At 38.2% G+C, this 109121-nt stretch overlaps 2 protein-coding genes across 4 annotated transcripts; one reads left to right on the top strand and one right to left on the bottom strand.

Moving 5' to 3' along the window:
* Nucleotides 1–29858: 29858 nt before the first annotated feature.
* RASGRP1 (RAS guanyl releasing protein 1) lies at nucleotides 29859–75831 on the top strand. 3 transcript variants are annotated; one of them, XM_082059475.1, is made up of 17 exons: nucleotides 30533–30655; nucleotides 32972–33141; nucleotides 49952–50057; nucleotides 52475–52537; nucleotides 53266–53397; nucleotides 54482–54635; nucleotides 60479–60652; nucleotides 61361–61477; nucleotides 62747–63022; nucleotides 65261–65341; nucleotides 66036–66140; nucleotides 67143–67252; nucleotides 67901–68045; nucleotides 68773–68809; nucleotides 69308–69454; nucleotides 71275–71645; nucleotides 73082–75831. In XM_082059475.1, exons 2-17 carry the CDS (start codon nucleotides 33069–33071, stop codon nucleotides 73214–73216), a joined length of 2226 nt encoding a protein of 741 aa, XP_081915601.1. In that variant the 5' UTR covers nucleotides 30533–30655; nucleotides 32972–33068; the 3' UTR covers nucleotides 73217–75831. The 3 variants fall into 3 exon arrangements, with proteins under 3 accessions (XP_081915599.1, XP_081915600.1, XP_081915601.1); XM_082059473.1 differs by lacking the exons at nucleotides 30533–30655; nucleotides 71275–71645; nucleotides 73082–75831 and adding exons at nucleotides 29859–30507; nucleotides 70348–71246; XM_082059474.1 differs by lacking the exons at nucleotides 30533–30655; nucleotides 71275–71645; nucleotides 73082–75831 and adding an exon at nucleotides 29859–30507 and having other exon boundaries at nucleotides 69308–70416.
* A 1389-nt stretch (nucleotides 75832–77220) lies between these two features.
* On the bottom strand, nucleotides 77221–93889 carry FAM98B (family with sequence similarity 98 member B). The gene is made up of 8 exons (XM_082059476.1): nucleotides 93719–93889; nucleotides 92671–92819; nucleotides 91672–91806; nucleotides 90803–90981; nucleotides 84841–84921; nucleotides 84328–84444; nucleotides 81870–82037; nucleotides 77221–80417 (listed from the first exon to the last, which is right to left on the bottom strand). Exons 1-8 carry the CDS (start codon nucleotides 93781–93783, stop codon nucleotides 80070–80072), a joined length of 1242 nt encoding a protein of 413 aa, XP_081915602.1. The 5' UTR covers nucleotides 93784–93889; the 3' UTR covers nucleotides 77221–80069.
* Between the last annotated feature and the right edge of the window lie 15232 nt (nucleotides 93890–109121).

The following is a 109121-nucleotide window of genomic DNA, read 5'->3' as shown; positions in this document are numbered from 1 at the left end:
TATTGTAGGTGTCAGTAGTAAGGTCACATTTATTACTCCTATTTTCATTACAGTTAGTTTTACAAATAGCACTGACCTCTCACTGTCATAAGGGTTATTTGTGAATGTAGTGAGAAACAGTCTTGTGTATCTACAAAGCCACAATCCTGAAACCTCTTACACATATAGATACCTTTATATTATTTGTGGGTGGGTCATAATACTTTTCACAGACTCAGCATGCTGTGTGTGCAGAGCAGCTCAGGTCAGCTTTCTGTGTGTGGCCATGGAACTGGATCTCTGCAGTGCTGGTCTGGCTGGTGTGGTCATACATGACCCAGCCTCAGGAGATGGGGTTTGTCACTTGAAAGCGGTAGCACGGGACCATGGCTCTGCAGCTGCCTTCGCTGATACATGTGTACATGGCATGCCCCATTCTGTGAGCTTGCAGGCTTGTGAAACTTTGCACTTCACAGCTAAGTGTTAAATGGTTAATCTTTTCTTTATTACATATCTCATCTTATGTTCTTCTAGCTTTGTATTGTATTATGTATGTTATTAACTTGTTACCTCATTCCTCAGCACTTTAGATAAATGAAAACTGACTATATTTAATATTAATGTAGTCAACAATCCTATTAAAGAAATTTGACATTTCATGTAGAAAAACTGTTTATTTTACAGGACTAGAATTAAATGCCCATCTGTTATTTTCAATTATTTTAGAATAAAACATAAAAGATGACTGACATAGACTAAATGCATTGAGAATGAGAACTTAAGAGATGACAGCAACTCAGAGGAAAAAATAACAGAAAAGTTTCTTCAGACAGCTAACAAAAGAGGCAAATAGGAATGTACTGCTTTACACTTAAATTTCTTCCATCCTTTTTGAGCTCTGGAATTATGCACTGGATTTAACATGGCATTTCCAAATATCTCAATTTTCCAGGTTTCTATATTGGACTTTTTCCACAGCTTTACTCTACTGCGCAAACTATTAATAGTTCTAACTATGTATAAATAGCTTTTTAACATATATTATTTATATGATATTTTAAAATTTATTTTATTTTTAGTTACTTACTTTTGCTCCTAAAAATACACATAAGATCAGCACTACATCTAGGAAATGCTGAAGTTCTTGTGACTTTTTTTGTCTCAAGATTACTGATAAGTTTAGATTCTTACTGCATCTGAAAAAAATTACCTGCCTTCCACTTGAAGACATTCACACTGGTGTCTAAGATGTGTCAAGATCTTTTGCTGTGCCACCTCCAGTGAAAGGCTGTCAAGGTGAAAACGCTACATGTCATCCTAGCTTCCCACGCTACATCCAATTTTATTTTACACTTAAATTGCCACAATATCTTGTGAGTAGTGTATTCTATCTAAATGTTTATAATCCATGTTTCCTTCAAAAATAAAAAAAAAAAAAAAAAAAAAAAAAAAGAAAAAATAAGGGAATACAGCAAAATAAAGAAATACTGCACTTTTCAGATTGTGGTATTTGTAACTGGTTTTGGCAGAAAGAAAAAGTGAAAATGAGCCATTTCCAATAGACACAGACTATGAATTGCACATGTTCTTGGAGGAAATTTTGCCAGGAATGGAAGACTGGGATTCACCAGTTCCAGTGTCACCGCTGTGGGTCTGCTCTTCCTCTTTTCAAATTAGAGAGTTTTCCCTTTGCCAGTCAGATACTTCTTTAAATAACCTACATTGTGTAATCCTTAAACAAGCAAAACTTCCCTTCTTCATGTTTTAGAGGAAACAAAGTTATTAGCATAGTATTGCATAAGCATATTATATCTTCCATTCGGTTTCAATCTTTCATAAATATACAAGCTCTCAAGACAGCTAAATGTAGAATGAAAAGAATTATTGGAATGTGAAGAAACTCTCATTTCAGTTATTTCTGCATCCATTTACTTAGAGCTTTATAAGATATTTTCAGGTATCTACAGAGATACTTAACTCTCTCCCTTGACTCTGCACAAAGCTATCCGTTTAAAAACCTGCAAAGATCAAACAATTCCTACATTGGTTATGTTAGCTGCAGGAAAACCACCACCCCTGAAGCTGATTTCCTGCTTGAAAAAACAGAAGCTAATTGCAAAACACAAGGTACATTTTGAGAGGTCCCCTGCTTTCAGCAGTTACTGTGTTGAAGCATATCTGATGCAGAGCAGCATGTAAATGTTTTGCCTTTTCTGTGAAGAAGATATTCTTGTTCACATATGCTGTTAATGCTGCTGGATGTGATGGTATATGAAGTAAAGAAAGCTTCATCATCTAGTGTCAAAATTTTCAGTTTCAGCTGCTCCAAAGAACACGTATTTGGGTAAAGAGTAGGCAGCTTTTTTTTTTTTTTTTTCTTTTTCTCAGTCAACTGTCATCTTTACCAAGTCATTTTCCACCTGCTGCTTTTTTAAAAAGTTCAAATCCTTCCCACTCTCTTCAAATCAGTTACCAAGACTCAAACCCGTGGTGCCAGGATAATGTCTGTTACACGACTGATAATGGAAAGAGCATCAGGAAGAGAGCAACAGGTAACTTGTGGTACTTAGCAGATTGGTTTTGTGGTTGCTTTAAAAATGAAAATATATTCATTGATATTTATTATTTATTTATTGTCTGGTGATGATGACTCTTAGTTTTCTACTAATTTTTCAATGCCAAATGTTCAGTGTGTTTAATGTCCAATTTAAACTCTAGTTTTTCCATAATTATAATGACGACGATTAATAATTCATGAAAATAGCTTAGACTTTAACACCTTAAAAATACATTTTCAGAAAACAGTTTCATTATCTTAGCTTCTAAAAGTATTTAGGCAATACTGTGTTCAGTGCTGCTAGGTCTGTGTGAGGTTGATGAGAGATTAATCTCTGAAATACGATATGATGCACTTGAACCCAGCGGTCCACATCAAACATGTCTTAATCTAATCCCCAGGAATTTTGCTTCATGCCAGGGCCTGAAGCCAGTTGTGTGGCTCTGCTAAGCTGCCCCTGCCTCCTTCCTACCATGTGTTTGAAACCTGTCTGTGTGTGATAGACTTGAGCCCAGGAAGCCAAAGAAGAAGTAACTCCAGGGCTTTCTGGTCCTGGCTTCCCATCCACCTGCACTTCACTTGCCGCACCTCTGAAATCCAGTCCTGGATGGAGGGACATGGCTGCTTCAGAGGGCAGGGGTGGCTCTGTCAGCATTACATGGCCGGCCGAGGGTCAGGGTACAGAGAAAAGGCACACACAGGAGAGAAGAAAAGAGGTTACAGGGCTTCAGGTGCTGAAAATTATCTCACCAATGGTCATCACCGTCAGTGTTACAGTTTAGCTCCTATCACTAAGACCTGGGCGCCCAAGTTAAGTGGATTTCATAAAGCTGGCTGGAATAGTACTTAATTAAAAGAAGGGCCATGGGGTTTTAGGAGCTGTTTGAATTTAAATGCCATTTTGACTGATTATCTCAAAATATCTGGGACCTGATGCACAGCCGTAGTCAGCACTAAGAATAACTGGTGTAGTCATTAATGGGCACCCCCAGAGACCCGGATTTGCCAGTCAAGTGCAGAGAAAGCTGAAATATCTAGAGTGACTGGCACTTTTGAAAACAAAGTCCAGATGTAGAATTAAGGTTTTAAATGCTCTGATTTCATACATTTAAAGGTTTTCAAAACTTGTGGACATGAATATGAAAACATCTGTTATTATGAGCACTTTTTTGGTTTTCCAGGTTCTTATTGATTATGAGCCTAATTAACTTGTAAAGCAACATCAACTCCATTAAAATCTATTTGGCTTCATAGTGTTTAAAGTTGTCTAAGACAAAATAAAATACTGTCTAAAAGTCTTTCTTTAAATTTATATAAATATGTATTTTTATACATACACATACACAGGTATTTCAATTTAAGCTAAACAGAACTCATGAAATCTTGATGAAATAACTGTAGATTTTAATATTGTACAGCCATGATTTTATAGAAGTTATAACACAACTTTTTACACCAATATAATTTTTGCTATGGAACTAATATGTTTGTTCACATGCATCAACATTAGACACCTGCTATCAGTAAGGTGAAGTTGGTTTATATTAACCAGGTAGGAACAGAACTTCAGTATAGTCCTTATTGTCCTAGAAAATTATAACTCTTAGATGAAGTTTTCTGTCAAGTGACATAAAATCTGGACATTGTACAATAAGTAGAGATAAATTAGGATCTTAGTTCAGTTCTATTACAAATGTTTTCTCATCATGGAGGTTTTGCTATGACAAGTAAATTCCTTGCATACTTTTGTATAGCAGCTTTCCTTCTAGAAGTTCAAAATATCACACAAACGGTGTGCTACTCCTGTGAAAATCCATCCTCCTACAAAACTAAGAGCTGGCAGCAAGATGGGTGTAGATGCTTTGTTATTTTTTTTTTAGACAGATTAAATAAAGCCTGGCTTCTATTATCCTTTGAATGTTGCTACTATTGGAGCTTAAAAATTGGCTTATGTGGAAAAAACAAAACAAAACAAAACAATTGCCTGGAAAGTCATTATTAGAGAAAACCTTCAGAGATATAGATAACACTTAGATGAATGCTAATGGTAGTCAAGACACAAGTAGACATATGTGGTATGAACACATTTAGATTGTAAATTATAAGAAAATTTCCAACCATCAGGAAACTAAGTTCCAAAATAGCCTTACAATAGGAGTAATGGGGTAAATATCCTCACTGGTTTAGGATGGTACCTTATTACTTTACGGAAGAGATTTCATGTTTGGTTATAAAAGGGAACTAGACTGAATGACTCAGAAAGTAATTTCTAATCCTATGTTTCCAAATTCCACTTCTTTGTTTGGGTGGGGGTTGGGATAGAGAAGGGTTTATGTAGAAAAGTCAATCATTAATGTCATGTCAGATTTTAAAAGGAGAAATAGGGTATTTAAATTCTCAGCCATATAGACATAAATATGGAGGAGAGCAGTAAGAGGATGTACAAGACTAGGTTCAATTGCAAATAAATACAGTAAAAATGATGCAGTGGCTTTTATTATTACATGCCTGTGAAGTGCATACCTATACTTTATTGATCTTGTAGAAAGAAATTTTAATAGTACTGTCCAATGTATATGCAGTTACACTAAGTTTCTATACAGGTGAGCAAGATTCCTAAATTGTATGTTTTAACGGGAAAAGGTGGGAATCTTCTCTAAGGAGATTCTGATTACCTGAAATGAGACACCAATTTGACTTCTGACACAAATGGTCTGAAAAGCCCCACAGAAGTTCTTTCCTACTGTGATTGACTGTAGAGCCCTCATTTAGTCTTCCAAATTGGAGGCCTAAAATTGAGAGTGGAAATAATTCTGCTTCATGTTCCTAAATAAAATCCAGACAGACATAAATAAGGGAATCCCTTGCCCTGAGGATCTTACAATGAGAAGGCAGAGCATTTCCAACATTTTGCTACTTTATGGTAAGTTAGCCATTTTCAGTATGGCTCAAATTACTCTTTATCGAACCAATTTAATCTGTACAGTATTAAAATAAACAAGATATTTTTGTGCAAGTATCTTTGTATACTTGTGACAAGTACACTTGTGACAGAGTGAAGACATAGTTTTATATATTTAAGAGGTGGAGATGTAGTTTTACATACTCTTACAATTACCAATATTGTATGTAGTCAAATAATGCAAATAAAGCAACCAATGCATGTTACAGTTACAGGACCAGAGCTCTTGTTTATTAGCATTCTTTCTTCCTTCTTTAATAAAAAAAAAAAAGCTGAAAAAACAGATATATCAAGTCCTACCAGATGTACTTTAGTCAAGTGCGTCCTACCAGTTATGTTGTACTTTATAAAACAACAGAGGAGAAATAAGCATTAAAATTACATGAGGTAAAACCACAGTGATAACAGTGAAAGGAAGGTAAGTAATCTCATTTTATTTCTACTTTTTAAACTTATCTAGATAATAACTCAATTGATTTCCTTATATATAAGTGTTTTTGCTGAACTTGTTTACGTACCTCTTCAGTAGCATTTAGTGCCAAAGTTTACTTGCTAGATACTATAAAATACCAAATAACTGAAAGTAAAACAAATGTCATGCTTATCATCAGGAATGCCATTCACATCTGTGTTTAGTTGTGACATTGACACGGGGTGATTTTCTCTGCACAAAAATTTATTTTTCTTCTTCTTTCTTGTTCCCTAATGGGAAATGAACCCCTAGGTTCAGAGCTCAGGAGGGAATGGAATTTTCCACCCTGCAGCATTTCCCTGAAACTACTCTCACATTGTGAATCTCTCCTCTGCTGGTAACGGAATCCCCCACACAGCCAGTCTATACTAATGATTTTAGTTGCCTCCAGCACCCCTTATGACTAAGTGCAAACCCTTCTCTCCAACCTCACTACCCCCCACACTGCGCTGAACCACAAGTCTAACAAGATAACCAGAACTTCTTCACAGTGTAATTATACACAGAGACATGAACACTTCGAGAGGTAGTGATAAAGAAAGGCATCATGTCCATCTGTGTGCCCAGGAGCTAACGCTGCTGCACAAGTATGTGTGTATCCACGCTAGTTGTGAGCTCCTCCCAGTATTTTTACAATCTGAGGGCTAGAAGGGCAGAAGATCACAAACTTTTAAAAATCTGTAAACGTATTCTAGTACTTTATAATGTTACATATTGCACAATGCCACCCAGTGTTGTCAGAGCATAAGAGCCTACTCTCAGCAATGGCCGCTTTTCAGGTCACATCTGAGAAATTTACAGCGTGAGAGTTCTTGTTCTGCAAACTCATAACCAAGAAGAAATCCTACCTGCTTTTTGAGTTGAAAGTTAAAAATTCTGTACTAATACAGCACAAGCCCGGTTCTAGCCATGGGGTTGTTCTGCTGTGGATCTGTCCCTCCTCACATACAAGAGTTTGGAAAGTTTTTAAGCATTTCTTCACCCCTCATGTAAAAAGGATAAAGGGTGGGTTGTTTCTATGGAGCTTCAGTTTGGACATTATTGTACTTCCCTAACTCGTGTAACTATACTTGGACTTTTTATTTGCTAGGTTAGTAAAGATATATTTTCCTGATTTTTTTCTATTTGATTTTCCTTGTCATTTCCTAAAAAGTATTTCTTAGATATTTAGGCTGTCTGGTTTCATATATTACATTGTGTGTGAGAAGACCATAGGGCATTCTGATTGCCTTGACTGTCTGACAGATTCCTGCATCATTGCAAATGCTCTACAATCCTTTACTTGGCGTGTTCTTAAGGGATGCAAAGCTGCACATATGCTTCCTGAGAAGTCCATAGGATTGGTATTGGAGGTAGCAGCACATTATGTTTCCAGATATTTCAGCAGGGAACCTAAGAATGTCAGTGTACATTTCCTGCACAAATAATTACTTTCAAAATATTGGTAATGAAAAAAAAAAGATACAACATTACAACATTAAAATGTGGCAATATCTAGGAATAATTTCAAAAAACAGCCTTAACTTGAAAAAAAAAATTCTAGCAGTTACTTGGTAATATATCTACTAACATTTGAGTTATTAATATCCTGGTTTAAAATCAGACTTAGTCTTGATTACACACTTCTCAAGTCCATTATTTGAATTTATTCCTCAGTTACTAATGCAATTAATCGTAGCTATACGTTAGCCTATTTTTAAAACATCAAGCTCATAGTATAAGAGATTAAGAACTATATCAAAACCCAACAAATTATGGTATGCTATATATAGACTATCATATGCCTGACTAGATATTCTTCATAACTGAATTTCCTAAAGAGCCTACAAGAATGAAGAGCCTAATGGGCCCTTTTCTTCCTTTTAAAATGTGCCCGGCTGTTTACCCTTTGCATCATGTTAAGATTATTTCAATTAAGAGGAACTGGCATGCCAGACTCTCTCTTACTATATTGCAATAATGGATGACTGGGTAAAGTTGTGCTCTTACTTGCTTACTAGAGAAAACATTTCTAAAATGAAGGATGTTCATATCAAAAAAAGTTCAGATTTCAAATAACTTCACAATTTGAAACAGTTTGCATCTAGGTTCAGAATGACACTTTGCATTTTAGGCCACTTTAAGGTTTTCAATACTTAAAAATTTGCCATGTAGTCAATATGTTCTCAGAGGTGCCATTTTTAGCATAAAGTAGCGATACAATATTATATATTGCAAGATTTAACTAGGTTCAATGGAGAAGAGTACTGTTTAGCAATAACTTCAAGAAAAATTTTATCAATTAATCTCAGTGTTAAGTGGTTTGAGTCATTAAATGTAAAACTACTTCATTAAAGTTATATGACTAGAAGTGGTCATTCTTTTGTCAACAAATGTTTCCATTTGATTACAATGTTATTTTATTTACTAAGCCACAAGGAATTTCTGGTATTTTTGTTCAAATGCATTAAAATGGTAGACCCGCTGAACTCTTTTTATTAATACATTTTTTTCAGCCTAGAACAACCAGACATTATCCATATGCAAAACATGAACAATAAACTTAATTTTCCATTAAAAATCATAAATGAATGCAGAGGTGTAATAAATGCTTATCCTTTGGTAAACTTTTTAAAAATAGCTTTTAACTAAAGAGAAAACAGCTCACAGGCAAGTTTTATACATTTTGTATGTTCTATTGCTTTCAAAATATAGTCAGTCAGTTCTATTTAACAGCTGAATATTATTCATCTCTATGTAGCAGTGCCTGATCATTTTGCCATAAGCTATTGTCTCCTTTTTAAAAGCTCTTTCTCTAATGGCCTTTGATGTTTCCTTACAGAACATTTTGTTCTTTTCCTCTCTTTCCATTTCCTGATAGTTCCAAGACATACTCAGGCTGTAAAAGGCTCATCTATTTAAGATGTCTTCAGAGCCTAAGGATGTGTATTGTTGTTTGGGTCAATGCTGAGTGATGTAGCTTTTTCTTTAATCAACCATTACAAAGCTCAGAAACACTGCTGATAACATCTGAAACTTTATGTGCTTATCTACAGTAATCTCTGAAAATTGCTTCTTCCAAATCATTACTCTTTTGCACTGCTGCTGAAAGATATATAGTGGAGATTGTCTCTTGAATATGTAATTAAATATTCAATGCAAGGCAACTCAGGCTCTCACCAAGAGGGCTTTTTTCTCTGAGAAATATATACATTTCATTTCTCTTGCAAGGTGAAAGTACATAAAAATTGGAGGATGTATCATCTAGTCAGTTCTTGTCTTAGTTTTTGACACCTTGTAGGAAAACACTATTCAGGCCTATACATTATCTCATGCACTTAGCAAGAGATGCACCTAATTGGTTACGGCGTTCACAAGAGCAAGATAGAAATCCATATCTCTGGTCTTTCATTGGAATGACTATGTATATATTGGCATGGAAATCAAAATAGAGATGATTACGCTAGACAATAGGCTAGAGTTTAAGGCTGATTTTTAACTGAATTTTTTAATTATAAGTGTTACTTACATTCTCAGTTGGCTAAGTTTAAAGTAATCAGTGAATCATGGAGATTACAAGGTGTAGAATCGTTTACACAGAGACTTAGGGTAAAAAGGCTGTAGTGTCCCATTAAGCATACATGGCATACCACCTTAGCAGAAAGGCCATGTAGTTCTTTCCTCCTCCTCTACTGTAACATTGTTTCCATCTATTCTTTAAAGAGTAATTAATTTGTTTATATAACAAGGGACACATTTGTGACTTCTTAAAGGACAACAAATAAATTACTACTCAGAGAGGAGAGGGAGAACATTGAAGAGAAAGAAGTAAAACCAAAGCAATATTCCTAATAGGATAAATTTTGCCTTAGGTGAATCAATTCCTGTGAACTTTTTCAATGAGAACTGTCGTTTTGAGTTCTCTACTCTGTGATGCATGCAGCATTGAACTTTACACCCTTCTCTCCCTCAAGTAATTCGTTTGATGAGTTAAATATAATTCTTTAAGAAATGTCTAGTCTCATTTGTCAGGTGTCACCTGCCACATAAACAGAAAGGTAGCATCTGTCTATTAAAGAAATGTAAATGTTCTATGACACTTCCCTTACTGGGTATGTGTTTACTTCACAGGGAGCTTTGTCTGAACTTTTAGCTAGAATGAGAGGAAAATAAGTTAAATTTTCATCCCACAGATTTACTCTTTGAAATACAGGTGGAATTCCTTTTTACAAAAGCCTGGATTGAGAATGGGACTTCGACTACTAGTCATTTAGAATTATTGATTCAATATGTATTTGCTTTTATTTATTTCTAAGTTTTCCCCATTTTCAAACCAGAAACAAGTGCTTTCTGAAGCAGAAACCTAGGCTATAAATGAGATTAAGGCTTCTAGATGTTGCAATGTTGAAGCACATAGCATTTACATCCAACTTAGGTTAGTTTAGTTAATTAACTCCTTTGAAATCCATCTGTCATGTGCTTTTTTTCAGACTCAGTATAAGACAACAATTGAGTTAGCAAGTGGTTGGTGAGGAAAATTTGAACAAAAAAAAAAATTGCGTCATGGATTCATCTTTCAGCAGTTATTCCCAGTTTCCATAATTAAAGTAACTATCCTTCAACTTACCACTCACTGCTCAACAACAGGTCAAACAAAAACGTGGGCACTTGCTTTACATGATGTCTCCGAGAAGTGTATACAAAAAGGAAGTTGTTTTTTTTTTTTTTACTATAATTAACTCATATGCTAAAATTTCTGTGTTTCACCTTCTCTTCGAAAGGAATGGTATCAAAAGCAGAATGACCCCCTTGGTTATAGCATATAGCAGGTAAGCCTGGTAGAATGCTGTAACATGAAGTTCACAAACATACAAATTCTGGCTCAAATCCAAGACTTCAATAAACGTCTGAGAGAACACACTTCTCAAATGAACCTATGCAACCTGCAGCACCTTACAGTGTGAGAAAAGTTCAGGTCTGACTGTTCAGGAATTCTGACTAAATAGAAACTACTTGCACATGACTGAGAAAGAAAGTTAAAGAACAAACTGGTATCTGGTGATGAGATTAATGCTCTCTTTTTTGTCAGATTTTACAAAATCGCTACCTGACAGGCACAAAGATTTACCAGAAGCACATTTTAAAAATACCTATCATATCACAGTTTTTAGAAGTGATCATACAGACTGTGTCAAAATCAAAGCAGAGTATGTAAGGACAGAGTAAAACCATAGCTCAAAACAACGTTCCCGCTTTTTTTTTTTTTTAAAGTGGGGCAATAAGTGCAATGCTTACAGTGTTGGAATTTTGTAAGCGTTATAATGCTTATCATTTTCCATAATAAGAACTTACTTTTTGTTGTTTCTGACGAGCAAACTGCAGCTATTTGGGCTGAAATACTTCATGCCACTGTTTGCCACTAGCTGAGTGTTTCTGTAAATTTCAGCGACCCCAATGGAGCCATCTCTGAGAGCAAAATCAAGAGAAATTACATTGTATTGTATTATCTGTGTTAAATTACATTCTAGACTTCTTAGAAGATTAAATAATAGGATCAACCTATGCACAGCACCAGTGGATATAATAAATCTTTTCATGCTTTGTTAAATTCACCAAGATGATGGTGTGGATTTGCCTGCCCTGATTAAAACTTGTTTCATCTGATAATTTTGTAAAGACTACAGCCACTTTTGTCAAACAACACTTCACAGTTGAGCTCTTTTGTCTAGACAAGCAATGGTGACACCTCTAGTGTCCAGCACAGACATACCCAGAAGTCATTGTTCTACGATACTGTGGCTATTTGGGTTGATGGTTCCTGGACTGATGTGGTAATGCATGTCTCCTGTATACAGTAAACCAGAGCAACAGTTTGTGAGTCATTCTGTGAACAGGAGGACTTAACTGATTTATGTTAGAAAGAAAAGAAACAAAAAAGGAGAGGAGGAGAGAAGAGGAGCACAAATCAGGCAGATCAGTTGGCTGACTTAGTTGACAACATAGTCCCACAGTCAGCTGCACAGGTAGGAGGCAGGGGACGTGAACTGCAGCAGTGGAGACGCTGATGTCCAGGCATGGGAAAAATTACAGTGCCTCAGGTTGGCATTACCACTGCAGCCCTGGAGAGTGAGGTGAGAGCTGAAGGAGGCTCTCCTCTAAACCAAAACTCAGGACAATAATAACAGTGACTGGGAGAGCAACTGACAAATGACACTAATTCAATTATGTTGTCTAATTAAGTCCATTGCATATTGTCACCATTTCAGTTTCAACCCTTAACAGTCACCTTGAGATGAAACACTGCTTGGATAAACATCTTGACTTGTTAGGGACAAACCAGGTGAAAAGAAATACTGTCTTTTGCTACAGCTTAAACTAGTGTTACAAAACATAATGGAGGATTTTATATTAATTTGCTTCTCCCATCCAGTTCCTCAGTCTAAGTATCACAAGACACAGGGAAAAAGAAAGAAAAAAAAAGGGCACCTGTTGTCTGACTTGCAACAGAGCTGAGCTTCCTCAGCAGACATTAGTTATAAGTGTGATTTGAATATAAATTTCTAAATACTTGGAAAATCAGATTATAGATATTTTAGATGGGACACTCAAAATTACTTAACGGTTTGGGTTTTACTCTCAGTGCTTTGGTATTCCATATTATGCAACATAAAGAGTTTGCCTTTCAATCTTTACTAAAATGAATTAAATAATAACAACAGTAATTGTAAAATGGAAGTTAATTATTCTGTATTCAGTGCAGACTGCAAAAAAATGAAAATCATTCATGGAACAGTATAAAGCAGAAAATAGCAAACTGTTCACAGGACCATACAACTATCAGGCCTAAATTATGCCATGGGTCACTAAATCTAATTTCCTGCAATAATCAAATCATTTTCCTAAATGTTGCAGATTGGTTTTAAGGATTCTTGAATTGCTTGCCCATAAGGAGCTACAACCCACCCATCTCTGGATTTTACTGAGCATTGGTCAGAAACTTTTGATGCTCACTCTGAAATTTTTGATGTGAAATTTCTAACTGGCCTTGTGCTAATGTTTTCCTTTAGAATTAAATTTCATATATTCAGCTAAATGAATAAAGATTTTATGACAGATTGGAATATAGAAGAGAAATGGAGCACCTCATTCCATAATGTTTGTCTCACTCTGAATTCATCTTTCTTGAGCTTAGATGCCAAGATGAGATAGCTCCTGGAAACCAAATCACACAACTACTCACCAACACTGCTGTAACCAATGTCATCTAGTACACTGGGCTCTGCCACAGCCGTATCACACCTGTGACTCATAAATCATTCTGTGATAAACCACTCACTACAGTTGTCCCCACCACAGCTGTTTCCAGTCAGTGAGCTCACAAACTAACAGAAACTCGCAGTATTAATCCCAAAGATCACCTGTACTTCTTACTCCTAATTTTCATCCCTTGTGTATTATTCCAGTGCTTACAGTCATCCAAGTCTTCCTGGATATTGCAGCCTTCTTCCATGTCAATGACAGAAGTAAGTTTGCTATTGCCAAACTCAATTATCACACTGTTGTATTTCCATACTAAGCTCATCAATAAAACTATTAACCAAGAACTGTTAAAAGACTGACCCTTGAAGAGCTCCAGTAATGATACCCTTGCAACCGCACTTTCCCTTTCAATGTAGCTTGTTACCTACCTTTTAGCTCACTTCCTTCCTCGCAATACAGTGTTTTCAATGCACAGTCATTGGGCAGGAGTCCTGCAGAAATAAAATGTTCTTATTTAGGTAAATACTATCTAATGATGCATATCTACCTAGAGACTAAAGTAAGGATTTATATAAATCTCATGAATTTTTTTAATGATCAAAAATGTCTTTTTCTACTGTACTAACATTATTTTCAAACGCTAGTTGAATCTGATATATAATACTAAGTGGTATGGAGCATTTAAGTAGGTTTTTTTGCTATTATTAAGGCAAAAGGTTTTGTTTCATAAATTATGAAATGTTTCTGATGTTTTGTTTTGAAAAATCATGCCTTGTTTCATTATGGAGCTAAATTAAAAACAATTGAAAAGACCCAAATGTTAGATGAAACAAAGAAATAAAATACTTAATGACTCACACTGAAGTATTTTTTGTGAATCCAAACTCAGAAAAGCATGTTTTGGAAAAAAAAAAAAAAGAAAGAAAGAAAACAAAAAAGACATCTTTTGGATTGACATAAAATTGATGTACTTTCTAATTGCTTGTTTTTGCAATGGAACTGAAAAAAATAATGTATTTAACCTTCCTCTAGTTCTACAGGCAGCATGAATTATTGTCTCCTCATATTCTGACCCCATCACTTTGAAGGTTTAGTGTTCTTTTAACACAGGCTTTTCAGGGTATAATTTAAAATTAAATAGCAGTGTGGCAGAAACAGCTCTGGTCTTCATGCTCAAATTGTGTCACACCATCCATGAGCACAGATTCTGGAAAAGGTTGTACTAATGGAGCAGTAATAGCACCTGCATTTCTCCCCAGTCTATGCAAGAAAACATTTAATGCAGGGAAAAACATAGTGCCATGTGCATAAACAAGCCTGTAGTTCTAAGGTGAAGAGAAAGCCATATGCAATTTGAGGTAATGTTTTTGTACCAGTCCTCAGAAAAATCTATGAGAAGCTTGAAACAAAGGTAAAAACCAATTATAGGCCAGTAGCAATGCTGACAGAGTGGGACGGTGGGGAAAAAAATGAGGAACATTACCCAGGAAACTATTGTATCACACGCATATGGAAGAAATAAAAAGTTGTTTACTGAAATGGAAAAAAAAATGTTATATATATCAGTTAAGGATTGTGTACAATACAAATCAATATTTACTTGAAGGCATAAAATGTCATGCTGTTTTGCATAATGAACTACTGGCAGAAGCATTTATTGAATAATAAAATCCTTCAGATTTGTTCATTATATACTTAAAAAAAAATCTACTTATAACACATAATTACTATGTCAGAGTGATCACATGTACCTTAGCAACCAGGATGTTATTTAAATTCTACATACAAGTGCATGAGTCATTTTAACAGATGTAGTAAGTGTAATAACGAATGTTTAATGAACGGCAAGCTACAAGATAGATTTTATAAACGTGAAAAACTTGATAAAATAATTTTGTTCATAAATGTACTGATGAGAAAGGGTAAATATCTCTTGGGTTTTTTTGTTTGTTTTTTTTTTTTTCAAAACGTTAAGTAATATTTTCTATGCTGTCAAGTTACTTCCCTTTTTTATCATCCAAAGCTTTTTACACAGCCACTTCACTTATCTCAGTTGTAAGGATTTATTCTAAAAATATACATCATATCTCTCTTAGCTTGCCCAAAACCTGAAAAAGAGTCTTCTCTACTCCATGCAGTGATGTGTAGGTACAAGTGTTGTATATCTAAGTTACAGAAAACATCCATGTAGTGTATTTTGTATGCCTTCCCTGACACCAGTTTCCTGATGTTTCAGCTCTGATCTTTGATACACAGAGGCATTACCTATTTTTTTAAAAATGATGTTCTGTAGTCACTGCACACAATTTGCACAATGTGCTGCTTCAAAAGTCATCACAAGTTGTTTGGAGGAAAAAACAACAACAACAACAAAAAAAAAGAGTGGAAAGAGAATTAAACCGCAAAGTAAAATTTCTTAATTTCTTTCCACCCAGAGTATCCGAGAAAGTCCTGCTTCATGACAGTACTGTTGTGCATTCATTACAAGGTTCATTCCCAACGACTTGGGATTCCTTCCTAAGCAGCAGTCTAAGTACAAGATAGCCTATGATAATGTCTACAAAACCACATGACAGTAATGTTTGCTTAAGTCAAAAGTAAAAATGCACCTTTTTTTTTGTCTTGCTTAAAGTACTCAAGGTATTTTATAAATGTGAGGTCTGAAGTTGAAAGGAAAGAGCATTGATGCATTCTATAGAATGACAGTTCTCACATTCCTAGCACAGACAATGTATTTGCTTCTCTTTACTATTCCAACCTCTATTCATCAGCTTAACTGTACTCATTGCTACTGCGTTTCATGCTAATTTGCATAGAGCATCAGTTAATGCCAGCTTAAAGTGGGGTTTTTTTTAGTACTCAGCTGTTAATTGATGCTGTGTATACTAGTCATATCTTGTTGTCAATTATTTCTCCTTAAAATTCATTTATGAATCAGGAACAAATTCTGATTAGTTATCAATCAGGTAGGAAAATTAATCAGAAGTTTCTAAACATTGGAAATTCCAAGAACAGTCCATGAAAGAGAAATAGGCCTTCGTAATACACTGTATGAAAGAAGAAGGAGACCTAAAAGTAACTGGAGGAAGGTCGTGGCTTTGTCAACGTAAAACTTCTTACTCATTTAACATAAACTGACAATGACAGACATCTAATCCAAACTAAGCTCAATTTCACTGAATGTTCCTCATAATTTGCATAGGCTTTGTGGGATCACTGTTATACTAGTCTGAACCACAGCACACACTTCTCATGCAAAATGAGATTATGTCAGTTATGGTTAAGCCAGGGATGGCTTTTTAACATTTCAGAACGCTTATTTACAGACATTAAACTTGAGGCACAAATCCATTATTTTAAATTGTACTGAAAAAAAAAAGCAGAGGTAAACAGCATCTCAGAGAGGCAGAGTGAATGAAAACCTGTGACTTTTTCTGAGTAACTGAATCTAGGGTGTGGTGTGTGCTTACTATCTTATCGTAGAACCCACTCCTTGGTCTGTTTACAGTAAGGTACTGAGCAAGCCAGGCTTTTATAGGTCTTTTGAACTCACTTCAAAAAGTCTACTGCAGTTATCAGCACCACCAGCAACATCAAAACAAGACAGAATTTCTCAATGTAGTTTCATTCTCAATTTAGATAAAAGAGAAATAGTAAGACTGTAATTCACTCTTAGGATCCTTGTGTTTTCTAAATAGCCAAGCAAATGAGTGTGTAAGAGAAGAATATTTTAAAAGAGTGCTTAAGAGTAGAAGAAACTAGTAATTTGGATTAATTCTTTATAAAGAGTAATTTATTTGAACTTTTTTTCTGGTTTTAAATGATCCAGGGAAAGAAAAAAAAAAAAAAAAGTACCAGTTTAAAATTGTCCCCAGAGCTGATAAACAAATCCCTGCTGATCTGCAGGAAGATTTAAAAAATTTAGCTGTGAACAGCTCTATTTCTTTGTGTATTGGTGAATAAAGTCCTCAGATGTTGGTTCTGTTCTGGTTAATCATATAATAATCAGCTAGAGGAATGCTGCATCATGGATTTGAATTGATTTTTAGTGTATTTTATGGGCATCAGCATGCTAATCACTGTAGAGACATGAGCAAAGTACTTGCTCCAGCCTGACTGAGCTGTGTCTAAAAGGGGAAATGAGAGATGAGAATATGACCAAAATTACACAACTAATAGCACACACTGGAATAAAGATTTCCTGCATTTAAGCCCAATAAGCAGTGGATCAGGCTGCATTTTACCTGTAGAAGTTACATGGGAATCTAAATACTCCATTTTTTTTTTTACTTGCTAGCATGTGGATAGCATATTGGATTAGGAAACACTATTTTGAGTTGTCTGGTTTTGCCTCTTGTTTTCAGTCTGGTTTCCTAAGGAAATGAAAGTTTTGCAATCACGGTGGGTGTATATGGGTGCCTGCACATATGCTCAAGCAGCAACTTTTGAACCTCTTGGGAAACTGTAGCAAAACTGAACACAAAGTACTGGTCTCAAAGATAATGTAATTCAAAGGCATTGGTCTCAAAGGTAATGTCATACCAACATCATGAAAATAGGGGGACAACTCTAGATGGAAGTCTGTAGCCTGAAAACAAGAAAATTCATGTGTCAGAAATCATATCACTTTAGTTTTGATGTTAACAGAACCACTTACTGACCTCTTCAACTACATTTTAGAGTTTTCCTCCATACTAACAATTTTTTAATTAAAAACCCATCAACAAAATGGAATCTCATTAAACAATGCAACATTAGGTACTGGAGCTTAAAGGAAGAAAGCCAAATACAGTACAATTCATAATAAAGCAATGAACTAGAATAACTGCTAACGTGTGGATGACATGTGGATCTCCCCTTTAGGCCTGTGGCTATCACGTAGTAATATTTATGCCAAGAATGTGTGGATTAAGCTGGAGAGAGGGTACATGTGTCTCATATGAGTACTGCTGAGTAGGCCAGAAATGTTATTTCCCTTTTTAAAACAAGAGTTCCAGTGTAATTCAGTTTTCCACTCTCACTCATGTGAGCAGCCTTCAGCCAAAGCAAAGCACACAACTTCCATTGTGTCATACACATTCACTTGGCATAAGCATAAAACAAAAGGAGAGAAGCTGGAACTCTAAGACCTTTTTAGGTGGGATGGGCCAGGGAATGTTTTATTCTGGTTGCTATAGTAATGAATACAGGTAAAGCTGGTTGCACAATCACACATTTAAAGACAGTGGTACTTTCAAACAGTAGCAATACAACTGCAATGCAAGAAAGTGATGCAATTAAGGGAAGATGGAAGCACAAAACAACAGCATGCTTATGACATATTTATTGGACTATAGTGAAATATTTGAGAGAGGAAGGTTGGCTCTTGGTTAAGATGTTAGCATCAGATTTTTGACATGTAAATTCAGTATTTTGCTTTTCCACAGCTTTCTGTTGTGACTTTGACCATGTCATGCAGTTCAGATCCAGCGAAACACAGTGCTGACAAAAGGTTATGACCAGTAACAAACTATTTTAGGTGCTTGGCCATGAAGCAGAATCCAGAACTTTAAGTTACTCAGATTGGCAACTGGCTGCATTCTGAAGTGGGAGCATAGTTAATATAGTAATTCCTTCTGAGAGATCATATCTTATAGGAAGTTCCACTTAAATATGAGAAGAAACTTCTTCACAGTGATGATGACAGAACACTGGAACAGGCTGCCCAGGGGGGCTGTGGAGTCTCCTACTCTGGAGACATTCAAAACACGCCTGGACACATTCCTGTGTAACCTCATCTAGGTGTTCCTGCTCTGGCAGTGGGATTGGACTAGATGACCTTTCGAGGTTCCTTCCAATCCCTAACATTCTGTGAATCTGTGATATCTTAAATTACATGATCTGAGGTGCATAAGTTGTCTTTGCTGAAAGAAGGCACTTTCACTTGAGGTTCTGGAATCTCTCCTCAAGATAGATTCCTTTCAAAGGGCAAGGAAGTAAATACAGTAAGGTACTGAGGTACTGTTTTTTGTAATATATATAAACTCAATAGCTCAGATGCTAGGAGCCCTCATACAGATGCTCTCACTCATAGAGAGAGCTCTAGCACTCATGATATAATTGTACAAGATGTCTAGGTTCAATTCCTTCTGCTCTCTGTAGAAATTCAAATCTTACCTCCCATGTCTCAGTGGAAAAATGCTGTAAGTGCCAGGCTACAGGATATTTAAAAGGAAAGGGCGTTCTCACTCTCTCCTATTCAATAATTAAAGAACCTTGTGTGCATAGGGAATGCACACAACAAACATTAACACAGCCAACTACCAGAACAATTTCTTGGGAAGGGGAGAAGTTAGGTTCCATTTCTGTTACATTTAATATTGAGTAAACCTTGGATCAAGCTTTTCAAGCATAGACAGAGGAGCAAACAGTCTACAGATTTTGGTTGCTGGGATCTTACTAGCCTGTCCAGAAACAGAGCTTTAGATGCCACCAGGTTGAGGAAGCATGTTGTAAAGTCAGCATGGCACATGAATGCTTCCCACCGGTGGGTCAAACTGAATCCTCAGTAACTAGGGCATAAATACAATGTTTGTCAGAGAAAACATAAAAGATAGGTAAAAAAGATATAAAGTTCTGAATCTCAATCAGCAATTACTCCTACAGTGTGCTGCTATCTATTTTTTGCCGCCTACCCTGCAAAAAAGCTGAGGGATCTACAGACCTATTTTATCTGAGTTTGAACTATTTTTTCATTACTACTACCACAAATTGAGACAAAAGCACTTAGAGAACCTTTCTATCTGAATACAATTAGTTTGCACCTTGTAAAATAGTGATTTGAACATTGGTAGAAGCTGTCATGTCCATTTAAGCACAATTTTCCTTCTTTTTTTTTGTCATTTCTCTCTACTATGGAAACATGCATTAAACTTTTTTGTCCACATTCTTAAATAATATTCTGTAACTCATGCTGAGAATAATAGTGTTTGGCATGTTCTTAAAAGCAATATAAAACAATCTGCTTTAAGAATACTAGTTCAGTTACTCTGACTCATTAGTCACACAATTTATTGACAATGTTTTTCCCTCCTCCTAGATTTCTGACCTTTTAAAGATAGATACCACTAAGTTTAAACTCATATTTTAAAATGTGCTTGTATTTGACAAAAAAAAACAGCACATGACATTTTTCTTTTTCTTTTTAACCTGTGAGTCATCCTGAACAAACATTAACAACCCCTCCTTTCAAAATTCCAAAGTGATAAAATAGGACAGGTAGATGGGAGAGAAAACACACCCAAACAACCACTTTTCAGACAGAAATAGAATCTCTGACTTTCGTTACTGAATTCTTTTCAGGTTGTCATAAGACTTTACTGTTCATGCTTAGACCACAGAATTTTAGAAGCTTTCAAAAGTGTTAAAGAAACATAGTGTTACAGATGATCAAAAGGGCAAAATAAAAAGTTGAAAATTAATGATTTTGAAAAAAAAAACTTCTAGCTGAGGCTACAAAAAGTTTTGGATACTTTACCTAACTCTTTCGTAGCCTGACTATGAGAAATCTTAGCACTAAAGGTGCACAGCATATGTTGACAATTGTGCATTGTTTTCTCAGTATTTTCTAAGTTACATGTTCAAGAACCCCTTAATATTGCCCCTTGAGGAGCTCCTAACAAATAACAATTTCTTTCAAACTAGATTAATTTTCAGCATATGAATTTTCAGGCTTTCCCTGTTTGGCATTTTAAAGTAAGAATGGTTTAAAATGTGCTTGCTGAATTGGTGCCTAAATACCTTCAAACCACGTGATTATTGATACCGTACTGAATGTTTGGTTTGGTATATATTTGCAATTACTTTCACTTCATTCTGCTATAGCTACTGTCCCTGATTAAAACCAAAGCCAGCAATAGATAATGCTTCTAATCCAGAAAGGCAACAATAATGTTTGACGATATTGTTATTCTGAGCGGTCCTTTAAAACAGGAAACAGGCCACGTTGCTTTAAAACTGGGAAGGTAATGATGTATAAAACCAGGAGAAGGAAAAGATGTAAGGAGTCTGGGAAAATTTGTATCATTTTAGGTCTAAGTAATTGACATTTCTCCCTATTTGTTTTACATCTAGCCACAATGGACCACAAATGAAGATGGTCCATTGTCTTTTCTGTCTTACTCAAAATTTTCTTTATTGCATTCATCTGCCTGATCCTGTTCCCAACACAGTTTATTGTGAAGTGTCTATTAAATCAAAAAAATGGAGGAAGAGGTTTTATATTCCTTTCATGGAAGTAGAAGTTTCATGGTATCAACATAGGAGTGTTAAGTATTCTCATATAAAGAGTCTGAGTCCAGTTTTTCTGGTATTTTGGTCACCTACCTCTTCAAAGTATTTTCTCCATTCATTCTTAGGAACCATAGAATCACAGAATCATAGAATGTCCTGAGTTGGAAGGGACCCACAAGTATCACCAAGTCCAACTCCTGTCCCTGCATATGACAACCCCACAGTTCATACCATGTGTCTGAGGGCATTGTCCAGTCTCTTGAATACTGGGGAGCCTGTTTCAGTGCTCCACTACCCTCCGGGTGAAGAACCTTTTCTCAATGTCCGACCTAAACCTTCCCTGGCACATCTTCCTGCCATTCCCTTGGGTTCTGTCATCAGTCGCCAGAGAGAAGAGATCAGCACCTGTCCCTCCTCCCCTTGTGAGGAAGCTGTAGCCACCATGAGGTCTCTGTTTAGTCTCCTCCAGGCTGAACAAACCAAGCGACTTTAGCCGCTCCTCAGCTTCCTCTCCAAACCCATCATCAACTTTGTAGCCTCTTCTGGACACTCTCCAGTAGCTTTATATCCTTTTTATCCTATGGCATCCAGAAATGCACAGAGTGCTGCAGGTGAGGCCTCACCAGTGAGGAGCAGACTGGGATGATCACCTCCCTTGCCCAGGTGGCCCTAAGAACTGACTAGTGCATTGACCTGTCTTGATGATATTCTTCAGGGACAAAGCAGAAATTCAACAACATACTGTTGTGTGTAACAATTTTTGTAAACAGCTTTGAAAAAAATAGTTGTCTTTTTTTTTTTCTAACTAGCTCAAAATATGTTATGAAATATCAGTTCTGTTCAACTGAAAAGGCATCAAATAAATTCTTCAGTCAACCATCCTTCCTTCTGCAGTACATGTGAAGCAAATAGCCTTCTGGTCAAGCCATAAGTATAAAGACTAACTGAGAACAAGAGAGCACATGAAACACAAATGGAGTACCAGAAAGACTAACCTTCCACTTCGTGCATGCATGCATATAGCTGGTAAACTTAACATTTTCAGCCCACAACTAAGATGATTTTTTTTTGCTTTTAAATAATGGTCAGCTTGCTGTTAATTCTTGTATCAATAAAAAAAGAAGACAGAAAGCCCTTGGCAGCCACTGCTATTATCTGCAGCCTCACTGCCTTTGTTCTTAGCCCTGCTCTGCTTCCTCCTGATCCCCCAGCACCAAGGACTCTGGTGAGCTGCCAGAATGGCTTTGAGGGAAGATGCTCTTCCTCCCCTCTCCTCTCACTTCCTCTCTTCCCTGGCTGATGCACACACTGAGCTTATCAAGAGAAACAGAAAAGGGCAAGCAAAACCTGGTGAGAAGGGAAAAGAGCATTTCCCTTAGAGTGATGGAAAAGGAAAGAGAGTCCCTCAGCAGAGGAGGAGTATGGCCGTTGTTGATGTGACATATCACATCCACTTATATTTTCAGCACTCAATTCAGTGTTCAGATCAAATCAGCACAACCTTGCACTTCAGTGTGAAATCCCCTTGGAAAAGGTTCCTGCCCTGCAGATGAGATCAGAAAGGACAGAGATACACCATTTCCTACAAACCCACAGCCTGTGAAACCCCTGTGATTGCTCCTCATTTCTCCTCACCTCAACTGTCACTCCTGCTTCTTCACACAATCCCTACCACTGACTTTGTCACTGCGATTAACAAGGGCAAAATCATTAATACTGGCCTTGGAACTCTGCAGCAGCAAAATTAAATTTTGCCCACTCATTCTGGAAATTTTGAAGCAGCTCTGTCAGAAACCACATGGAAATCGTGTCTGCATTTCTTTTTCAGTTTGAAGGAACTTTAGCTGCTATTTGCTAAACAGAAAAATTTTAAGTAAATATTACATTAAAACAAAACAAAACAACCCCCTCCCCCCACAAAATCCACAAAAAAACCCAAGCCAATAAAACCAAGCCAAACCAAACCCCCACACTTCTGTGAGCCCATCTTTCATCCTGTGATACTTTCAAAGGGCTGTTGTATCCACTACAATTTATGTATGAAATCACTTTCAAAATGTTAAAACAATACACTTAATATATTTCTAGTGAGTGGTGTCTTGCCTCTTTCTGCTGATCAAGAGATATCCTGTAAAGGAAGTACCTAATCACTGTCTCCTTGGAAAATGTTTACAAAGGGATGATGTTCTCTACATCCTGTTTAAGTAGCTCATTTGTCCTTTTAAATCAGATGGTGAACCAAAAAGAAGCATTCTTAGTGTTATTGTTATGCTTTATCTTTCTGTATCTTAAGTCTGTTTCTGGACAGTAGGTATTTCAAGGGTAACACCTGTTTTTCACTTTATCTATCCATAATTTATAAGCGTGGATTTTAAGAAAGAAGGTGTTGCAGCGTGGCTGTGCTTTGGGAGGGGAGTGGGAGGAGGAAGGGAAGTAGATTAATTTTTGTGCAATTCCTACCAAAAACAATTGGTAAATTGTATAGACACATAAGCATCCTGATGATCTGAATCAAAACTGATCAAGTATGTTAATTCTGAAAGACCATAAAGGAAAGAAAACTACTTTGCTCTGGACTCCTGAAGGGAAACAGAAGTGATGATGACAATGCTGTTGGACTCAGAGTAAACAAAAAATATCTTTCCTTGATGACAGAATTAAATGTCATTTCAATTTTAGTGATACAGAACACAGATTTCAGTTAGCGGTGCCATTACCTTTCACTGCATATTGAAGTATCATAATAGACCCACTGGGTACTACTTCTGAAACAGCTGGACATGAATGCAAGGTAGGAAGATGATCCTTCTAGGCAGATGATCAGTGCTTACTGTATTTCGGCATTCTCTTGAATAGGAAAATATAAAAATCTTTAATCCATACAAAGGCTGAGGTATTACCTGTAGGACTGAGACTCAAAACCACACAAAGTGTGCTTCTATTCAGAAGAATGCTATCAGCTAATAACATTTTCTGACTTAGTAGATTTTATGTTTTTATATATTATCACGATACATGTTCATTGCTTTTCTTACTGAAACAATTAATTTTAGTCTACTATAATTTAAAGTCTTCCAGATTAAAAACAACCAAAAAAAATCTCACAGTTTCAGTTACAAATAGCTGACAGTGCAAGACTTGCCAATAAGCAGCTTGCAAATTATCTGTGCAAACAACTAATGACAAACTTAGGCATAGTTCTTAGAGGAAATTTTAGACTCCTTGATGGCTTTTAAGTCCTTCAGGGAGTCCAGGATGAAAATATAAGGAGAAATTAAGTTATTAAAAATTATGAAATATCTGAATTTTCCTGGACTGGTTCATCTAATCTTGTAAGATTTGTCTGAAAAGAAAAATGGAAGAGGAATTTGGCCATCTCCTAATTTTGGATTACACAGTTCTTCAAGGGGCATCTCTACATGTCATAACTACAGTGGTTTAAAGACACAGTCAAGATCTATAGGTAAATATAATGCCTTTTATTAGACCAACTAGTATTATAAAGGAAAAAGTAGACAGATTTCCAGATGTTGCTACATATCAAGTTTAGTAAAGCTTTCAACATCATTTCTTACAATATTCTTGCATTCAGTTTGGGATATCGAGGTCTGGACAAGTGGACAGCTAGACATCCATCCAGTAAAAAGCTGTTTGAATGGTTAGTCTCAGAGGGTGTGGGTTGTGCTCTAACTGGAGGCTGGCAGTGAGTAGCCCAGGGGTCTATCCTGGGACCTGTCCATTTTAACTCTGTTATCAACAGCCTGGGGAGGTGACGTGGTGCACTCTCCTCAAGTTTGCAGGCAGCATCAAATTAAGGTAACAATTCAGTACAGCTGAGGGCAGAGCTGCCATCCAGAGAGACCTGGACAGGCTGGAGGAATGGACTTAAAGGAACTTCGATGAAATTCAGCAAGGACAAATGCATACTCCTGCACCTGTCGAGAAGGAGACCCTTGCACCAATGTAGACTGGGGCCTGACCAGCTGGGTAGCAGCTGGGTAGCAGCACTGCTGGGTAGCAGCACTGAAAAGAAGATGGAGGTCTTGCCAGGCAGCAAGCAGCACAGGAGCCAGCAATGTGCCTTGACAGCAGTGAAGGCCAGCAGCGCCCTGGGCTGTGTTCGCAAGCACAGAGCCAGCAGAACAAGGAAAGCGATTACACCCCCTCTACTGAGCACTCCAGACTGAGTCCAGTTCTGGGCTCCCCAGTACATGAAGGACATTGACAAATGGGGGTGAGTTCACCAGAGGGCCACAGAGATTGTTGGAGCTTAAGGACTTGCCCTGTGAGGAGATGGTAAGGGAACTGGGCCTTTTCAGCCTGGAGAAGAACTGGCCTCAGGGGGGATGTAGCAGCAGACTGACTATACTTCTGAGAAGGTTGTTGAGAAGAAGCCAGGTTCTTCACAGCATTGCTTGGCCGGAAGATGAGAGACAACAAATAAACTGAAACAAGATAAGATATTGATTGGATATAAGGAATTTATTTTATTTTTAACCATGAGAGCAGTCAAACATTGCAACAGGTTGCTCAGAGAAGCTGTGCAGTATTCAGACTTGGAGGCTTTCAAGATCCAACTTGATAAAGCCCTGAGCAAGTAGGCCTACTGCCACAGCTGGCCGTGCTTTGAGCAGGAGGCTGGACCTGAAGTCCCTTCCAGACCCATTTTGTGATTTCTGTGATTCTCTGCTGAACCCCTCTTCCAGTCTACTCAAGACCTTATCTTTTTCTAACTGTGTCATCTGGTTTGACAGAAGATAAAAGATGTTGCCTTAACCTGCAAACTACATCTTGCCTATAATTTCCAAGACTAAAAGCCACAGATGTTCCATCAAGTGGCAGCATGTTTACACCTACATGGATCATTACTAGGACTGGACTCATTCAATCCATCCCACAGACCTTTGACATTGGAACTAACAAAATGACTCACAGTAACTGTAATGATCAGCCTGAGTGTTCACTGAGAGTGGTGGGAAACCCATGGCTGGCAAATAACCTAATACACAGTCTGGCAAAATCCAAAACTAGTGAAACTTGTGTACTCCTTGTTCTACTCTAGGATATGACAATTTTCCTAAGCTTTCCTTTTCGTCTTTCATGAATTCTAGTCTTGTCTCTTTTCCATCTCATGCAGTTCAAAGCTGACTGCGGGACATTAAAAGGTTTGCCAGAAGCAGCCTTGACAGAAGAAACATTAGTATGGAGGTAGATTGACTAGGTAGTCCTGTTAGGAGCATGGCTACTAACTTTGTAAGATGTCTTGCATATAATGCACACAAACAACCCTTAAAAGTAAGAAGGCAGTGGTTACTAGGTAGTCTCAGTTCTTTCTGTTCTTGCAGAAAAGCTGGAACCTCAGAGGTACCTTACTGACAACCCAAACCACTCAAATAAGTTTCGTCCAGTCTGCTTCAACCTGACTTAAAGATCATGTTTAAAAAGGGATTCACGTTCTTCTTAATTTATTATCCACTCTATCAGTCCTATGGTTTTACACTCTCAGGTCCCATTCTTCAATCATGAGTATGAGTTTTATTACCTCCTGCTTATAAATGAAAGCTGTAATTGTCCAAAAAGTCACCCAAGAACATGGACCATTGAAGGAAGATGCTTGCGATAAAGTCAGAAAAACTAACACTGTTATAGGTCACGTTGCTTTAGAAAGTGGAACATTCCATCCTTGACCACTATGGCAAAGGTGCATCAAGAGAAAAATAGCAAGAGAATTACCATGGCCTGATAACCCCAAATAACCTCAAAACCTATCTAAAAATAGAAGTGTTTGATAAATTAGTGAAAGCATCCAAAGACTATATCATCCTTATCAAAAGTTATGACGCAGGCTTGGAAGACACTAGAAATGCCCTTCTAGGTGTAAACAGAAATTGACACACCAACACAAACTGTTCTAACATCTGCAAAGTTTAATTATAACAGGGAAGTCCATGTAGGTGATGCCTTAAATAGGGCCACTGTTCCTACCAGCTGGTCATACAAGGGTAGCCACACCTTTGGCATATCACAGCTCAGATGAAAGAAGATTTTTCATCTGCAATTGCTAGCAGGCCCTCAATGACAACAGCTTGTTAAACCAAATGATTCTGATTACTACCTAGTTCATACAACATATGTTGACTTTTCATACAGTGACTCTTCATAATTTTCCATTTGCTGTCCTTCTTTCCAATGTTAGCAAGCTTTTCTCTTTTTCTGGAATTGATTCTACACTAGGCTGCCTGGCTTGCCTAATGTTGCCTACTGGCCCCACCACCTAGCAGATGCTCTGTCAGCACCAAAGAACCTTCTCATTCATGATCCCCCAAGGACACCAAAAAGTTTTTGAAATTAGGTTATGTTTTTACAATGATCTACGTAAAATAGGTCTAAGTGAAAGCTACTGGAAAAATGTGTGGTCTTGCTCTCTCGCCATTGTTTGATTGTGGCAGTAGTTGACCTAACGTGAGTGGGTGGTGAAATGAATTAAATAATTGATACTGTATGGCAGAAGATGTATCATTTTAGTTGTGTTGGGTTTTTTCCCCTTGATCAATTTTTGTGTGCAACTTACTGTGTTGTTGTACAAGCTCCAGTAGCTCCATTGTAAAAAGGAGCAATACGGACCCAGGAAAGATGGCAAATTAGATGAGCTTAGAGTAGATATGAAAAAAACAGCTTAAGAAATTTATTTTTACACCAAGGCCAAGCTAGGCTTGTGGACTCACACTGACTTGGAGAGAGAAAGATGTATCTTGAAGTAAACAGAACTTCAGCTTGTACTGAGGCAGCAAGTTGGTCCCTTCACTTGGTTCCAAAGGTAAAATCCAATTTCTAAAATAGTATTTTTGTAAGATCTTCCAGGAATCAGAGTGCAACAGTATAAAAACACCTGGATAGTCATGTTCCCTCAGGAGCAATACAGCCCATCCTAGCCATAATCATTTTGCAACTCTGTTAGCATGGCTCTTTGGGATCATAGTTATATTTTAATGTAATCATCTACTGATTTAATCTATGAGAACAGAAGAAATATCTTGTCTTTCCACAGCAATTTTCTGGTCTGTGAGATCTGCATCTGGATTACCTTCTGACCACAAAGCTAGAGGGTATTCTTTCAGTCAAACCTCCATTTATTTGTGTGTTCATGCACGCACATGAACTTCTCAAGGAAAAATTGTTAAAGAAAAAATAAAGATACCTGGGATGTACATCTCTGAAGTAGAATTCAGCCAGGAGATTGATTTAACAACATAATTGCTACAGATAATATCACAGACTACATGACATGTGGTCTTGTATATATATTAATGTATTTGTGTATCTTAAACCACAGTGACCTTCAAGCTCTATGCTAGGAATGGGCTTAAAACTTACTCAGAAGAATGTCACCTACTGACTCACTGATGTAATCTCCAGGAGTATATAGGGTTTTTCCTTTTACTTGGAGGTCTTCAGCAAAGCAAAAGTCAGGTTTGTACAGCTCCTGTTGCGATAATGGTAGTTAACCCTGCCTCTGAGAAAATGCTAATGAGTTGCGTGCTTTGCAAAACTGATCATTTTGGAGACCTAAAGAGAAATGTTCCCTGCTTCTTGGCAGAGAATTCTTCGAATACCTGAACCCTACCAGTTAGTCTCAAAATTGAGGAAACAGTCTGTGAAGCCTGTCTGGATCTTGGTATGAGGCACAGTAGCATTATGATGCCTAAGTAATTTTTAGGAACATAAACTGAGCTCTCAAAATAAGCTCTTGACAATGCAGCAACTGAAGTGCTCTGTGACCCAGTACTTTTGTACTGCTCTGTTGAGCATATTTCTCAACAAAGATGACTTGGTCAAACTGTAAGTTACAGGACAAGGGGTGAATTTGCTCTTTCAGATTTTCTGCCTGGTCATTTCTCTTCAGAAGTGAAGGAGTTGTTGAGGTTGAGTTGGAAGACCTCTCAGAAACTTGCAATTATGATACCAGGCCCACAGAAACAACTGGGGGTCGTCATTTCTTGCTCCTGGACAGCATAAAGTACCTAATAAGCACAGAAGCTTTAAAATAATAATTGTCAATGTGGGTGTCTCAGTTTTGTGCCCCCACCTCAGCATCGTGCAGATACCTCCACCTGCGTGTACCACAGGGGCTGCACCTTCCCGTCAGTCAGGCCTCTCCTGAGGCCCCGGCGCTGGTTACGGAGGGGGCCCGTGCCGACCGCCGCCTGTGAACCGATTCGCCACCGCGAGCGCTCGCCCCACAACCCCGTCTGTGGCCGCAGGTGGCGGCGCGGAGGGGCCCCCCCCGACATCCCAAACCACCTCGCCCCCCCTCCACTTCGTCGGCCGTTGGCGAGCCAGCCAATCAGCGCGCGCGTGTCCAGGGCGCGCGTGGGTCCACCCGCAGTCACGCAGTCCCGGGGGACCAGACGGGCCTGGCAGCGTCCGGCGCTGTTACCGGCGAGTGTGGCTGCGATGCGGCCGGGGTTTGCCCCAAAGCTTAGCTGCTCTTGTCCCGCCCCGGCACAACCTTGCCAGGTGCCCGGCAGCGGCTGTGCTCGGTCAGCGGGGCCGCGCTCCGGCGCCGTGCCGGCTGCTGTGAGGCACGCGTGAGCCCCGGAGTCTCAGCTCGCCGTGGGGAGGGGGCTCCCCGAGGGGGGAGGGCCTGCCCTGCCGAAGTTGTGCCCTGGAAAAAGTTGCGGCCGCTTTTGAGCCAGGCAGTGTGAGCAGGAGAGCGCGTTTCAGTACCTGGTAAATCCGGTGGCTTCAAAGAAGAGCAGCCCAGTAGCTCAGTACTTCCTCCTGCTGATAAGATCTTCGCCTGCGCTCGTCACGGGTGGCGGCTGCCGCCGCTGCCCCACTTGAGCTGGTTTCAGACTCCTTCCGAGGCGAGAGAGGGAGCGAGAGGAGGCGATGCGCGGGGCTGCGCTGCCCTCCCCGGCCGCCTCCGCCCCGCGTAGCCCCGCTCCCCGCGCTGCTGGCAGAGCCGGGCGGCGGAGCCGCGGCTGGCACCGACATGGGAACCCTAGGGAAGAGGAGAGAAAACCAGTGAGTTCCTCGTTGCTGTTTTATTCTCCTGCGGCGGCGGCGGGACGGTGGCTCGCCGCGGGGCAGGCTGCGGTCGGCGGCGGCGGCTTTCGGGACAACACGGCGCCGAGCCCAAGAGCTTGACGTGCCCCCGGGTCGGTGGGGACAGGTGCGATGTGCTGCCACTGTGTTGGCCCCGCGGCGGGGCTGGCGTGGGCTTCCGTGGGGTGCGGGGACGATCGTCAGGGTGGCTGGGGCTTGGCGGGGGCCGGGTGGGAAGGAGAGGGGAAGAGAAGCGGAGAAGGGAGTGGTGGACGGAATATTTTTTTCAGCTTTTTGAGTGCAAGTGTGCGCCGGGAAAGTCGGTCAGTAGCGGCTGGAAAGAACCTCACGTTACGGTTCAAGGGTGACGGCTGAGCGGGAGGGGCGGCTCGGCCCTCGCCCGGGCTCCGGTTACCTGCGGCACCAACGGGGGCCTGCCTGGAGGCGCCGAGCGAGGGGCCAGAACCGGGGAGTGAGCCTGCCCCCTGCTCGCCGGGGAACCGCCGCCTGCCCCGAGTGTCAGTTCACGGACTGACGGCCGTTTCTGCGTGCTTTCTTCCTCTCCGCCATACAACGTGCAGGGGAAATGCAGGGTGCACGAACACCGTCCCCCCCCGCCAGCTTTAATCTATTTTTCATGTCAAGTAACTGCTGCAAGGGGATCTGTCCTAATGAATGATTAGTTTCCGATGTGTCACCGGCCGACTTTTGCCTACCCAGTGTTGCCAAGTCGGCCACAGTGTTATTGTAAACTTTTTGGGGGTGTGGACACCTTCATGTTTCTATGCTCTGTTGCCAAGACCTAAAATATCTTCTGCGTAACTCCTACTTTATTACTACTGCATTGCTAGGATCTGCCCTGTGTTGAGGAGGTGCTGGAATGAAGTTAGGAGAGGGTTTCAAGCCTGTAAAAAGAAAACCCTGAAAACTGATCTGACCCTTGCTGTCTTATATGAGAACAGGAAGTCGGATCACAAAGTTAAGAGGGAAATTTAGAGAAAGGGGGAAGGGAACATTCTTTGCATAGCCGCTGTCAGCTTCGCTAAGCCGGAGCTGAGTGATGGTCGCTACCTCTTCAGGGTCAGGCTTGTATTTTCCTGACTTTGGAACTATGGAGTCCTGAGGCCAGTGTTTGCGTGTAAGTGACATCATGTGCAGTTTTGTGGCTTTCCCAGCAGAAACATAAGATGAGGCTTAAAATTTGCTGGAATGAGATAGGGTCCAGTCTGTCTTCATAAGGCATGTGTAATTCCAACTTTGTCCAGGAACGGACATCTCCATACGGAGATGTTTGTGTCTTTACCGGCCCTATCTGTATATAATATGCACACTGAATACATTTCTATGCCTTTTCTTCCCAGGACTGTCAATTTATTAATAGAGTCTTGCATAGCATTCCAAGAAATGTTGTATGAAAGCTTAAGATAGCATCTCAAAGATACTGGAGTCACTTCTTTAGGAAGTCTGTGGAGTGTAAATTGTTCCTGCAATATACCCAAGTTTCTTTGAAACAGCAGTGGTTGTTACTGTGTTGTGAACTGTACAGTTATACTCTCCAGTCAGATTTTGAAGTGGTTCCTGTTATTTGCAGGCAAAAGCATTTCAGCACTCTTCATCAGTATAAAAATGTGCCTGTTTACTATTTCATGCAAAATTATGAACTTGTATGCAAACAGTGAATGGCCTTTAATATTATCTGTAAACATACACGTTATTTAAATCTAAGCTATTATATGATGAAAATACAAGCCTAAAACTAGGTGTGTGCTTTATTTTGGTCTCTTTTACCTTTGCTATTAAAGACACTAATTTAGTCATGTATGCAATTTTAAAGCAACTTAGTAGAATATAGTAGTATAGAATGGATGCAAATTAATATTTTTTTGATTTGTTTCGGTTTTTAATTGTGAAATACTCCACTGGGAAGTTGCACTGATATTTTGCTTACTTAATAGTGATCTTCCAAGTGAAATTAGTAAAGCTAGTCTGGCCTTTTCCAATGTGTGTAATATTTGATTATAGTTATAATTTTTTTCTCCTTTACTATGAGTGGGCACAGAAATATGTGGTGGTAGCTTACTGCATAATGATATTCTTGTTATATAGTTTGAGGGGTTTGTATGCTTGTGCTGAAATTGTAATGTAAACATAAACCCCCAACAAAGAAACAAGACGTTTGGTAATCTTGACAGGTCATTCAAGGAGCTCTGTAACAGTGTGCTCTACAATCCACATTTATACCAAAAAAAAAAAAAAAAAAAAAAAAAAAAAGTAATTTATTGAACAGTTTCTTTGGTGTGCGTAGTAAGTGGGAGGGTTACATCTTTCAGCACCTTAGCTACAGGGAGTTAATTGTCCTTTAAATCTCTTCTCCTTTCCCATGCAGTGTAAAATTTACCACTGGATCTTCTTGTATTTACTTCACTGTTGTGCTTTCTTTCAGGCAACCTGCCCAAGCATGCAGCACTGCCCCTGAACCAGCGCTTGAGCTGAAGCAGATCAGTCATTGTCCCAGCCTTTCAAATCTCACCCAGGGCACGATGGTACCATTGGGGCACTTAGCCAAAGGGGCCACTTTGGAAGATCTTCTTGAAACCTGCATTCAGTCTTTTGGTGAGTGTCTGGAGTTTTTTTTGTTTCTGTCCTGGCTACATTCAGATACCTTACTCATGAATTACATTGATTTATTAGTGGAGTAGAAAGAATTTTCTACACTGTAGGTGACCACATATTTTTATAGGTTTGTGGATCTGTTTATGCAAATGTGTGTAATATATGATAAGAGATTAATGTGAATGCTGCTCTTTCTGGAGAGAATAAGATGAACTCCAGTCATCTATGTATGCTTTTTGTTGTTCCTTCAAATACCGATTTGCAAATTTTAACAAGTAATTAGTATATTTTGCATATTGCAGCAATATTCTCATAATATTTGTGAACAATGTATTTATATTAAACATTTTGAAATGAGCAGGGCTATTTTTAAACTATGTGAAATAACATTGGATTGCTTCTTGGATTATCAGTATAGATTTAAAGTTGCTTCTTTAAAAAGATGAATGAATGCAAACAAAAATCACAACTGTATGCCTCTTTGAGTCTATCAGTTATCTATTTGTCTTTTTACAATAAAAATTGAAATATGTGGCCAAGCACGACTGTTGTGTGAGCCCTGTATCCCTAGTTTCCTTTTCCAACTTTTTTATTAATAAATGTGTTTCTTTTTGTATTATTAAAACATGTTTTTACTGAAGGGACTCAATGAATAATTTTCTTGTAAGTAGTGCATCTGTTCATTAGTGTTGTGTCTTTCAGTGCTATGAGCTGTTCCTAAAGCATGAGGCAAATTCTTAGTTGTAGAGTAGTCCTTAGAAAATAAATGTTCTTGAACACCCGCTAAGCTCTGAAATAATTTATCTATATAGTTAAATAGTAACACATAGTGCTGATCTAGTGATACAGCACATAAATACTGTATAAACAGTGACTAATCTTTCACATTCATTAGAAATGCTCTTTTTTTTAAACTTTAAAGCCTTCTAATCAACATGTGCAGAGAAATGCATGTCTGCGAGAAGTTGATGAAATATGTAATTGTCAGTAACATGTCATTTCAGCTTCTTTTCTTCTCAATTTAATTATTGTAAAGAACATACCCACTGAACTGCTATAAAGTCTTAATTTCTAAACAAATGTTGATTCATATTTTTGTAAGCTTCGTTTCACTGGGAGTGAGATAAGACATCTAAAGCCTGTGTAAGACCTTCATACAGTTTTAATATTGTGACTACCTGACCAGTTTTAATGTGTCCACATTTTTATGATAAGGAAAAAAGGTATTAGAATTGTAATATTATAAAAACCCAGTAAAATGATTACGGTGATTGATTTCAGGTAGTGCAGGGGAAACCCCGAATGGCAGATTATTGTTGTCTTAATTGTTTTAATACTTTCTTAATACTCTATGTATATCAGCATGTACATGCCTATGTGTTCCCAGATTCCTGAGCATCCATATATTATAAGGACTAAAGTGACAAAGAAAAGCAAGTGTTCCTGTTCAGTTCACCTATATATGTATGTGAATCTTTCTAAAGGATTTCATACTTTGTTTAGAAAATTTACCATAGTCCACTAAATAGGGTTTTCTTGAACCTTGACAAGTGGTATGTAGGTCCAGCAAAGTGAATTGTAGTTCATCTGCAAATATAATCTTAAACTCATTAAGGACTGCTAGAATTACGGTGTGTGCTGCAGTTTAGATGCTGCATTGGGCAATTAGTAGTAGTGTTTGTATTTGTACATTTTGTGTGACATTATGCATGTACTTTAAGCTATATTGTAATTTCCCAGTAGGGTGTTTAAATTGTGAAGTGCAACTATTACAACTATAGATGACCTACTTAATGAAGTTTCTTAAAGAAGGTTCTTGTAGCTACCAACAAAACCACTGTGCAAAGTTCGTTCACACCATTGTGCCAAAAGGAAGAGATGGAAAAAACTTGGATCTGGGAATCTGAGAAGGGATGGGAGTAGGGAGAAAAATGGTGGGGAAAAAGCACAGTTGCTGAATGGTTATAAGGAAACCAAGCGATTGAATAAGTTTCTTCCCAAGCGTAGTACTAAAGTAAAGCTGTTACCCTGTACTCTAATAATCCTATTAAGACTGACATTATATCTTCAGTCTTAGATGTGCTGACCTCTAATATTTTGTATATTAGTCTAGAAATTCATTATTTTGATCTGAGCAAATTTTATTTCAAAACTAAAAATACAGAAACCACCAAGACATAAGCACAGCTTTCCTTTGTATATTTTAAGTTTACTTTCTGGAAAAAGCCCTTGATTCATTGCTATCTAGACATAAGGAAAACAATAGGTACTTGATAGATGATGATGTATCACATTTCAGAATATATACTGCATCGTGTTAATATTATACCGCACTTGCTAATATTACGTGTACAATTACAAACACAGTTTGTGTTTAAGGTATGCAGCTGAGTTTGTTCCTGGACTCAATTATACAAGTTTGGAAAAAGCAAATGATGTGTTAGAGAATCTGCTGTCAACAATGGTGTGTAAGGAGAAGTTGTCAGCCTTTTGCCATACATGTAGAGGATATAACAAGAAGGTCTAACTGAGAAAGTATTAAGAATTAATACACATTCACAGCTGTGAAGAATACAAGTGTAGTTATGTATCTTACAGTATGGATAAGAGGAAAGATGAGAAAGGGGGATATGCTAAGTTGAAGCTAAGAGTGAGAAGGCTAAGCTTTGCCACAGTGTTGTAAATGGATTCCAGAATGTTTTGTAGAAAGATAACTTTTGTTCAGAGAGCCAAGTTAATCCAAAACCTACGCTAGGGAGGTGGGGAACAAAGACTGGATCATGGAGCTAGTGATGTGGTCTATGGGTCTACAGCAATGCTGGATAGAAGATGATGCTAGAATGTGGACAGAATACTATGAATTAAAATGGTGGTGTTGCATCTGCTAATTCCAAAAGTAATGAATTAGGAGGCACTTTTTTTTTTTTTTTTTTTTTTCTCATAAAAGACCAAAAGCTTATTCAGTGTAATTAACTGAAACATCTACTTTGGGATGATTAGTGTGTGTGCTCTTCACCTCTCAAATTTGGTCTTGCTTTAGTGACAGAAGCAGTGAGGGTCATATGAGGTAGTGTGAAGTCATGTAAATGATCACCACATCTGAGAGATCAGCATTACACCAGTGTTTATTCAGTAGCATGATGAGAAGGAGATGCTGAAAGTAGAGGTTTCTTCAAGTCCCATGAAAGGTTGCATCAGGATGGGTAAGATGAATCATCCAGCAAATTATGATAATTGCCCAAAGTAAAGGCAACAGAAAAGCCAGGATGTAAGCTGGAGCAAGAGTTCAGGAAAAACAGTATGATGAGAGACTGAAGGCAATAAGTGTTTTAGAAAGAAATACTGGTCTGGAGATTAGGAGAAAATTCACAGAGACTTGAAAACACTCTCCTCAGTTTGAAGAGAAGAGATTTGGTTATATAGGACAGTGGTTCAAAACATGTTCTACATGACTTGGAAGACCTCTCAACGTTGTCAGTAGCTATTGGATGCTGTTACTGCTGTGATCTGGATTGACAAGAAGAGCTGTAGAGCACAAGTAATGCATCACCTATGGTTGCCTTAGAAAAGAAGATGAACTGTAGCATATAAATGGAGCCGATAATAGCTTTTAAATATGAAAAAGTGATGGTGTGGATAGAAAGAGAAGTCATAGTAGGGAAGTGGAGAAAAAGAGAATTCAAAGAAGAGAGGAGAGCGCATAGACAGGAAGAGCAGAAGGTAAAATTATTAAAAAGACTAGAAGGCTGCAGAAAGGTTAGATTCAGTGAAACTTCTCAACTTCTAGTTTTGAACAGAAATGCCATAAAGAGAAAATTAAATGTTCATCACTCCAGGTGATTCTGGAGTGGAATTGTAAGTAGAACAGTGACTTTAACCCTCTGCATTCATGTTTTTAGTATATAAAATGCCTGGAAAAGAGTGTATTTTTGACGGGCAGACAGTTCTCTGAAAGTCAGTATGGTGTTGTCTCTTACTCTGTTGCTATTTGTAAAGACACCCCATCGGCTTTGCTGTTGAAACCAACAGAGTAGGGTCTAGTTTGCCGGTCCACAGCCATATTAACTACTTAATGATGACAGTTCAGTAGAACACGGAAAACATACGCTTAGTAACACAGCCACACAGCCATGCTTTTTGCTAGTTGTTCTTATATTAACCTTTGTAAGACTGCATAAATGCACGTTAACATAAATTTAGTCCAGAAAGTGTTACAGATCAGAGAGGAAAAATATATTAGCAGTGTTCAGTTCACTAGATATCTTCATTTGTTTTCTGTAGATCTGCTAATTATAGAAATGAAATAATAATTGTTCATAACACTTTTCACTCTAGGCTATCCTCATGCTACTGTGAGCTTGATGTTCTGATGATGTGTTAGCAAGTCAGTTTCTATTCTAGCAGATATTTTTTTCCATTTGTATCTTCACTATATATTTGTACATGGTAAGAGGTCCCTGTTTCTTTCCTTTGACTGTCTTTGTTTGATAAATGTACCTTTTTTTCTAATCTGCACTAAAGTTTAAGTGTGCTTATTTTTTTAAAGAAATGCACCTTTCAAAGATTCGATGAATTATTTTCACAGGCATTCGAGGTTAGACCATGTAGAGTCAGAAGGCCTTTTCCTTGCTCATGCAAAAGTTTTGTTTAAATTGTTTTTACAGGTGTTTAAAAATTGTTCCATTTGGGAAAAAAAAATGCATGTTTGGCATACTGTCAATTTACTATCTCCTTGCTTTGTCTGCAGTAAAGTTCATAAACATTACCTAGAACTACCAAACAAATGATTCCAAGAGTGCACTTGAAAGTTAAAATTTATACAAACACTTGTGGCTTCCTGAAAATGTCTGAGGGACATTTAAGAGCTGAGAAATCACTAAGATCTCAACATTTTAATATTATGAAGGTACTTCTGTTCTTAACTTTTGAGCATCGTCTCTTACTCATTCACCTCTTACATTTGAGTACTATAAACATGTTTACTGTAGCACACAGAAAACCTATGCTTATCTGGCAATTCAGGCACTTCAGTTGCTACATGAGTGTGCTCAGTGGAAAAAAGAAATCATGAAACATCATCTTTAAATGCATGTCACCATGCAGTGTCCGTGTGTCTGCTTTCTTAAGAGAAATGTAAGTAAAGGGCTTTAGGAAAGCAATCAAAATATTTCCCAAAGCATGTAGCATAATTCTATGTGGAAGCTCAGCCATGATTAACTGTTTGCTATAGAGTTAGTTGTTTATACCACTATGTCAATCTTCAATTAAAAAAAAAATTAAACCCATGACTACTACATTTCAAAGAAGTTAAAATATAATAACCTCAAAGATTAGCAATGTTCTTAATAGAATTTACGTGAACCTAGTGCAATTTGCTACTTCTACTGGTTGTAAAACTCTTAGATAGCCAGGTCTAAGAGTAGGTTGTGATGTAAATTGTTCTGCAGTGTTGTTGCCTCAACATGTGATGAAGTGAGATGTTTGTAAACAAACCTTAGAAATGCTGGAAACCACTTCCAGATTGATCTGGATGAAAGATGCTATGGAATTGTTTTGACAGAAATCTGGCAAAGGTGCTGGTGCTGGTTGCCTCTTAGGTGCTAGCTGCCAAAGACTGTACAAGTTAATAACAGTTAACTTTTTCTAGAATAAAAAGTAGCTACATTAGCAGAGCTGTCTAGTTCTGTGAACTGATAATATTTTTATAGCTCACTTTTGTATCAATATCATGCAAAAATATATTGAGTCTTATGAGTTCTTTGAGAGCCCGGAAACTGTTGCATCCATTTTACAAACAATGAAATCATTAGGATAACAGTAGCCATCTTCTCCTCTGAAATACAGAAAATCTGAGTTTTATCCAGTGTTTCCCCTTTTGGTTATCTAGAAAAAAGCATTCTATGCTTAAGTATATTCTTCCAGACTAGTTAAAACATACAATAACTAGTAAAATGATCACAGTTCAAGTACTGAGTTTATCCTTTTACCCAATTTACCATATATCCAATTCTACCATGGAATTCTGACTCAAAAGCAGTTACATCTTTCAAGGCATATGCACACCCACAGAAGGCAACTTTGTTAATTTACTTTTTTTCTGTTAAGTTTTCCTGAACAGTCATTTGTTTTTACCTCATGCTCCCCAAACTTGCAGGGTTCCACCCCTCACCCCCGAAGCCCAGGCTGAATGTTGAGGTCTCCAGTCCCCTCAAAAGTAGTTACACTTTGTTCATGGTGTTGTTCCATATTAAAATGTTGTTGATCATTGTGTGTTAAGTAATATGGGTGCACTTTGGTCAAATACAGTGCAGAAACTTTAGTATTGCTTGGCAACAGAAACTATGCTAATGATCAATTAATGACATTGTGGGAACAGAAGAGTCATTACTGCTCTGTAGAATGCATGACATTGTGGGAACAGAAAAGTAGTTACTGCTCTGCAGAATACTAAGTGCTGTTTAGCTAACTATTAAAGTTAATTGTGATTGTACCAAAATGAAAATAGGTTTCTTTTTTAGCCTGATGTCTGTGGAAAAAAAATTTCCCAAAGAGAAGAAACTTTAGATATCTTTATCTATATTTTAAAGTTCTATTTAGCTAGCTTGACTTCAGTCTTTTCAATATAATTTTCCAAAATCAAGAAATAAGTACTAAAAGATAATGAAGAAAACTTAAGCTTTTTGCTATATAAAGCAGTCTCCTGCTTACTTATATTTACCATAGGCATATGTAAGAAAATTCTGTCTTCATACCTCTAAATATAACTTCAGAAAAAAAAAAATATAACTTTTATTTAGCAAAGCAAAAAAGCTTAGATAGCAGTATAAAATTATTCATTCTCCTGATAACGTTGTTTGAATTTAATTCTTTGTTCCTCTCAATCTATGTATGAAGTTGAAGCAAGAAATAAGTCAGTAGTTATTTAGGTTTCCCTGTGCATTTTACTTTTTATGTTATTTGGTTTGGTTTGTGTGTGTTTTAGCATGAAGTCTCTCAGTGTTTTGCTGTGTATTGCCAAGTGTGAAGAGGTATGTTTGCATTGCTTTTTAAAAAATCTGAAAAAGAAGGGTCTTCCCTTAGACTGTTACATAGTTCAGTGGATCTTTCTGATATGCAGGACAGGCTAGAGATGAAGAGCTAAGATAACTTTCCAAACACGATACTACTTTTTTCCCCCCTTACTGAGGTAAGAAGGTGCAAGTGCAACAGCTGGCAAAAAGCAAAGAGAAGAGAGTACCTGTTGGGAGCTATTAAGGTTTTACTTGGGTTGCAGATGACTTTAGGAATCCCCAAACACTGCAGTTTTAATACTCAAACATATAAAGAGGTCACGTTAAGAAAAATTCAGTGCCTCCTGCCACCTATATTGTGATTAAAGATCATTTAGAGAAATGTCATAATATCTTTCTTTTGACATAAGGAACTCCTCTGGCAGAGTGCAATAGTGTGAGATGTCAAGAGTTTATTTTATATTTTAATGGGTTTTTTTTGGAAAAAGATTCACCTTTAAAATACTGACTTTGGGTCTGGGTGGGATTGTCTCCTTCCTTCCTCCAGGAGAACCAGTTGTGCTTAATGTTGATCTCCAGTATACAGTGTTATTCTTTTAAATGTATACATTAAAATAAAAAGTATTGATTTAGGTTGAATAACATATAAATTTATCAGATACCTTTATTAGTAATATTAAGAAGTGCCCTGCAATAGTACTTAGGAGGCATGAGACTTTTGCTCTCTTCTAGATCAACTGATACAATGGGGCAAATAAAGCTTACACTTGAGCACATGTGGGAATGTTTCTCTGAAACTTTGGCATACTGCAGGTAGCTTGAATCAGCAACTGGGGAGTTTCTTCTGTCTGCATATATTTGATAACGCTACCTGATGATTAGGTACGTTTTAAGTTTGGATTGAAGCTGTGGGGGGTTTCTAAACTTCGTTTTTTTTGGTCTGTGGTGAACAAGAGATATTTCAGTCTAAGGATGAACTGTTGTGGTTTAACTCTGGCCACCAGCCAAGCACCATACAGCTGCTCGCTTAGCCCACCCTCAGTGGGGTGAGGGAGAGAATCAGAAGGCAAAAAGTGAGAAAACTCATGGGTTGAGATAATGACAGTTTTATAAGTAAAAACCAAACCAACAAGCAAAAAAACAAAAACACACACAAAACCAAACAAAACAACCAACAATGACAAAATTTAAAAAAAATAAAAAAACCCAAACAAAACCAAGAAAAACATGTGATGTGAAAATGCCTAATTGCTCATTGCCAGCTGACTGATGCCCCGACAGTCCCTGAGTAATGGCAGCCCCAGCAAATTTCCATTCAGTTTTTCCTGCTGAGCAGGACATGATAAGGTATGGAATGTTCCTTTGGTCAGCTGGGGTCAGCTGTCCTGGTTATGTCCTATCCCAGCTTCTTGCCCACTCTCAGCCTACTTGCTGGTGGGGCAGTGTGAGAAGGCATGCCACAACTGCTGGGTTAGAAGCTAGTTTGCCAGAGCATGTGTAAACACTAATTCCAGAAATATATCCAGAAGTTAGAGCAATAGCTAGGAAGCTGAGGTATGTGGAGAGGGAAACCTGAAACAGTAAGTCAGAAATATTAGAGCAGGAGTAGAGTTGGAGTACGCGCCAGTAATGAAAATCAAGGCTGGGAACAGGGATCTAAGCAATCTGCAACATCTTCAAGTCCCCGAGAGGAAAGCAGCTTTCATGTCTGCTGGTCCATTACAGTTTGAAACTTGGGATGGGGCTGACTTCATGCTTCCTTGCATCTGATGACTGGCTGCCCCAGTCACACAGTCACACAGTTAGAGAGAAGCTTATTATAAAACACTGCAGTTGTGAGATGAGTAAGTGCTAAGCAAGCAGCTGGGTTCAGTGGTCAGATAGAAATATAGGCCTTGGAAGTTTCTGACTCTGTTCTGGGAGTCTTGTTTGTTTTATCCATCAGTGCTTATGCCAGCACAGCCGTGTTGCCAGGCATTACACTTGAATTATTAAAAAGTTGCCTGCAGCTCAAAAGCTGCATATGGCTCCAGTATCATGACTTACAGCTTTGATAAAACCTTGAATGCTCAAGTTATGTTTTGTAGAACTTGAAAAAAAAAGACTTTTTTTTGATTTAAACTTTTATTTGATTTAAAAGTTCCCATCTAAGTTTGCTGAAATCAATATTTTAAACATGCTGTAGAACAATGTGTGTGTGTGTGTGTGTCTTAAGTTTTTATCTTGTTCTGTGTACTTGATCTGAATTTTCAAGACTAATGGAATGCTTTCCACCCACACCTCATTTGGTTTCTCTCGAAGTACATTTTAATTTCTCAAAATCATCCCATTTCCCCTTGACAAGAGCTTTTATCTTCTTGTTTTTGTCTCAAAGAGTTACCCACCCAGAGCTCTTTCTGCAAGATGTAGCTTTCCAAAAGCTGTTTCTGAGAGAGGGTAATGGCTTTCCTTTGAGGTTTTTTCTCCCCTAATGTTCCCTACCCTCACACAGAACAATCTTATTATCCTTTTTGGATGCATATTAGATTCACTTGTGTCTTGGATATATGTGCATTGTTAATGAGTACTTGGAGGAACAGCAGTGAGTTCCCCCCACCCCATTCTGCAGGGAGTTTGAAGGCTTAGAGAAATGTCAGGTTTATAGGGTTTCTTCCAACACCTATGTTTACTTGGCTTGTTTAGGGTTCTGTTGGTGCAGAATCACAAAGTAGTGTGATTCTTTCCTCCCTGAAAAATACCAATGTCTTCTCATTTTAATTTTGGAGGTTTTTCCTCCTTAGACCAGTTACTTGTGTAAATAAGTTTATGTATGACTCAATAGTTACAAGCATGTGTGGACAATAAGCCAATTAAAAAAACCCAAACACTTTAGTGTAATTCCCTGAGTATTTTCATGCTCTCTGCTAATAATTATAGCATTCTTGTTGCATGAGAGGGAACACCAGCATCCTGTATAGATGTAAATGTAAGCTGGAGAGCTCAGGATTCCACCTGCCTTCTTCTGCACCTAAAATTAAAGCAATCATGCTTTTACTTAATTAGTGTGTCATCTTTATAAGGACATTGTAATTAATTTATGTTATTTCTGGAAGATATTAAGTACTTAAAATAATGATCTGAAATAAAGAAAAATTCACTAAGGACAGCCACGAAGTTCTACACTTAGGGTAATCAGTTGTAAAAAGAGTACGACAGAGTCCTTGGTATCCAGCATTTCTGTAGAAAAGGATCTAAATGTGAAGATGGGTTTTGAAACTGAAAAAGACTTAACGTACCATCACAGAAACTCTAAGGAGATAAGAGAGATGTGTGTGCTCATTTTTATGTATATATGTATATATACACATTATATATGTACATTTACATAGATAAAAAATATATATAAAGGTATTATGTACAAGACATTAAAAATAATACTCTGACTCTGACACTAAGACCTCCTGTGGAGTACTATATTCAGGTTTGCTTCATTAAGGTGCAAGATGCAAAGGGTTCAGAAAAGGACACTAAAGTTGGACAGAGATCTAGAAAACCTGGTTTCTGAGGAAAAAAAATAAAAAAGACAGATTTGATGTTTCCTAGCTCAGAAAAGAGGTAATGTAAGCAATCCTTAAATAAAGAAAATATGTTAAAAAGGGAAAGAGAATGTTTATTCTGTCTGCTAGGGGCCAGGCATAATGGGTTTAAAGCTGCCGAAGTTGCCTGAAGTATTTGCTTAGATAGTAAGGAGAGCTCAACAATGATGGAGATGCTCAAGTGTGGGAATAAGTCACCTACAGAGGCTGCGAAATTCTTGTAGCTGTTGAATTTTAACAACAAATTAAACTGGTTCTGAAGCATACTGTCTTCAAGGAAGCTTATTCTGCATTGGAGCAGGGGAATAGAGTACATTAGCTTCTAGCTCTGATTTCTGCCATCAACAGAGCATTCAGCTGTCACTGAAAAATAGAGGCTACTTCCAACTCAAAAAGTAAACCCCCTAGTTTAAGTTGAATCTGCTTGCTGACCGTTGTGGTTTAACCTGGCAGGCAGCTAAACACCCCACACAGCTGTTTGCTCACTACCGGTGCAGTGGGATGGAGGAGAGAATCAGAAAAAGGGTAAACCTCATGGGTTAAGATAAAGATAAATCAATAGGACAGAAAGTGAAAATAATAATAATAGAATATATAAAACAGGTGATTCATAGTGCAATTGCTCACCATCCATCAACCAATACCCAGTCAGTTCCTGAGCTGTGGTAACCCCTCCTCCTCTGGCCAACTCCTCCTAGTTTATATACAGGGCATGGTGTCATATGGTATGAAATATCTCTCTGGCCAGTTTGGGTTAGCTGTCATGATTGTGCCCTCTCCCGGGTTCTTTGTGAACCTCCTCACTGGCAGAGCCTGGCAAGCTGAAAAGCCCTTGACTTAGTATAAGCTCTACTTAGCAACAACTAAAACATCCGTGTTTTATCAACATTATTCTCATACTAAATCCAAAACACAGCACTATGCCAGCTATTGAGAAGAAAATCAACCCTGTCCCAGACAAAACCAGGACAATGACCCTCAGTGATGGTGTTATAACTGATGAGCAGGATGGTGGCTTCTTATGAATCTGATTCTGACCAAATGTGATCAATTTAATTAACAGAGTTAGATGGCTACCTCTGTTATAGGGTACCAAATTTCAATGTGGCAATAGTAAGCCTGTAGTAAGAAGACTATTGTGTATTGTGTAAGTTTTAAGCTGAAGAGGAACGGAGCATTTCCTATTTGTGAAGGGAAGTTCCAGGATGTACTAATGAAATACTCATGAAACATTTATTTCAATTTCTTTTAGACATTCTAATGTTCTCTTGTAGTACTGTACCTTGCATGTTGTGCAGAGACTTATGGCTGTTTCAGTGCAGTCACTAAACCCTAGCATGGACTCCCACATGTACCTCCATGTCTCATACATGTCTGTGTGTTTCATCAAGGTCTTTGAGACCTTAGCAGCAACAATTTCCCCAGTTTTCAGATCACGTGCTGCTTTAATAATCTTTGCAGACATTTATAATACCATCCTCACACTGTCTTCTTTAAGGTACCAGAAAAAAAGCACTTTGAAGAATTCTGTGTAGCACATCAGTATAGCAGCAACCCAGGACCTTCAGCTTTGCACTTCGTGGCATTGCCTGGCAGTTGCTTGATGCTTTCTGCCATTTCGTTGTTTTTGATGCTACTTTTTGATAACCACTGGTAGACTTAAGGAGTTTACAAAAAGTTATTCATGTTCTTAGTAGCTTAGTCACTGATCATGTGATGTCAGTGAGCTGTGATTCACTTCTGATTAATTTCAAATGGAACACTAGGTGATGGAGTTGGAACCTGCTTATGAAATAAAGACAAAACTTATGAAATAAAGGCCTCTTAGACTTAGAAAACCTAAGTTTTCTTTCTTGCAAAATTCAGTTCAGTTAAAACATCCTTGGCATTCTTCCTGTTGCCTTATCATTGCACTCATGAGTGGGAAGTTCTCAGTACAACGATCTTCTCTGTTAAGCATACTGTTTCTGTTAAGTATGTTTTCCACAGGCTTGGTAGCCATCCGGACCTGGTGAAAATCAGGCAGTTTGCTTTTAAAGCCTCACTTATTGGCTTTCAAGTGCTTTGATTCTTTCAACTATTTGTGGAATAAGTAAGACTCAAGTTTTTTCTAAATCACGGACTACAGGGGGCCACCAAATGGGTCATGCAATAGGGTGCCTGATGGGCCTAGATTAGGATGTTCTTACCCTTGTGTGTTCTGAGTCTCACGTATGTGATAAAACTTTAGTAGTTGTAACTTTTAGTGGCTTTGTGTTACTACATAGATAATAAAATATTTAGCCCTAAATGTCTTTGTTCATTCACTTATGTTGTTAACACTGGAAAAGTATGTTCAACTCCTGCTTTCTTGTTTATTTCAGAGAATATTTATTAAAACATCATAGTATTATACAATAAGGGCATTTACAGGAGAAAAAGCATGTAACCAGTGGATTTTTTGCATTTTGATGCAGTGCAACAAAGCTAAGGCTTATGCAATGTTTTGCAATTTTCTTTAAGGTAAATTGACTAACTGAAACACACCCATTGCACTTCATTTAGCATTCACTCAGTGGGTTTCGCGCAGCAGGGTGTGTGGTTAGAAACAGGTACACAAACGGAAGTGAAAAGGAGTCTCAAAGTTTTAAAACAAACTGCTGGAGGTTCAAGAGAATGCTGCAAAGGCATTCAGAGACACTCTTGCAAGAGTCAGGAAACCCCTGTTATTGGCTCCACCATTTGCACAAAGATAATTTACCATAATTTTTGTTACTTCCTTAGACAGAGCTATGTTTAGCAGGTTAGCTCTCCAGAAAGAAGTGTTCTAGTGGTCAGAGATGGGAAAGACCAAATGACAGTTCTGAAACCAAAACTGAGCTGGAGTCTCTTCTCACCCAAGGCCTGTTTTTACCAGTTTAACTCTACTGATTTTTTTGTATTATGACTTTGTGACACAAATGGAAGAGGAATCAGACTCAAGATTTTTTTTTTTTTAGCAACATTTGCTGTATCATGGTGTATGCACTTGAAAAGGGCTTCCTTTTAAAATTGGGCAAGAAGATAACATTGAATATTTGATAGTGCATGTGTTTGTAAAAGCATATGCTGCTACAATTCCATGTAAGCTTGCTGTTCAGTGCTGAACTTTACTGAGAACCTTAAGATTTTTTTTTGCAGCAGGGTGTTTATTCTGGTTTTTAAACCATCACTAATACAATGTTTTCCTTTGCGGAGATGAGCCTTTTAGCTGGGTGAGAGAATGGATAGCACAAAACTTAGTAGCGCTTTAATGTCTGCAAAATAATTGCATGTGTCATAATGAAGTCTCTCTTTGTTGTGAGATAATTAGGTCTGGATGTTGTGAAGCATAAATTCACTTTTATTATGCAAGACAATATTATACCAGACATGTGTTGACCTAATCACTAACAGTAGGCAGAACATACTGTTTTGCTCTGCATCTTTTTAAAGTGGAAAAGAGACCTTTCTAGAGGACAAATTCAATCTGGAACGTGGTGCCACATGGTACCTGTGTTGTTTTGTGGCAGAGGATTTTGGAATATGCACAGAGGAGAAACTGCGTGAGAGTTATTTGCCGTCTTTGTCAGCTGAAGATGATCTATATTGAGCACTTCTGAAAAGCTGGTGATTTAATTACAGCTGTATGTGTGCACATAACCATTTGGCTTCCAAGCTAAGCATAGATTGAACTGCTTTTCTGATTAAACAAGAGCTGTTGGATGGAGGCACTGGCAGAACACCAACTTCTGTAAAATGAATGAAAATTGATACAGGCCTCTGTGTGTAAGGCTTCAAATAATTTTACTCTTCCTGAAGACACTGGAAGAGTACAAAATGCCAAATACTAAAGGCAAGAATAAGTATTGATTCCTGATATTCCAGCCTTCCTCTGCAAATTTCCCACTTCTCTGGCTGAATACTTTGCTGTTTTGCCCTCATTGCACCTGCTGTAATATCTAGGCAGTTTGTATCCCAGAAAGATTCTTTAAGTAATGAATTAAACTATGTGAGAACAAAAACAAGGAATGTGTAAACTTCAGTTCATGCTATTAAACTGAGAACTTGTAGTATAAGTCGAAAGGCAGCTCAAGAACTTTTGGTTACTTGGGGTCTATACTGCTCTCATCTGTGGGGCTGTAGGACAGGCAGACTTTCTGCTCCCCGAGAATGCTGTAGGGAGAACCGGTCCTTACAATTTAAGTTGTAACTACAGAAGGTAGATTCAGAAAATGGTGTCTCATGTTCAATGTTGAAGATCACCTCATGGAAAAAGTTCTCATTCTGGGCTTAATAGTGCTGAATGACTTGCTGCGTGTTCACATATACTCTGCCAGAATTTACTGATAAGGATTTCTCTTTGTCTTGCCTGAGAGGCTGGCTGTAGTAAGATATTTCTAGACTGTTTATTGAGTTTCCTCCAAACTGTTTATGCTTTTGCTAGGAGAACGAAGTTACCCACAGCAGATATATGACACCCAGCATGTCCTCTGCTTTCAGGGCTTCAGTCAGCTAAAACAATAACTTCACTTGGAAACTACAGATCTAGGCCACTCTGAGTGATACAAACCTCCCTACTAAACTACATCTACTCTGCATGAAATAGAGTCAGTCTGTCTGCCAGCTTACACTAGATTTGATGGAAAGGCAGGGATCTCAAAGAATTGCTTGTGTAGAAGAGAGACACCCAGATTGGTGCCCACATTGGTGTAGGGGCAGCTGTGTGAGCCCAGCATTGTTTTGATTGGATTTGCTGTCTGGCCAGTCAGTGCAATGCAACCACAGCATGTATTGCTTTGGTGCAGCCGACAGCTGTAAGCACGAGTGAGGAGTTATGGTGTTGTTGTGGGGGAGAGAAGGAAAAGACTTTCAGGGACAGCATAGTAATAAAAGGCATAAATAGGACAATTGTGGAGTGAAGAACAGAGGAGACAAATCTAGAGGAAGTCAGGCTTTGTTAGATCTACCAAAGATCCGATGTTTTGTTCAAAAGGAAAGCCCTGGGCTCTGGGGTTCTTTCTTCACATTTGGTACCTTCCTGTGGATGGGGCATGGAAAGTCTTGCTCAATGACTAACATGATTTATATTATTTTGCAAGTGGGCTGTTTCACGTTCATTTTTGGTGTTGTGCAATCTAATTTTTTGTTTTGTTTTTTTCCACTCTAGTAATAGATGTCATTTCATATGCTGCAAATCTACTGTTTCATCTACCTCTTCCATTTTGCATTATTGTGCATTATTTCTGTATATTGTTCCTGTTATTGCTATTTTAAGTGATGACTACATGTAACTTAATAGAGGACAATGTATTTAAGATTATTCAAAAAAGTAATATTTTGTATGTGTTTGAAAGGATGTCTAATTCCAATTCAAACTACTCTAGGTTCTCTCATGGCAGGCTATAGAAAAACATTGTCTATTAATACTTACAAACACTGTCCCTACTGTTTTTGTTACAGAAATGGAAACTTTTTTAAACTTCCTGATACATTTTATGTCCTTGATCTTTTCTGAATGTGGAAAAAAAAAACCCACAAGACCCAGGAGACATATGTAGTCTAAAAACCTTCTTCAAGTGAAATCCTTGTAACACATAGTTCAAGGAAATGTGGAAGGACATTTAGGTCCACCACCAGGAGTATGCGTAGGTTAATCTCTGGGCTTCTGCATACGTTATATCTCATTCCACGTGGGTCTAGCTATAGATCCTAACCTGTGCATGTATTTTGGTGGTGTTTATGCCAGTTGTACAAAAAGCCCCACAAACACTTAAGAAAACCACCATTCTGTTTGAGAAGTTCAGTCATGCCACTGACTGACTGGTATGGATCAGTAACTGAATTCTTTTACTCCACAATTCATTGATTTGTTTCAAAGGTCAAACTCATCTGCCTAAAGCTAAACATATAAGTGTATTGCTGGCCTGAGAGCATCATGTATTATTATCTGGATATTTTGAGTGTATTTGAAACACAGCTGCTTTTTTTCTTGACTTTTTTTTTTTTTTTTTGTTAGGGTCTTCCAAATCGTGTTGATGAAATATAGTTACTATATAGCTCTCTTCAGAAAGATGATGCACTTCCTAAGCTAGTAAGTTACTGTTATCTTTGAAATAGTGTAGGTGAACAGGCCTGATTAGAATTAGTATTCTGAAAAAGCCTCTTGCAAGTTGTTTACCAAGGTACACCAAGATTTCAGTATGAATATGTGTTCTTTTTTTTCAGATTTAGAAGGAAATGCATGTCAAAACAACCAGCTGCTAAAGATAATTCTGACCATGCATCAGTTTATCATCTCATCTGCAGACATGCTTCAGAAACTCATTGATCTATATCCTTTGTAATATTTACCTGCTGTTAGGGTAATATTAGATAACTTGACAACTTTGAAATGGGTAAGTAGAGGATATTTAATCTATGGGTGTATACTGTTCCACTAATTAAACAATATACTTGCTCTTTATAGTTTTTGGTTATATAGTTTATTTTTGTTTGGTTTAGGGTTGGGGTTTTTTGTTTGTTTGGTTGGTTTAGCTTATGATCCACAGAGAAAAAGCTGAAATTCCATTTCAGATTTTAACTAGGACAAATCACTCTCCATTGTCCATGGAGAGAGTATATAGCAGGTCTTAGATTAATGTAGGCACCTCAGTTATGTACTGTGAACCTGGGCCTAAGTTTCAGTTATCTTTCTCTGTCCGCTATACAAGTAGAAGAGCAAAGAATAAAAGTGTAATTTTTTAAAATATTCTGATTATATGATCTGGAGATGAAAATTTTCAAGAAATATTTCTCACTCACACATTCAAAAGTACAATGCACAGAAATAAATCATAACCTTTTCCTTGCAGTTTGTTCCCATTTTGAGGTGACTGGATGGACTTAAACGTGTGTTTCTGGCTCACTAGATTTTTCACAATGAAACTACTAGATCATACTGGCCATACAAGTCTACCTTAGGAATTTTTAATTGTGGAATATATTACCTGGTTTCTCAACTTTACAGAATGTTTACTCTTGATTAGATGAGCACATGACAGGAAGCATACCTGATATGTGAAGTATATCCACCCAGTTTTGGTACAATTTAATTTAGATAATCCTTTCTTCCCCTAAATTCTGTATTTTACTGGCTTTTAAAAGTAGCATTATTTAAAGCAGAGCTTTACTGTAGTGTTGGATTCTGACTGTCCTGCTGCTTCTCTCGCCACAAGTGTTAGACGCAGTGTGCTAAGCTGCAACTACGGTGTGGTGTTGTGTTTAACATGCTCATGCACTCTTTGAAAATGGAAGAAAGTAATTGCTTGCATATTTCTGAGAAGTCATGTTTTCTGTGGTCAGAGAAGTGATTCAAACTTTTATCAGACTTGCATATTTTGCAAGCTTTATTTTTGACTTTGTCTATAGATCCCTGTAAAGACATTGAAAGGTAATGATAGTTTTGAATGGATCAGATAGTCTGGGCTCTTGTATTTTGAAAAAAACTTGTAAATGTCCCAGTTTCACCATTTTCCATCCCCTAAATTATGTGAGTGATTATAAATGGTTATGGATGATTTGTAAGCCATCTAATTTTAGACATTCGGTTCAGGGCCCTGCAAAATATTTAGGAACTTATTCAGACCTCATTATTTCTGTAGTCAGCCTAATTTAAGCGCTTAATGTGGGTGCTTAAATTGTAGATGGTATGTCCCCTCAGTTGCGATAGTTTTAGGCTGCAGTTAATTTCAATTAGATTGTGGTAGGATCCACAAGGTATTTTCCTTAAGTTATGTTTTTTTAGCACTGAAAATATGTGTGTAATCTACATAAGAAAAATGAAGATGTGCATAATACATTTTCCAAATGGATTTTCCATGTCTTCAAAACACATTGGCTACAATATCAATGCATGTTTTACGGGGCTAATAGACTAAAATATGGGTATTTCTTTCCATTCATCACAGCAAGTCAAATCAATACTGTTGCATATTTAGAAAAGTGAAGTTAGCATATCACGTTTTTCACTACCATTTCACGTTTTTCACTACCATTCTGTACAACTGGCTATGTTTAAGAGAAAATGGCATCTTTTTTGGAAAAGCTCCAGTGAATTGTAATTAATGGAAAAGGATTTCTTCATAAAAGCAGAAATTGATAAACTTGGTATTAGAGTTTCAAATTTTAGTGAGATGTGCAAGTGCATGAATTTTATTAGAAATTTTGAGGCATGTTGCAAAGAAACACATCTAGAAAGCAGGATAATTTCGCTGCTTAACAATACTCAGTACTTGGGCAGCTACATCAGTATTACTCATAGTAGTCATATCTAAAATAAACTTTTGCTAACGATCTTCATAGAATCATAGAATGGTTTTGGTTGGAAAAGACCTTAAAGATCATCTGGTTCCACCTCCCCCTGCCATGGGCACAGTTACCTTCCAGTAGACCAGGTTGCTCAAAGCCCCATCCAACCTGGCCTGGAACACTCCCAGGGATGGGGCATCCACAGCTTTTCTGGGCAACCTGTTCCAGTGTCTCACCACCCTCACGGTGAAGAATTTCTTCCTGATATCTAATCTAAGTCTACTCTCTTTCAGTTTATAGCCATTATCTTGAGATATACTTTGTATATGTGTGTAAAACCTTAATCTGACATTTTATTCCATCAGTAGAACGTTTTTGGCTGCTTACAGGTAGGAAAGTATCAAGCATGTTACATTTCGTGTCATATGTGAATGAATGTGGTTTTCCTTAACAGCTTTTTACCTATCTTAATGCTTTAGAAAAGAAATCTTCCATGCTGTGTGTGAAGATATGCTATTTTGTGAGGTAAGAATAATCTTGCTTGCTATCTTTTAGTTTGCAGCTATCCATGTGCCATACATAAGAATGCTTTTGCGTATCTTAAGCTGACTTTAAAAAGAGAAGCAGCTATACTACTTGAGTCTCTCAAGGTTCCCTTTGGCAGCTTTAAGCAAAAGGGCTGGACTGACTTTTTGCAGATCCATTGAAATCAGCGTGTGAACTGTTGGGTCACTGTTTTGAACTGAGTCTGCGTGAATCTGTTGGTTGGCTTTTTTCTTTCATTCAGTTGTTAAACTGCCTTTATCCTGACCCAGATAAATTTTTCTTCAATTAAGAGATACAATTTTGACTAGCATAGTGCAGTTTTTGGATGCCCAGACCAAATTATTTCAGGTTTTAAAGGAATATATAAAATTACCTAGAAGTTTATGAGGAAAAATCAGCATGCGTATTATCTAGATATAATGTGAAACTAGAAATGTTAATATTAAATTTATTGCAAATATATATTTGCAATGTAGTTCTATACAGCATTAAGCCAGGTGGTTTCTAATTAATTTTTATTCTTGAAATTTTTATTTTTGATAAAATCAAAGTAGATTAGCAAAAGAATCTAAAACCAAGATTTATCCCCCGAAGTTGGTCAAGAAGAAATACAACTCAGAAACAGGAGCAACTACGTAAATTTCAGCCTTACTGATATTAGAGCAAAACCTTTATTTCTGTATTTCTGTGTTTTCAATGTGCAATAGGTACTGGATCACAGAGTTCTGGGTTATGTTCAAAATGGACTCTAAACTATCCACAACTATGGAGGAATTTCAAGAACTGGTTAAAGCTAATGGTGAGGAGTTACACTGTCGTCTAATTGACACAACTCAAATGTGAGTGCCAAAGTCTCAATATGCTCAGAAAACAAACTTTTGCTCTGAATTTCCTTTATTCAAATATAGTGTCTTTCCAGTATAGTAGGATAATAGTCCTATAGTGGGTTAATTTTAATAAGGCATATGTTATCTATCCGTAGAAGAGTTTATACATTATCATAGATGAAATATATATTACATAGAGGAACAGAATGGCTTTCAAGAACGGCTTAGGTTGAATTTAACAGCTATGTAGACTTTGCGCTGATACTCTATGCTAGATAAATTTCACTCTATCCAAGGAACTTAGAAAATTTGTAGACACTTAATGATTTTGAAAGATCACTTGAAGTAAATGAGAAAGGAGAATACATTTTGACTGGGTAACAGATGAGATTAAAAAAAGGTGTTGATATTTTTGACACCAAGGTAAGTCAGAAGATATAGTTTATTACAATGTCAAACTCTATACTATTTTATGTGATTTTAGTTACAAAATTACTTGTCCTATCAAGAATAAATCCAAGAGCTATACATCACATAGCTCTTTCTTGGGAAGAGAACCTTCCTTATTAGATGAGAATAAGGGAGTTCTATGGAATTGCATAACAGTGTCACTTTGGTTGGAAATGCACAGGCAAAAGCAGAGCAGAATTTGGCATACATTTTATATCTGGTTATGAAAGTGGATATCTAGTTTCTTAAATCCAAGGAAATTTCATTGCTCCATGGGCAAATGTTCATACTCAGAGGCTGCTCAAGGAAATCTATATGGATTATTAAATGGAGGAGCACTGGGTGTGTTCAATGAAGACAAAGTTACAGACAGCAGTTCTGAAAGTGCAATATATATATTCTCATGCTGTTTAGTAAGGTAGTTGTGTTGTACTTATCTGCTACATCAATATAATAAAGACTAATAATAATGTTTTGTCATATATCCTCTAATGCATGAAAAGAGCTTGCTGTTTAGAAATCAAATAATTAATTTTTTATTACAGTAAGGCTAGAAAGCAATGTCACTTTTGTATTAGGGAGAGAGGAAAAGCTTGCTCTTCAGAAAATAACTCAGGGTAATTCTGTTTTGAAATTTGTCTAAAAGAAATTCTAGGGATTGGTCTAGAAAGCTGACACAGCGTGTAAAGGCCAACACCAGTAAGAAACGGAAAGTCTCACTTCTTTTTGACCACCTTGAGCCAGAGGAGCTGTCAGACCACCTTACCTATCTTGAATTTAAGTCTTTCAGAAGAATATCAGTAAGTTATTTTTATTTACTTATGTATTTATTTATTTTAAACAAAGATGGGAAGGATGTAGAGAACATGGGAGAGGAGTCGTATTACAATATTAACCCTGCAGTGCAAGCTGTTGGAGAAGTGGAGTCTGTGTCCAGACTCTTTGTCATACTAGAGTTGAAGGTGGCCAGTGTTACTTATTTGGAGTACATACCCATCTGCTGCAGTCATTTGAGAGAGGGAGAGTGAATCTTTCACACAACTGTGGAACAGAGTCGGGGCAAGGTCAGTTGGAACGAAGAGGAGTAAAACATTTGATCTTCACAGTATCACAGTATCACAGTATGTTTGGGATTGGAAGGGACCTCAAAAGATCATCTAGTCCAATCCCCCTGCTGGAGCAGGAACACCTAGGTGAGGTCGCACAGGAACATGTCCAGGCGGGTTTTAAATGTCTCCAGAGAAGGAGACTCCACAACCTCCCTGGGCAGCCTGTTCCAGTGCTCTGTCACCCTTACTGAGAAGAAGTTTTTTCTCAAATTTAAGTGGAACCTCTTGTGTTCCAGCTTGATCCCATTACCCCTTGGCCTATCATTGTTTGCCACCGAGAAGAGCCTGGCTCCATCCTCGTGGCACTCACCCTTTACATATTTATAAACATTAATAAGGTCACCCCTCAGTCTCCTCCAAACTAAAGAGACCCAGCTCCCTCAGCCTTTCTTCATAAGGGAGGTGCTCCACTCCCTTAATCATCTTTGTTGCCCTACGCTGGACCCTCTCCAGCAGTTCCCTGTCCTTCTTGAACTGAGGGGCCCAGAACTGGACACAATATTCCAGATGTGGTCTCACCAGGGCGGAGTAGAGGGGAAGGAGGACCTCTCTCGATCTACTAACCACCCCCCCTCTAATACACCCCAGGATGCCATTGGCCTTCCTGGCCACAAGGGCACAGTGCTGGCTCATGGTCATCCTGTTGTCCACCAGGACCCCCAGGTCCCTTTCCCCTACACTGCTCTCTAATATGTAATTTCCCAACCTATACTGGAACCTGGGGTTGTTCCTGCCCAGATGCAGGACTCTACACTTTCCCTTGTTAAATTTCATTAGGTTATTCCCCGCCCAACTCTCCAGCTTGTCCAGGTCTCGCTGGATGGCAGCACAGCCTTCTGGCGTGTCAGCCACTCCTCCCAGCTTAGTGTCATCAGCAAACTTGCTGATAGTACACTCTATTCCCTCGTCTAAATCGTTAATGAATATATTGAATAATATTGGTCCCAGTACTGACCCCTGAGGCACTCCACTAGATACTGGCCTCCAACTAGACTCCGCACCATTGACTACCACTCTCTGGCTTCTCTCCTTAAGCCAGTTTGCAACCCACCTCACTACTCTATTGTCTAGACCACACCTCCTCAACTTAGCTGTGAGGATGCTGTGGGAGACTGTGTCGAAGGCTTTACTGAAGTCAAGGTAGCCCACATCCACCGCTCTGCCATCATCTATCTACCTCGTTATGTCCTCATAAAAGGCAATGAGGTTGGTCGAGCACGACTTCCCCTTGGTAAAGCCATGCTGACTGCCCCTAATAACCCTCTTATCCCTGATATGCCTTGAGATGGCACCAAGGACAAGCTGTTCCATTACTTTCCCAGGGACAGAGGTGAGGCTGACCGGTCTATAATTACCCGGGTCCTCCTTCTTGCCCTTTTGAAGACTGGAGTGACATTTGCTTTCCTCCAATCCTTGGGCACCTCTCCCGTTTCCCAAGACTTGGCAAAGATGATGGAGAGCGGTCCAGCAATGACTTCAGCCAGCTCCCTCAGCACCCGCAGATGCATCCCATCTGGACCCATGGATTTATGGATGTCCAGACTATTTAATTGCTCCCTAACCCAGTCCTCATCAACTAAAGCAAACTCCTCCATTGACCTGGCTTCATCCGGGGTCTCAGGGGTACGGGGCTCCCCAGGACAGCCTCCGGCAGAGTAGACAGAGACAAAGAAGGCATTCAGTAATTCTGCCTTCTCTGTATCTTCTGCCACCAGGGCACCCACTCCATTCATCAGTGGGCCTACATTGCCTCTGGTATTAGTTTTATCTGCTATGTATTTGAAAAAGTTCTTTTTGCTGTCCTTGACCCCTCTCGCCAGCTGTACTTCTAAGGAGGCCTTGGCTATCCTAGCTGCCTTCCTACATCCTCTAACAGCAGCCTTATATTCTTCCCAAGTGGCCAGCCCCTGCTTCCATGACCTGTAAACTCTCCTCTTCTGCTTGAGCATACCCAACAGATCCCTATTCAACCACGCAGGCCTCCTGGCTCCCTTCCTTGACTTCTTACGTGTGGGGATGCTCTGATCCTGAGCGTGGAAGAAGCAATCTCCGAACGCAATCCAGCTATCTTGGGCCCCTTTACCTTCAAGCAGTCTTGCCCGTGGGATTTCCCCCAGCAATTGCTTGAAAAGGCCAAAGTTAGCCCTGCTAAAGTCCAGGGTTGCAATTCTACTTGCTATTCTCTTCCTGCCACACGAGATGCTGAACTCCACCATCTCGTGGTCACTGCAACCCAGGCAGCCCTCAACCTTTACTGCTTCGACCAGACCCTCCTTGTTAGTGAGGATGAGATCCAGCAGTGCACCTCTCCTAGTCGGCTCCTCCACCATCTGCATGAGGAAGTTATCGTCAATGCACTGGAGGAACCTCCTGGACTCTGGCTGGCTGGCTGAATGGTCCTTCCAGCAAACATCAGGGAAGTTAAAATCACCCACAACAACCAGGGCCTGGGACTGCGAGGCCACTCTCAGCTGCCCATAGAAGGCCTCATCAACTTCCTCAGCCTGATCTGGTGGCCTGTAACAGACGCCCACAACAGTGTCACCCCTGCCAGCCTGCCCCTTGATCCTGACCCATACACTCTCAACCCGCTCGTCATCCACTCTTCTTCCAAATAATTTCTTTGTGTTAAAACAAGTGGTTATCATTGGGCACAGGAACAAGCAGGCTCCTTTAACTGAAATCAGTAATCAGGCTGAAATGGGATGAAGGAAACTTGGAATATTCTCTGGGAATGCCCATCTTCTGTGGTTGTAGGAAACTGTGCAGCATTCTTGCTCACTGACTAATGGACTGTCTGTCTAGAAGGTGTCCACTGCACTCTGCTTGCCATTTTTGATTGTGCATAACAAAATGAAGACTAAGGATAAGAAAGCACTTGAGGAAATGCCATTTTTTAATGTAAGGATGGGTTAAAATATTTTATTAGACAAGCTTGCAAGTACACAAACAATTCTTAAGGACTTATCTAATTTATGTGGGTTTTTTCATTTGATTTGTTTTCTCAGCTATGTTGGTAACTGATAAGATACTAACTGTCCCATGCACCTTGGCTTCACTTCCATCCTTATATGCCATAACATTACTTCTATTCAAACGTGATCCAGTCCACACCTGGAAAAGTGAACATTAGAGACCAAAATCTAAGACGGTTGCAAAGTCAGTGTGATGACACCAGTGAAAGCCAAGTGGCTTTTTTTGTTTGGTTGTTTGGTTATTTAGTGGGATTTTTTTGTTTGTTTGTTGGTTTTGTTTTGTTTTTAACACTATAATTTAAAGATGAAGTCTTACAAGGAAAAGAGCTCTCATTAGGTTGTGAAAAATTTCACAGTTGTGTGGTAGTGTACTTTATTTTGAACTGACAGTATGTGACTCTTCATGTTTTGTGTTAAATTCAAAAATCCATAGAACCAAAGTCATGCACAGATTGCTGCCTGTAGGTAGTAATAATATACAAAGCTTATATAACTCTTAACATTTTCAAGCTCTGTGCAGACATCAAGTAATTAATGATTAATGAGCATAACAAGTATGATTGCAGTCAGAGTGTCAGATGTGTCATAGAGTTCCAACAGTTACATACTTGTATACATTTTATATGCAGGGTCCCTGCATATGTTTTGGTATAAACTGAGTTTACTGAGACCTCAGATCAAAAAATAATGTGTAATTAAGAAATACCTATATTCATTAAGTCTTTGCAGAACGTGTGCATGATATGCTAAGCCGCAGAATCCTTTTATTATTCTAACACGGCAGCAAATATTGGGAGAAAGACTGCAAATGACCTGCTGTGTTATCCGTCACTAACTATACATAGATTCAGTCATTTGGAAGTCAGAAAGGAGTATTTGACCCCTGAACATATACAGCACATGGCAAAATCTTCCATGAGACACCATGTATCTTACAGCAAAGAAAAATGCAGGGAGTGCTGTTCACAGAGTAATGACTGCAGGTATGCTGGGGTTTGGAAACCATTTTAATTAGTAGTTATAAAATACAGGGAGGCTACACTGGATTCTGCTTTCCTCTTGAGGTTCACAAGTTAGCCACTGCAATACCAGGCTCTTCCATTATTTCAGTACCTGGACTTCTTTACCATATTTGCCACTAACAGTCTTGTTCCAGCTGACCTCATTAATAAATTGTTGCACCCAAATTATTTTGAAACTTTAAGTAGTATGTTAGACATGAATTTCTTCAGCATTAAAAAAAAAAAAAACTTTTCTGAAGGAGAGAGCTGCTGAGAACAAAATACAAACTAATCAAACTGATTCATAATTGTACTGAAACTGCTATGAAGTCCATAATTATGTAGTCAGATATTGAAAAATTACCTATCTGCATAGAGTAGTTGCTTAAATTTCAAGATCCAGCCAAATCTGGCTGAGGTTCAAAATTCAAACAATTGTTGTAAGTACTATGTAATCTCAGAGACAGCTCTACCTATTACTGTTAATGTTTCTTCCATTTTTAATTTAGTAAGAGGACAAATCCAGAGATGTCTGCTGTCATATCTGCTCTTTAAAGTGTTAATAATTCTAATTAAATGCATGGAAAAAAGTTTAAAAGTGGAGAGAAAGTGAGAGAGGGAGAGCAAGAGACAAATAGCAGCCCAACAATTTATGACCTTTTCTTAAGGATTAATTCCATTTAGCCTATTCCTGTGGCCTTAAGAGAGGAATATGTGTCTATTACAGCTATGGATGTTTTTGGTAAGATGTTAGTGTTACTAGTCACAGTAAAGATTGGATATATAAATCCCATGTCACCTTTTCTGATTATTTGAATTCTTGTATGTTCTTGTTAATGGATAAATCAAGAGAATGGATGAACATTGCATTAACAAAAACAAATGATTGTTTCTCCTTGATCTTGATGGGTAGAATGGCTTAAAAAAAATCTATTTGTCCCATAAGGCGTCTACCGAACAATTTTATGTTGCTTTGGTTAAGTAAAAGAATCTCACAAACTGTATTAAAAGTATTATGGAATCTGTAGCCCTCATTCTTAATGGTCTTAGCTTTATATTAATCTCATTGAACTTGCTTTCTCTATTAGTGTATCTTAATTCAGAAGTCTGCCCTAGCTGCATAAACTGAACACGTAACTTTCTTAAACTTCCTTAAACTATCACAGAGTTACTAGATTACACTTTAAATTCAGTTTACCCTTCCCTGTAGAAGCCTAGATTAAATTAATTTATGGAGCCACTGAGGCTGGGAGGAAAGCCCCAGTTCTACTCATCTGAAGGTTTATAAGAGTCAAGGGTCCTGAGATATACATGATGCAAATGGTACGACACAAATTATGGTGAAAAAATGTTTTCAGCTAATTCAATTAGTTGAAGCTTTCTGCTTTGAACTGAACAAAGCTTTGACAAAGTTGAGATTTCAGTTGTATGGATATTTGAGATGTAAAATATATCTTGTATGTCTCATTTGAAAAGCAAACCCATATCTGCACACAGAACCTGAGGTCTAAGAAACTGTAGATGAGTTTTCATTTACATTTTTGTTTGGTTTTTAAAGTTCTCAGATTATCAAAACTACATTGTGAATAGTTGTGTGAAGGAGAATCCAACCATGGAAAGATCAATTGCCCTTTGCAATGGTGTCTCTCAGTGGGTGCAGCTAATGGTTCTCAGCAGACCGACACCACAGCTTCGGGCTGAAGTGTTCATCAAGTTCATTCATGTTGCACAGGTCAGTTAACTTTTGCCATGTGTTTTGTTTATTTTGTCTTTCTCCAACATAGCTCTTTAGTTGCTCTTCCCACGCTTCTACTGTAGGGTCAGCTGGTTCATACATACAACATGTATATTTGTGTATGCGGTAGTTTCATACCAAGCATTCAAATATTGCAGCATCATGGCACTGTGACTTTCTCATATCCATTCTGAAGAAATTGTTTTCACTGAAAAATTAGACTTGCTTTTGAATCAGCTCATGCAATTCCAAGCTGTGACCGCAAACCTTTCCAAAGCATGAAATACTATCATGCCTTTGGCTGTAATTAGAAGCACTTCTACCACATATGCCTCATTGGATAGAAGCAGAGTCTACTGGTCCTATTGTTATTCTTTGTGTACTAATTCAACTGCAGTCATAACCAAGATAATAGGCAGTTTCCTAGTTGTGGTAGACTGTGGGAAGAAGGAAAAGTACTGAGGAAGTACTTTGAAGTCGTATTGTATCTGCAGAATTAATATCTGATTTAATGACAGTGGAATAAATATATGTTACATCCAGTAAAATCACACCTGGGTACCAAAATGAATGAAGTCAAATGGATAGTGGCACGAAACTTGTAAGACTTTAGAAGACAGTAGAGGAACTGTAGAGTTTAGATGTGCATATTGAACAACTTGAACCTGTAGATAATAAATGCTAATCTTTTGTATGTCAACACAGAAGCTCCACCAGCTGCAGAATTTCAATACATTAATGGCAGTGATAGGAGGTCTCTGTCATAGTTCCATTTCCAGACTCAAGGAAACAAGCTCATGCATTCCTCATGATGTAATTAAGGTTGGTATTCCTGCTCTAAGTTTTACAAGTAAGGTAACCTTTAGCTTTCTTTTTGTCATTGCACATATGAAAACCATCATTGAATAAGATGGAGGGAAAGACAGAAAAAAAAAAAAAAAGGTAAACGGAAGACTTCCTTTCGTTTTGAAGGGTTTTTCTTTGTCATTTCATCTCTATGGCACCAGTTAATCCCACATGTCCAACCCCATCTTTCTTCAAGATTTATATAAAGTTTCTCTTCAATACTCAGATGTGACAAGAAGCTGCACTTTTATTTGTATGCAGTAGTACAGAATAGCATTTGAACGTGAAAGTGGAGAATTAGATCCTAGAACATTTGAGAACAAAACAATTGTCATCCATAGCAACCCTGACCATCCTGAATCTATGAAATGCTAGAACAGAGCTCTGGACTTTGAGTTAAAACTGAAAAGACTGGTTTGGTTTTGTTCATCTATATTTCCCTATGACAGATTTTATCTAGTTCAGACTTGAACAAACCTAGTCCTGATACACTCACATTATAATACAGTGGAATGTTAGGAATCAATCATAATTATTGTGAAATACAGATGGATCTATTTTTTGCTGAGATTCCAGCTACTAAAACTGTGAAGGAAAGTGTATTTTTAGCAATGAAATGACATCTGAAGACACTTCTTAAGAGACTAATATGTTTTATTACTTTATTGTGTTTGAACCTGAAAGATTTCATATAGGTATCTAATGAACCTGTCTTGATCACAATATGATCAGCTTGAATGATCAGTGCATACCTGCAGTAGAGACCACAAGTATGACCTCCCACTCGTGATGGCTGCAGCTCTCAGGATCTATAAAACCAGTTAGCAAGCTCATTCTTGAATGTTTTTTTACAAATTTTGTCATTATGAGGAGTGAACTGCATATGTGTCCATCAATTGAATAATGTTTTGCATCAAGAAATTTTATACAAGCACTAACAGAAAGCAGGTAAATAAAGGCTGGTAATTAGTGGCTTCAGAACACACTTTAAAGTTTAACTACAACTAACAGTTTGTGAAGGTTTAAATCAAGGATTAGACAGCAACTTCCACAAGCAAAATTATTATTGATAGTTAAATTAGGTGAGGTGAATACCTAGTTTTTATTTGAAGTCTAAAATTTTAAAATCTATTTCAAGAGTCATTGAGAGTAAACCTCTTAATAGTAACATGAGAAATGCTTATGCTGTATGACCAGAACAAAAACATAACCGATTTTGATTTTTTTTTTTTGTTTCATTTTTAGGTGTTTAATGAAATGACGGAACTGCTTTCATCTTACAGAAATTATGACAGTTACCGACGTGCCTATAATGAGTGCACTAACTTTAAGATTCCAATCCTTGGGGTCCACCTGAAAGACTTGATATCACTTTATGCAGGCATGCCAGACTACTTAGAGGACAAAAAAATTAACATATACAAACTATACTCTCTGTATAACCACATAAATGAGCTGATACAACTGCAGGAAATGCCACTTCCCCTGGAGGCTAATATGGACCTTGTTCATTTGCTTACAGTAAGTCTGGTGGATGAGATAAATACTTCAGTTTTTAAAATAATTTCATATACCTGTCAAACAACTAACTAGAGAATTCCATTAATAATAAATACATAATACTGTGTTTGTTTTCCTTAAGGGAATGCACATAGAATCATAGAAGAAGAGAAAAAGTTGGTGATATTGATTCATCTGGCAGCAAGGGTAGAAGTGCCAGTTCAACAGCATGCTTCCAATTATTTCTATAAAGGAAGGAAATGTTTATTTCTGTTTAGTGTGTGTTCCCTCTGTACTTTCACTAAGGAAGCACTCTGAATCCTCTGCTGATTAAGCCTAAATAGGGAGAAAGGTGGAAAGCTTCCTTAGATCCACCTCGGAGGCAGAAGATTGCATACAAAGCTTCCTTGTGTTGAACACACAAACTTTCACATAGAAATTCAGTCTCTTGAGATGTGTAGGGTTAAACATGCCACGTTTCTCGACAAGTTTTTTCTGCTACTAAAAATCTGTCCAACATAAATATTAGTCAAAAATAGTTGTTGTATGGCTTCCAGTCATATCTAGTTAGTGCCATGTTACTGAAAAATTGATGCTACCTAGGATGTATGTCACAACAATAGTTTCAGCATCTATTAAGTTAAAATACTACCTTTTATAAAATAGTAGATCTTACCTTTCTTGTTTCTCAGTTTTGTTTGCCTTTAACAAGTACCTTAGCTTGGAAAAATTATATAGGCTCCTTCCATTGTCTGGTTACAAGCTCTGTTTCAACAAAAAGCTAATAGATATAACAAAAAATGCTTGTGTGTTTGAGGTTCTTTGTTCTCTGGGGGCACTCATGTGAAATTAATCACATATGCCCAGGGCCTGATATAGAGTTACACAAAGTGGTGAATTTCTTCCTGCTAAATGTTTTAGATATTTTGCCTCAAATTATTCTAAGTCCCTCCCCTTTTTAAAAATAATGTTTTATAAAAATGGCTATTACAAATATGTAGAACTTTGGCCACAATTTCATGCAGCTGTATAAGACAGGACATAAATTAAAAGAACTACATTTCAAAGCAGGAGCTTCTAATCTGCTAATATTCCAGGGCACATAATGTTCCTGTTTATTCCCTGATTTTTCCAGCAGTCTTTCTCCTTCTCCTGTTTCCTTCAGTCATGTACTTTCCCATTACCAGGCAAATCTGCTTGAAGACATATTAGTAATTACATACATAAGTCAATAATACATAGAATAGTGTAACATTTGGACTTTTGTTTTTTGAGTGTCAGAAACTACTTTAAGACTTCCCCAAGAAGAATTATTCACTATTATGACTACAACAGTAATTCTTGTAGTCATTCACAAGCAAATTTTTGCATATCTGCAATTTGAGTAAGGTTTTAGATTGGATAAAATAGCATATTTTGGTTTCTTAGTTTATATACCTGACTGCTGTGATCTTGACTCCCTGTAAAAAGTTTGTATTTTCTTTGGACTTGCCATAGATTAAGGCTTGTAACAGATTTACATCTGGCTTTTCTATTCAGTCATGTGTCTAGTATGAATATTTTCATGTAAATACTCAAAAAGTGTCATGTTACCAGTCTTCCATCTTAGCTTGAAATTTGTTTCCAGTCAAGAAAATATTTGCTATACAACTTTCCAGGACACATGCAAAAGCAAAGGTATAAATTTGATAGTTTTTTCAAATTCCTTTTTTACCCAGGCATAATGTTTCTCATTTTACATAACTGCTGCTAACAGTTAAAGGTTCTCACTAAATATATGCAAGTCTATCTTTTATCCTCAGCATATAGTTCTTATTTCAACATGGTCTCAGCTGGATTGGATATATATGGTATATTTAAAACAAGAGGTTCCTGAGAATTTGAATTGATGGACAGTTTCACTGGAACGGTGCTTTTCTGTTTAGTTAAACGATGGACCACTTGAATATCATGGGAGTAAGAGGATTTTTTAAGGTTATTTATTAACTGGCTGCTAATCATGCCTACAGTCACTTGCTGTGCTAATGACTGTAGCTGTGTAATGTTACAGATTTCCAGATAATGGCAATAACAGTCTGGAATTTAGAAAGGTACCCATTTCAAATCACTGTGAACACCTGCACAGCTCATGTGCATTTTTTCTAGGTGCAACCTAAATGAAGAATTAATCCATCAAAAAATACTAATGCATGCCAGGAACAAGTTTATCAAGTAGCAGTGACTGTTTTATGATTAAACTGATGTTATGTTTGTTTTCAGCTGTCCCTTGATCTTTACTACACAGAAGATGAAATTTATGAGCTTTCGTATGCACGAGAGCCACGAAGTCACCGAGCTGCCGTAAGGGCCTTTTCAGATTCTTAACAAAAAGATTTTTTTAATGAGTAACATAACTATTATCTATTGCATTCGATTTCCTTTCCCCTTTCCCTCTTCTTTCTTCCTCTCCTTCTCTCCCTCTCCCTCTCCCTCTCCCTCTTCCTGTCCCTCTCCTTTTCCTTTCCCTCTTCTTATTTTCTGCTAAATTTAAAACATTTTAGCTTTATAGGCTGAGCAAAATCTGTTGGAGCATTTGTTTGGTTGATGATATAGCCTAAGCTAGAGGACATGGGAGAGTTGACACCATATCAGGTTTTTCAATATGAACACAAACACAAATGAAGTTACTTGTTTAGAGACACGACATCAGACTCAGTCTTGGCAATTGATACTAGTTCTTTTAAACGAAGAATTCTTACGTGATTCAAATGATGAAACCCATGAGTGTTATATTGTAGTTTTGTTCCTGTTTTATAAATATGGAAAAGATGGTGAATTTACAGGGCTGCCAGTGAACTGTGAGCATTTAAGGAATGACCACTATTTTGGACAGTTCAGGGAAGAGCTTCCTCTGAAGTAATTATCAGAAGTATGATGCTGGGTCCACAGACCAATTCTGCAGTCCTGTATCACATAGTCCATTGTCACAAATGAAAGTATAATATTTAATATCTTTCCATATGGTACTAATGAGGTTCCATTCAATTTATTCTAGCCTTTGACACCTTCCAGACCACCAGTAGTTGCAGACTGGGCCTCAGGAGTAGCCCCAAAACCTGATCCAAAAACTGTCAGCAAACATGTTCAGAGGATGGTAGACGTAAGTATGGTTAGCCCATTTTACCTTACGTATCAGTTGCAGCCTTAATCTCTAGGTATGAGAAGATACAAAGAAGGGAAAAAATACTGGACATGTTCAAAGCTGTGCTGCCCTCAGATGTTTCTGCGTCACTGTAAATAGCAGCGGTGGCCCCTGAGGCATGGAAGGAAATTCCTTAAACAGCTAAAGAGCCAACAGGGAGTGTGAATCCTGGTTTGTGTCTTAATACTTCCAGAGTCATTCTTTCAAGAAGCCAGGGAGGGAGTCCATTTCTACCAGGGACTCTGACATCATTTTACTGATGGAGTCTGAAAGTGGGCCTCTCAATGTCTTTGTTACTAGCAGCCATTGCTTTTTCTCTCTCTTTTGGGTCACCCATCAAGTATCTCATGTGATTGACTGCAAAACTGACAGAGAGAGAGAGAGAGGTAAAGCGTTTGTCTTTGCATGCCTGCTTCATCTCTTCCTTCTTAAATACTTCTAATATTGATAGGTATCCTTTGACACATGCTGTTTTGGAACGTATTGTAGGTGTGACCCTTGCCTGAGGGCCAGAGATAAACAATAATATTGTTCCATAAGTGGAAATAGGTGCCTGCATGACAATTCTGCCATACAACTACTTTTCAAATAATACTGACCTGATGAAATAAGCTAGGCAGCTACGCTGATTTGGCTACAGAGGTGATCACTGAGAGCACTAATTGAGAGCATTAGGGCAAGTCATATGTGTAGGCCTGGACCTAATGATCTTAAAGCAAAACTGAAAAAGAGCTGTCATTGTGTAGTGAAGAAATTAGTCCAGCTTATGTTGATCTATGTATATTTTGCTACAAATCAAGAAATGACAATGCTTCTTTAGTCTCAAGCAAAAAAAAAAAAGCAGCTAGACTGTTGCACTATTTGATACTGGGTGAAAGTGGGAGAGGAAATCCATAAATATTGTGGAGACTCTCTAAAATGGTAATTCATTATAAACTGTTCTACTATTATTTTGCACAGTCTGTCTTCAAAAATTATGACCATGATCAGGATGGATACATTTCCCAGGAAGAATTTGAAAAGATAGCTGCCAGTTTTCCATTCTCATTTTGTGTAATGGCTAAGGACTGGTGAGTACCTAGTCCTCCTTATCAGCTTTGTAGCATCTGTTTTGGGAGGGGTTTGGGGGTTTTGTTTTTAAATTTTACTTCTATCATTAGGGTGGTAAAATTATCCTCTTCAGCCACAAAAAAAAAGTGAAGACATAACTGACAAAAGCATCTTCTAAACATGTTGTGAATAACATCTTCATGAGCTTACAACAGTAGTAACCAAGCTGACGTAGGAGGAAGAACAGATAATAGAAAAAGAAATAGAGATAATAGAAAAAGAAATAATTTTTGTATGTTCCTAAGATGAACCTGTCCCTGGAAAATAGAGAAATGGCAAATATATATTTTGGTCAAATTAACAACATTTTTCTTAACATATTAAAGCGTGGAAAAATACAATAGTGATTATTCAGATGTTTTCTATGAAGTAGTTTTGAGGTTGCATCACATATGCAGGTATTTTATTTATCCTGACAGGCTGCATTTTAAATGTGTAGATAAACTGCTGTAGGTTTTGGGAGCAGTTGACAAGATTACTCAGATCACTGTAGTTTTTGACCCATTAAACTATTGTAATTATAAATTGTGAAGAAAGATATGTTTAATTCTCCTTATGCTTTTAAGAAAATGTATGTCTCACAAACAACTTTTCTTGTTCATTTTCAGGGAAGGTCTGATTAGCAGGGATGAAATAACAGCTTACTTTATGAGGGCTAGCTCAATCTATTCCAAATTAGGACTTGGCTTTGCTCACAGCTTTCAAGAGACTACCTACTTAAGGCCTACTTTCTGTGACAACTGTGCTGGATTTGTAAGCATACTTTTTAGTAAATTATGATAACATTGTTTGGAATAATGCCCTTTTTATCTCATAATCACCATGTGTCATATACAGAAATATAAAACACCAGTAAAGGTATGCAGAAAAGCAGCCTACTGCCTGTGTAGCTATTTAAGGTTCCCTTTACACCCCTCTTGGCAATACTATTATGTGTTTAAATATGGCTCCTACCTTGTGGTATTCGGTCGTGTCACCAAACACAGTCTTAGGCACAGTCTTAGGAAGTCTTAGACTTCCAAATCCAGGGCCTTCCAATCCATGGGGCTCTTAGAACTCATGTCTGATACAGACATGAGATGCCCCCTGCCTATGGCACAGAAGGATTTAGTAAAACAGACTGTCCTACCAATCCCTAGTTTAGCTGGGATCAAACAAGGGTGCTGAGATAGAATTCTCCATCTATTCCAGCCCCACAACTTCTCTGGTGGCTGTCAGATCTGCTGATGTATTCATTAGAGAGTAGCTCAAGGTATTTTGTTTGTGACTGAGGAACACACATTAAATATTCTGTTCACCTTAAGCTAAAGAGGTAAATAGTTCATTTTTTGACCTTGCAATTAAAAGATTAGAAAAACAAGATATCCTGCAGGTGCTCAGATCTCAGAAATGAGTGGAACTTCTAGTGGATTTTCATAGCTGGAGGTATCAAATGTTCGGAGAAATATATTAATACATAGACTTTCTGTTTGAATTTCAGCTATGGGGAGTCATTAAACAAGGATACAGATGCAAAGGTAACGTACTCTATAATTGATGGCGAATGACAAAAAAAAGATCATCCTGAGATCCATTAATGTGTCTATGGACCTATTTAATCTGACCTCTCAGGAAGGAAAACACTGGGTCAGGAATAGTATGACAGACAGATGCTCCAGACTGAATTCAGAGGGTTTGGAAACAAACACTACCACTCTGTGAAAACAGCGTGGCACATTCACAACCTGTATTTTTCGGAGTTTTCTTCCTCATACAGATACATTATTTCTCTGCGACTCCTACACTGCTGCAACTGAATGTTGCTATTTTGTATTTTAATAATGAAAAGGAGTCTTAGGCATATATAGCAAAGGGATGTTGTTGGTCTGTTTACCAGATATATGTTGTAACAGGTAATGTATGGAGAGAACACCAAAGAAACTTTCTTGCTTCCGGGGCAGGCAAGACAGTGTGAGAGCTGATCTTAGATGCTACAACACAGCCATGGAATCACGTACACTCCGCTTTGTTTACAGACTGCGGAATGAACTGTCACAAGCAATGCAAAGACCTGGTTGTGATAGAGTGCAAGGGAAGACCCAAAACTTCAGTTGCAGACAACAGCCCAACATCTGCTCTTGCTTCAAGCCTCTGCCCGGTAGGAGTCAAAGAGCAATTCCAAGGTGAGAAAAGATCACATTAAAAAGATCAAAAGATTCTTTCTATCTATCTATCTATCTATCTATCTATCTATCTATCTATCTATCTATCTATCTATCTATAATTTAAGCTGTGTTGTACGGCATTGTTTTAGGTTTTTATTAACTGCAGCATGTTACCAACATATAAACTAGAACCAAGCATAAGTGAGCCTGTACCAAGTAACAGCATTCCTGTTATAGTCTGAGTCAGTGCGGACTCCCTTTCAGGGAGATTTCTTGTCACACTACACAATGTGTGGTGCACAAATTCCACAAAAACTTAGTAAATCTTCTGCCAAACTCTCATGAGAACTCTCATGAGAACTAGATGACATGAACTGAATGGCTGACAGATTCTCCGACCGCTCTTACCTTGTGACAAGCAGGTTTTTACTGCTCTTGTCACATTGACTACTGCACTGTTAACAGTTCTGACTCAGATTTCAATGCGGAGTTTATGAAGTCAGTTCACTTACGTATCTGTGTGCTAGGAAAACCAAGAACTGATTGTGTTCATTTTTTCCCACTTCAGTAGCTGAATCTACAACTCCTCTTTGTCCATCTTGTATTTAATCAGAAATGAAAAATCTACACCTCTCTGTTTCTCCTTATATCAAACAAGCTATATAAACTTTTTGTATTGTGTATTACCATGTAGGCCTCCAAAGGAATGTGTTGTCCTTCAATAAGGCCTCAGGCTACTCCTGTTTAATTTTTCTTTTTATTTTGATGTTCCAACTCTTCCGTACTCACTTTCTTTGAGTTTCTCTCCTGCTCTTTGCTTGTATCTAATGTTCTTCAAATCTCCTTCTTGCCACTTTCATATCAGTCTTTTGTGTCGTGTTTAAGATTTATATTGCTGGATTCCATCTTAGGCTTCCTGTTAGCATTTACATGGAGGACAATGCAGCCCGTTTCTCTTGCTAACTGACCGTGTGCATCTCTGTGATTGAAGCTGCAATGGCTGTAGCCCGGCATAGTAACCTCCTCGTGGGATGTCACACAGAGAGAATGAACTGTAGTGTGTTGCCCCATCATCACCCGGTACACCAGGATGTGGTACCTCTCAACGCTACATCATGTCGAAGAATGAGAATTCAGGTGTAGGTTGAAGGTGTAAGCTTCATCTTTTCACCCATATCCTCATTTAATTCTTCAGAGCCTGCAGCAGCTACTGAACTTTGTTCTTTCCCCCGTGTTTGAACAGTCTCATTTTGTTTTCTTCCCAACAAGAGAAATTACTTTATCTGAAACAGGTCTTTTGAAAATCCTTTAATCACAAATTTTGCCGACTGCTTCTATCCTTGTGGCTTTCCCCAAATCCCTCCTCAGTTTTTACTTTTAACTGCAGAAGTATTTTAGGATGACCTATACAAAAGCAGTGTAAAATTTAAAATGTTATTGTTTCTCCGTTATAAAGTGGATAATGTGTATCTTGCAGCTGCAAGTTTTAGTAAAGCTGAACTATTATAACACCGAGGTTTAATCTTCTGGCCCAATCACTAAGATCAATGGTCTGTATAAAACCTCTTAGCCATCTAGACGTTTTTCTCTAGCTGACCTTGATGATACACCTGTTGTCCTCTTACTGATTCATATTTATGTTACTGAGATGGGACAAAAAGTTGTTTGAAGAGACACAACATTGGCAAACTTCCAGTGACACCTATTTTGGCGAGCAATGAATGTAAAATCAATAAAGAATAAATGTTTTTTTTAAAAATCATGTTTAATTACTGTGCTTCCTGTTTCTCCTTTCCTGGGATAAGATCTTGACTCAATTTCCCATATATATGCTACAGTTCAAGAAGGACCATTCACATTTCCTAATGGAGAAGTAGTGGAACACAATGAAGACAGCAAGGATCGAACCATTATGCTCATGGGCTCCTCAGCTCAGAAAATCTCAGTGAGACTGAAACCAGCTGTGGTTCATACAGGTACACAGACTGATCTCGTACTGCTGGCTGGTGAAGTATCTCGTAGGCAGAGAGAGAAGAAAGAACACAGGATGACAGAAAGTCCTTATCTCCAGGCGGCTCCAACATCCCATTGGCCAAGCCCGCTTCTAGGCCGCAAAAAGGCATATGTTAAATGGGAAAACAAGGACTCCAGTCAGAAAATGAAGGAGGAGCATCACAGCTGTAAATCCTCATACCAGGAACTCGAGCAGGTATGTATATGATGAAACAAATTCTGTTTTACACAACTGGTTGGAGGGTGTGGGGAAGTGGCTAGGTGGGAAGGTGCCACCTTACTCCAATATAATTAATTTCCAGAACAATCCATGAGTAGCATCATAAATTCATAGCCAGTTTAACTCCAGCAGTGCTTCACTTCAAGCAGAAATTTTAGTACTAGCTTAGGGAATTGATTTTGAAACCCTTGTTGTCATTACATTGATCCCTGTCAGTCTTAAAAGTGACAGGCAAGGATGTGAACATAATCCAGTTGCTTAGGACATAAAATGAGTAACACAGTCCTGAATTTCTTCCTGATTTTTGGTGGCCTTTGTTCTCCAAAGTGACAGAATATGTGGGCTGGTGAGGGCAGGGAGCTCTGCTTTTGTTCAGCTGACAGCAAATCCCTTCTTTTTTTGATAACTTTAAGTCATCAAGAAATTGTGTTCTGTGGACATGATGCCTCTTGCTAGATTTCACCTGCATTAGCTCAGTTGTGTCTCACCTTTCTCCACAAGTGTTCTGATGAAGTAGCTATACATAAAACTGTTTCACCTCAGATTTTGCCCAAATTCAGTTTTGTAGAAACAAAATCTTTCCAGACCAATTAAAGAGAATATCACAATATCAACAATGTGACTGATGCATGGATCTAGATATCATTATGAGGAACAAAGGCTGACTTATTTTCATACTTTACTCCTTACTATCACTATTCTGAGATGGACCAACATGGAAACAGTCCAACAACGGGACCACAGCCTGATCTTTGAATGATCAGTATAACTTTCAAAGTATCCTTCGCTGTTGTTAAAGTGAGGTCATCTTTTTTGAAAGATGACTCATTTATTAAGAGAGATTAAGACAATTAGCATGAATTGTCCAGTGCTGACCGCTTCTTTTTCAGTCAACAGTACATTCAATAGAGACAAAGATGTGAAGTGTGGATGTACTTGTAATAACTGGTTCTCTAAAATGTCCCATTCATGCGAGTCCCACCATTTACACTTGTCCTTGCTCCCTCAGCAGGTCCTGACCTCAATTACTGAACAGCCACTGATGGTATAAATTTATGTCTTAGATTACTGTACATCAATTTCTGCATTAGTAAAACACTAAAATGTGAGCTGTGTTCTTGTTTCCCCTGGATTACTGCTCTTCTGAGAGGAGCAGTGGAGGGTGCATAGACACAGGTTGTGGACATGAGCGTCTGATACCAGCTGCTGGAAAGTTTTAAGAGTATACACAAAGGATAGACCAGCGACTACAGAAGCATTCAAATAAGTTACTGGTTCTGTTCCACTGATAAGAGTTACACCAGCTTAGGTTTATGCCAGTAAACCTAAACATACAACCAGACAGTCCTGAAACAAATTCAAAATAAAATATCATTCTCTGTGTTTTGGGTTTTTTTGTTTGTTTTGTTTAGGAAAGAAATATTCTTAAGGCAAACAATGAAAGTTTAAAGATCCAACTGGAACAGGCACATAAAACAATTGAATCTCTCACAATCCAGAGAAGAAACCACGTAGTCAACAACCTACAGCACAGAGACGGCTCCTAGCAGAAAAGAGAGGAAATCTCCTATGGAAGAATGTAAGACTGAAGGAGGGGTTGTGACAAAGCTGCTTTACCAAGTGAACTGGAGGGAGAGCCTGAAGGATGTTAAACAGGAATATTCTCTTTACTCATCACATTTCCGTATCAAAAATACACTCCAAAATGCATAAATCAATTCCTTTGACTTTTTAAGGAAATTTAGCATTATCTGTGCAGTAAAAATAGTAACTTCTGGGTTTGCTTTTGCAAGGAGTGACACTGTTGCTGAAGTTTCTGTTCATGATGAAGACCACGTAGATTCTCCAGTGACTTGGCTGCCCACAGCACACCTTATTCTGCAAGTGTTCGGACAAAGTAGCTATTCACAAGATTCCGTAACCTCAGATTTGGCCCAAATTCAGGTCTGTAGAAACAAGTGTTTGATAAAGCTGTAGAAATATTCCACTAAGAGAAACAGTCCCTTCTTATTGGGGCTGAAACCATTTAAAATTGTGAACTGTCATCCTTATTTCCTAACTTTAACAAGAATATTAAAATAAATAGTTAAGCTAATGACATTTGATTCTTAGACTTAAGATAAACTGACATTTTTTTGAAAACTCTTTCAGAGCTTTGGAAGTCCTGCTCCTCAAACCCTTACTTAAGGTACAATAGATAAGACTATGGAGAATTTACATGGAATAGTTTCCATTTTTGTGTTCCATGCCACAGCTTTGAACACTTAGCACCGCTTATTTGGCTTAAGGTATAACTTGTTGTCCACATACGGTAGACATGGGATAAGGTTGATTATTTCTTTCCTACATCCAAGTGGACGCCGTTGTTGAGCAGAACCTTGAGAGCCATATTATGAGGGAAACTGTAGAGTAATTCCAGTGGAACAGTTACTGTATTCCAGAGCTCCTAACATCTTCTGGTTCTAAGCAAGTTTTCTCCCTCCTAAATTTCACATGCACTTTAGGTAAAGAGTCAAGATGAGTGTGCTTTTCTGTGTGTAAATTTTGTATAGTAAAAAGGTGCTGGGGAGGTAACTTGGTGTTCTTATTGTTAAGAGACAACAAAATAGTCTTTCAAGTTACTGATAAATCTACTTGTCAGAATAGCTCATTTAAAAATTGCATTTGCATTCTAAGAGAATCTGTACATTTACAGTTGTAAAAAACTTGCATTTATTATACAGGGATTTGTCATCACACATTTAAAGTCACAAACTTATAACTTTGATATATTTATCTGCAAAGTCCACTTAATGCTCCTCAGAACTTGTAAGTTACAAGTCCATTATACATAGATTGAAATTTAGTATGTGTGCTTTGTGTTCAATGGTATAAATGTATGTTCCATCCACAATTTAGTCATTATCCAGTATATGAGTGCTTTATTTATAAACAAAGTCAATTTGAAACTACTTGCTGGTTTAGTGATTCTGAATTGTTGTTCTGAATTTGGATTGTGCTTGCATCTCCACATATTGGTAAAAACAAATAGAGGGAAATAGTAATAGCAGTAGATTTTCTGTTACCTTACTGTAAATAACTGAAATGCATAGACAAAAATCAGCAGCGGTGAAGACTGCAGCTTTTTTTCCTCATACACTAAACCTGAATTATAAATAATTAACATGGAATTGCACTTTGATCAATGAAGCAATTGCAATGGCTTTCAGGTCATGTCTGCAAACTTGCTTTGCCCATTTTCTGTAAGTTTCTTGATTTTGTCTTCTCTTCAGGGAACTACAGCAAAACGTTATTTCTAATAGGCATTTAGCAAATAAAAGTCTGTTTCTGCAACAATTAAAATAAACAAGATAAAAGTTGAATATGTTTTGACATATTTTAAAAATACCCTGAAAGAAGGGCTAAGACTCATCTTGTGCAGCTACGACAATTGCTTGCTTGTGGTCTAAACTCTGGATTCTAATAGTATTTGTGTGTATGCATATACTGTCTGTGCTGGGGGGGGGGCGGGGGGGTGTGGAGATATGAACAAACTCCTACTTAAGAAGAAAATTATCTATCAGGAGCTGTCCCAAAGGCTACTGTGTTACTAGCTTGAGTACTTAATACTCAACATTGAGTTATGACCATGGATTTGTACAGTCTTAAATGCTCACAGTGTTCCCTCTGTGTTGTCTGCTTGTTCCTACAAACAATCTAAATTACTTCAAAGGCATCTGTTTGCAGGAATGTCTTACAGAACAAGTATGTGGTGCTTTGCGTATGCTGCAAACTTTCTGCTTCAAAACAGGCAGTTGGTACCTGGAGAATTTCAGAGCTCTCAAAGTACCTTCAGGTTCTCTGTTTGCCCAAAACCCCTTACAGTTTTATCTCCTTTTTTTTTTTTTTTTTTTAAATGGTTGCGGTGCCTTCTTACTTCTTTTGGGATTTCTTTTTGCCACATGAAAGACTCATAGCAGAAACTGACTACAGGGATAGTGCTAAAACTGACAAAGCTACTGAGCAAAAATCACTCACATCTGTATTAGTCTTCGAGCTGCTTCATGCTTGGAAAAAAAGATACAATTAAACTACTAAGTGCTGTTGAAAGTCATATTAGCAAACACTGATATTGAATTTATCTTGTCATGGCCAATGTAAATGAAAAGCACTCACCTTTACTCCTCTGGGCTCAGCTATGTTTCTTGTACCTACAGGAAGTAAGGAAAAACAAGTGTCCCCACCCCTCCCAATTACTGTTTAATTTTTAAGTGTGAATTCTGATTGTTTAAAGATACAAGTAAATAAATTGAGTAATGTCACAATTAACAAGGCATGACTACTGTTCATATTCAGATTAAACACAACTGCCTGTAGAGTAGCTCACATATGTATTTTGGAAATACATTTTTGTACAGCAGCAATCTTATTTTGTTGTAACTGATCTCTATGGTAACTTGAAAAAAATTTTGGTTTAATGTTGTTGGAGAAGATTGAAAAACTGTACAGATTGTAAAGATTTTATATAAATTGTAAGATTTTGGGTTAATATTTATAATAGAAAAAATATTAAAATTGCACTTCATGCCTCCGAGTTTCTATCTCAAGGAAAACCAAACAACCTCTATTAATCTTCTGTGACTCCATCATCTGAGACAGTTGGGCAGGATTAAGCCAGTACCAGAGGCCCTGATCCAGTGTCACCTCGGTGGACCTTGGCACGTTGCCCGAGAAAATGCAGGAAGCCTGGGATTTGCAGATTATTCTTCACTATTTTAGTGGTCGACACAGTACAGACACTGTTTTGCTACTTGCTATTCCAAGTATTACAGAGCTCAACTCTTCATTAGCCCAATCTATCTCTCACTTTTGTTGTTAAGAATGCTAATTCGGAAAATATTTCACAGCATAACAGCTAAGTCATTAGTCATTAGTGTCTGCTGATGCTGGCTATTACACAGGCAGCTCTCTAGCACCCTCAAGACTTGCTATTCTTTACCTTGAAGTAAACCTCAAAGTATCTTACCACAAATATGTTTCAATGGGGCATAGTGCATATTCATTCAGTTACCTTCAGTCACCTGAGGGAGAACAAGGAGTGCACACTAACTACTGAAAACATGATTTCTATTTATATGGGCAAATCTGGCCTACAGTCATACACATACAAAACAAATAGTATTTTAATTAGTAATTACAGAAATTAGAAAAAAAAAAAAAAAAGAGAAAACGTCAGAAGTAATTGGAGGATATTTTCTTAGCTTGTGTAATGACAAAAGTACTGATCATACAGACCTATGTAATTTTTTTTTTTTACTACGATAAAATTTAACTGAGATTCCTTAGTAATCCCAGGTAATGTAATAGGGATACATTTGTGACATGCGCTGTCTGTTGAAATTTTCCTCCATTGTCATCTACTGCCCTCTCCATTTTGGTCAAAATATATCTGTTATTTTTCATTATCACAAAAAGTAAGTTCCATCATTATTGTAAATCACCAGCAGGAATTCTTCCTTACAAACACAGGAGGAACATATGATGGTGCATCCAAATCACACTACACAAGTGATGCAAACAACTTCAAGTACAGTACTTTATTCCTTAGTGTTTACAGCTGTTAACAAAAGTGTGTCTCTCTCAAATCCCGAAAAAAAAACCCCACCAACCTATTTTTCAATTCTTTATCAACCAAACCAATATTCAGGTAGATATTCACTAGGTGTGAATAAACACAAAAATGCTCAAACATATGAAAATCTTTTACTTACAACAGAATTTTGAAAACGCTATTTTTTCAAGACAGACATACAAAATTTAAGAGGTTCAAATCAATTATTTTCACGGTATTATTGCATCTTTTGATAAATTAATAGCAAATGTTCTGACAACAGAGGACAGAAAAGGATACCTCTATGAAATGTGGTGGTGCTTACTTCAGTTTTCAAATACCAGCTTCACATTTTGGAATTATTTAAAAAAACTGAAATGACCAGATTACCAAAAAAAAAAAAAAAAAAATCATCTTTAACCTATTGAAATTCCCATCTTCTACATGGTCTACATAAGTATAATTGAAATATGACACTGAAATAATTTAACTGTTAGAATTACTTGTGGGCATACAGCTGTTTCACTTGATGGTTTACTTCATTCAAAACTGCCCTGTCAGGACAAACTGAGGAGTGTAAAAGCACCGAGGCACATCCACAGTTACAATAGCTCAACTAAACCAGCCCAACTTCACATCTTAAGACTGATGAAATCTTTATGCATAGATAAGCCATTTGATTTTCTTAGCATTTTTTCTTTGGTGAAGCTAAATGCTTGACTGCTGTTCCGAAATTACTTGTAGCAAAAAATGAATTTTATATTAAGGCTTTGGTTGTTCCAAACTACTCCGTTCCTTTGCTGACCGACATTTCACCTCCAAGGCCCATGGTCTCATCTGGTACGTCATCAATTTCTGAGCAATTCCAGAGGATTAGGTAAAAATCAAGCTCAAACACAAGGAAACCAGTATTATGCTCCCACATGACCCATGAGGGTCTCTCCATAACGACTGCAGAGGCTGATAACAGCTTAGGTCAGAAAGGAGTGTAGAAAAACAAAAACAAACCTGGCAGAGGAACTATATTTAGCTAGGCTGCATCTACCATATCACAAGCAGTATTCTCAAGCAGACTGTGATCAGAGAGGAACAGGACAGAAACTTCTGAAGTTTATTTGGATTAAACTTTCAAATGGTAAGGCTGGTGATGGCTAATCAACAAAATCTGACACAGGCTTTTGAAAGAAACAATAATTTGATTTTGAACAGAGCTTTACATTCCTGCATAAAGCTGCTTATGAAACAGGACATGATGCACATGTTCCTGAAGGTAAAAGAACATCTTTAGAGCACACCGAATACGGACACCCACAGGAAATTTGTGCAGAAAGAACTCATAACTGTGGAACATAAAACCAAAATAAAATCCTAAAGTTCAACCTGCAGGTAAGCTTACAGGTCATACTCAAAATGCTTCACACCTGCTGTGCTATGCAATCAACAGACATCCCCAGGTTCATCAGGTGCCTTCCCAAATCTCTCTGTAGTAACATGACCACGGTAAACACTGTCAAGAGTATGTACCTGGGAATCATCTCCCTGTTCTACCTCTGTACTCAGGAGTGGCCTCAAAGCAGGGGAGGTAGATCTAAAAGACTCTGGACAACAGAAACTGTCTTCTTTAAACGACAGCTCTAAATTTTATTCTTGTCTACATGTATTTACAGCCATAACTGTATGAAACCTAACTGCTCCTTCTAGACTGACACAGCCTGTGAAGGAAAAGGCACCCTTACAATATCAAGACGGTTTCTTTTAGGCTATCAGACTAATTGTCTGGCAGAGTAAGAGAGAGACAAGTCATTGACAAAGGGTAACTGCTGTAGATGTCTTATTAGCAGGGCAGTCCGCGATGCCCAAACAATTGGCAGGCGGGGGAGGAAAAAAAAAAAAAAAAAGGAAAAAACCCCAAAGAAATGGTATATTCTTTCTCAAGAAGCTCAGTTTATTCAACCTTCATGTCTCAAGGCTGATTCAGAAGGAATATATAAATGAACCCTTACCAGATATGATGGCTGCAGAAGTTTCCTGCCCAATCTGATCTTAAAATATTTTTATGAAACAACAATAAAATGGAAAAGAGGTTATATGAAGACAGACACTATCAAAACTCACCATGATTCTGAATTTATGGTATGTGCTCTGACCTTCAGTCTCTCATATATTTAGGAACACACAAAACAACTTGGTTTCATTAGTTTCTGTAGAGTATTAATTCAGAATGTTACTTTTATATGAAGCTCTGGAAGCATAAGAAACCAAATTGAGTAATTTTGACCGAAGCCTTAAGGATTTCACCACTTGATATTAAAATTCATTTACTTGTCCCGCATGAAAACTAGATTAAGAAAAAAAGCCTGAAAACAGCATTCTAGAGTCTTTTGAAAGTGTTTCCATCCAGTTCCTAGGCCCATTTTGGTTTTTTTCTACACAGCATTTTAGAGCAGGGGAGTGGACATGCAACATGCAATAATTAGAGAAGCCTAAACATCAAATAATATACTTTTTGTTTGCTTATAAAGGGGTTTATTCAGTTTTCTGAGACTTATTTTAAATAAAAAGACATATTAAAAAACACCATATGAGCAGAAAAACAAGGACTTTAGTCATCACATTTTAGTATAAAAGTTCTGATCAGTTAACTAAAAGAATTCAATGACAACATCAGCTGGTCTAATGCAATGATTCATATGACCATGCTTAATTCTAAGCTAAACCAAAGTTAACATATCTAAATTCCTGATATCAGTAAACACCACCACTGTATTTTGCCAGTTACTCTATTATTATTTACAGTATTTTAGTATCTTTTAGTATCTTCGGTATCCTCCCCCTCCCCTTCCACCATATGGATCACCATAGCCTCCCCTGCCACCATAACCTCCCCTGCCACCTTGGAAGCCACCTCCTCCTCTTCCACCACCTCTGAAACCCCCACCTCCAAAACCTCCACCCCCAAAGCCCCCACCCCCAAAGCCCCCACCTCCTCCTCCTCTACCCCCCCCAGCCCCCCAGTTGCCCCTTCCACCACCACCTCCACCTCCCCAGCCACCTCTTCCACCACCTTCTTGTCGTTTTTGCCAAGGAGGCATTTCAGGAGGAGGTGGTTCAATCTCTGTTGGTCTGCCTCCACGGTCAGGTACTCTACCCATCAGAACCTATATGGAAAAATAGGTCATTTTTAGTTTAAAAAAAAAATAGTAATAATAAATTGAAGGGACACAGGGTTCTTCTTCTACAGACAAAGACATGCTGCCTGCTCTTCACAGGAGATAAGGCCCCCTAGGTGTGGACCCTGACAGCAGAATCCCTATTTCCTGTCCTTGTAACTTGCCCCAACACAACAGAACTCGAAGTGATCCAATTTTCCACCTGTAACATTGAAATAACAGCAGCTAGCTAGTTCATGTTACTTTTGTGAAATCTTTATGAAGAAAGCTACACATGTCAAGTACTAGTATTACAACATGCAATATATGTAATTAATACATAATATACATGAATGTATAAATATATATTCATAGACTCCTTATGATGCAGCTCTTCTACTTAAAAGCGCATATCGAAAAAGCTGGCAAAAAACGTAAACTGGCAAACTGATGTGCAACTCTAAAAGCAGAGCCAGTTTGCCGTGGATCAGAAACTACTGACACTCAAAGAGCTGGAATGGACAAAATACGTAACATGCTGCAGTAACACTTTCAAGAAAAGGAAAAAAAAGGGGATCTTGACTTTAATGGATATTACTCAGTGTGCAAAAAGGGGACAGTACGGGACAGTATTACACAAAACACTAAGATGAAGAACAAAGAGGTATCCAAGTAGGCCTTTTTGTTGTTTTCATATTTCATAAACTCTGTGTGATGAATGTTAACATACTCTAGTCAGTCCCATGCACTCCAGTTAAGTCCCCTCTAGAAAAAAAACTTTTTCCAAGATCCTACAATGATTAAGAAATTTCAGCATCTTTGGGATCAACAAATATTAAAGGGTATCTAAATGAGGCACAAAACTTTAGAAAAATCTGTAAATAAAGGAGTAATAAAAACAGGCTTAGTCATCCTTTGAACGGTGAAACTCATGTCATTACTTCAAGCTTCAGCTTCTATCAGACACAAGAAAGCAGCACAATGTTAATTTATGACCACAGCCAAACCAAATAATTTTACTTTGCAGCAAAATGACACTCCCACGGAATCTTTTATGATTCATACCGATTAACTAAAGACACTGGTTTACGAACTGAACAACATGATCCTGGCAACAGGTAGCCCAGAAACTGATACCAGAAAGACTTACACACATCCTTAACTTGAGGTGTGCAGTTCCACCGAACTCGAGTCATTTACAGACAAACACCGCTCCCCGCCCCCACTGTTCCTTCACATCTTGGCTACTGCTTTATCCTGTTGCCTGACTGTGTGTAGTAAGATAAAAAAGAAGTTGCTGCAATGTTTACTGCAATTCTGCAAATCTTCCTTTCTTAAAGCACCAGGTATCTTGCAAAAAGAAATGAAAATATTAAGCAAAGAGTACAATTACAGAATTACTTTTGATAGGTCTGTAAAATCCCATGTGCTTTGATCACATCCCAGAAAGAAAAAGCATACCTTGTTGATCGCACAGACTGTATTTTCCCGTGTTGATCCACTACTTGTTCTTATGATCTTTGATAAATCTTCTCGAGCAGCGAGAAGGTGAGCTAACGTAATAGTTGACTTTGGAGATAATGCATAGCGCTTGGGCTGATAGATTCGTGCTATGTCATCTGTTTTTACCTAAATGATAAAAATCAAACACAACTTACTTGCTAGGCATAAAACACACAAACCCGCTGTAAACCATGTCTTGGTCTCGGTAAGTTTCAATTTGAACACAGGGTGTAATTTATGAAAATCTAGGTTATTTTACAAAATGTAGTGCCAGTTGTTACCAATTCTCTTCATACTGACGGACCTATGGTACAAAAAAAGCTGCTGATTATCTTTAATTGATGCTGAAACTTAGCACCATTACAAAAGAAACTCTCCTACCCACTGGCATCAAACAGATTCTTTGATGTTTTCCAACATAACTAAAGACTAAAATTTTAGAGTCTAAGCTGCTCTCTCAAGAGATTTACATAGCCATATTTAACAGATCCCTTCTATATGTGATGCAAACAGAGCAGCCTCAAAGTAAGTTCAATCTGTGGGAAAAAACAAACAAACAAACAAACAAACAACATATCAATGTTCTGGAAACATCTAGAATGATCAGAGTAAAAACAAATTTGACCTTGGATGGACTAGACAACAGGTGCTGTTCCTTTACATGACTGTTTTGCTAGGCAATTACTGTACCATTTACGGATCCATTTCAGTCTGCAAACTTACCTCTCCTGGGGACTGAATTAGTGAAAAAAACCCAAATCAAATGAACAACAAAAAAACCCACACAAAAAATGCCACCCGATCAAAAGAAGAGAAAGGTATCATACCTATTTAATGGTGTGGAAAAAAAGGCAAGCTAACAAATAAATTAAGAAAGGACAACAATTTGACTCCTGGCTTAAAAAAAAATAAAATATCTGAATTATATCAATGCCACAACTTTTTCAATCCCCAAAGTCTTCTTGGAGAAGTTATAAACAAATATTTCTACAAGAGAAATAAGGAAAAAAGATTAAAAATCATACCTAATTTTGAATTAAGATGTAACCTGGTTATTTCTGTAACTGCATACTATTTCACATCAGCAGTCTTTATGAGACAGGAAAATGAATCACCTTACTAGTTTATCATAATTAAAAATCTCTTTAAACTATTGTTCTATTGTGAAAGCGTATTGTTTTTCACATTGTTTGAATGGAATAATATCAAGTGACTTAAAAATTTTAGTCTGATTAAGTCAGTCATCAACTAACACCAACTACAAATTAGAAGCATACTTTAAATTTGGAAATATATAGTTATATTGGTACAGCTACAGTGAGTTATACACATAGGGACACCTCCTGGCTTCTGTTAGCTAAATGCCCTCCTTTTCGTTTCTTGCAGCAGGAACGCATTCACAGCCCCTGCAGAAATTCAATAGTGAGCCATTCCAAAGCAGCACAGCAGCAGTTAGCCTCATGTCTTGCAGTGAACTTTAACGAGCTTCACAAACCCAATTCTGTCTGCATGTGTCACTGACAAATTGTGACACCAGAATGACTTGTAACAACCCATGCTTTCAGTAAGCTTTCAAAGTTTTAAGACTTATCCATCTTAAGCTTTCTACACAGACCTTTGGAAGGGAAGTTGATCTTGCAGCAAAAACATCTGCCTCCAGCTTCCCACATGGATATTCACCAAGTTACAAGTTACCTTATCACCCTACCCTCCTGGATAGAAACAATATATATTTCTAGCTCAGAGATATCAGACTGGTTAATCACGACAATTTGTTAATATACAGACTACTAGGAAATAGTACAAATGAAATGATCACAATTAAAATAAAAAACAGCAGAAAAAATCCAGAAGTGGTTTGGAATTTTCAGCCACCTGAAGGATTACAAGTTATTGTGTGCTTTTCTCATACAAGCTGTTTTTCAAAGCACCTGTTCAACTGACTGTATATTCAGTAGCCCTGAATCCATGACAGGTAGCAGTCACTGTAATCTCACTAACTTTATGGGCAGTCACTTTTTGCACCCAATCCATGTTAAGGCCCAGTGTTTGTCTTGCTCTTTCATCTGCATGAGAAAAGCTGAAGTTCCCTCCCAGTTTACTTGATTGGAATGGGGTGGATATAGAAAAGAAAAAGAAGAGATGTGAACTCATTAAAGTGAGAAACCCCAAGACAGGATGCTAGAATTTATAACTGTGAAGCTACAGTCACAAAGGATGGATTGTGCCATCTGGTCAAATCCTTCCCCTTCCTCAATATCTAGGACTTGAATGTTACAACCCAGGATAAGGAACTGGGCAGAAAGAAGATAACAGTAGTGAAAGTGTTTTTACACGGTATGTATATTCGGTAGGAAGACTTGGGGAATTGTAGCAGACTCCCACCTACAGGAAGCAAAAAATACAGCAAGCTTACCTTTGCCCTATCAGACCAGCCAAATGACTGTACCGTCACATCCAGCCTCTTCACTAACATCCGTCGGCGACATTCGTACTCACTGCGAAGAGCATCATTGATTTTTTCCAATTTTTCCTGAAGTGTTACAATAAAATATCCAAATATTCAAATCTATAAAGTTATAGAAGTCAATTTAAAGTTAACCCCATCCAGCAACTAAGATGTCTATCCCCATGTGACCACTGTGAATGACATAAAATTAGGGGTGCATCTGTGTAGCACTACAGTAGTATTTATATACAAAATATTTTGCAAGTTAATAAGTGGATGAACCAATACAAAGCCTGTCTTATAACATGAATCTTGGAAGTGGCTGATTAGCACTGTTAATATTTAGCAACTGAATTTTAGTATTAATATTTAGCAACAGAACAGTAATTTTAAAATCGACAAAGTTAGATAAAGCCACATGCATTAATTTTGACCACCCTTTTAAGTACAGAAAAAAGAAATGGAGAGACTTTTTTTTACCACTTGGTCAGAATTCAGAGGTTTTGTTAGCAGTGATTTCCCCACGTGGTTGTTTTGAACTTTTGAGAGAATGTCCTTTATCTGAAACAGAACATATACTTCTTCTCAGAACACAAATTATATTTATTTCAGCACAACTTGCTGCAATCACAATTTGCTACTCATAAAATCACATACAGCACATTGGTTTTAGTAGATCCATGAAAACAGATATGCATCTTCTGACTTATCATCCGTTACTAAAAGAAGATTTCTGGAATACTTTCACTACATGACCAACTTCTATACAAAAATATTTTATGGCACATCACTCCTCCTCCCAGTTGTAAGAGAACAATATGCATACAGCAAATTTATCATGTGCATGTAGGAAGTAGTACTAGTTAAATTAGTCATTCTACTTATTTAGTGTTGTAACTGCAACTAAGGAAACAATCAGAATCTAAGAGTTCTGTTGCCAAATGCCAGACTTGGGTACAAATTCTGGTGAGGGGTGCTAGTAAGAAAGGCAAGAGATATGATAGGTATGCAGCCATTCTCTCTCACTAATTTTCTTGTAATGGTATAATTGGTTCCATTCAACATATGTTTAAGTCTTCTATGTTCACTCCAAATCAGCCTTGCTTTTATTTTGTCCACTGGTTTTTGCCTTCAATAATTGGGGATGAAGTAGCCTCTCTTTCTGCCTTCCAACTCCACTGCATTCTCCTATCTCACCACAAGAAACCTTTACCCCCTCTCCCTGAAGGAATTTACTTTGCCACAGCTCTTCTAAAACTGTTACCATGAAGAGCACAACACTCATACATAACTTACCAGCCAACTGATTTTTCACCTGGAGTAGACTGCATGCAAATTATCATTCCTGCAAGTTTTGCACACAGTCTGACGGGGAGAACTACTACATCTTCATTTGCTTTTGTAAATAATTATGGTAAACCAAGTCAAACGACTAAAACTAGAGTTTATTTTCTGTTACACGTCACAAAGAAGGATTGAGGTAGTGCATGATCCACAGTAAACGTGTAGCTGAGGACAGCTGTTAGATACATTTGCAAGGATTATAAGACTTCAGGTATGCACACAGGCACTTACACTAAATTTATCATAAGGGTAAGGTTCAAAGCTCACTCTTCCCAGGGTGGTCTGATTTGTCTGTCTTCTAAATGTAGCCAACTTGTTTTGATTTTAGTGAAGCATTTACATGACACCTCTCAATCTACTTCAAAACTCAAATGTACCTAAGCACAAACTATGCTTGAATTTAAATAAATGTCTGAAGAATCAAAACCTAGTAATAATGAACAATACACTAAGATGACACCTTACAACAATACACTAAGATGACAGCATGACACCAAGAGATGAAGAAATCAGTGGTTAGTACAGAAGAAGGGATAAATAGCAGATGAATTAAAGATTCTGTTAGGCAAGAGGTGCCTATCCATATACCATTAAAGTCAGGAATATACTCTCAAAAGTTCTAATGAGTTGAAAGGAAGAGAGTCTATCAAAATGAGACTGGCTGCTGGGGGAGCAAAACAACACACAGACAAAACAACAAATTTCTATAATATTTCTTTCCAAGTTAAAAAGAATATCTATGTAATTTTATTCAGTGACAGTTTTATTAATCAAGCAGCATTTAAGGTGGAATCTTTTCACTGACAAACTGGTCTATGTTCACATTTGTACACACTGTAAAGTCACACCAGATTACTGAATCCCCACTTTACACCCTCACTCCCATCAGCAGGAATCCGAGGGTATGACCTACAACTGCAACAGTGAAATAAGTTGAGCTGCCTGACAGCTGCAGAATTCATCGTCCAGCATTGACTGATGACAAGGCGCTGAGCACAAGAGCTTTGACATACCCTTGTCTGTCATAGCACAAGAATACAACTGATGTATCTACGCTATAACCAGCATACCTGAACACAACAGTTGCCCTAGGTTAAGAAGGATAAGTAGGAGTTGAAAAAAAACAAAACAAAACACCACAGCCACCACCAAAACCCAGAAAGAAGTCTGTATGTGTAGGTGGGAACATCACCAAAAGCAGCACCCAGATAAAAGAGCAGCAAAAACATTCATAGAAACGTAAAACAAATTGTAACAGCCAAATCATCGTAAAGTTCTCATTCACTCAGCTGTAAAAAGCAAGCTAATTAATTAGAAGCTAGATGGAAATTAATATATTTGACTTTTTGATGTACTGTGTAATCAATGACCGTGGTCATATTAAATATTTATGGGATTGTTTTGGAAGTTCACACACTCGAAAAATAGTTGAAAAACAAATCAGTTATTTGATTTGTATGAGGAAAATATTGACTTCAAAATCTGCTGTATAAAAATGTACAGTTATTCTATTATTACCAAATAAAGCAGATCTTTATGCATTGAATATGACATTTCTCATCTGTTTTATAAGTCTACACTCATTAAAATATTTTTAGCTGACATTTCACTACCCTGTTCCATATATTTATTTATTTATTTATTATTTTTACCCTCTGTCAAAGTACAGCAATAATTTCTATGCTTAATGCCATTTATGCAGATAAATATCATATATGCACGCACTTCCAGGGTTTCTAAGATTTTGAAAAAACCTGACCTGAAGAGACATGTCATTAATTTAAGTTATACTATCAAAACTTCAAGGAAGGAACATTATCTTAATTAGTCATAACGTGTAGTGCACAACTGCAGAAAGATCACCTAAAAATCTTAGGCACACAGTATTTTTATCCCGTCCTCTGCCTCTCTTCCATTTACCTGCAGATCATTTTAATTTCAATATTTATCTAACTTTAAAGGCATTTATGTTGGACCCTTATTTCTGGTCGACAGGAAAACTCTTTGGCCTTGTTTCTGCAACTACATTGACACTTAATGTTTAGGCACCATTATGCCTGCAAAATTATTAAACACTAATAGTTAAAAGCAACACACTAACTTAAATATGAATAAATTCTAGGAAGTATTCCGAAATACTTTCAAATATATTCTTCTCATATTTCACTTAAATGTTTTAGCTTAGTTTTGATTTAATTTCTTTGATAACCCTTTATAATTTCTTTTCATTCTCTACTATTAGGGCACCACTTTTCACTACTAGAAAACAAATAAAGTAGGCAAAAAAAATTCGGAAGTCTTTTGAATAATATGGCATTGGAAGTAGTATTAGACTGTCACTTTGTAAGTAGGTGTGAAATTCACACTATCTTGACTGGAAAGGAGCCAGATGTGTGAGTTATAAAGCTCAACACTGCCATAAACTTTTCTGAATCTTTGATCAACGTTCATTTAAATTCTGTGGGAGTTTTGGTACTAAATTTCAGAATGCCTCTCAAATATTACCTTTGTAAATATACTTTACAAGGGAACAGCATCTTTAAAAAAAAATAAAAAAAAAAAACAACCAAGACAAAACACTATTAGTTTCTCAATGGTATAGAATAAAGTAAAATATATTTAATGGTAGGAGGCTGTAAGACTGTCTATTCATCTCTCACATTCTCTTATGTATGTTGATAACCAACCCACTTTATTACAGGAGATGCAAATTAAAAAAGTACTTCCTATGATTGCATATTCAAAGTTTGAGGTACTGTAAAACTCATGGTTTGACCGAAGAAAGCAATCCTAATTTTATAGTAGTCTTTTAAATAAACTGACAAATTATTAAAGACAATCAATGTTCTAACATTCCATACCAAAATACAATGTGTGATCTGTCCCTTTGGTAGATTGCTGCTGTACAGCCAAACTATTCTCAGAACTATTCCCACAGCTAATGACAATGCTGAAGATGCTAGACAGACAAAGAGTAGACATGTTGAAATGCTGCAGATACATTTGCAAATGCAATAAAAATAATAGATTAGCATGTAAATTGCTATTACAAATGATATAGGATAATACTATACTATTGACAGTGCAATTTTGCATAGAACCTAACTAAATCAGAAGCAACAAAATGTTTAAAAAAGAAACTGATCATTTCAATGGATTTTTGGTGAGAATCTAAAAAAAAAAAAAAAACACCAAACCAAACACAGTAACAAAAAGCACAAAGCCAGTGAATTCCAACTGGTGGTATCACCATTCTAACATAGCTAAATCTACAAATGTAAGTATCTAACTCTGTACTGTATCAAAATAACTCTGAACCTGTCCTATATTAAAGCAAGGGATGAAGGACAAGGAGACAAGGAAACATATAGCAGAAATTCTACAAAATTTCCTGAGAGGTAGGAAAAAAATCCTTTGTTTGTAAGGGATGAAACATGCAGAGATGAAATTACTCTATTCATTTGGAGTCACAGAAGATGAATCAACTAGTTTTGCCACTTTTTTACACTCTGAAGTGACTACAAGTGGTGTAACCACTGTGGAATTGACAGACCTGAAAACCCTCACAAAATAGCCTGGGCAGTATTATTAAAAACAAACAAAAGCCCAAACTAACAACAATAACAACCACAACTAAACAAACAAAGCCCCACACACTTTCAAGATTCTACTCATTTTAGTACTTATGAAACTGTAACAGTTTACATAAACTGTAACAGTAACACCCTACACACCAATTCAAGCCTGCGATCCTATCTGAAAGGAAATCCTGAAATTTGCAAAAGGTGGCAGAGACTAGAAGTCTAATAATTCAGAGAAAACTTTCTAGACTATGTGTGTGAGAAGGAACTGGGCCACCAGGCCTGGTCTTACTGTCCTGCAATTGCAAAACTAGAGTCCTACCCCTTTAACATGGGATCAAACTAAATCTGCACCCAAGAAGTGAAGCAAAGGGAAGGCCCCTGCCCAGGGCTGCAGCCCACAAACTCACAGAGGGAGGTCAACAGTACCAGGCAAGTTTCAGTCCATTAGTTATTAGCTGGAACTCTGACATTTTAATCCTCAGAAAACAGTGCTAGAATTGTTTCTTCATCCTTTCCAAAACATTCAATGGAAAGACTGGATATAAATATTTCATTAGAACTCAATGGAACAAGCACTGTTAATAGTGCAGGAATTGGTATTTTCACTGCCATTAAAGGTTTCGTGTTGTGACACTAAAGACGTACAGATATAAGAAATCGATGCAAGTAACAGGCCCTTTCCCCAAAACCTCTCAATGTTCAACTGCCCACTGGCCAATAAGAAGAGGAGCAGGAAGAAAAAAAGAAGCATAATCATGTAAAATTATTAAAGACTCAGCAGCAGAGGGGGATTCATTCCATGTATCTCCCATAGTTCCTAAAGGGGACTGATCACCCACTCTCCCCAAATATCAGGGAGAAATAAAGACCAAAACCTTTAGCTGCCTGACAGAGAAAACAAACTCCACCTCAAGAGCCTATTTACATTCTGCAGTGAGGAAGCCGGATTAAGGATCACATCAGCGAAACTAGCTGGAAACCGGTGGGACACAAATGAAAGATCTGTCCCGTTTCATAAGATTTAAGTTGGCTTATTCACTGGCTATTGGTAATTCAAGCGTTTTCATCCTCTTCTGCAGCTAAAAAAATGGCACTGACAAATCAATACTTGCAATTAGCAATTCATAAATGAAGAAACAAAAATTTAAATTTTTGATATTAAATTTAAATGCATCTGGAAAATACTACAAGTACATAAACGCACCCTCAGTTATTACTCAAAGGCTTCTGCCTGCTGCAGCACATTTAAATGGGTAACAGGAAAACTATGTTACCTCAACTCATACCTTGAATTTGCATGGAAAAGTAAGCCTCATCAGGTACATTGCATCCTCAGGGAAATGCTGAAATACTTCACCTCATAATTAAAACAGTTTAACATTAAGCTGGCTTTCAGAATAAAAATTCCTCTGCAGTTGTCAGATAGGACTTTTATGGATTAGACTGTTGGGCCCTTAACTCTAAAGATGAATGCTCACAGTGTCAGAACAGACAGAACACAAAAAAGTCCATACCTTTTGTTCCACATTGGTTAACAAGAGAGGAATATCAGAAGATGAGGAGTTCGGCAGGCCCAGTGCATCACAAATAGCTTGTACTTCCTGATGAACTTCATTGTGCTTTCCCAAATGAGAGCCTTTAATTTTCTTGCTGTGCAATATCTTTGAAGCCTGAAGTTCTGTACTTAGAAATACTAAAGAGAAAAGTGTCATAATTGCAGATGTAGAGAAACTTAAATATTTCTGCATCCACATTCTCATATACAAATACAATATTTACATTTATAGTGAGACCACCATAAAAAGAGAGACTCTATCTCAGTTCTCTCCTGGACAGGTCAGAATTAGTTTCCCATTTTTTATCTGAACTAACTCACCTGACTTCCCACCTTCAGTCTACAGACTGTATTTAACTCCTTAACCCACTTCCACCACCAGACCCCTAGTGCCTTGGATACTTTAATATTATCATGCTGGTTCCTGCTGCTACTCCTTTGTCCAAGTCCAGTATAAAACCAGACTTTGCTTCTCTCAATGCTGCTTTCAGCACTTTCAAATCACATAGCATTTTCTTTTAAGCTGCCCAGAAACTTCTCAGAAATACTGGAAGCAAAGTCTCAGTTTCAGCTAAGCTGGAACTGGATCAAGAGAGGGATCAGGAGGCCTCAGTAGGTTGAAATGTTAGTTTCTACTAAAATAGTTTTCTCATAGTTTATTATTTTCCACTTCTGCACAAGTGAGCTGACACATAGTCAGCTAAGTTGTAATGATTGCACACAAATACTTAAATACACATAAAGAACTATTTAATGTAAATTGTACAACAACAACAGAGCATGCATGTAAAATACTGTCTTATAAATGGGAAAATGATTATAACTTACAGAGGAGTTTAAGACAATCTTCTTTCTCTCTTAATCTGTCCTTGATGTCTCCAGATATAAGTGATGAATACGGGCAAGACATTTCTCTCAGAAAACCACTAATCTCAAGCTGGAAGCTTTCTATATCTTTATCACCTGTGGGGATAAATAAATGCAAAACTAATGGCTTTTTACAGAAACATCAAACTGTAATCTAATTGTCTCAACTTACACATTTAAATTGCAGGTTTCAACAGCCCAGACAAAGATTTATCACATACCACCCCTGTATAATTTTTTTTTCTTGAAGAAATCTCACATACATGCAGACAAGCCTTTTAATAGCTACAGAATACTGTACTCACGCTTTGAACAAGAAGCTGATGCTACAGCAGTCTTTTGAAAACATGAATGCAAATTAACATCACTCGGAAGTGAAGAGCTTATGTCACAAAACAGTGTATCAATATAATTAATTTTCTGATTAACAAGTTACAGGAATCATAAGCCCATTATTTTCAATTGTTTTGGGTTTTGTTTTTGTTTCTTTTTAGTTTCACTACACTTTTGTGAAAACATAAGAAATATAAAATCTCATCCAAGTTTTAGCACTGAACAAAAAGAATCAGGTAGCACTAAGAAGCAACTCATGTGTCTACACACAGTGCTGAATGTGAAACTGCATTGGACCACCTAGTTGAAGATACCATGCTCTGGGATTTAAGCCATCAAAATATGATTACATATAACAGCCACTCACAGGATGTATGAATGTGCTTTTATATATTTATGCAGATCTAAAAAAACCCCCAAAGCATCATCTTTTTTTTCTTTTGAAAGAGTCTTTACAAGACAAGACCTTAATCTAAAAGCTACATACATGCAAATATCACCCTCAGTTTGGCTACCTTCAGCTATCTTCTAAGCTTCAACACTGTAATTTAACTATTAGCTCAACAATATGGATCTAAATACACTGAGCAAATACTAAATTCCTGTAATAAATTAACATCCACGTACCATCTGTTGAAGAGATGCTTTCTTCCATATTACAAAGTGACTTTATTTGGGAACCTAACCAAACACAAAGCTCAAAAAATTCTGGTGAAGACAATCCATTTTCTGCTGCTTTGTTCAGGGCTTCCTCCTCCAAGAGGGGACCAGTGTACCTGCACAGAGGCATAAACATTAGTTAGAAGAAGCAAGTTCAACATAAAATATACACATTTTTAAATCATTTTACTATAAGCTAGTCCATAAATACTTCGAAAGAAATTAATCTTTGTAAGTTACTTTTAGCAAGGAATAATTCAGAATTAAAAAAACACACACAGAAATTGAATGGTAATTTAAAAACAAAATGGCTTGTCAGAAAATAGGAGGCAGGCATTTTCATGTATCACACGTGAATGTGACAACAGAGTTGCATGTCTCAACACATGCTAAACAGACAAGAACTCAAGTATTAATTCAAGCGTTTAGTTAAACACATTTCCTTCCAACATTAACAACTCACTGCTCGAGAGCACCGGCAATGAGACTACCTAAAAATTAAACTAAATTTTACACTGTTTCTGTTCTGTTGCACCTGAAGCGCTTTGGCGGGAGGCAGACGGGCAGCCCGGCCGGCGGGAGACCCGACCGCCCCGCAGAGCTGCAGAGCTGCAGCCCGGACAGGCGGCCCGGCCGCCTCGGCACGGCTGAACGACCCCGCTCCCAGTCCCTCTACACCCCGAGAAACGCCCGCGCAGCCGCTCGCTTCTGCCTTTCCCCCACTAAACCAGGGCCAGCCCAACGCAGCCGCAGTGACTCCGCTCCCGGGCGAGGCAAGAGGCCCAGCTCAGGCCGCAGCCGAGTCTTCCCCGGCACCCACCGGAACGCGGGGCAGGGCCCTCTGCCACCCCCCGATTCCCCTCTGCGGCCGGCGCCGCTCTCCGCTCCCCTCCGCCTCCCCGCCTCCCGCCCGCGGCGAAGCGGCCCCTCTCAGCGCACGGCCGGGCCGTACGGTGCTGGGCTCCCCTTGGCCCCTCGCCCAGCCAAGGGGGAGCCGCTGCTGCTCCCCGATTACCCCAAGGCCTCCAGCGCGTCCAAGATGTCGCACTCCATCTTCGGGCCGGGCGCCAGCTCCCTCATGCCGGTACCGCGGCTCGCCGCCGCCCGCCGCGCCGCGCTGTGCCCTGCTCAAAACGGCCCTCCGCAACCTGCGCCCGCCGTTGCGTTCCGCCCCGCCGCTGCAGGCCCCGGCCGCACTGCCTCCAAGCGGCTCTCCTAGCGGCTGTGTCCCCCGCTCGGGGGGGCTGCAGAGGCGCCCTGTGCCAGGCAGTCGCCCACAACTGGGGACGGCCCTTGCTTTCCCCCGTTACCGAGGGCCATCCAAGCTCTCTCTTTCCTGGAGGGGCTTATCTGCTGGCCCTGCTGCCCTGCTCCGGATTTGGCCCCAGGCCATCGCCCACTGCAGTTGGCTCATCCGTCACCCAGCCACCTGGAGAAAAACAGGTCCAGGAGAGAGCACGATCGCCTTTCTGGCCTCTGTACATGGCTCCTGCCTGCGGAGTCAGCTCTGCTGCCCACAGGCCCTTGCAGCCAGCCCTACGTGTGGGACATGGCTAAAAAAGCAGGTTTTTAGGCCTGTATCTCTACGATATTTCTGGGATCTCTCTGAATGTGGAACTATGCCTGTGGCAGTGCACTGTGGCAGGGACCCCAGTGCCTCAGTTTTCCACTGTGGGGGCCTCAGCCCTGCACCAGGGGTGCGGGCCTGGCAGAGACCAGCTCCTGGAGCCTGGTTGAGCTTAAAATCCAGGCTGTTTATGATATTTTTGATACATTATGGAGGGAAGCTGGGTTGTGTTGAACTGACACGCAGTGGTACCGAATATGAGCATGACCAGCTTGCTCCTGCCCGAGGAATGTAGGGTTTCCAGCTGAATGTGGCTGGAAGCAGCACACAGCTTTATAGCCCATGTGGATTATGTACTGCATGTAATGGAGTGCAGTGACCTGCTGGGCCTCTCTCTGGAGACATTCAAAACCCACCTGGACATGTTCCTGTGCGACCTCACCTAGGTGTTCCTGCTCCAGCAGGGGGATTGGACTAGATGATCTTTTGAGGTCCCTTCCAATCCCAAACATACTGTGATACTGTGATACTTTTCTGTCCTATGACCCTGCAAGGATTTCCAGTTTCAGTACTATTAGACCCATTTATTGGAAAACTAGAAAGCAGGTCTCCCAAAACATGTGACTTTGTCTGATCTTTGATTTTCTTTTTGCCTTCTCTTTTGAGTTGTTTGGGTTTCCATTATTCAAGTTTTTCTTAGCAACAGCAATGTTGAAAGAAAGACATAAACTCGCACCAGCTTTTTTTCTCTTTGGTCCCAAACTATCCTTGTTTTATCCCTCACTCACAGTCACTTTGGGTGCAACATCCCCCAAGTTCCCTCTAAAACACAATCAGCTTCTCAGAGCTTTGGTTTTCATCTAGCTCAGCTGTATACTCTTGTATTAACTGGAAGGAAAATTCTTATTTCCACTTAGCAGAAGACATGGCTTTATTGACTACTAAGCTCTTAAAAAAAATGGGAATCAGGACATCCATGACCACCCTCCCACACACACAGAAAGAAATCTATAAATTAAAAACTTTTTTTTTCATGGCAGTCGGTGGAAAGAAGAGCATCTCAGAGTCTGTAGGCTTATGTTGACTATATGATGTACATCAGTGCCAGTAGCTCCATGGTCTCCTTCACACCTCTCAACCATGTCTTCTCTATATGACTGAGCTTTAAGAGGACTTTTGTTTCAAGTGGATTAACATAATTTCTCTAAATTAAGGAACGTGGATCTGAGAGCAGAGCTTCTGAAAATAAGAACTCTTACTCCTATTTAGACAACATTAATGTCTAATTAATAGGCTGTCCAATTAACAGAGTGAGAAAACAAGATAGAGAAATAAACAGTTTTCTTTCCTTTTTTTTCCTGAAGTTGTATCTTTATGTTGTCCACAGTGAATCATCACTACACAGTTGTTCTGAGAAACTGAGTAATTTTCATATCATCCAAAAGTGCATGCTAAGAAAAAGAACTGGGAACAACTGGAAGTGAAACCGAAAGTGAAACTATCATAACATAATATACAACTAAAAAGAAATCTAGTCATTTAAGTGGTACTGTGTGGTACAAGCAGGTGGCTGCAGTATGCCTTGGGTCTCTCCCTGTAAATTTTGATACGTTAGAAACATATTTTGTCAATTTATGCTACAGGACAATACATAAACCAGTAATTTCTCCTATTGTCTTTTGACAACCTTGTATATATATATGACAGCCAAGCATATGCATCAATCACTGTTTTAATTGCACAAGATTTTTTTGAAAAGTCCTAACCTTTCTGTATAGTAAAGATAATACATATATGATGAAATACGGGTCTGAATTTCACGAATTGTGTCTTGAGACCCACAAGTGAAAGACATTTTTGGTGTGATCACATATTTAGGTTGCCTTCTCATCTTCCCACAACTTTGCCATTCATTGAGGCCACAACTTCCTTCATGTCCTATTCTGCATTTCTCATCCCTCAGGAGGGGAAAAAAAAATCAGATAAAGCTGGCTAAAAATACTTTGTAGCAGCCAACTCCCATGGGAGTGGACTTTGCCTCATGCCCTTTGTAAGGTACAAACCAGACCACCAGAGGAAGAGGTCTCAGCACACAGCCATTACTTTGACAGGAAGGCACATATAGCTTAACCTGGGTCATCAGCACCCTCAAGCTTTTTGGTTTTGGTCAGGATTTCTTTTTCACTAGTCTGCCAGTTACCCACCTCCCTCAGCAGTCAGATAAGTCCCAGTGTTATTCTGAGGAAGGACAAGAACTGCACAGGCATGGTTACAAAATTAAGATAGCACTGGATCAGCAGTGACCTGAACCAACTTGGACTGATAGAAAATGGCATCTGAATTGAGCTTGCAGCTGTGGCTGTTTTCGTGTCTCTTAAGTATATTGGAAAGGACCCTGAGTTGAAAGCAAGGTGAAGATAGGAAGCTGAGGATAGGTCTTCTGACAATTTATATTAAGTCTCCACAATAACTACAAGTTGCCTGTAATCTTATTAAAACCTAAAATACAGAACTCAATTTTCTATTGATGCTAAATCGAGGTAAATCACAACTGCTTACTGAACTAGTCTGAATATGACCAGTCACATGTTGTGCTATTCAAAATTGCTGGAGAAGTGCTCCTGCTGCTGGCCTTGCAAGTGGGCACTGGGGATTCTCAGACTCCTGATGGCAAGGATGGGATGCAAGGGTCCTGCTCACTGCAGTCACCTCCTGGCCTGTGCTGCCAACAGAGCAGGCTTAGGGTTGTACATCATGTGAACAATCATATCTGTTCCTAGTAAGGAAAGTAAAACTGCCCACAGAAATGCTAGCTGCATGTTTTGAAAGATTCAGTTGCTTTGTCCTTCTCATATGCAGCACAAGAATGAAAAACCAGGTGTCTTGAATTCAGATGAGGAGGGTAGTCTCTCTTTTAATGCAGAAGGGGTACAGATAATTTGTAGTATTAAGAAACGGTTAGCAGACAACTGTTGACCGCTAGAGGGGATCATAGGAGTGGAGAAGGAGTTGAAGATACTACATAATAAACGCTTTCCTCTAATACAAGCATGCCTACGTGCGATATGGTATGTATGTACACAGTTTAAAAATTATTGAGAAAAGACAGCACTTTATGTATGGTTAAGTTGATATAAGAAGCTTGTATTAATTGAATTTAAATGAGATCAGTAACAGGTTTAGTTGTTAAAATGAAACAACTTTACACAGATTTTTTTGCATCAATTTAAATTGATACAGGTTAGACCTGTTCTGCTTCTGTCTGTAAATAAGTACAGTACATTCTTTTAAACAATTAGAAAAAATAGGTACTCTTCTTTAGACATGCTGACCTTTAAGCAAGTGTAGCTTGCTTGTTTAAAAACAAAGTTTAAATTGCTCTTAATCCTTTTATAAACTCCTTCTTATCTTTAAAGATGATTTGGGAGTACCTACCCCAGGCAGTAGCAACTTATTGACATCACTGAGGAACCAGACTGCAAGTTAAAATTGATCTATATACAGATTATATCAATCTTGCAAATAAAGTAGATACGAATGATGGGTATAGTAACTTTGCTGAACCTGAACAAATTAATACTAGCTACAAGAATCCTGCCCAGCAATTTAAGGACTACCCTACTGAAACTGAAGCTGATCTCCCTTTACAAACATTTGATTTAGAAAGCACCCTTCTAACATCTCCCAGACCAAACCAAGTCACCTGAAGCGGTGACATCAGAGTTTTCAATCCAAAATTATTTCTTTTGAGAAATGATGCACAGTGATAAATTCTGCAGAAGGAAAATTTCAGTTTCTTGAAAACGCCCTGCTCTCAAACTACTTTCTCAGGGCACAGGTCTCTGCAGAGATGGTGGGGGTGATGTCAGGAGCAGGCAGTCATCAACACCTTTCACAGGGACTGTAGTCCTCTTTTTCCATTACTTTCTCTAAGGAGACAGTGGCTCTTCATTGTCCTTGAGTTAGAATAAAATGAGTAAGGTACAGTCTAGCTCGGTAATTTTATAGACTTAATTACACATAGTTACATAGTTGAAGTCACTGAGATTTTTGAAATTTACTTTAGAAGGAGTAGGTATGGGGCCTAAACATTCCAGTGAGATGTGCTCATACCTTTTAGCATCACTGGTGAAATGAAATAACTCCTTGCAGACCAGGCATCTACATTTATTTGCTTCTCTTTTTTTGGTGTTTTTTGTTGTTGTTGTTTTGTTTGGTTTTGTTTTTTTTTTTTTTTTAGTGGTGCATTACAATAGAAGTGTTATGAATATTGAAAGAAGCTAGATTTCTTTTTGTTTAAGTGGAGTCTCACATTCAATATATCCATATACAACAATATAGCAAGAAAGGTGTTGACCATAAGCAGCTTTACAAAAGAGAAAGCTGAGTGACTCACGGAATTGCCAGCACCTTTCACCTGTGTCAGGGGACTCAATTTAATTATCTTCTTACTACCAGGATAGTCATTACACGGTGGGGACTATTTACTTCTGAAGTTTCTCATGTTTTTTTTGTAAAGAAAAAGTGAGAAGATAATGTAGTCTGTAGGTGCCAAGTGAACATTTGTTTGCAGAAGACGCTGTTGAGTACTGGTCATAATTTTGTGGACATTATTCCATTAATGAGACTGAAGCCTCAAACTAGTGCAACATATTAAGTGAGCAAAAAAAGACAGACCTGCAGTAAGTCTGGCCCTGGCTACAGCAAATGTTCAGCCTGGCAGGACAAAGCAATGAATATTCCAAGTTCATATTTCTCATACTTTTAAAAATAAACTGTGCCCGTTTTGCTCTTCAGACCATATGGCATGAATCATTTCAGTGAAGCATTCATCACATCATGATTTACACTGACATTATTTCTTAGAAGTTAAGTGGTGGGGATTCACTGTGAGGAACTTCATGGATTGCAGCCGTTCTCTGTTTTCTTTCACTTATTTCACTGAAAGGTAACTTTATTCATCTAAGCTCAAAACTTGAGTTACAAGAGTGTTCCTGCTTTCAGGTTTTCTGGTTGAAAATTAATCTCTTCATAAATGTACACAAACTTTCATTTTAAGCTTTTATACTCATGTATGATGTAGTAATAGGTGCCTGTTTGACACTTATTCTGTTTTCATTTTAAGAAAGTACAACAGGGAAAAGTCTTATTATAGTTCTTATGCAAATGCCAATTTAATTAAAATATGCTGAATATTTAAATGGTGAAGGAGGTATGGGGCCAAGGGTGTGAGTTGCCCGAGAGAGATTCTCTGAGGTCAGAAACCTGCCACCAAGTCCCCACAACCTGTGTCAGTAACACTGGAAAGCTGCAGAGTTCTCCAGGAAAAGCGTGTGTACAAGGGCACCACAGGCTCTGTGCTGCTGCCTCCATAGGGAAACCAGGCATATAGATTGGCAAAAGGTTCCCAGCACACAACTCTTTTTTTTTTCTTTTCTTTTTACAGGTATAAAAAATAGTGTTATCTCAGTATTAAAGATGGTAGACCAGCATTTAATAAATTTAAGAAATAATAATAATACTCTACTGATAAAATGTAAAGTATGAGAATATCTATCCTAGTTAAAATAAAAGACAGGAAACAAGAGATACTATTAAATGATGGGAATAGTTTACTTCTAAAAACCCCAAACAAATCAAAACATCATAAAGTGGCAAATGTTGGGTCTTGAATGTAAAGCTGAGACTTTCAAAGTATGAGGCATCCGTTTCACTGGGGCTTGACTCACAAGTCATACTTCACAATTTGTAGCAAAACTGGATTCTTAACATATTGGAATAAAGATTTTTAACAAGCTTCCATCTGTTAAGCCAGCTAGTTGGCTTGGTCTGATCATGCTTGCTGTTTTAATAAATAGCCAGCATCATTTTTCAAACCACAGCTTTCAGATGAGTTTGGAGGATTTTGCCTTGCATTAGTTGTGGCCAGTCCTGCAAGGTTTACATTGCTGGTACGTTTGGAGGAGCCCAGGCCACAGAGAGGGCCCAAGCGCCGGGGCTGCTGGCTGGGAAGAAAGGCTCAGCAGTGCGGTAGAGGAAGGGTGGGCTGGGAAGTGACCTCAGGACAGCCACTTCCCTGACTCACGGTATTGCAAATGAGACGTAATTGGTCTCAAACAGGAAGGGAGTGAACCACTAAAGTCCGAAAGCAACTCCCTGTCTGGAAGGTGTGTTTGCCACAGGAAAAAAAAGCTACTTTGTTAGCACAGGAAAATGAACTGAGGGCATATTTGTCTTTTTTTTTTTTTTTTCAACAGCACAAATGAAAATGTCAACAAAGAAGTGTTCATGAAATGAAATTTTTGCTTTTCCCCTCACTATAAGAAGACACACTTCTCATTTAAAGGCTTCAGCAGTGCTACACAAGTAGTTTTCAGGGAGCTTGCTAATGGAAAGGCTTCAACAAGTGAGATTACAACCTGACATTTTGCATTCTCTGACAGAAATTTCCTTCTAGGTGGGGAATTAAGCTCCAAACCAAAGTGTGACCTGAATGTAAATCAGCATAAACTTGTGATTCTGAAACTGTAAACAGGTTGCTCCTCTGTACATACCAACTTGGAAAGTTAATAATGAGTATTTACTGATAATCATGTTGTGAAGAAAAAAACAACAAATATTCCCCCTAACTTACCTGGCTAACACATTTATCCCAGCACTCACTACTGCTAAATTGCTTTTCCTTTCTAATCACTGTATGTGAGAATACAGAAAATTATTTCAATATTCTAAATGTTTTTCTTTGGACAACAGACATCAAATTAATAACCTGTTCTCTTTATCAATTATGTGGATGAGGAAATTGAGTGCACACTTAGTAAGTTTTCAGATGATACCAAATTGGGTGGGAGTGTTGATTTGCTGGAGGGTAGGAAGGCCATACAGAGAGATCTGGACCAGCTGGATCATTGGGCTGAGGCCGACTGGGTCACAACAACCCCAGGCAGCATTACAAGGCTTGGGGAAGAGTGGCTGGAAAGCTGCCTGGCAGAGAGGGATCTGGGGGTGTTGATTGACAGCCAGCTGAACATGAGCCAACAGTGTGCCCAGGTGGCCACAAAGGCCAACAGCATCCTGGCTTGTATCAGGAATAGTGTGGCCAGCAGGACTAGAGAAGTGATCATACCACTGTACTCTGCACTGGTGAGGACCCACCTTGAATACTGTGTTCAGTTTTTGGCCCCTCATCATAAGAAGGACATCGAAATACTAGAGAGAGTTCAGAGGAGAGCGGTGAAGCTGGTGAGGGGTCTGGAGCACAAGTCTGCTGAGGAGCAGCTGAGGAAACGGGCTGTTTAGCCTGGAGAAAAGGAGGCTGAGAGGAGACCTTATCACGGTCTACAACTACCTGAAAGGAGATTGTAGCATGGAGGGTGTTGGTCTCTTCTCCCAAGTAGCAAGTGATAGGACAAGAGGAAATGGCCTCAAGTTGCGCCAGGGGAGGTTTAGATTGGACATTAGGAACAAATTCTTCATGGAAAGGGTTGTCAGGCAATGGAACAGGTGGCCCAGGGAAGTGGTGGAGTCACCGTCCCTGGAGGTGTTTAAAAGGCATTTAAATAAGGTTCTTAGGGACATGGTTTAGTGCTAGCGTTAGGTTAGGTTATGATTGGACTTGATGATTCTGAGGGTCTCTTCCAACCAAAATGATTCTATAACATGACTGAAAGAATCTGAAGAGGAAAGAGACAACAGGAAACTGTGAGAGGGTGGGAGAACGGACATTTAGGACATATATATTTTTTTATAATTTATATATTAGTATTAAATGATAAAGCAAAGCATCAATAAAGTTAAGATGAATGCTTGTGGTCCAGAGTAAAGCATTCAAAAAGTCATCAAAGAGAAATCATAATGGGAGAGGTTATTTAGAAAAAAAAACCAAAAAAAAACCAAAAAAACAAAAAACAGGAATAAGAAAATACTAAATATTAACAGCTAGAAGGGCATAGTGGCTGGAAAGGCTGAGCATGCTTGCTTTACGCCCCATACCTCTCAAGTCCTGAGTGCAAGGAGCACACAAAACAGGAAGTGGTGAGGATTTGGATGCTGGCCCCCAACATATACCGTTAGAGGTTTTCTTAGAAGAAAAGAATGAATTGTCTAGTCTGTTGTCTCTTCTCCATCCTCTCTGTTTCTACATCCAAGCTCATCAGTTTCTCCTGCATGCTTTCCTAGGGTGTTTGATCCAGACTGTTTCTACTACTCTACTGTTTTCTATCTCAATCTTGTTCTTGTCCCAGTTCCCCTCATGGATTTAAAGAGAATGCAAAGCATGAGAAGTGCTAAAGGTTCAGTGAAATGGTTGCTTAAATAATCTAATCTACGTGAACTAGCTGAGCTTACATGGCTGAAGGAATAAGAAATTGAGTAAATTAAAGGAGCACGAAGCATTTGAGCTCAGATGATTGAAGTTTGACAATGTTAGAAGCAGTTGAAAAATTTATTATGTGACCTTTAATGAATACAGTCTTCCTTTCATGCAAAATTTAATACAAACACACATACATGCACACATAGAGACATGTGTATGCATATATAAAAGCAGGTCACTAACTTATATTTGGGGTTGGGGGTAGGTTTTGCTTCTTAGGCTCTCTCTTTCAAATGATTCATCTATGTACTGCTTTTGTAAAAAGTTCTTAACCTAATTCCATTGGATTCTCCTAGAAAAAGAAGATATTTTTAGAAAGCTTATTTTACTCCGCCTTGAACTGTAGGCCTTTTTTTTTTTTTAATTAGTAACTCAGCCTTTTGGTTTTCTCTCACCCCTTTCACCCCCTCTGTTGCTATTCCTTGAGAACTGTGGGTGGCCGATGAAGCAGTGAACATCACATGATATCACTTAGCAACCTGATGTTCATAAATAGCAACAATCATTTTTTGGATGGCTATTTTTTTCCCACCAGGAAAAATGTTGAGACCCAGTCCATTCTGACAGTGCCAAATTCTTCCTCTGGCCTTCCAGCATCTTTAGTGCTTATGTTTTCCTTTTCTGGGGTCCAATTCCATCATTGCTGATGCTCTTAGAAGGTTTCTAACATATTTTTGTGCTTACTGGTCACATTTAATGATAATAATTGTTAGTGCCCTTGAAGATCTTTAAGAATAGTCTCCTCTCCCTCTCCCCAAATGTCTGCATTGCATAAAACTCAGATGACCTCAACATACAGTTGGTGAGATGAAATCAGAAGGGTCATCCGCAAATGATTTTATTTTAAATGCCTTCAGGGAATACTCAGGAAGCTCAGACATTTTTCAGTTCTTTCAGAAAGAATTTGGCAGGATATTTGTGCATCCTCTTCATATTAATATAATCCTTTAAAATACTGGCTATGCTGTGAATGACTGCCTTTGTTAAATGACAGATTTTTGCCAATAGCATACCTTCACACAAGTTATTATGACAGAAACCAAAATATAAGATTATAAGCTGAGAAAAGTAGAATTGTTCAAGCCTTTGAAAAGGATCTTGCAAAAAATAGCTTAGGAAATATAACAAAATTATGCAACCATCGAAGCCCAGCTTCTCCCCAAGGAGATCTCTGTCTGAGAGCACAGAAGAAGCCCCAGATCCCGTCTGTGCAGTGCCAGTTCCCCTCTCCCTAACCATATGGCTGCTCCTCGAAGAGTTGGGGGCTCTGTAACTGAGAAGAGGGAGTAACGTGGGTGAAACTAAGACACCGTCATCATGCGTGTGTGACGGATTCCACAAATCCTCCAGCTATTCTGTAAATACTCTTCTCCCTCTCACGATTTGCATTGCTAATTCATACACCAAGTGACTAGTGGTTAAACTACAGAGACAGCAAAAAGCATCTAGATTTCTTTCTCTCTTTCTTTTTTTTTTTTTTTTTTTTTTTAACTTGATTTAAAAAAAATCTAATATACTATGGAACAGAGGAGTAAGGAGGACTCAACTTCCTTTTTATTTCCAAGATATCTTTTGTCATTCTTACATTCTTTCTGTGGAGCTGCATTTAATTTCTGTAAAACTAGGGGGTGGGAAATATACATTAGAAACATTTAGCCTACAGAGTTCTATACAGCTCTCACATAGCCACACTATAGCAAACTATGGTTACCTGAGCCACTTCAGGGACACAGACTCACATCTGGAAGGCCACAGCAGTAAAACTCTTATGAGTAAAACTCTTGAAATTTTGACTTCAGTGTGTTCAGTGGAAACCAGAAGAGCAGGAGCTACAAAATACACCATTTCCTCTTATTTGAGGGATGTCAGGACAGCGGGATTTAACAGCTCTAAAATAGTCTCCTAAAACCTTTAAACTCAGCTTAACAGGAGAGGAAGGCACACTGATCCCTGTAATACATTATTTGCTACTGTTTCTTCCCACAAGCAAGCAAAATTAAGGCTACTGTTGTGAAAGATGAATTAATCCAAGCTGTAATTTGATGTAAATTATGCAGACTGAGAAAATGAATGAGAGATTGTGGCCTCTGCAAATGCATGTTTTGCTCCCTGCCAATGCGAGAAGATTTTTAAAATTTTTTTGAATTCACATTTTTATTACTATATACATCATGTGCTTACTCACAGAAATCATCACATTCAGGACATGTGCTGGCTGGAGATATAGGAAGAGCAAGTCCTTAACCTGATTACTTCCCAACATATTTTTATTTGCCTCATAGTCCTTTTACATGTTACAGCGTGAATTAGAGTTGGAAGACATAGCTAAATGAGGGACAGATTGTGGGGTGTAGCAAAACTAAAATCACAAACAGTTATGAGCTGCCGTTAAGAGGATTTAGAAAGGAAGAATATTTCATGCTCTTTATATGTCAGTAGATGGTGCTCTGTATACTATCTATGTATACATAGATGTTCATGCAGAGTGGTTTTATAGACAGTGATTATTATGTAGCATTCCCTTGGTGGAATGGAAAGGACTTCTAGGGAGAAAAACTATATTAAATTCAAGTTATTTATAATTTCATTTATTTTAACTTAAAAATATACATTTTGCCCCTTATTTTCTTTCTAACTCCTCTTTCTGTTCAAGTGTGTTCTTACAGGGTTTTTCCTTCAGTAGATCTTCTGGCTTCTGCATCAGCGTATAAGATAGTAAATAAAACCAAACTAGTAAATAAGTTTGCTTCACAACTTAACTGATTTTCTTTGTAACCCCCATACACACAGCTGCATGTAGCTCCACATGTAGGTCCTTGTCTGAGTGAGAATGATATTCCTTAAAAGTCTTTCAAAATGCCCATTTTAGGAATACAATTGCTTTAAACATATCTTATGCTAGCTCTTGATACTGATCTTCACAAATTTTCACGCCCCTTATTTGTTCCCATGATTAGGTGACACCTATACACACATTAGTATCATGTAAGAATTCGCTTTTGCTGCTTTTTTTTTTTTTTTTTTTAATTATACAGACATCCATTCAGACACCAGACTACGAGAGAATTTCCAAGAAAATAAATAGTGTTGAAACACAACCAAACCTTGAGTTGTGCTGTTCCCTGTTGGCTTTACTAAGATGAAGAGTTCAGCATCTTGCAAGACAGGATTCACTTTGTTCTGGAACAATTACAAATCACAGCATGTACAAAGTATACAAGTTGTCAGTGGTCCACCCTAGTCCCACAACGTCAGTGGAAAACCTCCTTTACTCTATGACAAATTGAGTACACTGTGTTGGCACCCAAGGATCTTCTCACCACTCCTTTCTCATACAGTGTTGGTGCTCCTTGCTGTCTTTCTAAACATAAAGATAAAATAATGGTAGTAGTAAAGTATTTTTAGATAGAAAAAAAAGGTTTTGTTTTGCAATTTCACTGAGATACTGCTGTGTTTCAAGAAGAAAAATATGGTGACAAAAGGGAAGAATGCTAGAACAGAGCTTCCAGGTCGGTTTTCAGCTCTGTCAAACTGCTTGCAGACAAGTTAATGGAAGTGCTCAAATCTTCATGTAGGTTTTGCATGCTACCAGCTGTAATGTATGCCGTGATGTAAGTGCCCAGCCTGTACTACATAAAGCATGAAAAGACTTAGATGTCGAAGGGTGAAGTTCATAAGTCTGAGAGATCTGAGCAGGAGATAGCTTAGTTATCCAATAGGACACATCAAGGGGCAGGCAAAGGTCTAAGTGTTGCTGTTCTTCGTCTAAGTAACAGTCAAACTATTTTTTTATAGCTAGGAGAGTTGGAAGTGGTACACTTCAACTAACTATTTCCGCCTTTTGTGCATTGTGGGAGGTCCAAATTCAAACCTCTACAGTCTGAGGCCTTCTCAGGAAAGCCCTCTTCTTGAAGATTAACTGTTATGAATAAATTTGTTTTACAGAGAAATTTCCAGAACCCAGCCCTCCCTGCTCAGCTGCATGCCTCGAAAATGTGCCTTTTTGACACAGCAAATGTGTGTTTTATAGACTGCAGACTCCACCAAAAAAAATTGTCAGAGCATCTGGTGGAGGGTGCAATCACCTAGGAGCAATCACACCAGCACTGATGGGGACCCAGCCTGGGACCCACAGCCCAAGGGGCTACTCAGGCTGAACTATTAGGACCACCTTGTGCACTTGTCTTACTGGAGGATTTATACTCCAGATTTAGGTAGTAAATCAAGAATCATGGATAAAAAAGGATAAGTAACCTCTGTTTTTGTGAAACCTGGCAAAGGTCTGGTGCTACCCAGCAGATAGCTGTTTGATACAGTTTCAACTTGTGGCACTTGTATGTCTGTCCAACCGATCACATAACTTTACACATGAAATAGTAGGTCTTGAGTGACTTTAGGTGCCTTTCCATGTTGAGTAGATGAGGCAAGTGAATGTGTTTGTAAATGCCTGCAGAGATACTTGAGAGAAAAACCCTTGCTCTGAATTTAGCCCACAATCCCTATGAGACTTGGCTGGCTGTCCATGAAATGGGAATGTCATCACTTCCTTACTTCCTGGAAGTATTATAAAGGAAACCACTTGGTAAGACTGAGAAGTGTAGTGTACAGCTGTACAAAGGGGGAGGGAGGTTAACATATTTGATATAATAGCACACTTTCTTGAGATATAGATTTCAGGAAGACAAAATATATTTTCACCCAAAAATATTAAATAACTTTCTTCCTAGTTACTACAACTGTAGTAAACATTTCTAAAGCAATGACCAGCTCTAGAATCAAAAGGAAGATTAACAGCTTTAGTTTTGTGTGCCAGCAGCCAAATTCTTTTCTCACTTTGTGGAATTCATCCAGGCTTCCACTCTCTAACTTTAGTGAGTTACTCCAGATTTAAACCAGTGTAAGCAAGGGCAAGTTAAAAATACTTGTGCCACAATTGGCCGTGGAAAATACATTTCTCCATTATGGACATTTAACTGACTGCTGAAGCAGACAGCATGTCTTGCCCATACTCATTTTGTATTTGCTTCTTTTCCTCAGTCCTTAAAATGAGTTCATGACTCTAAGAGTAAATACTTTATATAATGAATACACTTTTTATTCAGTATTTGGAGGAAATTAAAGTAAATGTTGTATGTAATAATACTGCATGGAAAAAGCAATGATAATTATCTCATGAGAGAGTAAATATGAAGGGCACTCAGTTAATCCTGTGGTCTGAGGTAAATGGCAGACAATCAAGTAAACCTAATTAACATAATAAAACAAAGACAAACAGCATTTGTCCACCAGCTCTTGGCTAGTCTTTTATTTTCTTCAGAATACCATTGCATGAAAAGGTTAGGGTGTATATACTCAAATAAGCCCAGTTCCATAAATGAATTGTCACATTGTACTGCTGAAAAAATATCAGTAAATACATTTTGTTCCATTTATAGAATGTTGCTTAAATGGATTTCCTTTTCATTTGGAATAAGAAATCAAATGGGATTTTTTCTGTTTGTTTTGGTTTTAAATGAAGCTATCATGCTTTAACCAAGTTTGACCAAGACTTTCTATCTGCACTCTTGCAAGCAAGTCCTTACTCATGCAGATAGCCCTTTGGAAATGAGTTTTGCCTAGTGCCATTATTCTGGCAGATGAGCATTGTACAGGGAGAGGGGGATTAGTGAGGAAAAGAGAAACCACACAACCATTGCAATAATAATGACATTATATTTCAGTGCAGACAGTTAAATGAAAGCAACTTTGCTGCTTTAGGTGCACTTCACCATTTGTACCAGTAATCATTGGAGGGGAGGCATCAATACCTGGGAAAAGCTCCTGAAAACAAGTATGTTTTCTGTGGATTACATTTTTGGTTGGAGGGAAGGATTTGTGACGTTTTCTCTGTGGTTTTATAAAGCAAATATACATAAGAAGAAATCAAATTTAATGATATATTATCTTGTTCATTCCTTTTGCTGTTCATTAAAACCTGGAGGACTCCACGTCACTTGTAGATAGTCTTTCTGTGAATGTAGCACTGTGGATAAGCATTGTAAGATGTACTTTGGACATGATAAGGGTAATATCTTCATACATTTATACACAGAGACTTGGACAGAATATCAGACGATGGACAATACAAAACCTTTAAAAAACTGCCTATTTATCCAAATTTACATAGAATTGAGTGGATGAGACTCAGAAAGTTTTTTGAAAAGTGAGTATTTCATCTACATAAGCCATCTGAGGTGAACAGAGTTTCATCTCTCAGTTGAGAAGGATTATGAGATAAAAATAGCTACTGGTATGACGAATTAGCACATTTTACCTAGTATTTTTACACTTTTTCCTGTTCATACAGTACATATATGCTGCTTAAGAATAAACAGTTCAGTTATTTAATTATGTTGATTATTAAAGGGTAAAAGGAGTAAAGTAAGGTGCAAGCCCTTTTCCCTCTTCAGTCCTGACCTGGCAGGTGGCCTTTCCCAG

Source organism: Streptopelia decaocto, assembly GCF_964273445.1.
Source record: "Streptopelia decaocto genome assembly, chromosome: 7".
Taxonomy (NCBI): Eukaryota; Metazoa; Chordata; class Aves; order Columbiformes; family Columbidae; genus Streptopelia; species Streptopelia decaocto.
The sequence above is the reverse complement of the archived record's forward strand: the minus strand, read 5'-3'. Positions and strand labels throughout refer to the sequence as shown.

Excerpts from the sequence above, each read along its gene's own strand:
- RASGRP1 (XM_082059475.1), top strand. The coding sequence starts at position 33,069 with ATGGTACCATTGGGGCACTTAGCCAAAGGGGCCACTTTGGAAGATCTT. Across the intron at positions 50,058-52,474 it reads CTTCAGAAACTCATTGATCT|CTATCTTAATGCTTTAGAAA; the intron begins ATATCCTTTGTA and ends ACAGCTTTTTAC. Across the intron at positions 68,810-69,307 it reads ACAAGGATACAGATGCAAAG|ACTGCGGAATGAACTGTCAC; the intron begins GTAACGTACTCT and ends CTTTGTTTACAG.
- FAM98B (XM_082059476.1), bottom strand. The coding sequence starts at position 93,783 with ATGAGGGAGCTGGCGCCCGGCCCGAAGATGGAGTGCGACATCTTGGAC. Across the intron at positions 84,922-90,802 it reads TAACCAATGTGGAACAAAAG|ATAAAGGACATTCTCTCAAA; the intron begins GTATGGACTTTT and ends GTTCTGTTTCAG. Across the intron at positions 80,418-81,869 it reads CAGTCTGTGCGATCAACAAG|GTTCTGATGGGTAGAGTACC; the intron begins GTATGCTTTTTC and ends TTTTCCATATAG.